This window comes from Rousettus aegyptiacus, unplaced genomic scaffold (assembly GCF_014176215.1).
Source record: "Rousettus aegyptiacus isolate mRouAeg1 unplaced genomic scaffold, mRouAeg1.p scaffold_m13_p_2, whole genome shotgun sequence".
NCBI lineage: Eukaryota > Metazoa > Chordata > Mammalia > Chiroptera > Pteropodidae > Rousettus > Rousettus aegyptiacus.
The window spans coordinates 146,529,758-146,659,095 of record NW_023416295.1 but is presented as its reverse complement, the minus strand read 5'-3'; the positions used below and the strand labels follow the sequence as shown (position 1 = coordinate 146,659,095).

The 129,338-nt window shown below is 36.2% G+C and overlaps 1 protein-coding gene across 2 annotated transcripts; it reads right to left on the bottom strand.

Moving 5' to 3' along the window:
* Window positions 1-9,126: 9,126 nt before the first annotated feature.
* On the bottom strand, window positions 9,127-125,570 carry ST8SIA1 (ST8 alpha-N-acetyl-neuraminide alpha-2,8-sialyltransferase 1). 2 transcript variants are annotated; one of them, XM_016140502.2, is made up of 5 exons: window positions 124,776-125,570; window positions 92,260-92,404; window positions 64,866-64,975; window positions 58,857-58,949; window positions 9,127-16,884 (listed from the first exon to the last, which is right to left on the bottom strand). In XM_016140502.2, exons 1-5 carry the CDS (start codon window positions 125,009-125,011, stop codon window positions 16,398-16,400), a joined length of 1,071 nt encoding a protein of 356 aa, XP_015995988.1. In that variant the 5' UTR covers window positions 125,012-125,570; the 3' UTR covers window positions 9,127-16,397. The 2 variants fall into 2 exon arrangements, with proteins under 2 accessions (XP_015995988.1, XP_015995989.1); XM_016140503.2 differs by lacking the exon at window positions 64,866-64,975 and having other exon boundaries at window positions 124,776-124,975.
* Between the last annotated feature and the right edge of the window lie 3,768 nt (window positions 125,571-129,338).

Below are 129,338 nucleotides of genomic sequence, written 5' to 3'. Positions count from 1 at the left end.
TATACTTTTTTTTTTTAGGTAAATACATTATAAAATTAAGAAAATTATCTTGTATTCTTAATTTGACTAGATTTTTAAAAAAAAATAATCAGGAATGATTGTTAAATTTTTTTCCTCACGATCTTTCTTAATTTACTGATATAATCATGACATTTCTCCATTAATCTAGTTAATGTGTTTATTATGTTAATTTATTCCCTAATATTGAAGACTCCTTGTATTTTGGAATAAGTCTAATTTATGCAATCACCAGGAAGATGTAACAGTTCTCAAACTATACCTAAATAACATAGCTGTAAAATAAATTAAACGAAATTAGATAAAACTTCAATTTGAGAAATTCATCACAAAGGTGACATTTGTCTTTTAACTGAAGACTTTAATTATTTTTTATAGTTGATGTATATTCTCTCTATTTTCCGGAGTGAACTATCCATTGTTTCCTATGTGCTCTACATTCGCCTGCCTTTGCTTGTGTTATTCCCTCTTCCAGAAATATATTTCCCCATCACTTCTTATCCTTCTTACCTCTCTACACAATCACAATCTACTCTTCTTTTTCAAGGTCCAGTTTGGGTTTCACCTTCTCCTCAAAGAATTCATTGATTTAAGAGTGAAAAGTAATCATTGTTTAAACTTCTATAGTACTTTAGCTTTCCAGGAACAAAGCAAGCAAACAGAAAGTAAAAGGAAGGAAAGACTACAGCTCAGAACAGAAACTAATGAAATAAAATTTTTAAAAATTTATGAAGTCAAAAGTTTTTGTTTTTGTTTTTGTTTTTTCTTGCAAAAAGAAAAAAATTGCTAAACATTAGGTAGCCTGACTATGAAGAAAAAAAATTATATAAACTATACATTCAGAAATAAAAGCAGAGATCTTAGAGAAATTAAAAGGATAACAACAGAATATTATTAACAATTTTATGCCACGAAATTAGACAAGTTACAGAAATTAACAAAACAGACTTGTGGAAATTCCAAACAGACCTATATTCGGGGAAGAAATTGAATGAGGAATTAAAATTCTTCCTATAAAAGAATATCAAGGTCAGATGGTTTTACTAATAAATTCTATCAACAATTTAATGAAGAAATAATATAAATCCTAGACAGATTCTTTCAGAAAGCAGAGGATGAAATACATTTCAATTTATTTTATAAAATCATTATCGCCCTAATATTGCCCAAAGTCAAAGATATCACAAGGAAAGCAACAGACCAACATCCATGAGCATAGACAAAATACTCACTAAAATATTAACAAAAAAAAATCCTGAAACACACAAAAATTTTAAGCATGAGAAAGTGGATTATATCACCATATACAAGATTGGTTTAATATCTTTAAATTGATTAATTTCATGCACCATATTAATAAAGGAAATACAGATCATTATCTCAATAGATATACAAAAATGCACTGGTAAGTAGCAAACAGTCACTCAAGATAACAGCTCTCAGCAAACTAAGAACAGAATCAAATTTCTCATTCTGATAAAAGGCATGTACAAAAACACTACAGATAGCATTGTATTAATTCTGAAAAATAAATGTTTTTACTTAAGATCAGAAATAAGGCAAAGATGTTCACGTACAGCATTTCTATTCAGTGTTGTGCTTGCGGTTCTGGCCAGTTCAATAAGGCAAAAATTAGAAATTAAAAGCATACTTATTGAAAAGAAATATAATACATGTGTCTTTATTTGCAGATGACACCAATAGCACTATCTTTCTGGAAAAACAGAAAATGAACTTCATCAAAATGAAAAATTTTTGATTTTCAAGGAACACCATTAAGAAAATGAAGATATAATTCATACACAATAAAACATTATTTGCAAATATTATATATGAAAAAGGACATATATACAAAATATATTTCTTAAAATCTAGGAACTCAATATAAGAGCAACCCCCACAATTATTCAATGCAAAAGATTTTGATACACATTTCACCAAAAAGATATGTAAATGGCTAATAAGCATCAAAAATGTATTCAATATCACTAGTCATTAGGGAAATGAAAATTAAAACTTAAAAAGATGTCATTACACACTCTCTAAGATTATTTTTTAAAGGCCAACAATACCAAGTGTTGCTGGGAATGCAAAGAATCAAACAATCATACATTTATTTTGGGTGGTACAAAATGATATAGTTAATTTGCAAAAACAGTTTAGTAAATTCTTAAAAGAAAAATCTCACCATACGAATGAGCAGTCTGCACGCAAATGTTTCTAGCAGCACTACTCACTGAAATTAGTACACAAGTACATTAACTATTCAATTAATAAGCATGACATGGCAAATGCACACAATGGATTACTATTCAGCAATTAAAAGCAACAAACTACTGATACATGCAATGATATAAATGAACGTCAAAAATATTATGATACATAAAGCAATCCAGATACAAATAACTATGTACTGTATTATTGCATTTATGTGAAATTTCCAGGAAAGATAAAACTATAGAGACTGAAAGCCAATTCATGATTGCCTGGGGTTAGGGCTGAGTGCAGGGTTTGACCATAATCTGGAAGTAGGATACTTTTGGGGATGATAGAAGCCTTCAAAAATTGGATTCTAGTAATGATTTCACAGCTATAAATTTTACTAAAATCATCAAACTGTACATTTACAATCCCTAAATGAAGTCATTAAAAAATTTATTAGCAACTCAATTCTGTTTTAACTAAAGTGTACTATTCATCTCTCGCACAAATCTTGAGTAGCTTGTCTATTAAATAAGAATAATAGAATAAGAAGGAAAAAAGCAGCAGCAGCAACAGCTATAGCTGCTGCCAGTCTAATTACTGGCAATTGGAGTGGAAAAGACTGGAAAAATTCTCAAGTGCAACAATAATTTACTTGACCTGACATCTCCCTCCACACTAAACAACCAACAACTATTTCGATATGAAAAGGTTAGTTAAACTTCACTTCAAAAACACAATAGCTCACATAGTTTTGCCCATTTTGGTGACTCTGCTACTGCTAAATCCAAAGGTAAAACCTCTGTCAAGGTGCTGAAATCCAAAGATAAAGAAAAAAGTCCTAAAAGAAGCTAGAGAGTGAGGAAAAAGAAAAAAAAAGCAAACATCACATAAAATACAGTGATAATAATTTCAGCAAAATTCTCATCAAGTATAAGGCAAACCAGGAGACAATGGAAAGACATATTTAAAATGCTGAAAGTAAAAACTGTCTAGCTAGGACTCCATGTCCAGTAAAATATACTTCAAAAATGAAGATGAACTGTAGACATTTTCAGATAAACAAAACCTAAATTTACGCAAGCACTACAAGAAAAGCTAAAGGAATTTTGCCAGGCTGTTGAGAAATGAAATCAGTTCTACAGGAAGAACTATAAAGCATGAAATTAGTATATATGGAGTAAATATGCAAAAATATATTTTGATATCCTAATTTCTTTAAAACATATCTACCTATGTAAAGCAAAACCAACAATATTATACTGTGGAGTTTATAAAATATATAGTAGTAATATATATGATGTTTTCATGTCAGTTTGGGCAGTTATAACAAAGTACCATAGACTGGGTGGTTTATAAACAATAGACATTTATTTCTCACATTTCCGTAGGCTGGAAGTCTGAAATCGGGGTGCCAGCACGGTTGAGTTTTGGTGAGGACTCTCTTCCAGGTTTCAGACTTCTGACTTCTTGTATCCTCACAAAGTAGAGAGCAAAGAGAGGAACCAAGTTCTCTGGTGACTTATAAAGGTGCTAATCCCATTTGTGAGGGCTCCATTCTCCCGACCTCATCTAATTCTAATTAGCTCTCAAAGGTCCATCTCCCAATACTATAACACTGGGGCTTGGGTTTCAATGTATGAATTTGGGAGGGATGTAAACATTCAGTATGTAACATGTAACAATAGGAGAAAAGGACAGGAGAGGCAGAGTAAAGTGATTTATTCAATTGTAACCTTTTATTATATGTGAGGTGATATAATATTAATTTGTTATACTGTGATTAAAGATGCAAATTATAATCCCTAGAGCAATGACTAAAATAAAAGCTTAGGTTAAAAGTCAGTAGATGAGATAACATAAGATACTAAGAAGATAATGATTAACCTAAAAGAAAGCAAGAAAGTAGCCGTAAAAGAAAAAGGAACAGAGTAAATCAATAGAAAACTAACAGGAAGATAATAGTTAAACCCAGCCACATAAACAACTGTATTCAATATAAAGGAGTTAAACATCCCAATTACAAGATGACATTGTCAAACAGATACAAAGCTATACAAGATTCAACTATATATTGTTTACAAGAGATGTATTTAAAAAATAAATTAAAAAATAAGGCGAAAGTAAAAGGATGAAAAAAGATGTACCATGAAAATATTAATCATAGAAAATCTCGTGAGACTTTATTAATGGCACACGCAAAGTAGATTTCAAAAGGAGTATTATCAGAAGTAAAGAAGGAAATTTTATATATTTATCTTAATATTTATGTATATTATAATATTTATATCTTTATAAATGTTGATCATAAAATGGTCAATTCATGAAGAAAATATAATAGTCTTAAATGTGTACCACCTTAATCTACGTGGTCAATTAGGACGAGCCAAATTGAAGATAACAAGCCTCAGTGACTTACTGTGATATTGCAAGCAAGAGTCAAAAACAGGCACCGGTTCCTGAGAGTTTTATTTTTCCTCATAGGATAGCACTGGGTGAGAGTCAGGTGAATGCAGTGCAGGTGAAGGAACTGTCTTACTCTCAAGGATCCCTAAACAAAAGGCTCCTGCCTCTTTATGGACCTGTGGGCCAGGAGGAGGCAGAGAGGGAAGGACTACAAGTGGAAAGGTACCGAGTCAAAGTGGAGAAAAATGCCTCACCTGAGACCCCTGATAAAGAATACGTCTCATGAAGGTGTTGGGCTAGGAATGCAGACATGCATATGAGAATGGCTGTCCAAGGTGGTCCTCAGTCCTTGACTGAAATTTGCTCCAGAAAACGAATGCATTGTCTGCATACAGATCTGGTGTGGGCCATACGGCTTCTCTCTATGGATCCTGCCACACAAAGTCTTGTAATAGCCTGTGGTGGGGTATGAAGAATCACACATAGTTATTTGGCATGGAATCAGACTCCTGAGTATATGTAGTTTATTATAGAACTGCGAAGTCTATAAAGCTAAAATGTATAGAACTGAAGGAGAAATGGACATATCGTACTAGGAGACTTTAACACCTTTTTTCCTGTAATTGACGGAAGGATAGATAAAATGTCAGTGAGGCTGTACTTGTCCTAATAAACATATTTGGTACCCTTCCATCAACAGCTGTAGAATGTACATCCTTTTGAAGTACTCATTAAAGCCGAACCATATCATGTTTCAATAAATTATTTTAAAAAAATCGAAATAATACATAGTATATTTTCTATCATGACAGAATTAAATTAGAAAAAGATAAAAAGATGAGATAACAAGAACGTACTAGTAAATCCTCCATATATTTGTAAATTAAAATATGTATTTCTAAAAACATGAGTTAAAGAAGAATCACAAGGTAATTTGAAAACATTTGAATTAAGCAAAAATAAAAGCACAACATATCACAATTTGTGGGAGTCACTCCTACTTACATCCCCCTTGATCCTCAGATCCAAATACTCTAAATATGATCCAAATATCTAAATATGGGAGAAATTGGTCAATGTCCAAAACATACACCATATTTTGTAAGATCACACCACAACCTCCTAAGACATTGTCTCAGACGGTCCTTAAAATGAGGGTCTATTAGGCACTGCCAACTTTCGTTAAGGCAGCTATTTCTAGATCATCATTTCTCTAACTTTTTTTTTCTCCCAAGAAGCCATCACTAAATAGATTCTTCAACTCAAATTCCTCTTTGCCAGATCCAGAAAGTGCTTGTGGCCACTCTTATACTACCAAGCACAGCAGAAAGTGTGACAGAGCAGAAGGTGGAGTGAAAAAGACACAGCTGTTAACCAGGTGAGGTTAAATATATCTTATTTTTGTATTTTTGTATGACCATGTGAATATGTTGCTAGAGTGTTTCCTAGAACTTCAAAGGGCCTGTGCAAATGAGGGGCCTAGAAACTTCAAAACCACTTAATGAATAAACTTAATAACTGAGTGAATGAAAATATGAATTTAATAAACTAATGAGTAATGGGGCATCCTTGGTATTAGAATTTTCTAGTTGACAGACTTGAAAAGATCTGACCAAATCAGCATGATAATCCAGTCTCTGGACCTCAATTTAATACCCTTTTTCTAGAATTAAGCTTCAACTATTAATGATGTCCAGGAAGTAAAGAAACCAGCAAGAGTAGTTCCTTTTGGTGACATTTGTTCCTTCAAATTGATATTTAAAAACACCAAATCTCTATTGTATATAAGCTGTTCACTCTGTAAATTCTTAAGATTGTCAAATAAAAACACCACCACTTATGAAGTTATCTTGCCAAAAATATTGAACCTGAATGTGATCAAGCTTCTAGGCTTGACTACCAATTTACAGAACTTAAGATTTTTTTAATCAAATTTTTTAAAAAGCAACATTTTACCCATTTCTCTCTCTTTTTTTTTATTATCCTCCAACCCCGCCCCAAGGAAACTTTTTTCTCCAAAATTCTTTATTTTTTTCTTTTTTAAAAAGATTTTTGTTAAAATATAGCTAACATACAATACTATCTTAGTTTCAAGTGTGCGCCATAGTTATTCGACATTTATATACCTAAAGAAGTGATCACCATGGTAAATCCCACAACCACCTGTTACTACTGCACAACAGTACCACAATATTATTGACGATATTACCTATGCTGTACATTACATTCCCTTGACTTGTTTTACATCTGGAAATTTGAACCTTTTATTCCCCTTCATCTTCCTACCTCCATTTTTTAAACATTTAAATTGCAGTTGACATTCAATATCATTTTATATTAGTTGCAGATGGAGAGAATAGTAATTAGATCTTTACGTAATTTACAAAGTGATCCCAAGGAAACTTCTAAGATCTTTTTTCCCTAATCATTGTAACGTCTAAGACTAAATTTGCCCCCTAGAACCAGTTTTTGCCCCTTTCAGAGGCAATATCACTTCCATTGAGAATGAATGCTCTACATGATATGGTAAAGGATAATACTCATTTTTTTTCTGTAAGCATATTTTGCTATCCATTGGTTAAAAGGATGTTATAATATGATAACAATATGGTAAATAAATCTTTCTGTAAGTTTAGAGATGGTGATGCTGATAGATGCATTGAGGACTGGAAAGGCATATCCAGAGTAAATGCCTATTTCAGTAAGAACAAATTGTTGCATGCTCCATGATGGAAAACACTGATAACTACTCTTGGCATTAACCGTCCTATCTCAGTCTTAACCTTTATAAGAGATCCAGACAAAATAGTATGTTGAAAGGATGCCAGTTAATGTATCTTCTAAATTATCCTACTACTTTCTCAATGGGCTTCTACAGTTTGGTAACAGATACGAAGGTGATATATGAAATCAATCATCTGGCTTCCACCACTGCTGAGTCCCCAACAAATAATAGCAAAAGCCAATGTTGGACCCTCAGTAGAAAACCATTTTCCAGGAGATCAGTATCTCCTGCTTGGGAAATTGATTACAGTGGACCCACCAAATAAATACTCATGCTCCATTTTTTACTATTCTCCTATACGAAAGATAGGAATCCCCTTGATTGAAGTCTATCTTGAGACCCATAAACTCTTGATTGCTTTAAAGGCTAACTTTTGATTGCATTGTTTATCATGAGAAATTTTCCAAATATTGAAGCTGGGTTTTAAATTCATGCCTGGAAACCATGACTCTTGAACAGGAAAGAGATAACTTTCACCCTATCTGTATAAAAGAATAAATAAAGGGCTTGTTTCCCCCATATTTTCAAAATCCCAGAAACAGGTATATCTCAGAATTACAAATGTTAAACGTAACTAGATATGGCCTCTATTTCATCCCATGGTCTCCTGCTCAGTCTCCTGTTCATTCACAAAGAACTTCACCACAAGATTCAGTTCAATTAGCCTATATCTTTAGTTCTTTATGTCATCAGAATCTGATTGTGTATCCCAAAGAATAAGTTTTCAAGTAAAAATATAGTCTGTGACTTGTAATTAACCTCATTTTAGGTTTAGAAATTCTTGAGTAATTAATGCCTTTGGATTCTTAATATCTGTTTTTGAACACTTAAATCGAAACAAAGTAGAACAGCAGGACTCCGTAATATCCAGATTTTTTTAACTTAATGATAGTTGTTCAAAACAAGTTAAATCTGTTTTCCTCAAACTGTCTGAAAATACGTTAGGGTACCCACACTTATACTAGAGCTCTGTGCTCTCCCACCCCAAATGATTCAGCTAAATACTTAAAGACTTAATAGTCGGTAATAGAATGTCTTTTCCTAAGACAGCAGTAGCCCAAAAGGCTGCTATGTGAGAATGAAGTCAAAGGAGTAACAAGCAGATTTGTATAAAACACCCTGAAAATTTTCTGCAGAGCAAAGCATGATAAAGGATGAACCAAGGTCACTTTTCCTTATGTCCCTTCCTTGAGAAAGTGTCTGGCAGAACTGGGCCACTAGAGCCCAAGGGAAATGAGAGTTCGAAGCAATTATTTAAATAATTCAGACAAGAAGACACACTTGGGCTTGTCAAAGTCACCTACACAAACAGAAACAAAATCTAAATGTTTTGAATCTTGTTAGAAATTTATTAAATTACCTCTAGGACAACATACTGATATTAATTCATTATATAAAGGAAAATTTTATCACTGAAAAAAGTAGGCTCATGTACATATGTCATACTAAATAAATGTTCAATTTTCTTTTTATTTTACTTTGTCCAATATAGTTCCTTTCACCCACATAAGAGGTACCAATAGTGTTCTTATATTCTATTTTCGGCATTTATAATTCTGTATTTCTAAAGTAATTTTCTCACTAAGCAGCTTGAGTTTTCATCTAAAAGAAAAAAAATCAGTGTAGCTGATAAGGATACAAACTAAATGAGGAATAAAAGAGGAAATAGGATTACCCATATACTTTCAGGAAATAAAAAGACTTCACAAGCTATATATATTTAAAAAATCATTTTATTCACAGGGTACATTTCCAAATTTTCTCCAAGTAAGGGAGGTAGAGAAATTGAGACTTACTGAACCTTCTCACTACCAGCCATAATTACAATGAACACACCAAAGAAAAAGACATGTTTTTACAGCAAACCTCCTCCTATGACATTACATTTAGATTGTGGAAGGGAACAATTCAGCAGAACCAACAGAGATAGGTACTATTCTTTCAAGTCACACTATAAAAAGTACCAATTAAAGTTTTTTCTTACCTGCTCCATTTTACATGAAACTCTTTTTAAAAAAGAAGAAGAAATGAAGAGCACTGATTTTCCCACACCTCCTGCCAGTGGAATGTGGCTCTATTAGGAAGAAGTCTTTCCATGCATACTTCAAATGTGATCTCATTTTATAGCTTAATCTAAAATCTTTTCCCAGAATTATTGTATTTATGAACTGAGAGCTTATACTGTATTAGAAAGAATATTTGAATTTTTCTATTTTCCTTTTACTTCTAGCCTCTGAAAATTTGCTCCTGAAAAACAGCTTACACAACATGTACAATAATATGTAATATGCAATAATTGAATTAGAGATCAAAGGGAAACTTCCTTTTTCAAAACTTTTCAGATCAACTATGCTGTATAGTTACTAGAGTTCTAGAAATATTCCAGACTTCTTAAAAATTAGGTAATCTTCGCAATGTCCTTGTCCGTTCTCTCCATCTTCCCTTGTGTCTCTGACTCTGTTGTATCCCAATGGCCATCAATCATCCCAAATTATGAATCCATATATTATAAAGCAGCGTATACACTAATTTACCAACAAGAAAACCCAAAAGATTGTTGCTTAAGAATGAATGAGAAACAGAAGCAAATTGATTCTTTGCTTCCATGAATGCTAGAATTCGCAGGAGAAAACATTCTTAATCCATACATCCTCTTGTAGCTATCATGGAAGGAGCTCCCTATGAGAAGGTTCTACTACTTCAATAAAGGATATTTACATACTTTTATCAGATGTCTCCAAGGCCTATACACTATTGTGTATTTATATAAAACAGCCACATTCACTACATTTGCAAGAGTTCTTGCTGATGATAAAGACACAACTTGGAACAGACATGGTTATACCTCTAAACTGATCAGGGTACATGAAGGAAATAAATAAGAAAGTAAGAGCCAAGCCAGGAAAAATTAAGGCACCTCTACCACCACCCCCCAACCAGGTCAGCCATTTTTCTCTTTTCAGTGGACATAAATAATACTGTGTGTGTGTGTGTGTGTGTGTGTGTGTGTGTGTGTGTGAACACTAGAACATAGGGGAGAAAATGTTATCTAAGTCTGCTTACATAATAATGAATATAAAAGCCTCTTACTGAAGTAATTGTGGGAGCAGGAGGCTAAAGCTATTAAACTCTCACTATGCACAGCATAAGATCACCATGTTTCAAAGGGTCAACTTCCTACTGTTGCTGCCTCATCATGACAAGAGATCAAAATAACCTTGTTTGGGAAGTATGTGTCAAAGTGGAAATGAAAGACAAATATGAAAATGGGAGTGTGCGCATATTCAGGCTCGAACACCAAAGAAAGCACAACTTGGTGAGGGGCAGGAAAGGGAGAAGCATTTAGACTATGAGGGTCCTGATAGGTAAACAGGTGCCCCTCTTCTGTTTTTTTTCCCTATGTGTCTCACAATCTGGCTCTCACACTGTTTCCTCTGGCATCTTTCATCGTTAGTCATAACAACTGCATGACAGTATATTTCCTTTAAAATGTTTTTGAAAAGGTTCTATTTTGGGGACTGCACTCAGGGACAAAAGCCTGTGTGCTCTCTGCTTAGCTGCTTTCTAAGATCCCTCCCAATGGTCCTTCAAAATTAAAAACCTGATTTTTATCTTTCTTTTATTTTTCATTTTGGTTAAGCCTTTAAAATTATCCATTTATTAATTAAACCTCATAATTCTCCATTTCTTTTACTATGCAGAGAAGAGTAGACATATCTGACTCCTGGTTTTCTCTGCCCCAGATAATATCATATTTTGTAGATGTTTATGGGTATCATGTGAAGGACACACTTGCAAAATGACAAATATCTGGAGTAAATCTAATTACACAGAAGCAGAAAGAGTCATAGTCAATATATTTGGGTATTATTCTGTAAAACCCCTAGACAGCTTTGCAACATTGATTATCTCCCACAGTTTGAATAGGAAATCAAGATCAGAAAGAATTTTAGCACAATGTATAGATTAATAAGAATACAGACAAGGTAGGTAAATAAGTGACCATAAACAAAATATAATTCCTCTTTTGTGCTTTAAAAAAGTTACAGTTATAGGCTTTGGCTATTACACATGCTCATAGGTATTATAAGCATATTTCTAAGTTCTTCATTCCTTACTTGTTAGAGAGAGAAGAAATCAGAAATGCTGGCACCAGAAAGAAGATAATGGAACATATTTTTTTCCCCCTTATTGCAATGACAAGCAAAGGTTGTGTTGTGTTTGAATGAGTTTTCCATTCATGCTCTTGATTCAATCTCTCACCTCTAAGGTGTGTGTAAAATAATCAAAAGACAAGATTAGCTGAAGATAACATGGATGTATCCATGTTCTTATGACAGGAAGAAAAAAGGCTTAGGCAATTCCAGATTCATGTATGTCTCCTTCCACTCACCCAAGCTAAATATTATGGCTTAATATTTAGGAGTTAAAAAAAAAAAAAAAAAAAAAAACACTCTAGGTTTCAGGATTCCCTGGGTTTCATTTCCAGGGTTTCGAAGAGGTCTATAGGAACTGGTAGAATATTTGCTATCTCCCTGCCTTCAAGAACTCAAAAAATCCATCTAAAAGGGGGGAAATTTCCACTTTTAATAATCACTGACAGGACCACGATTAGGTCAGGGTGACCAGAACTCTGTCACAAGACACCCAAATTTAGAAAGTGCAAGTTTAAGGGGAAAAAAAAAAATCAACAACAAAAAACCCTATTTAAGATAGTGTAAAATTTTAAGCTTCTCAGCAAATTTTCACACTAGCTATCTAGTCACAAGGCTACTAGCTCAGCCACAGAGCAAGGCCAGCTTCCATGGTATTAGACAGAGAGAGATAGCGCTGGAAAGCCAAGGTCGAGGGCAGAGACTTCTCTGATCCTTTGCATGCTGAGATTGGCTCCTCCTTCCCACTTGCCTCATCCTCTCTCTAGCATACAGTGGATTGAAGTTGCCAAAATCACTAGTGATATTTAGTTACAGTTACTGCTTACTTCATTAGAAGCTTGACCTAAGTTGCAGGTGCCTGGAGTTGTTTATCCACCTCCAGCCCTGATGTGTACCCTTCAAAAGTTATATAATCAGAATGAACTTCTACACTAAGAAGATAAAGAAATACAAAGCGTAGTGTTGCTCTCAGTCCTCATTGCACCATATACTTGTTCTCAAGTTCCCATAAAAGTCCTTATAGCTTTGATCTTTGGAATTCTACGAACAGAAGGGATATTACCTGGTTTGTGTGAGAAAATTTTCATACAACACGATAAAAATTTCCTAGTTTTCAGCAGATTGTGACATTTTTTCCCTTTAGTTATCTCCTAATAAGGATTTGTAAGTTAAAAATTTCACAAAGTCAATATTTTTAAACATGAAAATTAAAACTATAGACTGGTTTTTCAAAGAAATAAGAGATTATATATAATAGACAACTACCATAGTTGCTGACAAGAAGAAATGCTGTTGATAGTGTTTCCACTTAGAATCATCTATAATATTCCTGTAAAGCTTTTGACTAATCTAAGAATATATTTGGCAAATTTAAAATAGTAGAATTCTTCACTTAATTTCCAAGTAGATTTTTAAAGCCGTGTTGTCCATTGCTTCAGGTGCAATTTATATTTAACTTAGTTTTTAGCCAAAAGAAGGGCATGAGACATCACAAATTTAAATACAGAGTGTTGTCTGAATATTTGTCATTTTGGATCATCTGGATCATTCCGGATCATTTACCTCTGTTAAAAAAAGCTAAAAGTGAACTAAACAGGAACAAAATCCAGGAAGCACTCCTTAATTTCTTGTGTTAATTACAGTTTAGATGCACAATGTTATATAAACTGTTGGTCAAATAACTATATAAAGCTTATGTGTCTAATGTCCTCTTCCACATAAAAAGCTTTCATACGAAAAATTATTTTTATTTCTTATGAAATGATTTAATCCTTCACCTATCTTAATTTTACTGGTGTAATTAAAATTAAACAGAAGTCATCCTCATTCATGACCCTTAAAAGTCCTTATAGCTTTGATCTTTGGGATTCTACGAACAGAAGGGATATTACCTGGTTTTATTAACTCTTAAATAGAGTTAATAAAAAGTCTCATCAGATACTCATTTTCAGTCCCTTTACCCTCTCTTCCACCCCCATTGAGCAACATAATTTTGTCACTAAAAAACTTTTTAAAAATTAGACTGATGTTGAGGGTGATGCCCTCTCTTGGCAGTTGCCTTGAAAGTGATAAAATATTTCTTATTGAATGTGTCTACCACAACCTGAATATCTTCTGAGCTGAATCTTAAGGGTCAGTAATATGAAATATATAACCAACAAAATTTGGGAAAGTATGAGGCACAATTATGAAGGCCTCAATTTCAGGAAAACAGAATAAAATAATGAGAGTATAGAATTCAATTTCTTAATAGTACCAGAGTATTTCAGAGTACTCTGCAAGATAATTCTCGAGAGATCCTCACTTAGGAATATATATATTTTAATAAGAATACATAAGTTTGTAAGGATATATAAGTTTATTCTACACACACGTACACTCTCACAGCCTAGGTTTAGATACATCTATCTCACCACATAAAAGGAAATAAGAGTAGTATATCTATGAGTCGTCACTATAAAGTAATGCCAAATTATAATCTACTCTAAGAAAATATTCTCATTAAATTGTAGTCATACTTTGAATGACATAATCATGTATTTGTATCCTTACATGAAGACAATATAGAAAAATCAAATGATCATTTTAGTCTAATCCAAGGTTTTTCAACCTTGGCACTATTGACATTTTTCACTGGGTAATTCTTTGTTGTGGGGGACCTGTGCGTTGTGGATATTTAGCTAGATGCCAGAAGCACCCTCCAAATCAGGACAATCAAAAATGTCTCCAGACCTTGCCAAATGTCACTAGATGGGGGAGAAGAATCACCACAGTTGAGAAGCAGTGGTCTAATTGAACATTAGCAGTTTGGGATATTTCGGTTTTGCATTTCAGAAGCCACAAATTTATAGACTAAACATTGTACAAATCTATTCCAGGAATCATAACAAGACGTAGCATTACCAGATAGTACTTTCAATGGAACTGTGATGCATGGTCTTTATGAAACTCATTTAATTACACTTTAAAATTTTAACAATTAAAGCACTAATTTATTAATATTTGTATGTATTTTTTAGTTAGTCCTTTTATACTTCTGATGAAACATATAAGTAAAAATGTATTCCTTTTTAGGGTAATTATTAAATAATAACAATAGCTCAAAAGAGGAAATATATTCAAGATTTAACATACAGTAAATATTTAACACAGCTCACTCAATAGTACATTCTCACTACATTTTTGCTGTCAATTAGGATCAAAATAGCAAGTAGTTCTGTGCAGAATCAATATTCTCAAATTCTTAACTAAATATCAGTGTAATCTGTGTTATGTCAACTAGTCATATTTCAACTAAATATAGTGATTTCTAGTATCTCCTTTTGGATTAAAGCATCTCAAAGCACAAAGACAACGAAAGGGTTTTCTTTACCTTTCTCTTATAGGTAAACATATCTGGCTGCTTGTAGTTTGCCAGTAGAGTTTAGCTTTCTAAGTAGTCCTACCTGCTACTAATAGAATAGATAGCTACTAATTCACATCCCTTTACTTGTATGAACCTGCCTTGTGTGACCATGCTCAACACAGGGTCCATTCATGAGATGCTGGGGAGACTCAGAATGAATTAAACAACTCTGCTCATTTTGGGACAGCATTTGGGGGGTAAGGCTCACATCTCATGCCGGTTTGAGCATTTTGAGCAGCTACCAGTAAGCTGGCTTGTCTGATATCAAGGAGTAGTGGGCAGTACATAATTCATCTGCAGCTCTCTAACACTGGTTGCAGATTTTTGAAATACCAGGTCATGTGGGTTCAGCTTTCATAGTAGCACAGGAATGAGCTTTGTTTAACTGTGTGTGTGTGTGTGTGTGTGTGTGTTTGTGTGTGTGTGTGTGTGTGTGTGTCCATGAATATATGCATGCTCGTAGGTGTGCATGCATATGCTTTATCTTGGATTGAATATACCAAAGTAGGTAGAAAAGAGATGACCTTCCAGTCTGTCTTCCAGAGACTAAGCTTTATATCACTGTGCTTTAAATTATGAAAACAATTATGCAAATAATGCACTCACATTTATAGTCTTTCTGCACTAAAATAATAATAATAATGCAAACAGGCTTACATAATGCAGACCTAAAATTGAGTTTGTACCCTAAATTCAGAGAAGGAGGGAAAGTGGCTCAAATTACCCAGACTATGAATCAACAGAGTCTAAATTCAATAATACTTCACATTGTCTAAGTACACTTGACAAAAGGAGACGAAACAATTCTTATTTAACATTTTGTAAATGGAGGGAGACTATAGTTAACATAGACTTGGTTCAACAAATCACAATATCAGTTTTATATTCTTAGTACTCAGTAAGGGATTTTTTTAAAATCTACCCGATCACCCACTCACTGCCCTTAAATAGAGCAAAAATAAATAATAATTTTTTAAAAATCTATAATTCTAATGTCAGTTCCATAAGTAGGTTGTTTGTTTGTTTTTTTTTTTTTTAATTAAGCCATTTCGTATTGATAACCAGCAATACTTTTGCTCTGGCATTTCCTTTATTTTACCTTGATTAACTTTTCAGCTTCAACAATCAGAGTTCCATCTTGTTTGTGAGCTGCGCTTTCTAGATTTAATCCATGTAAATGTGCTTCACTGACATCTTGTTGTCAGATTATTACTAGTCACAAATCCACACTGTGCTATAAAACGTTTCAGAAAATGTTTGGCTTCCTATTTGTCCTCCAAACCAACATCAAAAGTAGAGTTTCTGTTGGGTCATTGTTTCCAAGCAGCCCATGCAAATCCATGGAACGACTTGATGATTTCCTTTTGCAGTCACGTAGAAACTTAACAAAAATACCCTGGCTTAGTTCTTTCTTTGCCCACTGTCCCTAGGAAGTGGGTGGGAGTGAAGCATCCTCACATGGGTCTAGCTGCATTCTCAGTGTTCCAATTTTATGAAGATACCAGAGTTGGAGAAATTCCTCCGGCATGGCATGGAAGCCAGAAAAGGGCAAGACATTATCATAATAGTGGTGGCTGATGGGCTGCTCATGCATATTCACAGAGAAAGGCCAGAAGCCATAGAGAGCCACCTCCTCACAGAGGCCCAGGGCTGCGCTCACCAGAAAGAGTCCCGTGGACAGACGTTTAGCATGAATTCCTCTATTTTTCCAGAACTTCCCAATGCTACGCAGAAAGTTGGGGTTAGCAAAGAGCACTGTTTGATTGGCACCGACATCTGACAGTGTATAATAAACCCGGAGGGATGGCTCTGTCCCCGTCTTCATAGAAAAGGCAGGCATGTAGATGTAACTGTGGTTATAGATTTTCATGTTGTCCACAAATGTCTTTCTGGACCACAACAGGTTCTGAAATCTATTGCAGAGAAAAAGAGGCTTAATTAAACCTGGAGGAAAGAAATGTATAAACATCTACTCTACTGTTCTTCTGACAGTTTTGATAGATTACATCAACTCAGCAAAAAAAAAAAAGAAAAGAAAAAGAGAAACCCCCACTTATAATTAAAATCTTCCTTGAACTTACCAATTATCTCTCATCATGTAGCCAGCTTGGCTTTCCTCACCTCAACATTCTAAACTCAGGTTAAAATTCCTTAATGGGACTCGCTCTGAACTGAAGTGCATTGTACATTTTGTTATCTCCCAGAATTTATTTTCCTGGAATTTAAAGATGGTTTAATACTCATGAATTCAAAAGGTTTCTGGTTATTGGATAGGCTTTTGATAAAAGCTACTTCTGTGGCCTGACATATAAGCACAGGACTGATTTCCTCATCTGCAAATCAAAGAAACTTCCTCTAAAATATGTCTTCCCATTGAAATTTTATGCTTCTACAGTATTTAGATTAATCAATGCTATATTGTAACTATAATATTACATAGAAAAAAAGACTCATTGCTATTATAAAATGATGCTAAGTGTTACCCATGTTGCTTGTGCCAAAGAACACTTCTTTCCTATGTTTTTTTACTTTGGATTACATAAAATGAAAGTTCAGATATATTCAAATAAAATTGATAGTATGTGTCAGGCATTGGGGAATTAAAATTTAATGACCCAATTTTTGTTCTCAAGAAATTCAAGTCCACGTGTGGAAACAAAAATACAAATGAGTACAATCTAATATTCTAAATGTGACATTTGATATCTGTATAAAGAACTACAAAATACAGATAAAAAATAATAAATTCTGCCTGGGAAGGGATATGGGGTCCAAAAAAGCTACAGAGATGAAATTTAAATACACCTTCTCAGAGAAACAACAAAAGAGCAGCAATTAAACTAGAAGAGACACTTTCGTCATTGACAAGGTACACAGGGTACTAAAACAATGACAAGGATATTTATTGTTCCTGTAATGAGCAGACAAGAATGATGGAGGTAGTAGTTGAAGATGAAGCATATTGCAAAAAACTTGTGCATCTCTAATTTGTTTGGATTTCATTCTGTGGTGATGAAGAACCTTTACAGCAGTGATTACTTACAGCATTTACTATTTGAACTACAAATATTTCATTTGCTTAGTTGTGAGTCTATGTCAAAAAAGGTAACTCTGGCAGTTTAGAAGGTATTCTGGGGAATACCTTCTGGTGGCCTGGAGATCAGTTAAGTGGTTGCTTATATAGCTCAAGTAAAAACAGAGAAAGAAAACAATTAATTAGACTAGGGCCTTGCAACTTTTATTTACTTTGACACACGGAAGTAGCCCTTCCCAGGTGATGTGCTAGGGGAGTAGCATCATCTAAGAATGGAACTGAGCCACAACGAGCAGAGGTGAGTCTGGCCTGACATGCTGGCAGAGCTCATCGTAAATATGTGAAACCAAATTCTGAATACACAGATCCACAGGATTTTATGTAATAATCAGTGTTATTAACTCTGCCTGCCAAGAAAGGTATGTTTTTCAAGCCCAAAAGAAGGAGACTCACTCAGTTTTTCTTTATGTCCTTGATTCAGCAGCCTGCTTTAGCAATTTTCCCCAGGCTTTGACAAATAGAGAAGCAATCACAGGGTTTTTAGGTGAAATCACTCTGCCCTAGTAGTCATGAAAGCACACTAAACCATATTTTGGGACTGAACCAGCCTTTCCAACACAAATTCTCAATTCCCAACTTCAAAATAGGCTCTGATTAGCAATTTTTTTTATTCTCCCCATTGCCCATCCCTATCTTCTGCTCTCTTTCTAAAACAATAATGCTTTCCCAATCATGTAGACACAACCTGCAGATAATCACCGATTTTATTGAAGCAGTAGGTCTCAAACTTCAGCTAAAATAACCTAATATCACAGCTTCCTGGGCTCTGATGAGAGTGATCAAGGGAGTCAAATTTTTTTCCAGCACTCCCTGGTGATTTTGATGCAGGTGCTCAGGGGATATACTTCTTTAGAAGATCAAAGCTATCCACGTAGGCTGTCTACTTCTCTGCATCCACCCCTCAACATCTATTTCTTTTCATCTAATTTTATCCTTGTTGCATTTCTAAGAGCAAGAAGTGTTCCCTCATCCCCTCTGTGTCTTTGAACAAGCTATATCACACTTTTTAAAGAACTCTTGTTCTCAAGTAGGTTTCCCTTCTTTAAAATATTCAGCCTCTCCATATCTACTGAAGTATTCCCTCCTGCCTTTTCAACTTTGTTAGGACTTAATAAAATTCTTTCTATGCTCATACTGTTCCCAGAAAGAACTAGAACATTTTAGTTCTTTCATTCCACCATCAACATTCTAGAGCAGTCAGTATACTTCTATTTGTTCCCTTTTGTTTCCCTTAAGGAACTCCCTCCATATTGCTATGCAGAATGACTCCTATTCTACAATATTCTGCTGGCTGATGGAACTTATCCCTATTTTTGTAGTGGACAACATGCTAATGAGAATTAGACAGCCATGATAAAACCAGGGCAACTAATTTTGTGTGCTCTGTCTTAAAGGTGACTGACTATTCTCGCAGAGGGTAGTCTTCCCTCCTTCAGTTTTAACTTTGAAAAAGAACACACATCTTGGATTTACTCTTAATTTTATTGACACTTAAAAAACAGTCTATACTGTATATTTTATTACTTTTATCTACCTCATTCTTCAACAAATGATATTAAGAACTCAATTCAATTAAATAATTATTTATGGTATATCTAATATATTGAATCTTACTCTGATCAAGAGTTTATTGGGGTGGTTTTGAATTTCACCAAATAATTACAAAATTCAATTAAAAATGTAAAAGATTGGTGCTCTAGCTTATCTCTCCAGCCTCATACTCAGCTACTCTCCATGCCTTCACCCTACACTCCAGCCATCTCTGTATGGGTATCTGCTCACATTTTTTTTTGGATATATAGATTCCTTTATGCTCATACATTCATTGCCCTGGTGAAGTTCTATCAATATAGCAAGACACAACTTAAGCTTTTCCTTCAAAAGTTTATTTCTTCCTTATACTTTGATCTTTTAAAGACATCTTCTTGGAATTCCTCAATATGACTGATCACACCCTTTGGGAATGTGTACACTTTAAAGACAAAGGACAAGTCTTATTCACATTTAAAATTTAATAACTTAGCTCAGAATAGTTGTATATAGTATGAATGGAAAACTATTAAATAATAATTGAAAAAGAAGCAAATGAAATCAGATCAGCTAATGAATTATTAAAAAGAAAAATTAATATAATATGGCATGAGCTAGAAAAGACATCAATAGAACAGAGCAGAAAGCAGAAATATAGCACATTTTATGGATAAATGCAATATGTGACATTAGAAAGATAAATGATGAAATTTTTTAAATTAATTAAATAACATCAAGATAACTAGTTAACGATTTGGAAATTTGGGGGGAATAGATTCATATTTGATAAGAAAATTATAAAATAATTTCAGGATAAGTAAGATAAATATTTAAAGTCTACATTACAAGAAAAGCCAAAAATAATTATGAACTTGTCAGACATTTACAAAATATTCTCTACAAAGGAGAATATTGACAAAACTGATTATGTCAAGATGTGAAATTTCAATACTAAGAAATAAGATAACTAAGATAAAGAGAAAATAACTGAAAAATATTTCAGAAAATATAACAAATACAAGTTTACTATTGAGTCTAAATATATTAGTATGGTGACATGAAAATGTACAAAAACAAAGACAATCTAAAAGAAATTGCAATTAATAAAAAATGTTAAAATGTTCATTTTCAGGTTGCTAGTCAAGGTGCAAAATGAATAGAATCAGTAAGGGTCCAGCTCTTTCCTCCTTCAGCAAATCTCTAGAAACAAGAGGAAAAAATGATTTTAAAAATCTACATCCTCCCTGACAAAAAAGGCAACATTCAGTGAATCCCCAAATCTAGGCTACCTCTGAAAAACTTACAGAAAGCTTACGGAATGAAACCAGAGCATAAACTAACTTGCCAAGCATCGTTCTAAATGGTAGCAGTGCCATGTGCCTAAAGACAAGAGATACTGGAGAAGGTGAGTATCTTGGAACATTCAACACAGTTATTGTTAAGATTATGGGTCATCAGGATCATTCAGGTGAGTTGAACCATATAATCATGAACTGGTCAAATATCACTGTGTTTGTGTGTGTGTGTGTGTGTGTGTGTGTGTGTGTAGTGGGTGGTGGTAGTGTGTGTCAGCGGCTAGGAAGGAATAGTGACTCCATGCCCAGATAGCTAGCCTAGCCTAGAAGAAACTAGGGAATCTTCTCAACTCATGCAATATTGGAAGCAAAGCTTACAGTTCTCAAGTAGAATATTGAAAATAACAAGCCAAAAGAAATACCTGGAGATAATGACATTTGGGAGTCACCTGAAAGTAAAGCCCAACTATTAACAAGTTCAGTCTTTGCACAGAGCTTCCAGTTACCAAATAAGAACAGTCAGGATCAGGAGACTGAAGGAAAGTCTCTGGCATGAGAGACAGAGAACAAAAATAAAGAGCAAAAGAATTCAGAGGAAACCAAGATTATTCAACGGACAAAAAAAAAAGAAAGAAAGAAATCCTCTTTAAAAATGTATAATTAGTTTTTTTACGAATATTAATAATTATGGCATCCATGAAGTAAGAGTAGAATGCTATAAAAAGGAAAAGGAAATTTACATAATAAGAAAGAGCTATTAGTAATTAAAACATATAACGATAAAGGAAAAGCTCCAGGATAGCAGCTACAGGGCAGGCCTCAAAAGCCATCAATCGCATTCTAGCGAGATAAAAAAAAATAGATCCTGAAACAATGTCTTAACAACAACAAAAATGTACCCCTGATAGACTAACACAGTGGCAGTAACGAAAGTAGATTTGTAGCTCCAGCGGGACTATGGAGATGAATTGTCTGTTGCAAGGAAAACTTATATTTGCTCTGGGGAAAAATGAAAAGTTTAAGATGTTAAATACTTGCAATAGACCTTTTTGTCTCAGATATGAACAGTACTTACTGTAAACACTAAGGTAACTACTGACTATTGATTTAGATTGTGATATAACTGAATTGAGAGGCCAAAAATTTTAACTGTGTATAGGGGGAGGAGGGAATGCCGAAAAGAGCACTTTAAGAAAGATAAACCTTTTCCATAAGAAATCGGTAGATAAATGAAAAAATTTTAAATTGTAAGTAAGCATGCTGCTTTCAAACGTAACAAAAAAAAACAGCTAGAGAAGTTGAAAGTCTTAGAACATTACTCACAGGAGTATGGGATAGGAGCTCACTGCTTTCCATTTCAAGCTTCCCATTTTAATAGTATTTGATGTTGTAAACTATGTACTATTTTGGTAAAAATGAAAATTAAAAAATTTTAATCATAAAAACATAAAGCAATTTATATTGATCAAATGAACAATGCCACTAAAAAATATAATACTCAAGAAACTTTATGCACCTAATAAGATAGTTTCAAAATATATATAGCAAAACTGATTAAAAGTCAGATATTCACAAATCCACTCTCCATAGTGAGAGTCTTCAATGAAAAAGTCTATTGCTTTTAAACATAAAAAGAAAATTTCTGAAAATGACCATACAGTATGTCGCAAAAGAAAATACATTAAAATAATTATCATATAGGTAATATCAGAAATAAAATAAAATAAAATGAAATATCAACAACATAGATACATACGCTACACTAGCAAAAATCTTTTAAAACATATTTTAAGTATGTAAAAATCAACGGAAAACTCCTGGAACTAATAAATGGTTATAGCAAGGTTGTATGATGCAAGGTTAACATACAAAGGTCAGTTGCTTTCCCATATACCAGCAATAAACAAGTAGAATTTGAAATAAAAAACACAATAGCATTTACATGAGCACTTCTACAAATGAAATACTTAGGCATGGGTCTAACATATGTGTGAGATCTATGGAAAGAAAACTACAAAACGCCAATAAATGAGATCAAGGAACTAAATATAATAGAAAGATATTATATGTTCATGGATAGGAAGCCTCAATATTGTCAAATGTCAGTTCTTTCCAACTTGTTCTATAGATTCAGTGCAACCCCAATCGAAATCCAAGCAAGTTATTTTGTGGATATCAACAAACTGATTCTAAAATTTATATGGAAAGGGAAAAGACTTAGAATAGTCAATATGATATTAAAAGAGAACCAAGTTGGAGGACTGCCACTACCCTACTTCAAGGCTTGCTATAATCCAGACAGGGTGGTACTGGCAAAGTTGGAAAGAACAAATAGACCAATGGAACAGAATAGAGAGGCCAGAAATAGACCCACATAAATACAGTGAACTGATCTTTGAGAAAGGAACAAAGGCAATACAGTGGAGCAAATGGTGCTTGAATAACTGGATATTCACATGCAAAATAATGAATCTAGACACAGACCTGACATGCTTTGCAAAATTAACCCAAGATGGATCATAGATTTAAATGTAAAATGCAAAAGTAAAAAACTTCTAGGAGATAACATAGGAGAAAACCTGGATGGTGTTGGCTATGGTAATGACTTTTAGATATAAGGCCAAAGGCATGATCCACAAAAGATATAACTGATAAGCTGGACTTCATTAAAATTAAAAACTTGTTCTGTGAAAGACAACATTAAGAGAATGAGACAAGCCACAGCCTGGAAGAAAACATATGCAAAAGATATAGCTTATAAAGAACTATTATCCAAAATATACATAAAATTCTTTAAACTCAACATAAAAATATTTTTTTAAGAATGGACTAAGGCCTTTAACAGACACCTCACCAGATAGCAAATAAGCATATGAAAAATGCTTCACATCATATACCATCAGGGGAATACAAATTAAAATGACAGTGAGATAACACTACACATCTATGAGAATGGCCCAAATCCAGAACACTGACAATACAGAATGCTGATGAGGATGTGGAGCTATAGAAACTCTCTCTCGTTGCTGGTAGGAATGCAAAATGGTACAGCCACTTTGGGAGACAGTTTGGCAATTTCTTACAAAATTACATACTTTTACCATACAATCCAGCAATCGCGCTCCTTGGTATTTACTCAAAAGTGTTGAAAATTTATGTCCAAACAGAAACCTGCACAAGCATGTTTATAGCTGCTTTATTCATACTTGCAAGTTTTATGGAAAATTGCCAAAATTTAAAGCAACCTAGATATCTTTCGGTAGGTGGATAGATGCTGTTAAATCCATATGATGGACTATGACTCAGCACTAAAAAGAAATGAGTTATTAAGCCATGAAAAGACAGAGAGGAACCTTAAATGCATATTACTAAGTCAAAGAAGCCAGTATGAAAAGGTTACATACTGTATGATTCCAACTATATAACACTCTGGAAAAGGAAGAACTTGAAGATACTATAAAGATCAGTGATTGCCAGGGATTAGAAGGCAAGAAAGGGATGAAAAGATAGGGCACAGAGGATTTTAAGGGCAATTTAAATACACCGTATGGCACCATAATGATGGACACATGTGGTTATACATTTGTCCAAACCTATAAAATGTACAACACCAAGAACGAACCATAATGTAAACAATGAACTTTGGGTGATTATAATGTGTTGATGTAGGTCCATCAATTGTAACAAATGCACAGCTCTGGTGGGGACGCTGATAATAAAACAGTCTATGTGTGTGTGGGTAGGAGGCATATGGGAAATCTTTGTACTTTCCTCTCAATTTTGCTGTAAACCTAAAACTTTCCTAAAAAAAAAAGTCTTGATGAAAAATCATATCTTCACTACACAATACCAATCACATTTTAGAAAGTACATGATAAAATATCTGATTTCCTTTGTAATAGAAACAATGTACCCAACACCTTGAAATAAAGCTAAAAGTGAACATATAACATTTTTATGGCGATAATAATGTATATTGAAAGGTATCTCCCCAAATAAATGTATAGGTTCAGTGCAATCTCAACAAAACTTCCAATGTTATTATCATCAAAATTTGATATGATAATTTAAAAAATCACATGAAAAGTAAATCAGTATACACACTTAAGACAATTTTTGACAAATGAGTAACAAAGAATTAACAAATAAGGAAACTGATTATAAAGCTATAGTAATAAAAATACAGTGGGCCCCATGTAAGAACAGACATTATATAATGGAACAAGAGACAGAGTCTACAAATGAACCTAGGCATATTTTGGGATTTCCTATATTATAAAAGTGACATTTCAAACCAAATCATAAAAAATCGACTTTCAAAAATTATACTAGGACCAGTGGCTAACCAAATAATAGAAACTAAGATAAATTCTTACTTTACACTGTTCATAAATTAAGTTCAGACAACTAAAATTAAGATAAATTAAAGATATATTATAAAATTAGAAGAAAGCATGAGAAGTATTTTTAATATCTTACGAAAGGCCTTGTTAAGGCACTAAACATAAAATCCATAAAGGAAAAGACAGATAAAAATTACTGCTTCAAAATTAAAGATTTCTATAAGAAAAAATTTACATAAGCAACAGATTGAAAGAAATGTTTATAAAATATAAAGAATTCTATCCAGAATTCAAAAATTAAAAATCAATAACAAATATACAAATAATACAATAGAAAAATGAACAATGACATGGAACTACCAAGTCTGAGATAAGAAATTCACAGGGCCAATATTAAAATATGCACAATCATAAATATAAAATTCATACCAATTATAACTATAGCAAAAGAGCAGTTTTCCATATATCCAATTGGTAAAAATTAAGAAACATGTAAATAATTATTTTAAAAAGTGTGAGAAATGGGTACTTTCATACTCCCATTTTTACTCATGGGAGTATAAATTGTTCCAGACAATTTAGAAGGTCATTTGGCACTTTCAATACACACACCTACTGACTCAGCCCTTCCAGTTCTCAGCTGGTGCCCTTGATATATGCAGAGCAACCTTCCTCATTTCTCTCAGGTCTTGACTCAAATAAAAGCACCTCAGAAAAGGTTTTCCTGACCACTCCATCTTTTGCCTTTGTGGCATTTCTTCACAGTATCTATCACTACACGACATTTTATTATATGTGTGTATGTACTTATATACATATATATGTACACACACGCATGTATGTGTATGTATGTGTATGTATGTATGTATATGTGTATGTATATATGTATGTATGTGTGTTTATCATTTGTGTCTTCCTGAATGTCCACAAGGAGGACCTTGTTTTGTTTCTCGCTAGAACTACAGCACCAAGAAGGATGCTTGGCACATGGTACTAAGTAAATATTCAAGAATATTTGCTGAAGTAAGCAGAAAATTAGAAACAACCTATATGTACATCACTGAGGGAATGGTGAAATAAATAGTTATATACATACTATGGATACAAGGCAGCTCTTTTAGTGACACAGACAGCTCTATTTATATTGAAATAGACATATTTCCAAAACATTACGTGAAAAACAAAGAAACTGCATAATTACTACTGCAATTTATACAGTGGATTATCATATAGGATAGAGATATATATTTTAGATAGTTACATGTGTGTATGTAAATGCATAGGAAAATTTTAGGATACACATTAAGCTGAAAACAATGGCTATTTCTGAGGAGAACAGTTAGTATGGGGGTATGAGTAATGAGTCAAGGGAAACTTTAGCTTCATCTGAAATGCTTTCATTTTTTAAGAAGATTAGTACATAAATGTGTTACTTGTGTTATTAAACATTTCCTTTTGAAAGGTCGTGCACCTTAGTAATCACATAAATGCAAAAAACTGAGTTTCCAGTTTACTCTTTTCAACACAATAAATTAGAACGATCATGAATTTATTCCTTTAAATTTTTTAATATTATTATTTGTCTGTATCATATAAAACACATTTACAAAAAAGGTCACAAATGCTCAAGTAAATTTATCTCTTAATTATATTTCATTTTAATAGTTCACATAAATGTTTTTCTAACTTTTTCTCTATAACTTTTATTTGAACACTTACCTTACTATTTACTTCCTGTTCAAATATTCAGTAATTTTCCAGTAGCTTAACTCATTTCCTCATATTATTTACTTTGCTTTTTTAATATTTTGGACCATTTGCCATGTTCGAGATTGCTCACTGTCATTTTTCTGTCTCTTTGCACAGCTGTTTATCCAGCTGTTGTTTCCTCTTCCTCTGTCAATGAACATTAATTTTGTTGACTTACAAATCTTTCCTCCTCTGTACCTTCTTATCCTGTGGGGGTGTCTCTTCTATAGGAAAATATTTTATCAGATTGCAAAAAAGATATCATACTAAGCTCTTTCCTTCACACATAGTATGTTAAAATATGTCCTAAGAATGCAAACTTTTAAAATATTTGAAGAGTGGAGATTCCCAAGTAGACTGGGAATGTTGTTAAGAGGAGAGAAAATTAGGATAATCAGGAGATGGATATTTAGCTATGTAAACAGAGTTGAACTGGAAGAGCATTCTCACACTGCTGCGGGGAAAGGCACAGAGGTGAGAGAGGAAGGTGTTCCAGGAAATGCAAACAACTTAATATGGTAAAGCTTTAGACATAGACAGCTCTGTTTGCATCTCCAGGTAGGTGAACAATGAAGAATAAAAGAATGACCTACTGCCAATCAAGGTTGAGATTTTACTCATAAAGAAAAATGAGGATTAAGTAGCATGCATTATTTTATAGGAGAAACGATGATGACCCTATCACAGGAAGTGGAGGGAAGAAAGGAGAAGTAGTTAACAGAAATTTGGGGATGAGGAGAGTCAAAGGGTGAGATAAGAGAGAATGAGAGAAAAGAATGAGGAGTAACAGCATCTCGGGAGACTAGAGACCAGATGTAACATAACCAGGGGGACATTCTCGATCACAGGATACTTGAACTACTTTTAAGAACAGAGATGGCTGATGTTCAATTTTTATGTTCTTTGCTTGATAATTTTTTAGTGTTTTGCCTCTGTCACTTCAAACCTATAAATTTTGTTACATATACATAATGCTGTTGGGAATAGTATTCTGGATAAATCAAGGAAAGAAAACTTTCATCCATGTCTACATTCCTGCAGAGTAGAGAAAAAGGAGCATTCACAGAAGGTAAGATAAGGAGATAGGTAAACTGAAGGTAATCAAAGGAAACAGGTAATTGGAATAAGCAATGGCCATGTAAATTTAAGCTTGCAGAAATTCTCAAACTATTGGAAAGAGCATTGACCTCTCTGGCAAATACAGGTTAGGAATGCCAAGTCAATTTGAAAAAAACTCAAGGGATAGGCTGACCTTTACTCTCATCTAAATTCATATTGATGACATCCTAATTAATCTCTGTCTCCAGTCCAGCTCTCTAACATTACAAAATTACATAGCATGAACTCCGAACGGTTAAGAGTTTAAAGCTCCAGCACCTAGATTTTACTCTTATCTCTAATGCTTACTAATGTGAATTTGGTCTAATTTCTTAAACTATATGTACATCAATCTCCTCATCTGTAAAAGAGGAACATTAGTTGTATCTAGCTTATAGGAATTATTTATTACATGAATTAATAGTTACAAAGTATTTAGAATGGTATCTGTTCTGTAGTAAGTACTTAAAATTATTAGCATTTATTATTACAACCAATAGACCACTGGCCATTTCCACTTGATTTCATTCATACACTCAATAGTTTTTTACTGAGTACCCACCATGTGCCAGGTACTGTTCTATGCACTACAGAATATAGTAGTGAACAATGTAGACAAAGTCTCTCCCTTCATGGAGCTTCCATTCAAGTGAGAAGAGACAACCAATAAACAAATTTTAAAAAAGAGCAATATGTGGGGAGTGCCATGAAGGAAGTAAAGAAAATACAGTAAGAGGAAAAGAGAGGGTGGTGGTATTGCTATTTTATATAAAGTGACATTTTAGCAGAACTCTGAAGAAAATAAAGAAGTAAGTCTTGTGGAGATCTGTGAGAGGTATCCCAAATTTAGCATCTTCCCTCCAAAATCCATTGCAAAATCCCTGTTACTTATCCGAACAAATGGCACTATCATACATCAATGACTCAACACAGCTATAAATATATATCCTTTCCTTTCTCACAGCTTTTATGCTCCCCTTTTATAATATCTTTGGGGTCTACTTTCCCATCTCTCTCTACCTATTATTTATAGTTTGAGCTGCATGAAATGGCTATTCCTCAGATCAAAAACTGTTGAATATTGGCATGTGCTTGCCAAACCCAATTTGTTTTCCTCCTTCCCAGACTCCCTTGTGCCACGACTAAGTTCTAGACAAAACTGCTGTACAACACTTCCAGGCCTAGAGCCTAAAATCTCTCCTCAATAACCAATATTGACTCTCGTCCTTCCTCCATCAGCAGCACAGAATAAAGAGGATATAGTCAAGGATTATGTGGCCCTAGGGGAATGGTGGAACCGCTGGATGGAAGAAGTTTGGGTCCATAAAAAACACCGTGCAGCAGAACTCTTACCCTTCCCTCTGTGCCCTCAAATTGCAATGGGAGTGAGAAAACACTTTGTAGTATTAAGCTACAGAGGTTTGAAAGTAGATTTTTATGTTTGGTTTTTGTTGTTGTTTGTTTTTTTTTTACAGCAGTTAATCCACTCTAACTAATGCATATCCTCAGTGCCAGAATTTTATTTCTGATCACCATCAATTTTCCTCTTTATCCAATAGCATTCAAACTCATCTCTCAGTCTTCCCAAGTAACTGTGCCAAGCCCAAATTTGACTGTGTCACTTCCCATAAAGGGGGAGTTCTTCAATGGCATTTTCTCATCTTCAGATAAAGTCGAAGCAATTTGAAGCCTCTTGTGACATAATTACTGCCTACATCTCTAGCCTCTCTTTTTGCTGTTGGTCATCAGCACCCTCTACCCTTGTGCCATCAAATTATTTGAGGTTCCTAAAATGGGTCACGCCCAGTCACGCCTCTAAGCCATTGTACATGCTACACCTTCTGTCTGAAGTGAATGGCACCTCTGCCTAGGTGATTCCTACTAATCTTTCAGGACTCAACTCATGGATAGCATCTACCAGAGAATAGTCTTCCAAGACTCCAACACTGGATTAGGTATCTAACTTAGTATACTTTATTTTTATCAAGACACTTATCACTCTGTCATATAATTATCTCTTTAATTTTTATGTCTTCTTTATTAAATTCCTTCAGAAAAAGCAAACATCCTTTATCTTTGTGTTCTCTAAGCCTAATACTATATCCGCATTCAATACAATATAGGCATTCATTTTTGAATGAATAAGTGTATAAAAGAATGAGTGAATTTCTAAGCATTTTTGAAACTTTTTCACAAACCGCATTTAACTATTTCCAAAATATGCTATAGGAAAAAAACACACACACACAAAAGGTGTCCCCCCGCCCCCAAGAATACTAAGATAATATGAGAGATACTTTTGGTTGCTTTCACATTTGCTGAGCAACATTTTCTGTCACTGGTTTTTATGCAAACTATTCCTATGCTTTAAACCAGAAAATGGGTAATTAGAAACTGAATAGCACTCTTAAATAATAATCTCTCATTAGACACTAGTTTATTTTCTTGTAAACAGAATATGAAATTTCTGACAAATATGCAAGAATCATATAATCATTTTTAATCCTCAGAATCATTTAGAAAAATCTCATTTTTCCCAGGACAAAATTGTGCTTGTTGTTTTTCTGACGAGGGGTGTTCTTTTACAGTTTCTCAGTTTTCTATTTTTCAAAATAACAATTATATTAATTTCTCTAAATTTCAATATGAAATTAAAACCTTACTAAACTTAAAAAACAGATATTTATTTATTTTGAAACATAAAATTAAGTAAGACATGTTCTTATCTGTGGAAAATCACCCTTTACATTAAAAAAAATTATGGCAATGTTGGCACAAAGTAATAATCTTGAATTTTAAAAAATCGATTGCATTAGAAGCCCATTGATTTTGCCATATTGTATCTTACAAAAATTCCTAACATAGATGATGATCTCAAATGTGGCTTCCAATTATGGAGGAGGCACTTTGTGAAGACTGAATGTTCTGTCTCTTCCACACAGGCAAATTGGAACGTTCAGCAAGTCACTTCATCTCTTTGTGTCTCAATTTTCTCATCAGAAAAAAAATGGAGGCAATAAAAGCACCTAGTCGTAGAGTTGCTGTGAAGACTAGATGAATTCACATGTGTGTTGCACTTAGATTCTAAAGTGCTCAGTACATAGAACTTTCATCATTTTTAGCTTTCATCTAAAATTTCACCATCACCATCATCACCACCATCATCATCATCATCACTATTACTATCACCAACACCATCATCATCATCATCACCATCTTTCCTCTCCTCTCTGAAAGAACAAGTGATAGGAAACCAATTCTTAAAGAACTCCAGATAAATAAACATTATCTCTAAGGAAGCAAATTATAAATTAACAACAACAAAACCACTTCATAGGCAGAAAGTAGTTGGCATGTGTTTATATAGTCATTATTGGAATACCGAGGTGAGTATAACTGTATATTCATTTTTCATTATTTTGTTAAAAAAATTAAATATGTGACTGATATTCTAAACTGTCAGTGAAAACTTAGAAATGACAAGGAAAGAATAAGTGTAGGTGGTCAGTAAAAATGGTCAATTTCATATAGTTTGTTAGACATTTATATTTAGAGCCAGAAAAAAATATCAAAGATTCCCTTTTCCACAATCAAAAAGAGAAAAGCTAAATATAAGTAAAGTTTTATGAAAGAATTATAAAATGAACTATCTTTATTTTATCACAAAGAATTTATCAATGTCCCTCATGTAATTTAAGGCAATTAATGAAACGTTTTGCATTTGCAGGAATATTTTTAATATACTGAACATTTATTCTAGGTATCACACTTAATTACATAATCTATTGCTCAATTATAATTCAATTTTTAAAATTTTGCCAGTAAAATCTTTGTCATAAATCTAAATCACATAGTACTTTAAATTTATTATATTTTTAGAATTAGAGTCTCTTTCTTTGATAATTTATCAATTGAAAAGTTAGAAAATAACTTGAATTTCTCTTGTGACATAAATTCAAATCAAACTAAAAATCTAGGAAGAGTGTGAAGGTAGGGATCTCTCTCCTCTCAGTATCCAGGGAATGAGAGGGGTGGCCAGCAGCCCTTAAGAACCTGGATAGAGTAGAGGGCAAGGACACTTGATATCGCTACACACCTGCACTGACTAAATCTGAGAAACAAATGAGGACTTAATGTTCTACACGCTGCCTTTGGCTGGTGACTTGACAGGTTGAATGCTGGCTATTGCAAGCCAAAAGATATAATTAATTTGGGGAAACTTCCTGATGAGAATTTCTTCAAAAGGAAATCATTATTAACTAATCATCTACAAATCCCACAAGCCACTAGAGTGTGTATTTGATACTTGTGAGAGAGTAGATGGAAATATCTCACTAGTATGTGCCACCCGTACCTTACTTTTGCAGATTGCCAGAAGACATATCAGGGTATCCATGACCTATCTGCAAAGAATGCCCATTGTATTTGGTGTGGTATAGAGAGATCATTATCTCAAAAACAGAATCAACTACTAGACTTGACTTTTACAAGAACCTTTCTAATCCCTTTTGGGTATGATCACTTGACTACTAGGGTATCGTTCTTCTCAGCAAATGTGCTCTACTTCCAAAGACCAAAGCAGAATGCTGGTTTGTATAGGATCACAACATGGCAGGTCTAAAATTATGAATGAAGAAATTGCATGAGAATTAATCTCTATCTAAGCTCTACAAAATGATTTCTGAAGATCTTGAATTACCATTAACCAACTTTAAAAGCATATACTCAGAAACAGAAGAGCCAACTCCAAGTCCTGTTTTATACCTCACGTGATGGGACATGTACCATTCAAATACCACAATGAGTGAATTAGGTAGATTTATTTTTAAATAGCATTGAATTATTTTCTCCCCTTACAAAAGCAAATAGTAATTGTATACTTCTAGAGAAATTAGGAAATAAAGATAAGCACAAAGAAGTACATTTGTCATGTAATAAATGTTCAATAAATATATGCTGAAATGAGAGACAAAACAATAATCACCCACAATTCCACCATTCAGAGTTCACCTCTATTAACATACCTATTTCTCTGTCTCTCTCTGTCTCTCTGTCTCTCTCTCTCTCTCTCTCTCTCTCTCTCTCTCTCATATACACACATGCACACACACAGCCCTAGTAGCGAGATGGAAATTTACACACAAGTCTCATGTGAAAAAGTCTAGCTTTTTCCCTCTAATAGTCGCCTTCATCTTGTTCTAGTGCTCCTATTCTCACCAAGGGCAGGAGAAAACCTTAAATTTTCCAATTAAAAGTAATTCAGTGTCTTTAAAGTAAAATAGTCTTTGGTGTAAATATTCTATTCATTTAAAATTCAAGAGTCCTTCTCAGCTAGTTTTCCCCTCTCAGAAGGTCTCTCTTTCTCTCCCTTTTCTATCCTCATAGAAATGGTGGATCCTTGGGCTGTTTCTAAAGTGGTGTGGTTGATCTTGTTTTGTCCCTGGGGTCCAGCACTGGTGTCCACAGGTGTGGCTGGTACCTCTGGTTTGTTTAGCCACAACCTGGCCACCAATACTGAAGTCTATGCCCCCCCTCTGTTGTCCCAGTAATCCATGGCTGCCTTTTCCCAGCCTGGGTTCCTTCTTCTCTATTTGTACTTTTAATATTTTTGTATCTTCCCACTAGAAGTGTGGGAATGTCAAGGTTTCCAAAATATCACATACAGGCTATGAAGAACTGGAGATATTATCTCAAGCCCACCTCTGGGCACTCTCTTCAGCTATATTTAATTTACCTCCCAGCACCAAGATGGACTTCACCTGAGCTGCCAGTCTTCTTGGAAAAGCACACAGTCCTCTCAGACATGCACCCTGCTCATCCACACTATTACTCCCTAACTCTCCAATTTATACCATCACCAGGAAAAAAAAGGAGAAAGAGTGAAGATAGATGAGGAAAAAAGAAGAGATAGGGAACAGAAGAATATAAAACAAAGGGACAAGAGAATGAGAATGTGAATTTAAAATATTTCCAAAAAACAAATGGAAAGATAAAATCAGGCAACCAGAAGCTCATATGGCAGTGTTTGAGATATGAAGACACAAAAGGAACAAAATCACTTCCCTCCCTATCACTGATCCCATTATTTTCTGCCACATTGAACAAAGATGGAGATGGGAAAAAGCAAAGTGAAGAAAATAAAGAGGTGAGAAGGTGTGTCTCACTTGCTCTCTTCAACTTTAAGGACTAATTATATACTCATTTCACCTCCAATTCTTTCAAATCATGAACTGCAAACAGCCCCAGATGAACCTCAGTAAACTGCAAAACCGTTGATTCTGTGGCTAAGTAAAAACAGAGTTTAAGAGTTAATTATATTACAGTTGTTGAAAACAGAACATCTATTTTCATTTTGTGTTGTGATTCAAGTGTTAGTGGATTACATCAGCTTTTAAAGTAAACCGTTTTCCCCACTTACACCTATATTAGATGCAGGGCAAATAGCAATTTCTTCCAATCTGTCCTCATTCACTGTCTGCCTTTGCTAAAAAGCATTTTGAGTAACAGATCTATACACAGCAGTAGTCATTCTCCTATCTCCTTAAGATATGGTTCATACCACCATTCTTAGCCTGTTGTTTAAAAATGGAAAAGTGAAAAAAAACAAAACAAACAAACAAACAAACAAAAACAGAATAGTGCATATATCAGAACCTTCTTAATAGCATGCTTTATAATCACAATGTGTTAGGATAAGAGACCAAATATATTTACATCAAACATGAATATGGGAAAATTTAATTTACATATGTTTTGGGTTATTTTTATTTTCACATATTAGCATCACCTTGTGGGAGCTTCTTAGAATGCAGTGGGTCAGTTAAGTCGCCCTTCAGAATCTCTGAGGAAAGTCTTGTGCTAGGCAAATGCTGGGTCAGAAAGCATGGTCCAGAAAGAGGTTTAGCAATAGAAGCTGCATCAAAAGGGGGAACCATAGAAACAAACTTTTGTTCTACTTACTTAGTTTTATTCTGGGAATTGATTTAAACTAGAAAATCTTTAATTTTCCAAAAATAAAATTTCTAATACCTAAGGAGTACAAAAAAAAAGACATTGAAGAATGTATGATTTTTGTCACAGTTATAAACAGTAAAAATTATTCATTCTAACTACCAATGAAAGTTTAATTAAAAGTAACACTCTCTGTGAAAGAGAAATATATAATATTACTGCTTGTTAACTAGGAAAAGAGCAGATTCATACTGCATTTCCGGGTTTTATTTTCCTTTAGAAGCAATTATTATACTCACTGATTTATTATTATAATTGATAAACAAAATTAGTTTCTTTATGTATTAATATTAAATAATATTCTGTATAGTTGTGGTGGTTAATTTTATTTGTCCACTTGGCTAGGTCACAGGGTGCCCAGATTTTTGGTTAAACACTATTTCTGTGTGTGTCTGTGAGGGTGCTTCCAGATTATATTAACGTTTGAACTGGTGGATTGGGTAAAATGAATGGCCCTTCTCAGTGTGGATGGGTATCATCCAACTTGCTGTGGACCTGAATAGAACAAAACATCAGAGAAATGGAGATATCATCCTCCTTCCTGACTACTTGAGTTGGGATATCGGTCTCCTCCTGCTTTCAGACTGGAATTTATGCTATCAGTTCTCAGGCCTTTGGATCTGGACTAGAACTTAACACCATTGGTTTTCCTGGGTCTCCATCCTTCAGACTCAGACTGGAACCACATTACTGGCCTTCCTAGGTTTCCCCCTTTCAGAAAGTGGATAGTGGGACTTCCTGCCCTCCATAATTGCATAAGTCAATTCTTTGTAATAAATAAATCTGTCTCTGTCTCTGTCTCTCTGTCTCTCTGTCTTTCTCTGTCTCCTATTAGTTCTTTTCTCTGGAGAACCTTAATACACTACTAGTCATACGCTTTAACATAAATATTATATATTTATATTTTATATATTTATATGTACATATATACAGATATATATTTGTATATCATTATGTATTGCCTAAGACAGACACATACATAAAAAAACAAAAACAAACCCTAAATTTATATCTAAATAGTAAAACTGTTATATCTAAATACCTACACTATTAAATCAGCAGCCACAACTCATGGCTGCCATGAAAAAGTCATGTTTAGAGGGAAATTAACAATCTTTTGTTTTTTTGGATTTCTTTAAACCCTAAAACAGCAAAAGAAATAGCAACAAATACTTATTTTCTATCTATGTCACTAATTTCTACATTTATTTAACAAACATTTGTTTGCTTGTTTTCATGGGGAATGAGGATTCCACATTAATTTGTGATCATTGCAGAAGACGTGAAAGGTATACTTATGAAAAAGAAAATCTCCCATAGTCCCATGCATTGGCATTTTTCTCTACAGTGTTTTATCCCCTATACATTTTTTTACAAATCTGAGATCAGGCATTATATATGATTCTACTTCGTGCTTTTTAGATAAATGTTAAATCAAAAGGGTTTCCAAAGCCATTTAGAGCCATTGAATGCATTTCCTATATTTTGAATGTTTAGGGTATGGTAGATCTATGGACGGGCTCACACAGCATCTATTCCAACCTCTTGTGCCTGCCACTACTCAGAAGCTGAAAAGCCAACAACGGCACCTCCTGAACTTCCTTACACCTAGGATTTCCTGTGGCGATGTAGCTTTCATCCAGTGAAATGTAACCGTGTGTCTTGTATTCTGAACTGAGTTAAATGCGGAGATATAGAGGTTTGGTAAAGTAGCACAAGTCCGTAGTTAGCTGAAGTTGGACTTCCCTGTGTGGCAGGTGGCTTCCTGATCCTGCACTCTATTGACTGCAGCAGGTTCTGCAGTGTAACTTTTGGAGCTGTTCTTCTCTTCCTCAGCGTTTCATCACCCTCCCAACCAACCCTAAAACCTATTTAAATAAATACCTTTATGCTCTAACTAGCTAGAATGATTGCATTCTCTGCAATCAATCCCTCAACAATAGAGTGTCTCTAATTGTTCAAGATAATACTTAAATCTTTGATACCATTTTTGCTTTCTACTCTTTTGTACTTTATAGATTTCGAGATTATTACTTTAGGAGTGACTTTTAGAAGTGTTGTCACTAATTCAAAAGGTAGGAACGCTTTTAAGTTTCTTGATAGATGTCAATTCTTTTGTTTTTCTAGAGGAAAGGTTGTACTAATTTATTCTCCTATTATTCTCCCATGAGAAAATTCGCCGTCATTGTTATCTTTTCTCTTAATTTTATTGCTACTTCTATAGTTAAATATAGATAGCTTGCTGCTGTTTTAATATAAATATATTTAATTATAATATAGTCGAATACGTATGAATTTCATGAGCATCTGAATTTACTCCTTCAAGACTTTTCTACCTCTATACCAAATTTTTCCTGAGACTGATATTTTTCATATCTATTTATGTACTATTTTTATATATAAAAGAGATTTACCCTTTTTCTTTTTATATCTGATGCTATTTTTCCAAATTATTTTTGGATTTTAAATTTAGGTTATGTTTTCAACAAGCACAAATTTAAAAATTTTGGAGAGACATGTATAAAACATCTTTCCATGATTTCTTCTGGCAGAAAGTTTCCTTCTTCAGCACAAATAAGAATTTGCTTTAATTCTATTTTTTTCTGTGGTTTGTCTTTTACATTTAAGTGTTAACCCTCATCCTGGATTGAATAGCGTCCCCTCCGAATCCATGTCAACTCACAACTTCAAAATATGACCTTATTTCAAAATAAGGTCTTTACAATGTAATTAGTTAAATTAGGTCATAGCAGATTAGAGTGGGAGTACATTTCTGTTGGTTTAAATCAGCAAGTTTGTAGTAATCTGTTATGGAAACCCTAAGAAACTAATACAATGAGTACACGATTGATTTTGGTATATGGTCTGAGATAAAATTTTTTACTTGTTTTTTTCCTCAAATCGATTCACCTGACCCCAGCTCCTTAAAGGCATGTGAGAGTCAATTGTGCACATTTCTTTCCAACTTCACATTGACATCACATTGGTAGCTTCAAATTGGCCACAGTGGCAATACTTAAACCAGAAAAGTGGGTAAATTACAAATCCCATCTTTCCTCCCTACCCCCAGAGCTGGTTTAAAAACATTTACCAGCACAGCACTGCTCAGTCTCTCGATTTTTAATTGCTTTTGGATTTTACTATCAGTACCTTAGACTGCAAATTTCTTATTCTTGAGTATTTGGCTCATAGCTATAGTACATATATACATGAAACGTAGCATAAGTAATTCAAGAAAGGTATTTGAGAAAGGCATTTTGTGAGCCCTTGTATTATAAATGGATGACGACTTGACTGGATAAAGAATTCTGCTCTTCAAATCTCTGTATCTACTGTGACATTGCTCCTGAATTTAATCATATGGAGAAATCTGAAGCACCTTGTTTCTTCCTCCGCTATAAGTAAACCATGTTTTTTTTTTTTTTTCTCACTGGATGCTTATAGAATTTTCTCTTTATCTTTGAAATGTAAAAATATTGTCAGAATATGTTTAACATGAGTCTTTTCCCATTAATTTGACCTAGAATGTGATAAGTGGATCGGGTTCTGTTTCAGGAAAGTTGTTTAGTTTATTAACATTTTTTTTTTCTAATTGGATCTGATGATTACTTAGTTTATTTTTTCTTGATTGTTCCTCAGAAAACCTATAACCTATAGGTTGGATAACCTTTTTTTCCTCCATCTTATTTCTTATCATATATATTTCTGGGGTTTTTTCCCCTCTACATTCCTGAAGTTGAAATATTATAGACTTTACTTTTTGTACTCTCTAACTCTGCTCTTCGCTTCATCTGATGTAAAATTTATTTCCTTTTCAATTCTGCCTTCTCTCACTCATCTCCTCTTTCATCTCCACTTTCAGCTCATTCTCTATTCTTCTAAGCATTCCTGGCACCCAATGCCAGGAATATACTTTTATTAAGTACATTAAGCTAAGGCTTTGAAAATTTTCCCTCTATTTTCTGGAAGATAATTTTTATTTGTATTTTTCTCTTGAGTCTTTATCTCACTTTCCCTTGTGTTGCAGAATGTTTTGGGGGCTCCACACCAAATATATATATTTTTTCTTAAATGGTAACCACACACACACACCTGATCTAGAACAATATTTAACTACAGAATGGTTGAATGCTGTCTTCTTACTCACAGTTATTGATCATTTAGAGGTTTGTACATTTTCTTTTTTGGATCTAGACCTAGAGAGAATGCTGAAGTGCTGAGCCACAAGCCTGGTTTCCAGTGTCTGGCAAGTATTCATCCCATGTTTCTGATGCACTAAGGAAAGATCTTCTACTCCAACTGGCCAGTTGTCTGACTGCAAGGAAGTCATATGCAGGCTTCAGTTCTTCTTCAGTCAATGGCAGAAGGAAAAATTGTGCCTGCAGCTACACTACCCTTTTGGCTCTTCCTCTCTCTTTATCTTCCCTTCTTCAAAATTTTCCTGAAGCTTTTATACATCTCGGCCTGCAAAGTGCTACTGCCTACCCATCCCTGTCACTCTCTCTCTACCCATGGTCACATTATGTATTGTGAAGGATGGTTTTCAAGTAAATGAAGAATGAGAGGAAACGATGAGGAAAGGGAAGGGCATGACTCTATCAAGCTAAGAAGACCGCAAATGTCTTTGGAATTTTCTGTTTCTTTGCCAGTGGGTAGAGTGGGGTTGAGTCATAATCTTTTCCCATCTTCTTCCCAGATTTCCGTGCTATTCTGGTTCAGCAGGCTTAATTTAGAATTACGACTCTCAACCCAACTCTCTCCTCGCTGCAGTTAGTGGAAATTCCCTGAAGATTACAGCATTTGATTTCCTCCAATCCTTATTTTTCAGTTCTCTTGTAAATTTTTTGGTCCACTTATTCATTTATGGTGATTTAATTTAAAAGTTCTATAAAGCATTTCTACAGAATGACATCTATTAACCTAGTTACTTGCTCAAGATTCACTATGTATCAGTCTGCTAGGCACTAAGAATAAAAAGAACTAAGCCTTATAAGAGATACTGAGGAGAGGGACAATCTAGGCCAAGGGCATTGCATGTGTGCAGAGTGCTGGTGAGCATGGTCTTGGAGGGTGAAGAGTGATGTTGGCGTCCAAGGCAAATGAGAGAGTACGGTGAAGGATAATTAGGTGAGGCTTCATTTAAAAAGTAATAGAGAGCTAGTGACAAGTTTTAATTTTGAATTTTAGAAGACAAATCTATACTGTAGAAGAAAACAAATCAGATTGAAGGAAGATCCGTGGACACTATTTGAGCCCTGACAAAGGATTGTTAAGACCTGCGAAAAGGGAATGGAAGTGGAAATAATGAGATAGCACACAGTTAATAAATAATGAAAGTAATAGCGATAGCACTTGATAGCTGAGTAGACGTGGATGATGAAGTAAGGAGGTGCAAGGATGATTTAAAAGTCATCTACTTGGGTGACTTGATGGATGGTGCTCATAACCATGACAGCGACCACAGGGACAAGGAAGGTTTGATGAGAAAGACAATTAATTTGTGTTGGGGATGCACTGAATGTGAGATGCCCATGGGGTTCCTAAGTGTAAATGATGTAGACATAGCAGTCCAAAGTACAATGGAGAATCAAGGCCTGGGATGATCTGTACTAGTGGCACTTGTGGCTGAGTGTGACATCCATGGATGTTCTTCCTGAGGGAAGACAAATAGAGGAAGGAAAACAAAACAGCTGAGAGGCAACGCTGGAGAACAGCAGCGTTAAAGGGGTAGACGAACAACAACAAAAAAACAGCAAAGGAAGCTAACAAGAAACAGGAAAAAAAAAACGTATGTTGGGAGTTAAGAAAAAAAGAAGTTCAGGGGAGCATGAAACAACAGCATTAAGCGCAGCAGAGGCCAAGTAATACAAGTTCTAATAACCACTAGTTTCAGTCTTCTAGGTCTTGAAATCTCTATCGCTCACATTTAATTTAAAAATAAAACTGTTTAAACAAATAATAACTGAAAGCCCTTGGACAATAACACAAAGCTTCTAATGAGAAAATTTTTTCATCTAATGAGAATTTGTGCTATCAAGGCTCTGCCTTCTAAGCTTTTTAATGATATCAGGCACTTTATTTTCTTGCAAATATTTGAAAAATGCAGCTTTTCTGTTTCACAAATTTGTTGAAGTAAGATGTAACCCAAGATGGAGACAACCTTCCAAGAGCTTCTGGTCTTACAGAACAGCAGTAGACTCCGAATCTTGTCCTCTATGAGGCTCTGTGATACAGAAATATAATCTGTTTCCTATTAGTTCTCCAAAAGCCATCATCGATCTTGTGGCAGCAGGGTTAGACCTAGGAATAACTAGCCATATAAATGATGTGATACAAACGACACTCAAAATTCCTTTCCAATCCTTCACCTAAAATACCTCTCAGTACCCACCTCCAAGGCAGTGAAAGTTTTCTGAATTCCTCTGGTTAGAGAAATATTCTAATTTGCTAAAGCACTTAGTTTTCCCCAAATGGTCCCAGTAAAAATTCTAAGAGAAGTAAAGCATTAACCCATTATCAACCATGAATACTTCAACAAAGATCTGTTTTTCAAAACATTGCTATATCATCTTAAGAAGAAAAGGGTAGGGACTGAGCAGTGAGAAGATCCAATCATAGTTTGGGGACAAGGCTCTTGTAACCAAAAAAACACCATGTCACTGGACACAGGAGGAAGGATACCAAAATGGGGGAAAGGGACAATGTAAAACAGAGTTTCTTAGACTTTAAAAAACAAACAACCAAACAAATTCTTCTTTAATAAACGCTGAGATTTCTTGGGTCACTATCTCTCCAGATTCTGATATACTTCCCAATGTGCATATAACTTCTCCTAAGAAAAATCTTCTGCAGATCCCAAATAATTGAAGAAAAAAAAAAGTTGCTGAGCTTGACTTCCTGTAAATGGAATTGTGGAAATAATAAGGAAATTTCTTAAAATTTCCAAATATGAATATTTAAATATATAATTTTATTGTAACTCTACATGTGCTCTTCCAAAGACCTATGCCCTACTGCAGATCCTGACTTGACATCTACCTGTTCCAGCATCCCCCCATCATTAATAGCTTCACCCAAAAACAGATAGAAGGCAAATAACTGATTAAATTAATTAATATAAGCCAGTTTTTTCTCCTAAGCTGAAGATCATCACAAAAAATAATCATTATAAACTGAAACAAAAATTCAAAACAGAAAAACCAGACCATGTAAGAAGAAAATGCCTGAAAAGAGAATAAGAAAGCATAAGAGTTTGGGATGGCCCAGGATAGACTAATTCTTTCACTTTGCGCTAATGCAACAGGCTTTATATTTAAACTGGTGGTTGTAGTTTTACAAATACCAAATTACTAAAAGACAGGAATAGAAATTTCTTCTCTGAGCATTGACTAGTTTAAAAGTGTTGTAATAAACTGCCAGTTGGATTCAGGTACTGCTCTGAAAAGGAACTGCTGCTGGGGTCATGCTCATAGGAACCACAGGAACCTGATCAATGGCACAAGTGGTAAGGGTGGAAGCACTTAAATCTGCGGAGAAGCAACTGCAATAATTCAAGGAGAGAGGCAATGGTGGCTTGGACCAGCGTAGCGGCAGTGGAGGAGATGAGAGATAGTCACACTGCTTGAAAGTAGGTTCATCATAATTTGGCAGTGGATTTAATCAAATGTGAGGTGTGAGAAAAAGAAACGAGCCAAGGGACCTTCAATGTTTTTGAAATGAGCAACTGGAAAAATGGAGATCCGTTTTCTGAGATGGGAAAAATGGCAGAACACAGGTTTTGGGGGGAGATTAGAAATTCCGTGCTGATTATTTTAGGTTTGATATTCATATTAGATTTCCAATTACATTAACCAAGCTGAAAGTAGGGTATATAAGCCTGGAAATGAAGAAATAAGTACTAGTTGTAGCACAAGTGTAGAAATCATCAGAACATAGATAGTATTTACTTATTTATCTATTTAATTATTTATTTAAATTTAGTTAATGTACAATATTATATTAGTTTCAGATATACAACATAGTTATTCAACATTTATATACCTAAGTGATCACCACAATAAGTCCAGTAACCATCTGACACCATACAGGTTATTAAGAAGGTGTTGGAAGTCTAAGAGAGAAGATATGGTACAGTCACCTAAAAATGAGAGAGAACGGACCCGAGAAATGCTGTGGGAGTGCCCACCAATTCTTAGTGGCATATGAAAGAGCTAGCCAACCACCATCTCTTCAGACTGATAAATACAGCTAAAGGAAGGTGATGGCAGCAATAAAGAACAGCAACTATTACAATATAAGAAAGAAAGAAAGAAAGAAAGAAAGAAAGAAAGAAAGAAAGAAAGAAAGAAAGAAAGAACGACATAAGAAATAAAGAGATTAGAAAGACATAAATCAAGAAACTACAGAAAGAAAAGACCAAGTAGAGGGTGTAGCTCATAAGTCTATGTGGTCACTAATAAGGGTGGAGGTCAATCCAGTGGAGAAATGGCCGGCGTGAGTGGTCTAGAGGAGGGGCCCAATGGGACACTACCACAACAAAGCACACTGGAGAAGCGGTGTGAAACCGAGGGTGATCACTTGGCCTCATTGGAAAGGAAGTAATCTGAAGACTTTAAAGACGAAGGCCTCATGGTGAAAATATCACAAGATAGTTTGGTTGTGAGAACTGATTGTAAAAAAGCAGATGATAATAGAAGCAAAGAACCTGATAAGAGATAATCACAACTTATTGTGGAAACAAGTAATTACCTTTTATCCAGATGGCAAATGGCTATGAGTTAGTTTAAGGCTACTACTACAAGCAATTATTTTGTGATGAGATGCTTCTGTTTTAAACAGCTCCAAAAAAAAAAAAAAAATGTGGAAATTCGAAATAATGTGAATTCCACTTCAATAAAAAAGTTTCATGCATTACTTAGTAGTGTCCTGTGGCCTTTTTCCTGCTGGCTCATGGTGTTTAAATGTAGTCTTGTGGCTTCCTCCGGTGTTTTTAACATTTATTGAGCATGTATTCGTACCTCCTATTGCTGTCAGAATCTTTCAATATAGTATTACAAAGTGATTATATAGTAATATGAATCACTCTCTTTTGCCTCTCTAGGAGTTTCACCCAGTTATCTCTCTAAATCAATAAATTCTCCCTTTCCTTTGGCGTCTTGGACTTTTCTCTCATAGTGAGACCTGGCTAAGCTGTGATACTAACCGTAAACCCCTAGGTGGTTTCTCTCCTGCTACTTCCCTAGGAAATAAAAGAAAAAAGGAAAAGGAAAGGGAATGGGTAGGGAAAAGAGAATGCAAGGGAAGGGAAAAGAAGAGTCCAAAGGCGTAGGTTCAAGCCAGTTCTTTTGTCACTCTTCCTTCGAATATTGATCCTTTTATTTACTATCTAATCATTTTTATTTCTGAGTAATTGGCAGGTATTGCTTATTTAAAAGAAATTATATTTCATCAGATCTAAGATGCTATTATATTATTTACCAATACAGAAAAAAAAAAACACAACACTGCCAATAGAACTATGACTCAATGTTTTCACAACAACACTATGATAGTCCTGCACTAGTCTCATCTTATTTTGACATTTCTTTCATCCATTTGAAGAAATTGAGAGCTGTTTCCAGCTTTCAGTTGCATCGTTTAGCACGTAACACAGAGACAATAATTTCACACACATTTTAGTAACTATATTTCTAATACAGCTTCATCTACTTGTGGGTATTTTCTACCCTTTTCTATTTTGCTGCTTTACAAGAAAATACAAATTGCTTCCATTATTTCCATGAAATAATAATTTGCTTATAAATCACATTGGCACCCATTGCTCTATTTCTATGCCTTTATTTATATGCATTAGATATTCTATCTTTTCAGAAATATTTTAAATGCCAAACTCAATATGCACAGTACAAATGATGCACAAACTTCAATTGAGATGACAGTACAGGAGCAGCCACGGCCAAAGTCGTCTTTGTCCCGGCAGTGTAACTATGCCTCAGCTTCTACCTGGTCAACAGAGGCTGTAAAAAGCAGCTCGATCTCATAGATATCAAAATATGAGAAACTGTAATCAATAAAATATGTAATTTTATCTTGTGGGCATCTCTTCCTTCTGTCTTTCCCTTCATTGGTACTTGCATTTGTATTTATCATGTATGCTATCTGATCCACTGATATATATTCTGCCCTTGTTAATAATTTATATCACTACTCTGATTTTTGTTGTGTTGTTGTGGTCAGGTGTGCAAGTATGTGTCATATAGAAATCCAGATATAAAAAGTAGTAGTAGTAACTTAAGTTAAAACACATATCATGAACAGAACCAAACACTAAAGCTCTGATTTCAAAAAAATCTTTCTATTAAACAAATTAAAGCTATTTAGTAACAGAAACTTATAGAGACATGTTCTAATAATTCAAGTTGGAAAGCAAAGATTTTTCAATAATATATAACTGATTATTTTAACCAATATATAATCAAATACAATTACAATTAACAATTTCTAAAACTCCGCTTGGTTCATATTCTCTAGTGAAATTAACTACAGATATAAATTTAATGATAATGTGATTTTCACAGACTACAGAAATATTCATACACATACTAATAATTATTGCTATCTTATTCTTTTTTATGATAATTAGGAAAGTTTATTAATAGCTGAACAATCTGAAATCACTGAATACATAATGAACTTTGTGAAATGTAAGTGTTCACAGATGGAACTTTACCATCTTGCCCAAAGAAGCTCTTAAAATACAAGGAGTTTGGTGAAATAATTAGTTAGTTCCAGACTTCACTTCTGAAATTGCCTTCCACTGTTAAGCTGAGGCACAAATGCCTTGACTGTAACAAAATATCTTTCTGAGTCAAGGCTATCTCTACATTTCAAAAGGGGCATACAGTCAGTACAAATGTAGCAGTTCTCAGAATTTCAATGTAAACATTCCTAGGAGGGTTACATTTTCAAGGCCATCTCTGCCCCCTAAGTGCCATTATTCAGAGCACAAATTGTGCTGATCCCAGATTTTTTTAAAAAAGTCCTTTATCATTTACACACACACGCATACACACGGATATCATATACTAAAATGAGTAGATATATTAGAAATTTGAAGAGTGAGAAAAAGTGAGAGGGAGGTCAAGGGGAAATAATCTCAGAACATGTATTTTTTTTTTTTAAAGTTTACAATTGATTTTAGATGTTTCAGTGTTTTTCTAATCAACTTGCCTAAGGTTCCCAAAAGTTTCTCTCCTGGTTCTTCATTGCCTCTAGCTTCCCTAGCCCTTCTTCATTCTATCTCCTCTCTTTGGCTCATCCCAACATTCTTCTATTACTTTGATTCAACTTTGAAACTATACCAGTCCCTTGAATCTCTCCCTGACCCCTAGAAGTTAGCAAGAGATAGTTCCATACACAGACAGCACATTCTCTAAACAGAATTCTGGTGCCAACTGTTAAATTTCTTCCTACCACGTTACATGTGGAGAGTAGTTAAGTAACTTATCATAGATCACACAGCTGTCCTACTGGTTTCTAGAAATCTTTCCAAACATTTTTCCTTCCACTGAAACTGAAACTCATTAACATTCTGTTGATCACAAAAAAATATATACCTAATGTAAACATTAAAAAGAAGGCTGAGGAGGGGTGGTTCAGGGAAAGCCGGTACCAATTACTGGTCTGGTGGTCTCAGAATGTCACATGTCATTGTAAGCCCTGTGTACAGATTCCTAACCCAGTACTCTTCCTGAGTCGACCCCCTAATGTTTTCTCACTAGGGTACAACCCACTCTCAGTGAACCTGCACTTTAATATAGTCCTTCTTATTCTACCCACTATGTTTCTTTGTCTTGTTTTCATATTTTCTATATCTTTGTATCTAGAAAATCATTTGCTCTATGTTCCATTTTACCAATTCTCTCTTCAGTTATGTCTAACACAATGTGTGCTCATTTCAACAATTATATTTTTCATTTCTAAAAGTTCTATTTGGCTCTTTTTCAAGGCTACCTAATTTTTACATTATTTTATTTACTTTATCTTATTTTTTTCTATAAAGATTTTATACTTAGTTATATACTGAATCTGACAATTCAAATACATTTTCAAACATTTGTACCTGTAAGTTTTTGTTTGCTTTTTGTCTCTGAAGACTCTCAATATTGATCTGTGAATTTCAGTGTTTGCTTATGAGCTTACATTTGTTTGAAAGTGATATATTAGAATTCTTGGAGCCTTCCTATAGAAGAAATTTGTGTTTGCTTCTATTAGAAGCCACAGGCTGCTAGTAACCTGGGTCCACATTAGGTCCCTTCTCAGGGCTTAATACAGGACACACATTTACATGGTAAATCCAGAGAATGGTCTCCTGTTCTCAGCTTTGATATCTGAATGTTGTAGTTCACAGTTTTGGAATGGTTTTAGGTATGTGATTTTCCATTTTGTGTTTGTTTGTTTTTTGGGGGGATAAGTATGGAGATAACCTTGGAGAGTTCCTTGATGAGCCCATTAATGCCTTTAAAAATATGTTTTATCCAAGAACAAAATGTATTCTAAGAGAGTTCTCCTGTGTAGCTTTTCTAGATATCACTCAGAGTAGCTTTAACTGGACGGAGCTACACTATTTCATTTATATCTCTCAACAACCCCCGAGGTAAATAATTTTATTCTCAATTGACCGGTGGGAGGTTAAGTAATTAATGTTTCATAGCTAGTAAGTAGAAGCACATATTAGCACTCTCACTAGAATTCGAACACAAATGTGTTTAAAGCCAAAACCTGTGTTCTTCACCACTGTGTAATACGGCATCTCATACAAACTCTGATCTATACACTTTTAAAGGCATCTCTTCTCTATCTTCTACTTGCTACCAATTCCAATTTTAGCATCTGCCTTTTAAATCCCTTGTATCACGGCAGATGTTAGACAGAATGGCTATCAATAACTGCCAAACCTTGATGCAAACACTGGTAAGCTGCTCTGAGTTTGGAGTGAAAAGAGTCAGCCAGCAGAATAGATAACGAAGGTTTTAGAAACATAAGTTGAGGCATGAGTCACATAGGATTTTAAAGAGAAACTGCTATAATCTTTGGACCCAAATTATTTTCCTCAACATTCAAGTTTAAAAAAAAAAAAGTACACAAAGAAAATAAACAATTCTCCCTGCTAATATCTCCACACTTGAAATTACCTTTAGGAAAATTAGAGGCAATCACCATAGGATAAAATCTCTTCCACTTGTAGCAAGACCACCCAGGCTCCACTGTTTTGACATATCTATTTTAAAACATTCATCTCTTCAGCTTAAGATCATAAAGTATTTTAACTGACACCAAAAGAGTCATTAAATTTCCTTTTATAAGACAATTTAAGCCAGAGGTTCAGTTTGGAGGAGATTTTTAAATACATTTGCTTACTTATTCATTCATTCTTAAACATACAGTGTGCATGTCCTGTATGCTAAACAACTTGCTGGGGCCTCAAGAGCATGGATAAAAGATTCTTGACCTCAAGCCGCTCACACCTACGCTACTGCCTCTAATAATATGGAAACGCGCACATTCGGCACCCTGCTGCTCTTTTTTAGTGGCAGCGAACAACGGTCATTTTCTGGGAGCTTCAAAGTTTAAAAACGAACTCTTAATATCATAATAGTTTAATCAATTAAGTTCCAGTTTTTATCTTTTTTTTTTTTAACTATCATTTGCCTAAATATATTTTGAACTACTATGATGGGCAAATGGCTACTTGAGGTTTCAACTCTACCATAAAACTGAGAAATAAACTTTGAGAACTCTCAACTTTTTGTCAATCTCAACTTCTGCTTCACACTACCATATGATAACTCACACTGGGCCAGTGAATTTTAAATCATTTGTGAGGAATGGGACCCTTGGAAATCAAGTTAAAAATACATACATGTACATCCATGAAAATTATGTATAAATTTCAGAAGAGGTTCAGGGAATCCCTAAAGCCGTTCCTCAGACCCTAAGATCATAGGAATAGCTGCTGACTGTGAGCAACTTTAGGGTATGAGTTGTGCCTCATTCAACTTTGTATTCCCTGTCCCAGAGCAGATTTCAAAAAGTATTTGCTGATTCTACATTTTTATACTTTACAATGTGATAACCCCACTAATTCTAGTAATCATCTGTCAAGTTTATCACAATATTATTGACTATATTCCCTTCCCTTTTTCACCCATCTACCCACCCCCTCCCTTCTGGTAACCATCCCTTTGGTCTGTTTCTGAGTCTGTCCTAAAATTCATATAACCTATATAAGATTGCATACCAACTATATTTGTATACTTACATTTTAAAAAGTGAGAAAATAATACAAATAATTTTTAAAAGTATTTGCCAAATGAACCCCTCTGGAACTTTTTGTTCTTGTGAAGCTCTCAGTTTCATCTCTTTTCCCCCATGAATTTCCAAATTCTCAACTTCTACATATATACTTTTCTAAAACTTATTTGCTTGAGACTAATCTGATAATCTAAACAGCTATCTCTTTTCTAAACTCTACTTTCATAATTATCCTTTTTCTATTTTACAAAAGAAAAGCATACCTCTTCGTATCTCAAATATTACAATTATGCATTTCCCAGAGTGTAAAAAAACCACCAGGCCACTAAACAAACATTTCCAAGATATACAGCTCCTAAGGGAGTGTCCCTGAGAAAAAGCAAAAAGATCTTTATAAGAAATAGAAAGAGGTTGTACCTTATTTTATTCAGGGGGACAAACTCTTAGCAATTCCCACACCTTATTTACATGTTGAAAAATTAGCATTCAGAAGTGAAATGATTTTATGGGGTTATATTTTAACACTAACTTGAATTAAAAGGTAGTCAGCTTTTTCCTGACAGAAAGTTAACTCAGAGACAATCTGACAAAGATCACTGACTTTGCTATGAGGACATGTAACATCAGAAGAGCTAAATCTGTACTTCTGAGATTTTGACAATATATATTTAAAGCATATGCACAATAAATGATGTACTGAAAATACATACTTGGCAACAATTTAACTTTATGCCAAAAAAATTATCAAGGAAATAATGATGTATTTAAAACATTCTTTTAAGGGGTATTAGAACAGAAATGTTTGAGGACCAGTAGGTTAGATCTGGTATGTTGTGAAAACCAGGTACAATTGAGCAGATCTTGCAGATCCTTGCTACTAGCCACCTACAAAACTCAGCAAAGAAAGGAAGAGGACAATATTAATTGAAGATTCAGCAGTCTCTACTGCTATATTAGAATGACCTCTCTTCTCCAAACTTATAAAAATGCAATCAGATGAATGTGACTGCAGAGCCCTTTCTAGTCTTGTATCCTAGTCATCAGAAGTCATCTTTTTGTTCTGAGTACTATCAAGAAGAATGTACTTTATAGCCACTGAACAATTCATGAGGAGGGTAGATCTCATGTTAAATGTTTTTACCATACACACACACACAACAAGGCAACTTTTGGAGGTGACAGACATATTTATTACCTTAATCGAAATGACAGTATCATGGGTGTATGCATAGCTCCAAACTATTCAAACTGTATATACATATTAGATGTACACTTTTTTATATCAATTATACCTGGTTTTCAAAAAATAAGAATGCACTCTAAACAAGATATCCTAACAGAAGCTACAGCAAAGCTCCTTCTTACTGAGAAAGTCTGTTAAATATATCAACAAACATTGCCTTCTATAACCTTACTTTTGCTACCAAAATTATGTGTGCCCCTCATATATATTTAATTTTCCTCAAACCTGTTTTATCTTGATACTGATATTTCCTAAGAGAATTCTGTAGTGAAAACTCATAGTGCTTATTAACTCTCAATGGAAAATTTTTGTAAGAATCAAGGCTTTGAAGAACAACTATAAAAATCAGTGGTACTTAGCATTTCCACTGCATAGCTTCATGCAATAAATTTAATTTTCAGTCACATGAAAGTGCAAGACACTGCCAATGTTCTGGGTTTGCACAGCTTTGAGAGAAGACTACAAGATACGAATAAAAAAACCTTTTGAATCATTCTCCCTCCCCTAAGAAGAATCACTTGTTCTTCAGTTTAACTTCCTATGTATGTGGCCCCTAACCATATTGCTAATTAGTTTTATTTTTACCTTTATAAGAAATCCTACTACATATTTTATGACTCACTTCTTTTTCTCAACGTTAGGTTTGTGAAGTTCATCCATTTTACTGTGGGTAGTCATAGTTCATTGCTGTAAAGCATTCTGTTAGGCGAACATATCCCAATTTATTTATTCATTCTACCGCTGATGCACAACTATTTTAGTTTTGAGCTACTATAAATAATTATTATACATTTCTCACTAATAATTACTGCTTTTTTTCTCTAGGGTATATTCCTAGGAATGAAACTACTGAAACATGGAGTATGTGCATCCTAAACTCTACTAGATAATGTCAAACGTATTCCAAAGTGGTTGGAACTATATTCACTCTAGCTAGCATCCATGACATTTTCTGTGGCTCCACAGGTTCCTCAACAGTTCGAATAATTTCTGCCAGCCTGATAGATATGGAATGATATCTCATTAGGATTTGTATTTGCATTTTTCTGATTACTAATGAGGTAGAAAATATATTCATTCATTTATTCGCTATTTGGATTTGTGCTTGAAAGTCTGGTTTAACTATTTGACTTCTTTTCCTATTAGGTTTTCTGTTCTTCATATTAAATTAATTTCTTTATAAATTAAATATGAAAGTTATTCATATATTCTGGATACGAGTTCTTTGTTAGTTTTCTTCTACGCGATGGCTGTACTTGCTCTAGTTTTAGCATGTCTTTTTATGAATAAAAGTTACTAATTTTAATAAATCTAACTTATCAGTAGTTTCCCTAATAATTAGTGCTATTTATTTCAGAAATTACAAAGCTCATGTTGTTCTCTATAAGCTTTCTTGCTTCGCTTTTCAAATTTAAGTCTTAACCGTCTAGATAGGATGTTTGGTATAACATATGAGGTAGTGGTGTAATTTCATTTTTTCCCATTATAGACACCTGTCTCAACATTGTTTTGAAAAGTTTATCCTATTCTCATTGATTTACACTATTACCTCTGTCATATATTAAGAGTCTATATGTATATGGATCTAATTGGGAGAAGGCTATTCTGTTTAACTGATCAGTTTGTTTATCCCTGCACCAATGGCACATTGTCTTGATTATAATAGCTACATAAGTCTTAATATCTGGTAGGGCACTCATCCAACCATTTTTCCTTCAAGATCGTCTTTGATATTCCTGGCTCCTTGCATTTCCACAAAAGTTTTAAAATCAACTTGTTGAGTTATACACACATATACACACACATCACTATTGGGGTTTTTATTGGAATTTCAGTGAATCTATAGATCAATTTGGGTACAACTGATGCTTTACAATACTGAGTCTTTTAGTCATGGTATATCAGTACATTTAGTCAGATTCTCTGAAATGTCTCAATAAAAACTCTATAATTTTTCTATAGAGGGTTTGCTTTCTGTGTAATTGTTAAGTATATCATATTGTTTGATGCAATTGTCAATGGTATGTTTTTCCTTATTTCACGAAATGGAATGGCTATATGCATTTTGATTTCGTATCCAAAAACATTGCAACATTGAATACATTTTTAAGTGAAAAAACTTTCACTCACTTTTCCAAAATAATATCACTTGTGAAAACTCGACTGTCTCCTTGTGCAATACATGGATCACCTGGAAAGATCAAGTGGTGTGATGGTCACTGATTAGGAGCATGGGCTTTGCATTGAGACATGTCTGGATGAAATCCCCAAATGATTACTGGCAGGTGTGAGTATGAGCAGGTGACTAAACTAACCATGTCATGTTTTCTTTTCCCATAAATAAACAAATTAAAAGACTCCACCTATTAGGATTGTTTTGACGATTAAATGATGCAATGCATAGAAAGAACACATAACCTGGCACATAGAAATGTTGGCTAAATGTTGACCAATATTAATCATAACAATTTTTGCTTCCCTTGCATTTATTATTTATAATGAACTTAAGTCTTAACCACCATGTTTACTTTTCCTCTTAAATATTTCATTTTTTACCCTTTTTTATCCTGTAGTTTTTATAATTTTTTCCTCAAAAACACAATCTCTATCTCTCATCTTGCTCTAAATCTTGCTCTATTCTTTTTTGTCTTCTTTTTAAAATCTTACTACCAAAAAAAAAAAAAATCTTACCACCAACTCTACATGTTGAGGTAGGAAAACAGAATCCTTTGCCCTTGAGTGTAATATGCTGAATGTTTCATTTTCCCTCCACAAGAACACTTATTCATTCTTAAAAGTTATTTTATTCCTAACTCAAAATAATAGTTAAAGAATTATATTATGGTTTGCAAAATGTTACCATTGGGGGAAACTGAATGAAGAGTACATAAGACCTTCCCATACTTTTTCTACAACTTCTTGTGAATTTGTAATTATTTTAGAACAAAAATTTTTTAAAGAATCAAAGAAAAATATTTCTGTAAATTCTCTTGCTCCTTTGCTCATTCTCTTGAATTTGAGATGAACCCACCCCAAATTTAAAAACTACACAGTCTTAGGATTCCCAGAACTTCAACCAATTAACTTTAGGTTCAATTAAAGAGACACCATTATTATTGCTGGGTTTTTTTGTAATCTTCCTGATAAGACCCCATACAAAATTAATTGACTTCTAGCCAAGATGGTAGAGCAGGTAAATGCTATGCTCACCTCCTCCCCCAACCATATCAAAATTACAACTAAACTACAGAAAAACCATCATTGAGAACTATGTGAAGACCAGCTGAACACAAAACTGATAACTAAGGATACACAGAAGCCAAGTAGAGACTGCCAGGAGGGGCAGAAACACAGAATGGTGTGGTCCCACACTCAGGATGTGGCAGTTAAAAAATGGGAGGGATACTTCAGCTGCAGAGGTCCTTTCCTGACAGTTCCAAGCCCCATACCCAGCTCCTCAGTCCAAGGCTTCAGTGCTGAGAAGAGAAGTCCCCATAACTCCGGCTGTGAAAATCAGTGAGGATTTTGTCCAGGTGAAACCAAGAGCTGCTGGAGTCCCAGGCATTCCTCTTAAAGGGCCTGTGCATAGACTTACTCAAGGATGAACTCACTCACTCTGAGCTCCAGTGCTCAGACAGCAGCTTGAAAAGAGCCAGAGTCACATGGGGAGGAAATGAATTATCGGGCTTCAGGGTGAGGGGGCTAGTGGGGCAGCTTTATCCCAGACAGAAGTACTACCAGAAGGCATTGTTTCTCTGCTGAGGCCTCCCTGCACCAAGCCTACAAGCATAGGTGGCACTAAGTCTGAGTCTCCATCAAACTGGTTAACACCATTTTCCCTGCTCCCTAAGATCCCACCCCACCCAATGTGCAAGCCTACCAAAGCTGCTTCAAGTGGCTTTTCCGTATAAATGGAGTATCTCAATTCATGCTAAGAACTTTTCTAAAATCTCTCAGTGGTTCACAAACCCCAAACAAAGAGCATCTGGCCTCAGCATGCCCCATACCTCTAGTTAAGTGGCCCCAAGCCCAACACTAGTGGCAGCCAGCCTTGGTTCACAGCTCAGCCTCTCCCAAGTACCTCCAAGCTCAGCACAAGTGGCATCCATCTGTAGATCACTTTGTAGCTCGTACCCAGTGGCCCCAGACCAGGCACAGGCAGTAGTTGACACTGGCCTGCAACAGAGCCCCCAAGAGGCTCCAGAACCAATACACCTGATGGCTAGCTTTGGACCAGAGCACCACCCAACCACTTCCACAAACAATACATACAAAGGGTGGACTTGGCAGTCACTAGAGGCCCACAAAAGCAAATTCTGCTTCATGGGATCAGATCCTGCAGGACAGCTCCTCCACTGTAGTCACAGCCAGTCCTCACTGGCAGTCAGCCTGAGGGTTAATCTCACCTACTGATGTGCCAACAGCAACCAAAGATCAAGTACAACAGAAGAGCACAAACAACACGTACAAGGGACACACCTGGAGCACCCAGCTTGCGTGATCAGAGAGATTGTGCTATTTGGGCTCACAAGACTAATACTACATGAGGCCACTCTGGCAAGCCCAGGAGATAGAGCAGCCCTACCTAATACATAGAAATAAATCAGGAAGGCAGCCAAAATGAGGAGATAAAGAAACATGTCAAGACAAAGAAACATGTCCCAAATGAAAGAACAAAACAAATCTCCAGAAAAAGAACTAAACAAAATGGAGATAAGCAATCTGCCAGATGCAGAGTTCAAAACACTGGTTATAAGGATGCTCAATGGTTTCAGTAAGAACTTCAACAAAGAGATAGGAAACATAAAAAAGGACATAGAAGCGATAAAAAAAATAACCAGTCAATAATGAGGAATAAAATAACTAAAATAAAGAATATATTAGAGGAAATCAATAGTAGATTAGATGAAACAGAAGACTGATCAGTGATTTAGAAGTTAAGGTAGCATAAAACATCCAATAAGAACAGCAATAAGAAAAAAGAATCCAAAAAAATGAAGATAGTTTAAGGGACCTCTGGGACGGCATTAAGTATACCAACATTCACAGCACAGGGGTACCAGAAGGAGAAGAGAGAGAGCAAGGAATTGAAAACATATTTTGAGAAATGATAACTGAAAATTTTTCTAACATGGAGAAGAAAATAGATATACAAGCCCAGAAAGTGCAGAGTCTCAAACAAGATGACTCCAAAGAGAATCACACCAAGACACACCATAATTGAAATGCCAAAGGTTAAAGAAAACAAGAGAATCTTTAAAACAGCAAGGGGAAAGCAATTACCTACAAGGGAGCTCTCATAAGACTATCAGCTGATTTATCAGCAGAAATTTTGCAGATCAGAAGGGATTAGCAGGAAATACTGAAAGGGACAAAAGCAAGGACCTACATTCACAATTACTCTACTCAGCAAAGGTATCATTTAGAATCAAAAGTTGGATAAAGAGCTTCTCAGACCAGAAAATGCCAAAGTAGTTCATCATTACCAAACCAGTATTACAAGAAATGTTAATGGGGCTTCTTGGAGAAGGAGGAGGAGGAGAAGAAGCAGAAGAAGGAGAAGGATTAGGAGGAGGAGGAAGAGGAGGAGGAGGAGGAAGAGAGAAAGAAAAAAAGATCAAAAATATGAATAACAGAGCAATAACTATGTACCTATTAATAATCATTTGAAATGTAAATGTACTAAACACTTCAATCAAAAGACAAGAGTGGTTGAATGGATAAAAAAAATAAGACCCATACATCTGCTGCCTACAAGAGACCCATTTCAGATAGAGAGATACACAGACTGAAAGGAAATGGATGGAAAAGATATTTCATGAAAATAGAAACAAACAAAAAAAAGCTGGAATAGCAATACTTACATCAGACAAAACAGACTTCAAAACAAGGGCCGTAACAAGAGACAAAGAAGGACCCAGCAATTACACTTCTGGTTATTTATCCAAAGAAACCCAAAACACTAATTTGAAAAAACATGCGCATCCCTATGTTCATCTCAGCATTATCACAATAGCCAACATATGGAAGCAACCCACATGTACTGATAGATGAATGGCCAAAGAAGAGGTGGTACATACAGTCAATGGAATATTAGTCAGCCATAAAAAAGAACGAAATCTTGTCATCTGCAACAACATGGATGGGCCTAGAGGGTACTATGCTAAGTGAATCAAGTCAGACAAAGAAAGATAAATACCATATGAATTCACTTATATGTGGAATCTCAAAAACAAAATAAACAAGCAAACCAAACAAACAAACTCACAGAGAGAACAAATTGATGGTTAGTAGATGGGAGGGGTAGGCGGATGGGTGAAAAGGGGGAAGAGATTAAGATGTGAAAATTGCCAGGTATAAAAACAGTCTGGAGGTGTGAAGTACAGCACAGAAAATTTAGTCAATAATATTATAATAACTATGTATATCAGATGGGTACTAGACTTATCAGGGTAATCACTTGGTAAGTTTTATAAATGCCTAATCGTTATCCAGTGCTTACAATGTCCAGTGCTTAGACATTGTTCTAAGCATTATATATAATTATAATGTATAGATATATATACACACATTTATGTATATGTACATATGTAAATATACATACATATGTAGTATAATTCACTATAATAAATCTATTACGTATTATTATCCCTGTTTTACATGTGAGAAAACTGAAGGAAAAAGTGTTAAGTAACTTGGCCAAGCTCACATAGCTGGTAAATGGGCAAACAGTGAATAAAACCAAAATCATCTTGCTTTAGAGTAGACTCTTAACCACTAAGCTCTCAAGTCTTCCAACTAAAGAACCTTTCATTAATGTGCTAAGCAACATTAATTTTAAAAGACCCACTCTAAGATATGTATTGGTAAACTGTCTTAATTTAAATGATAAAAAGAAACTTTTAAAAGCTTTTAGTGGCAATAGGAAAGAAAGTTTTCCCTGGAACATAAAATAGATCCCCATTAGACTTCTAATAGACAACCGTGGATATAAGAAGATAAAGAAACAATAGCTTCAAAGTTTTGAAGAATACATGAAGCATCTGGAGAAAGTTTACCTATGTTAATTATGGTTTTTTTCAAATGGTTAGGTTTGGGTGATTTTTTTTCCTTCTTTGTTCTTTTCTGTTTTAAATTCTTACAGTGAGCATAAATTTTTGTTGGAAAAAAATATATTTTAAGTAAGTAAATAATGTACCATTTTTCACTGTACAAACTGACAAAAATATTAAAGATTAATAGTACATAATGTTTTCAGTATTAGAAAACAGGCAGTGTTATCTATTACTGAAGAGAAAGTAAATGGAACAGTTTGGAACTGTAATTTCACAGTATGTCAAAATTTAAAATTGGTTGTGTTTCTAGACGTCTATGGGACTTCTTACTTAGGAACCAAAACCAGTAATGCAGCTTTGTTTATAAAGTGACACACAAGTGCTATTCACTTGGATAGGACTTCCTTAGATGACAAGCACCAGAGCCCTGAATGTCTAGATATTTCACTCTTAATTGTTAGATACATATTAGAGTCTAAAGGCAATGTTTGACTTGTCTTCTTACAGAGATTGAGTCATTCTCCACAATGAAAAGTCCTTGCAGAAAAGGCTGATAGTTTACTACTGATTGGCTTCATCAACTATAGACTGCCCCCTAGAAGCTCCCACAACAGCTGCCAAGATTTCTGGAATCATACTAGAGAATTTTCTGCCTGCTTTCCCAAATGTGATTGAATATAATGCAATTATAATTATCATATAATCATACATTCCAATACATTCTGACAATATTGCTATTTTTATGCATGCATATGCAGTAGATTGGTCATTTGGTTTTTTTTTTTTCTTAATAAAACTGATATTAATTCTGTTCACCAATTAATGCCAGTCAATGAGTTAGGACTAAGGCCAACAAATTGGAAAGTAGTAGTAATGAGTAAGCAGGATATTGTGTTGCTGCTTTGAGCAAAATAATGGATCCTCATGTTATTTCTACCATCTCCAAAGGCAAGAAATAGAATCCCTGAGGAATTCTATAGTGCTTGGATTCCCATAATTCTAATTTATTTACAATTCCCTTCTTCATCCTTAATGCCTGTGCAGATGATTTTCTTGGTTTCCCAAAATGAATTGTGCTCATTGCCTTTAAGATGCTAAATGCTTCAAAAACCTTCCTCTTTAGTCCCTCACCAACATAAGTCATAAATTCTCACCTTTGCCGAATTATACTTGGGTTAGCTGTCACTAGATGACTTTTGGATCCAACATCTTTAGTGTATTCACTTGACAAGGGAGGAAGATTGCATCTAGAAAAATAAGAACAAACATTTTAGAATGATTTACTTACTTTAAAATCAAGTCAATTCTCATGACAAATAGGAGTTTTTAAGTCTAGCTCAATTTAAAAATAACTTTTATCGCCTTTCCCTTTTAATAGACATTAGAATACTATCAGCATCATCAAAACATTGTCATAAAAACTAGTCCTGTTTTAGAGGAAAGAAAATATCAGCTAGAGGAGTAAATGATCTATGAAAGTAAAGACACATAGCTAGAAGGAATTTATTCCATTCAAAATATTTTTGAGGTGGTAGGACGGGGAGTATTAGGCGTGAAATTAGAGCTCAGGAGGGTGTGGTACCCTAGAGGAAACAAGACATACAGTGTTCTTCAACTACTCATAAACCTCAAGAGACAGGGAGGAATCGTATTTGTGTTTTTCTTTTCCCAAATTCTAAATCACGATTGTACATTCAGTGCAACTCTGCCACCTAAATTAATGCACAAGCCACTTTTGTGTGCATGACCAATGTATGGGTTGACTACCGGTGATGCCATATGGTATGGCCTCTAAAGAAACACAATGATTCTCCACCATCCTAGTTTAGCAAAGGGAAAGAATATAGGTGATATTTTCTTGGTGATAGAAATTGCTTTCTTTCCTTGCCTTCCTCTCTCTTTCTCTCTCGCTCTCTCTCTCTCTCTCTCTCTCTCTCTCTCTCTCTCACACACGCACGCACGCACGCACGCACGCACGCACACACACACATACACACACACACACACACACACACACACACACCATGCTGCCCTCGTTGCCTTCCTTAGATACAATGTCTTATGAATGTTTACAATGGAAAAAAGGCAACTGAAAATCCAAATCATATGGCTTTGGACAAGTTAACTTTGGACAAGTTAATTTATCTGCCTGGCCTCAGTTTCCCCATTACACAAAACAAGGACTTTTTCTCTCTTAATAAGGTTGTTGTAAATATTAAAAGAAAAAAATGAATAAATATTCCCTATCTCAATGTCTCACACATAGTAAAAGCTCAAAAATATCACATACCAGAAATAGCATATAAATGTAATTAAATATACATGCATTATTTATGACATCCCCAAATGAGTCTATCATTTCCATTAAGTTTTCTTTTACTACTGTGTTCTCATTTCTCCTTTCCACCCATAAATCTAACTTGACTCCCATCACATCAGGGCATTTCTAACTTTTTATTACTTCAACAAACTACATTATTGTTTATTTGTAGGTAAAGAGATCCTATGAATATTAATGTCTCTGCCAGTTCCCCAACTAATAAATTTTCCATATAAATTTCCCCCAGGACATGGAATTGTCTGGGCACCCACTCAGCCTACCAGCTCAAGTTCCCTGATGTCTTACTTATACCCTGTGACTCCTACCACATCAGGGTGTCTTGGGTGGAAACCTGTCGCGGTCAATTTGGAATCTTCCCTTCATCTGTTCTTTGGTAATGAGAAGCTGGTTCTTTTGGAAGCTACCCACAGATTAATTAGTCAGCTAGTTAGTGACTTTTTCTGAGTGTCCACTGAGAACAAACATAGTGGGCATTGTGGAAAGCGCCCAGGTGAAGCCAAGTTGCAAAGCCTGATCTTGAGGTGTCTCCAGTCTAGTGGTCACGCCACATCCCATGTGGTTTCTGAGGACCCTTGTGAGGGAGTAAGCTTATGAATTAACAACCAGGCTCATCTGGCACTGGTGCTGGATGTGGTCTTGTGATTTAACTGATCTTAGCAAAGAGAAAAATGATTTCTGGGATAAAACACAGGGTAAAATTTGGACAGTTTTCTCTTGAAAAAGTTTTAATCTTGATGGTCATTTGTAACATCTGAGAACTAACCAGTTTATATTAAAACTGTGGACTCTAAATATTGCCAGGGAGTGCTTTCAACCTACTTTGCCATATTAAATGAAAAGAGCTGGTTCTCATGAGTAAATACTTTGCTTTGCTATGTGTTCCTTGCAAGTGGAACCAAGGTTCATATGTCTGGGTTCTTCCATACCTCCTACCACAGAGTAAAAGCTCAAGAAAAACTTATGGATATTGTCAAATTCTACAGCAAAGGGAAATGCTTAAAACAATAAAGATACTATTTTATAAATGCATTTCTAGAAAATAATAAAGTTCTATTTTGGTATGAATATCTGTTTTAAGTTCTTCTGAGTAAATTTCTCTTCAAGCACAAATGTCTGTGACACTTCCCTGTAGCTCCTTTCTTAGAAAAAGGCACACTATCATCTTAGCTCCTCAGCTCCTAAATTGATAATTACATAGATTTACATAAAGGGCACATTTAATACAGTCAAATTGTTTTTTAATAAGGCATAATTGTGTAGAAGTGTTTCAAACTTGCATTATCACTTGTTGGCACAATTAGCGGAGATTAATGGCTGAAATATCTTAATAACTGTGCTCATGATCCTAAAAGATATGATCACAGAACTGACGAAGAATTAAATATTCTTTGAACTGGGGGAGGGGGGATGGAGGTAGGTAGGCAATAGGCTTGGTGGAGAGGAATCTTTAAATAGAAAAAAATCATAAAATTACTTTTTAAATTTTACATATACTTAAGTATGCAAAACATGATTTGAGCATAATTTGAGGCACCAAAATTATATTGCCTTCACTTGTGTCCCTGATCCACTCATGTCCTCCCCAAGATGCAAGCACTCATTTCTCTTAGATCTTCAGATAAGTTTTATTCAACTATATTACTTTAAAGTGTTTTTGGTTATAAAACAGATGTTTATTTTGAAAACTGGGAAATCAATTTTTAGCATTAAAAGATGTATTTGAAAATGTATAAGCAAAGAAAATAATGGAAGTGTTCTGCCCTAATCCTAGAAGACATTTTGAACTATAATCTGGTATATACCTGAATACACGTAAAGCTATTTTTGGATATCCTCTTTTGCTGTAACTCTCCATGCACCCTATAATCTAGAACCAGGCATATTATGTAATTTCTGATCACATTTACTCACTAAATGTTTAATGTTGAATATAAGCTACTACCTCAATTTTGTAAAGGTGCCCAAAAAATTGTGTATTAAGCAGCCATTTATAAGTAGATCCATAAATGGTCAAATAAAAATAATCTTAAAACAATTTTCCACTGTAAACCATAAAGCTTTTTAAAATATTAAATGTGTTATGAAATAGCACCGTTCTTAAAGTTAAATTAAAGGCACATGCACACATAGGTCTAGTTATGAGGCTATCTTCTTCGAATTCTTTTCAATCCTCGCTGCCCTCATCCTTCTATGAACATTGTGTGAATACTGTGCTGGGCACTCTCATCACAGGAACTCATTAATTCCGAACTTGAATATATCAACACCAGATTATGTACAATGCAAACTTAGTCTTATTTATTTACGATAAACATGGCCCTACTAGATAACCCCTTAAGGTGCTTAGAACTAATCTTCCACATGTTACATTTAAAATACCCATCTTCCTAAATGGCAGTGACACACCCATGTATGTACTCAGGAATAATATAAAAAACACATTTATCATACTGCTTCCTTCTACATTGCATTGAGACTTCTTGAATTCACTTAACTTCCCTGAATGTGTGAGTATATTATTATCCATTCCTTCTTCCTTACATAGTTTTTTGAAAGAGCAAATAAATGTATAATCATGAGTAATTTGAAAATTTACTCTAAACCACATGAACTGTGTTACAATTATATAGTATTCATACAATCACAGATAGAATCAGTATTTCTCTAGTGGAAAGTCTTAGGAGTTGTCCATTCCCGCTTCCTCACATAGCTGGGAAAACTGAGCACCGGCAAAGATAAAATGACTCGCTGTACATCACAGAGCTAATTCGTGGCAAGGGCCTGCCCTCGTACCTCTATTTTCTCTGCTGGCTTCTCAGCCTCTACTGAATGCCAACGTACTGAAATGAATACCTGAATTTGGCCCAGGGTCTCTGCTCTTCTCTTGTATCTATGCTCTCTAGGTGACTGTATCCACTCCTATAGCCTTAATACGTCTGCAGCCCCACCTCAAGCCATTCTCATGGGTCATGACACTGTGGCAGCATCTGGTGTCCTTCCTACATTAAAGCCTTCTAACAGGCTGTTTCTGTGCTGGGAGTGGAATGACTCAGCCCAGACACCACTACTCCTCAGAAAGTCTCAGGGCCCCTCTCTCTCTGTCTCTCAGTTGCCCCCATCATAGCACTAGCACACCTCCAGGTTCTAAGGCCATGACAGAATTGTTCAACATACCACTTACAGAACCAGCTAAGGGCCCAATACAGTGCAGATGCTCAATAAACAGAAGTTACATTGACTTGAATAAAGAGGACTCTTTCTATCTTCTCCATTTTCCTGCAGTTCAAATGTATTCCCAAAAACATAACCGTAATTGTGATGGAAAGAAATTGCAGTCCTATGCTGGAAAAACTATGGCAGGGCATCTCCCCACAGGAAAGATGGATGTAGAAGGATCTCCCCACTTTGCTGCAGGCTTCGCCAATGAGATGACAAGTCTTTCAAGAAGCCCATCTCTTGTTCTTGAAGAAGGAACTGGGCCCTCCCTCACATACATGGCTTCCCTTGAAACACTCTCAAATAGAGTCTAGACTCTCCCCTACTTCATTCAGCTAAGAGCTCAGAGGTGAGTTAGTGTTCTCTTGGCTACCTTTTGCCATTTCAACTATTACTTATTATCCTTAAAAAAGAACACACACAAAAAAAAACAAATAACCCGTCTTCTTTTGCTCAGCTTTCCGTCCTCTGTGTTGCTTGCGTCTCAGCCTTCCTGGCCCCGGAGCCTTTTGGCACCTGGTTCATTGCCGTTCCCACTTGGGGGAGGCTTTGGAGCTCAGCTGAAAGACGCTCCACAGTCTAACCTTGACGTCCCTTCACGTCTTCAGTAACAAATGTCCTCTTTTTCTACAACAGTCTGAGCATCCCCAGAGAAGCTAAGCTCGAAAATCATATACTCCAGTGGGTTATTCTTTGACTTCGGTTCTTATCATTCCACTTCTCTCTCATCCTCCCTACCTGCCCCCTCCAGGCTCTGACTGACCCTATCACTTGGCCCCATGTGGCTCCCTTCCTTTCTCCTTAACACTTCTCAGGGCCCACTTCTTATCCAGCCCAGACTCCAAGATGTGTCACTTCACACACTCTTTAGCTAGAACCTTCCACGTTTTGTCACTCCCCATCCTTCTTACTTTTCATCCAGACAACCCCAAATGTATATCAATCCAATCACTTGCTGTCCTCACTTCTGGCCCAAATCACCCAACGGTACAGGTTGGTGCCACGACAATGTGATGTTCTCTACCCTTGGCTGGATGTGTCTCAGCAATCCCTTTATGTGTCATGGCAGAAGCTTCATGTTTTCCACCGGAAGTGACGTACACATCATCACTCTGCTCAGTCCTTTTTCCAAGTTTCTTCCTCACTTGGAATTTATTCCCCATCCTTCCTTCGGTTTTCCCAGTCAAGCACAGATCAAATCCCTCTATAAAATTCCCCTCACTACTTGCAAACGCTTTTGTGAAAAATGAAGAAAGGGCATAGAATGAAATGGATAGATTAATACGCTTGTGCATAGAGAGTTAGTCTTTGCAACAATTTTTAAAGTTTTAATCACCTGAATGTGTAATCTAAAATAAAATCTGCATGTCTCCACTTCTGAGGTCTGCCCACAACCTCCGAGTCTTTCTTGGCTTTGTACTTTCTTGAGGCACGTTCCCTTGCTCTCCTGGCCCTCTCCTGAACTTACTTGTATATGAACTTGAAGGGAATCTAAAGAGCAGCTACAACTGATTAATCACAAGTGACTAGTTTCAAAAGGTCCCAGGGCTGTTGGAGGGGTGGGGAAAAGGAGAAAAAGCAGAGGCCGAGCTGTGGGTGCTCTTACCGCATGACAAAATTTGCTTCATCTATTTGACGGCCACAGCCACTCTTCTTCAGAATCCCACCATTTCCCACCACCGCACATCTCTTCAAGGGCAGCTGGAATGGGGTTGCCTAGCAACAGAAAACAAGGCGGGTTTTCACTGCAGAGAATGCACAACTGCTCAAGAAACCATTGTTTACAGCAGACCCTTTGGAGGAATTTGACTGAAGACTGGGCTGAGTGAAGAGAGCATGTAGAAAGAAAGATGCAAGAAGTTTGTAAAGAAAAAACTAGCCTGTTCCTTTGAAATTACAAAAATAAAAAAATTTACTCCCTGAAGTATACTTAAATATAACAGCATTTTTTTTTCTTTCATTATCAAATTGGCCATACACTTAGTACAGGATGTCTGCTTGGGAAAATAGAGAAATCCAAGCTACATATAGGATTATTTTAAAGGCATTAAGCTGAGAACAAACTCAGATGAATCTTATTCCCCTATTTGAATGCAATTTCATTCATTCATACAATCAGCCATTCATTTCAGCAAATGCTGCTGAGTGTTTTCGATACTAAATCTTGAGAATAGATACAAGGAAACAGAAGTCACAGGCCTCAGGATTCACAGTTTGGGACATAGGGAGAGTGTGAACATATACACTTACGTAACAGACTCTAATATAATGCTGAAATTACTGTAGAACAGGTATGTTCCAAATGCTGTGGAGAATCTTATAGAAGAGCAAGAAGGCATTTCTGCCAAGCTGACTCAAGGCAAGCTTTCTCACTCAAGATAAATCTTAAACGATGAGCAGGATTCTGCCAGGCAGAGAAAGCAGCATAAATAAAGGCATGAAAGTAGGCTGAGAGCAAATGCTGTGTTTATGAGCAACTAAGAATTCTGGGTGGGTCTGTCTAGAAGTTAGGAGGCACTGAGGGGCAAGTGACTTGTGCTGAACCAGACAGCATGTGACTTTCTTTCTGCAAACATTGAGCTGGACTGCAAAGAAAATGTTCACTGTACCTGAGTGTTCCCTGAAGTGCTATTTATAGTACAGGGAATATCAAAACCCAGCAATAGCCCCTGAAAGTGAAATGCGTCATTCAGCCTCTTTTAGCTGGATCAGCAAGAACCACTAGGTACAGAATTTCTGCTGGCTGAAACAATGCACGATGGCTGGAGTTCTTTGGGAGAGAACCTTACTATATATAACTGGTACATAAGATAACTATCCTGATACTAAGTAGGCCGTCCCAGATGAATCTGAAGTAAATAACATGGATTATACCAAAAAATAAATGGAATAAATACATAAACATATATTATAAAGGCCTTACATAGGCATAAAACAATTAAACCAGAAAAAAAAAAAGTACAGGAATCTTTGTGGTCTTTAATAACTAAGGAAGGCACTTTAGCAGCAAAAGAAGAGAATTTTACTTCCTTGATTTCTGATGTGTAAAAGAAACAACCAAAGCTATGAAAACGTAATTGGCAAAGATACAGTACTTAAAGTGCAAAGTCTAAGCATTTGCCAACAGAGAGTCGAGAATTCTCTGCATGACCACCACAGAGACCGGTCCACTCAGCTCCAGAGCAGGACACACAGAGGGCAGAGGCCAGCACTCCAACACACCCAGGATGATTCGGGATGATATGTGGCATTTTTCTCAGTCACTCTAAAAAGGAGCATTTAAAATCGACACTGGACACACATTAATTAGGTCTATAATTTATTAGATATAGATTTAACTGTGCTCAAGTTTGCACAAGTATTTATTAAGTGCCTACTATATTCCAAGCATTCCCACAGAGTTTACATAATAGTGGTGAAATGGATGATAAATAAGAATAAATAATTATGGTGATATGGGCTATAGAAAGAAAAAAAAAACATTGGCATTAAAAGATCAGGAAATGCTTTTGAAAGGGAATTGCAATTTAAGTAGGATGGTCAGGGAAGAACTCAAAGGAGACATGTAAGCAAATCTCTAAAGGAGATGAGAGGTAGTGAGCCATACAGATATCAGTGGAAACCACTGATGCAGAACTTCAGGAGGAAACATTCCTAGGGTTTGAGGAAAGAGCAAAGAGAGCATTGTGTCTGGCAATGAGTAAGTAAGGGAGAGAGAAGTAGGTGGGAAGATGAGAGAAATAACTGTTGGGGCGTTTGGAGAAAAAAATCTGTAGAGCCTTGTAGGGCATGGAAAAGACTATGAGTTTTATTCTAAGATGAGAATCAAGTCAATGAATGATAAGCAAAGGAGTGGCAATATGCCATATTTTGGAACAATCACTCTATTGCTGTGTGAATAGGCTGTAAGATGTCATGGGCGTAAAGAAACAAACCTGTTAGGAGTTTCCTGTAACATGAAGTAGAGATTTTGGTGGTTTGGACTTTGGTGACAGCCGTGAGGGTGGTCGGAAGCAAGCAGATTTGCTGATGCAGTGGAAGTGAGAGAAATCAAGAATCATGCCAAGGCTTTTGGCTTGAATAACTTTAAAGATGGACTTGCCGTTTTAGTGGGATATGGAAAAAGTACAAGTGGAGCAGATTTGAGGGGAACAATTTGGAGCTTGATTTTAAATATGTTAAGTGTGAGATGCCTATTAGACATTTAAGTGACAATGTCAGGTAGGCAATTGTACATATGAGAATATAGTTTAGGAACTGATCTTTCCTGGAGATAGAAAATTGGGAGTGATCAGCATACATACAGTAGATATTTAAAGTTAGGAGACTAAATGGTGTCAAATGAATTTAGACAGAAAAGAGAAGAGGTCTAAGACTTGAATCCTGAAGTGCTCCTCAGGAGACTGAGGAGAAATCAGTAAAGGAAGTTAAAGGAGAGCGGCCAGTGAAATGGAGATAAAACGGTAAAGTGTGGTGTCCTGGAAGCCACAAGTAAAAAAGCATGTCTCAGGAAGGAAGGAAAATACTACATCAAATGCTTGATAGAGTAAGAAAGAAAACAGCTGAAAATTGTCACTGGATCTAGCAACATTGAGGTCACTGGTCACCTTAACAAGGACAGATTTAATTCGTTAGTGAGGACAGAAGACTAGTCTGATTCAGTGACTTATAACTTATACTGTATATTTGCATATCTATTTGAGTATACTGTGGTTTATTTGAAAAGTGTGGGTTGATTCAACCTCAACTAAAATTTAGTTTGCTTTGTAAAAGCCAATTTAAACATCCCTCATTGTTGTTAGAGAGATTCTTGAACCAGATTGGTGAAAATCTGGGCCCAAAACAAGCAGATCCAGGAAGTGGAAGCAGCAGCAGCAGCATAAACCTGGGTACAAACACTGCCTCCTAACTTTCAGGTTGTGGGATAACGGGGTTTGGGGGGTAGGTTGTCAGGTCCCCCAACATTCCACTTTTTGTCTCTAAAAGTGGATAAAATTGCACAAGATTTCATAAGGATATACATAAGACATCTCGCCAAGCCACCGGCATGTGGTCCTCTCTTCCTCTTTCCCCTCTTTCATCCCCTTCTTCCTTCCAACAAAGTTTACTGACATGTTCAAGCCACAAAATACCTAGACGCCATGGAGGAAAATGGTACAATAGTGATTTATCTAACTCTATCTTAATAATTGGAATAATTTTATTAGCAGAACATTTAATTATTATATCCACATACTATAAAAAAGTTTTTAAAGCCCTCCAACAAAAGCCAATGAAGGGGAAAAAAACATTTTTAACTTTTTTTCCTGGTGATATTTGTTTACTACTTCTTCATTTGGTCTACTGCTAGCCCTCACAGAGGCAATTTCATTTTAATAAATATTTCTTAAGTGCCTGAGTGCACTCTTCTGGGCATCGTAATACATCAATGAACAATAAGACCTCACTAAAGCTTTACAGAGAGGAAAATTTTAATTGAGAAAACACTGTGGAATTTTTTAACTAATTGAGATAACACCATTATTCTATTTTAGGATATATCTCAACTTGGCAATGGTCAATGCTTACTAGAATAACATATGAACAAGATGTTCTCTTTTTGGGGGTATATTACATAGAAAGAACTTTTGGTCACCCACTTTCACGTGAATATTATAATTTTGTAAAGGAATATTTTTATTAAGGCATCGCATCCCTTCTTTACAAATGTATCTTCATTCACCCATGCAAAAAAGAAATCTATTGGATTTGAGACTATAATACAGTACACTTCCCCTGCTAACCTTAAAAAATACTACACTAAAGGAAAGGATAAATTATGCAGATTGACTGACAACAAGCTCAAAATATTGCTCGACCACGAGTTAATTTTGTGGATCTCCGTCCAAATGTTCTCACTATCACTGTGCCCATCTGCTAATGACCATCTTCTTAATTACCATATTATATTAACCATCTAGATTCATATTCTGGTTTGCCAGGTCCCTCAAAACCTCAGTGCTTCACTGGAAGTCAAGCATGGTAATAACTCTCCCATCTATCTCCCAGTGTGATTATAAGAATTAAATTAGGTGAGGTGTTGAACATCATCAGGTATCTCTAAAGTCCTATATCAACATATGATATTAGTATATTATTATACACTAAAAAATTAAATTCTATGAGGAAAAATTATCATTATATTGCTAGACCACTGTGTCATTTATCTTTGTGTGAGATACTTTTAATTTCAAAGAGTTATATAGAGTTTTAAAAAATATTTATCTTTGGCCTTTGACGGTATATCTACCACTTCTATCAGTCAATGAGTTTTTAAATGTTCATTTTGTATGAATCATTACAGGTATCATATCTTCTGCTTAACACATTATATCCAAACAAAGCACAGATGAGATGATCAACAATTTGCTTAATAAGGTAATTATTTAATCAGCAGATGTATGTTAAGCATCTGATCTATTTTCAAAACCTGATATAAAGTTACATTTCCTTACTGTTATAATGAATGTGTAATTTAATTTCTAAACTTAAAGAACAAACATAAGGCTAGCCATTATCTAAAATATGAGCCTATTAATAAAGCCATATGTGGCTATTAATAAAGCCATTCAGAACCTTGCTTCCCATATACCCCTTATCCTTAATTATCATCCATTGCCTACATTGCCCATGCCTCTCCTTAAATAGTCCAGATGTCTAACTTCTCTTTTTATTCAACAGCTATTTGTTGAACACTTATTATGGACCAGAAGCTGTGATGGATGCCAGGAATGCGTTGATGAACAAAACAGACATGTACTCCACTTGTGGACCTCACATTCTAACAGGGAAAACAGAATTTAACAAATGTGATAGAGCAGAGTACTTAAGGGTTAGGGAGTATCTGTCTGAGGAAATGCCACTGAGATCTGAGATCACATATTTTTAGACACAAGAAAAGTAGTTGAGATTTTTAGTCTCTCGGACAATCTTAGGAAGTTTAGAAAAAAAGACAAAAATCAGGGTCTTAGATGTTTTATGGCATAAATAAGGGTAAAAAGACTTGTTACAGGCTAGAAGACTTTTTAGGAAACAAACTATAAATGCCAACTGAGAAAATATTCCTGGTTGACAATATGACTTCTGAACAAATATTATTAAAATCTGCAGACTTTAAACTTTTTGCATGTGTGTACATTACGTAAATAGCTCTTCAGCATCACAGAATGGTTTTTATAATTCAGTAAATAAAGCATTATTTACCAGAGTCATTTCCAAAGCCAGATAGCTCACTTCTTCCTCCTCTTCACATGCAATTCACACAAGATGACAAAGCACTGAGTCAGACTTCAACCACTAGCACAATCATGCCTACTTATCTTCCATTCCATAGACATAGCTGGATGTCCTGAATGAAAATTACACTTTCTCCATAAACAACTGAGTTCACCATCGATCGCTAACTGTGTTAGAGTTTGAGTTTGCCTTGGGAGAAGGGGAGGAGGTAGGAGGTGCATTTAATAGATAGAGAACTGGATTAAACAATGCTGTGATAACTATTTTCACAGAAATACACAACTTTTAGTAAAAGCACATCTGAATACTACAATAATCTTTGAAAGAGGCTACCTTTGAGACATGTCTACAATGTAGAAAATTAGCATCATGCACTGACGTAAAATCAGAATTAAAGAAGAAAAATACGTTCTATAGAACCATTATAGAGCAAGAGCCAAAATCGGGGAGCAGGCTTTAATGTCCCTATATTCAGGTTACAAAAAAATATCTAACCTTAAATCTAGGCTTATTGGGAGCCCAAGGAAGCCAAAAAGTTTATAATCCCAGAATTCTATCTATAGTGCACCCCTGCTAGAAACAATCTAAATCCTGGACAGATGGAAGGAGGCTCTTAGACACACAGCTTTATAAAAATCGAATAATAGACTGTCAGATCAAGCAGAGTAGTGGTCAATAAAACATCTTTAATTTCAATAATTTATCTAAGCAACAGATTTGTATATTTAAATGTTCTCTTACTTTTGAAGATGACAACAAAAGATTCCATGTTTTAATTAATACAGGATATATCAATTATTATAGCTCTCACCATGCTTCACTACTTCAATATAAATTTCTCAGATGCATCGAATACCTTTTGCATCTACCTTGCTCTAGATTCTTCTTCCTCTAGTTTCCCTCTGCCACTTCCTGCTCCTATTTGACCTGCCTTGGTGCTTTTATACTTAGGTAGGGGTAGGTGAGGGTGGGGAGAGCAATGCCATATATATTTCTAAATAAACTTTGTCTCATAGTTAAAAAAAAGGTGAGGCTTTCAAGTTAAATCTTGCTGACTTTGTTACACATGCAACTTTATGCTGATATTCTTAACTAGAATTAGCACTTTTCACACTTTACAATTCAAAGGAAAAATCTTTGGTTTATTTTGTTTGTTTGTTTTGCTCTATTGCTACCTCTAAACTCCTCTCTTTGATAGGAAGGAGAAGCTAGTCTTCCCTGTCATGTAGTTGTGTTTTAAAGCTAGCAAAATTAATTACCAAGCTATTCAGTATTTAGAACACCATCGAGTTCCATTATTAAGAAGAGGAATCAATGTCAGTGTCTTAATGGAAAAGCAGTCTTAATAGAAAAGCAGAGATTTTGATTTGCAACCCTTCAGAGTGGTCTGAAAAGCCGTCACTATATGCCAACTGCTATTAGTCACGATGTCAAAATATGCTTGCTCTTACTGATGAAAATCTCAAGTTTTTGTCCATAAGAATATTAATGTACATTATCTTATTGCAATTTGACCCGTTCATTTCTATGTACCCTCACCCACGTATCCACAGGGACTCCTACACATAATTATGCTCCACCCACACACATAATTTAATTTCTCACCCATATGTTAATTATATCCTCAACCTAAGCATCCAAATACACCCCCTGCCTCAGATCTAATTACAGCCCCCCTCTTACGAGTGTAATTACACCATTCAGCCGCCCATCTAATTATGCCCTCCTTGACATATTTAATTGTGCTGCCCTGCTCAAGAACCTACTTACATTCTAACCAGTACATCAATTAAGCCCCCAACCCTTTAACAATATTCTTCAGATGTACATCTCTTTAACCCTGTACCCCGCTTTATTATTTCAGCTAAGGACTGGCAACTTCCCACAGGCAAATTCCTAGTAAGCCTAGCGCCCAGCTAAACAGGCAAAATAATGACAAGATGCAGCTGAACTGAAAGCAGCTTTGGTTCTTTTCGGTAAATAAGTAAAAATGTATTTGCTTTTTCAGTCATTTAACTAGTCTCTCGGAAGTCCAAATTAAAATTTCAGCTGTTTCCTTACTTTGCATGTGTAAGCATTCTTATGATAAAAATATCTAGTAATTTATATCAAAGACAAATGCTCCTCATTACAGATATTTATTTATTGAACCCTTCAAAAAACATTACTCAAAACTTTGCCTGAGGATATGTATTTATAAGTACTAATTATAGAATATCTGAACATCGTTATTATTCAAGGAAGTTTGACTATTCTTCAATTACATGAAAACAAATTTTCAGAAAGCTGCTGCTCAGAATTGTATTCCCCATTCCACTAATGAAAGTGGGATTTTAAAAAGTGCAGTATTAATATTCTTTGTGCACAGGAGGCATCTTTGGAAATTAAATTACATATGGATACTATTTCCCTATTAAAATTTTTACTTAATCTATTATTTAAAAACACTTAAGCATTCTAAGGAGTATTAAGTATTTTTCACAAATAATCTGTTTTTCTGCATACAACCTCTGGAAGCCAAATATAACATCAGTTCATGTGGCTATGCAGTGAATTTATTAAACATTTCACAATCAACTCCTGGTTAACTGAAATTTGTTACTAATGTCATTTCTGACTCATGAATGCCAAAACAATAGGAAGGCTGTGCCTATTCTTTAGGCCAGAGGTTGGCCACATTTCAAGAGTCCTCGAAACTGTGGAGTATTTTTTTCATAGTGGAAAAAAAAGAAAATATGAAGGACATGCACAATATTTCAAAGGTAGTGCCCAGTGATGCTTAGTAGTGGAGCAGAAAATAGCCATAGCAGCAGCAGGAACAAAGCCTCATGCCATTATGGGACTTTGCATCCTCATCTACCGAGGCGAAAGTACTCCTGAAGGATTCTCTTCCTGTACATACGGACAGTGCATCTATACTCCTGTTGATGAGCATTGCCCTAGAGCCTGCCTGCCTGCATCTGAGTTCTGACTTAATGTTTCCTCTATGACTACTGGCAAATTATTTAACCTTAGTGCCCTAGCCTTCTTATTTGTAATAATGGTACCCACCCATCTCATATAGTTGTTGTGAGGATTAAATGAGCTCTGTCTGGCATAAAGTAAATAATCAATTGCTTATTTTTATTTTTAATAGGCTGACATTTTCTCAGCAACACAGTTTAGAAATCTTGGATTCATTTTTGCTCGTTTCTTAATATTATCCTAACACCTACTTCTGTGGAGGCTCTGTTCTTTTCCTCTTGCCACCCTCATTGTAAATATTTTTTAACTGGCTTAGTACTATTAGTCAACTTCCAGTTCTTGCTCACCACCCATCCTTCACTTTCATATACTGATTATTCTTCTAAAACGAAGGTGATGGTATTACAAGTGTTTGCATGTGTCCAAACACATCAAATTATGCACATTAAATATGTATGGTTCCTTATACATGAATTATCCCTCAGTAAATCTCTAAATAAACAAACAAAGGCTAGTGTATGTCACTCCCTTTTAAAAAATGTAAACGATACACCATGTTTGCCCTTTTGTCCACAAAAATATTTGAGATCTTCATTGAGGCACTCATGGCCCACCAACACCTCAAACTTCCTGTTCATTCTTTCTTCACACCGCATTATCTATGCTCACACCCAATATTACCCCCATGCAGTTTTATTTATCTGTGTTTCTTCCAAAATAGTCTGAATTTTTTGTCTCTCTACTTTTGTTAAAGCATTTATAATGTGTCCTCCTCTTCATTCCCTCCTTTCCCAACTCTATTATTTACCTAATAAATTTTTTTTTATCCTTAGGATCTGTGAAGTGTCTGCAAGCACTGTGTTCAGTAAGATCCCCTACAAATTGAAGGAATGCTCAAAAATTGAAACAGATCAGAAAGGCATTAAAATTCACTTATGCTCAATGACTCATGAGAATTATGTATTAAACTGTGCACAGTGGCTTGTAAATATATGTGAAATTGAATAAAATCATTTCTTCGATACTTCGGAGACTTTCAAAATTATTGTCGATGTTTTTATTTTGTTTGTTTTGCAATGGAAGTCTTCTGTTGTTTTTCCAACAAGATAATATACATAAAAACCCCATTAAATAATAAAAATAGAAAAACAAAAGAGAAGATGGTGTTTGAGGTAGGTACTCCTCTCTGATTTCTTGGTCCTGCTCTTATTTCTAAAAGTGACACTTAGACACCCCCAAGGAATTTGATGGTGCAGAAAATCACTCATCTAGTCAAACCCCATATTTTTCAGAAATGAAGAACTACAAACACCAAGCACCTTTCAGTTAAGGCCATTTAGCAAATATTGATTGAGTACCAACCAGTCACATGCCAGTTACTATATGAAATCTTGGGACAAAACCCCTGACCCCCAGCTCAACGTTTGATCCACGAAAATGTGTTGTGAATTAAGATATCTATTTTGTTTTTAACTATAAATAGTGTGCAATTACTCAATAATGCAGCAGATTGTTAAATCGTTAATCCAATTTAACTGTTAAGTACCTGAACTAGCAGGACTAGTATCAGCTGCCTGCTAACTAACTATTAAATTAATTATGAAATTTTAAAAGATTAAAATGAGGTATTGTTTCATACATAACTCTTTCATTTTAAAATGAAATCAAGCAGAGAATATTCTCTTTGTCAACAACTGGCTCTTGTTACTTTCTTCCCCGCAACTTTATAAAAAGTATCTGTCATCCTTTCTTGGGAGAGAAGGGAAAAGAAGTTGCTTCTGGAGCATCCCTTTCTTCCCAGCATTGCTCCCTTAACCATCTCCCAGGACTGCCCAATACGAGCTTCCAGTCAGCTGGCTTTTATAGTCTCTAAATTTCCTACTCACACTCCTACCTCTGTTTTATTTCACCCTCCCTGCTTGGACTATCTTCTCCCTTTTTTACATAAGATGGCCCATGTATATCAAAATCACCCTGAAATGCATATTAAAGATGCATATTCTTGGTCCTACTTCAGCCCTCTCGAAACAGGATATCTGGGTAGAGCATGGAGGGCTGAAATTCTCCTACACAACACATATATACTGTAAAGTCTGTGAGCCACTAGATCTAACACATTCTCAAATACAACCTAAGGTCTTTGTTCCCCAGAATGTTCCTTTACCAATTTCATCTTCTGGGACTGGCATCCATGACCCTGCCCACTGCCCCAAAGAAACCTACAGCACTGATTGTCGTTCCCTTTAACCAGACACTCAAGGCACTTAGCATTTGGTACCATTTGCTGATCACCATGTTATGTATAGACCCATCCTTCACAAATGGAGAATAAGCCACTCAAGGGTATAAAGCATGTCTTGTAACTTCTAATGTTCTCAGACATTATGTATTATGAGCATAGTAAGTACATAGATGTTTTCCGTGATTGATTGACTCAGAAATGCCAGGAATATAAGGAAATCTGTTAATTTTTTCAGACCACTGGAATAAAGGTTAAAAATACATAGCTTAGCTAAAGAGTCTAGAACGCAAGAGTTGCAAAATCAAATACTTACAAAATCCAGACGGAAAGTAAAAGCTACTGGAAGGAAGACAACAGGGTAAACAGGACGCATGACCAAAGCAAAAAAATTAGCAATTGATCAGACCCTGTTGATGGGCATGGGGCCCAGTGCTGCCAGATAGTCTGATTTTTTTCCCAAGTGATACTAAAAATCCAGATTTTTATGTGAAATCTTCTACTTTTTCGATATTGGCAAATATAGATCAAAGGATAGTTTTAAACGGTAAAAGCCAAACAAAATACACTTGAGGGCCAGTTTTGGCTCGCTGGTGGCCAGTTTGCACTTATGCCAGAACCCAGGCAGGGCCCTGGCAAATTTATATTTATTCAAAGAGTAGGAGGTTAGAGATGAGTGTAAATCTTAAATTATTCAGAAACATGTAGGAAAATACAGGGAATTTTTAGCCAAAGATTGGGAATGACCTTCTTCTTCTTGATGAGCCCAGATGAAATAATAGATCCTTTTATAAAGCAATTTGTGAAAATTTCGAGATTCCAATTGACAGAGAGCAGACCAAAGACTGGAAAAGTCCCTAATTCCAGTTCAAAATAACATGAAGAAATATTCAGATATTATCTACAGTGATTGCTCAGCCTTCTGTGACTGAGGCCTCTTACCCTATTTTTTCTCACCAAAATGGGATCACTTTATCCATGCTGTAGCAATATATATGTTTACTAAATAAGATACACGGACACCTTCTCATCATTATTTTAATATTGGCATACTATTTGACTGAAAAAGTGGTTCATAATTTAATCTTTTCTTACCTTTAATATTTTAAGTGGTTCCAAATATTTCACTATGATAAACAACACTGCTATAAACACCTTTGGATTGTGTAAACACCAGGAAGGTGGATGGAGAAGAAGGGATCAGCCCACTGTATTTTCTCCTTTGTCATATACAATAAAGTTTGCTTAATTTTATGCAAAGCACTGTGAAAGAGCCTCTTCAAGACCACCCAACCCGTTCCACATAGAACTCCTCGTGCTGTCACTGACCTGATACATACAACCATGAGCACTTGTCCAATTATTTCCTTAAGAAAAATCCTTAGATGTGGATTTTGTGAGTCAGATAATAAGCACATTTTTAAGGTTTTCGATACACACCGCTAAATTACTCACCAGAAAATTTGTACCAGATTCATTGCCACCACTGTGCCTGAGAATACCTACATCTCAACCTCCTCATCTGGCTACTTCAAGACAACTTGGGTCATATTAATAATTGTTAGCAACTGAGCAAGTATCCATCCATTTTCCTAAGAAAAACTCACAGGGAATCTTTTATATACTCTTACAGCTATATCAGAGACTCGACTGTGTTGTAATCATTCAGTGGTGTATTACTTAATCTCACCCTGACTCAGCTTGGAATCACAGCTTGGAACCAGAGCAGGTCATTTAGAATCTCTCAGCCTCAGTTTCTACATGTAAAATGGAGAGAATAATACCAGCCTTGTATATTGGAATTATAATACATGCAAAACGTTTAGCAAAAAGTCTAGCACATAGTAAGTTCTCAGCAAACTACAGCTCTAGAGTATATTCACAAAACCAGATCAAATTACAAAAACATAATTAACTGACAATTTAGTAGATTTCCTATAATATATTTGATTTTCATTAATATTGCTTAGACATCTTACCTAAAATTTACATTTTTAGAAATTAAATTAATTTATTTAAATGCACTTATCCACTATTTTTAATTTAAAATAAAAACATTGAATTAAAACAAAAATGTGTTCAAAATAATTTTTCTTCTAAATAGAAATATTTCAATTAAGAAACTTTTATAGGAGTTGTAAGCAGTTTTTATTCATTGCTTTCTTTGTACATGTGTTTAGCACAGAGTCATAATTAGAAAATTGAAGAAATTTGAAACTTCATTAAAATGTCTTTTTTTCCTATGTATTTGGCCATATTCACTTGCATCTACTCTTCTTCATTGCCACCCTGTCTTTCTTGCAATTGTGCCAGCCTTTCACATGCTACCGTAGAATAGTTCCACAATGTCTGCATTTCCCAGAGATACATAGATTTCTTTTTTTTTTTTTTTTTGCACTTACTAATAGGATTCTCAAGTAAATGTAGCTTTTGTTATTTTGTCAGCAGTGGCTTTGATGGACCATTCATCTCACACATCCCTTAAACTGACCCAGTGAGAAAAAAAATGTGCATTGACTGGGTGATTTTCAAGGCTACAATGATTTCCTTTCAAGTGTACTAAACTTCCTATAATGCTAAGCCCCAAAGAAGCACTGGCAATAGAAACTTCAGAGTTGGCCAATTTAATCCTTGGCACTTCTCACTTCTCAAGCATACCTTAACTGAAGAAAATTTTGCCAACAGAACAATAACATACAAAGATTCTGTATTTCTGTGCATAACACTTAAATTATGAGTCGCTCATCTGCTAAGTGCCCAGGTTGTGGAAATGATTTCCAAGTCATGGAGAGTATAATGAATGGTTAAGCATACAAACGATAAGGTCAGAGATTCTGCCACTTACTATCAGTGTGATCTTGAGATAGTTACTGAACCCCCCTCTCAGCCTTAGCTTTCAATTCTCTAAAACGGGAAAAAATATAAGAAACTACCTCCACAGAGGTATTAAGGGAGTTAAATAAGGTGATAATTATTAAAAGTGCAAGCCTAGTACTTAGAAATCACTCAGTGAATATTAGCTATTAATCACCTTAAAGTAAGAAAGTTCCAATAACCGCATTGCTCTGATTTCTTTCCTGTTTTCTGTAATTTCTCCAGTGCCCTCTTTCCCACAGCTGCCCTTCCTGTCCCCGTAGGCTCTGCACCCCTCCACTGTTCTGCTTACATCATCGCTCAACCATCTGGAAACATGAAAGGAGATTTCTACACACCAAGATTCCCATGGTATAATACAACTGTTAAAAAAAAGAAAGAAATAAAACGTCTCAAATGGAGTCATTTGCCCCCTGACAGCAAACTAAGACTTAATTGCAGTTTTCAACCTATCTCAAGAATGCAGCCTCTGTTAATCTGAAATTTTCCGATTAGCACTAGTAATCTGCAAGGACAAAACCTCTGCTGCTCCCTTCCCCCAACAGAGGATGTTCTGATCCAAAATAATCCCTTCTTTTCTTTTGCTAATAACGCACCTGCCACACCCATCTTACTATAAAAACCTTCCATTTGGTACAACCCCTTAGAGTGAATTTCTTTCTACTTGCTAGATGGGATGCTGCCCAGATTCATGAATTGCCTAATAAAGCCAATTAGATATTCAAACTTACTCGGTTGAATTTTGTTTTTTAATAGGACCTGAAATTCAAAATTTGTGTTTCTCAGGCACTCTATTTTTAAAGACATGACATATCGATGACACTGTCACTATTTTTATTAATATAATAGCTTGCCTTTTTTTCCTTAATGTTTCCTAGCTCTCGCTTCATTTATCTCACATCTTATAAACTTTTCCCACTCACTAGTTATTTCTCTAAACCGAAACCTTCATCTTCTAAATCCTTCCTTGCCTCTGTTCATAATGCAAACCATCCACGATGACATTATAAAATGCCTTAAGAATTTGATGACTGCCATTTTCTTTTAATTTTTGACCTATTACGTTCTTCCTTCAGAATATTACAGAGCAATTAGCTGCTTCTGTGACAAGGCCATGAAATGTGGTTACAATATGAAAAAGAAGTCTTAGAGGATTTACTTTATGTCCCTTACTAATTTCTGGAAAAGTCACAATGTTTTCAAGTCAAAGGATGATTGTCTGACTGCCTACACTACACACTAGTCTAATGTTTATAATTTGGCTGAAAACTTTTTCCTGGTTAGAGTTCCCAAGAGTTAAAAAAATTTATTACTGTCTCTGGCAAGAGGTTGTTTGGGAGCTATATCGATTGGCTTGTTTCCTAAACGTATTGGTTCCAAAGTGCTACAAAGACTAAAAAATGCTTTCCTCCAGCAACTGAACCCAGATAACTTGAAAAGAAGCAGGGAAGCAGTATGTTAATTTGAAAGACGATGGTATTACAGTAGCTGTGATTTCGAAATATAAATCCCGCAAATTTATTTTGTGGGAAAATTGGTGCAGGAATACCTGAAGATTAGAAGACTGAAGAAAAGAGAGCATCAAGACCTGAACACAGGGCCCTAGTATTGGGATGGCGGCTCATTGCAGGGAGTAGACCCATGAGTCACCCCCTTTTGATTCTACCACTGCTTCTGACATTTACTTCTGGTTGGGCAGGGGGTAAAGGGGTAGAGATAGGCCAAAATGACATCTCTGACAGTGATTTTAAATCTTCAGAAAGAGCAGTAATTGCTCCATCACAGTATCTTGTAAGGTTAATTTCACTGCAACCCCTGAGACCCTGTATTGATAAAGGCAAAATACAGCTGCAGTAACAAAAGGGCCTTGCTGTAACCTAGTTTGACCATGTCTAGTCTTCTCTTAAAGGCTTCAATCTGAAAAAGTTTTTCTGAGGTTTACCAAGTGGACGCTTCTAATGTATAGACTTTTCTCTCTACTCCCCAATGATGAACTCCAAGTCTTTTTATAACAAAACATAGGCTATGGGGTGTACCAGGGTTATATTCAGTGATTTTATATAGCAAAACCAAGCAGCTCTATTCCTTCATTCCACCGAAATTTACCGAATTTCTTTTATGTTCCAGGCATTATGCTACTCTTAACTGAGATACCACAGCTCCCTAACCACCTAAATTAAATACTGTCCCTGGAGAGCTTCTCAACTACTGAGAGAAAACCTTAAATCAAATACTTAACAATTGACTACAAAGCTACAAATGAGAAGTACCTGGTGCTGTGAGGAAGGCCCCTCTGAAGAAAATAATACTCAAGCGAGATCTAAAGGATTAACCTAAGTGAACTAAGAGGAGACAAGAGTTTTCCAGGAAAAGGAACAATGTGTTGGAAAGCTCTAAAGAAAGAGAAAGTATAGTGTTTATCAGGAGCTGAAAGAAGGCTGAGAAGGCAAAATGTAAAGGGTAAGAGAGCACACTATGGAAATTAATGCTGTAGTCTTGTGCAGCGTCCAGACAGAGCACAGCCTTATGGGCTTTAAGAAGTTTGTCTTATACTGAAATCAATGAGAAGCTAATGGAGGGTTTTAAGCAAAGTGATGGCATAATCTCGTTTGCATCATAAAACAATAACTCACGCTGCAATGTGGAAATAACCTGGCGAGGAGACCAGATTAGATAAAAGTAGGCCAATAAGAGACTATTATAGAATTCTAGGCAAGAGGTCATTGTCATCTGAAATAAGATGATAGAGGTAATGGTTAAAAAAAAAAAGATATTAGAAGAGAAAAAAATGATCTTTGTAAACATCAAATGTCCTTAAGCTCTATCCAAAAACAATTGCTTAAGAATAAAATGTTTTAAAGTGAATAAGAATAGCAAAAAAATTAACAACTACATGTCAAGCACCAAAGTGTGGCTCAACTTTAAAACTGTAAGATCTTGTCATCTAAAAATTAGGACGAAGTTCTGAGCACTAACAATGTGACAACGCATCATCCCACACTCCACACATTATTGTCCACACCCAGACCCTTTCCTTCTTCCAAAGCCGTTGCCTCCATAGGGTTGGTCCAGGGTCATTCTAATATAGACAACACATCCTTCCAAAAGAATTATGCTGCTGCCATGTGGTTGGAAGAATAGCCATCCATTCTATTGTTCGCTCAGCACATTTTCATTTAGCATCTGCTGTGCTAGGTGCCAGGCCCTATCTAGGTGCTGCCTTCAAGGGACTCACAGTCTAGTGAGCAAAAAACATGTGAACAAATAATTGTTTTTCAATAATACAGTAATGGAGACATACAAACTGGGTGGGGAGGGGATTTTTAATCAACATGGCAGGGCAATAGAGATTTGGGAGAGGGAACCAGGAAGATTTTATAGAAATGAATATGCTACAGCTAAATCTTGGAAGATAAACAAGAATTCATCAGACAAGGAAAGGAAGGGTATTCTGGGCAAAGGGAACAGCATGTACAAATGTAAAGAAATGAAAAAAACACAACTTGTTTCAGGAAATGCAAGTCACTTGGTAATTACACAGTATAAAGTAATGAGGAGCAGAGGAAAGGAGGTAGATGGCAATTGATGAGCCACATTATATACTCTGAGAGTTCAGAGTTCTCAAAGGCCTTGTGTGCCACGGAAAGAAGTTTAAACTTTATCCTATAGGTGGTAATAAGGAAGGGTTAACTCATCCAAGAGTGATCCCTTACAGTCCAGAAAAGGAAGAGGCCTCTGGTATAGTTCCATGGAAACCAGCAGTAATGCAGTGTTGAAGACCCTTAGTCTCTGCCAAGACAAGGCTGGGATCCCAGCACTCCCATCATGCCTGAGAAGAAGCTAGCTCCTGCCCAACTGTGAGCTGATATGTTAAATCCTTTTTCTGGCTAGCTACGTCATTCACCTGCATCTACATGCTTGTTCTCTAGCTGCCAATTATGGCGACAGAGGACTCTCACGCATCACAAACACTAGCTAGGGCTTCGCCATATCTTAGTACTACAAAATCATAGCCTTTGAATGATACCAGGGGAAGAGTTGGTGCATCTCTAATTAAACAACTAAAATGCCCAACCCAGTTTCAGAGTCCCTTTCCTGGAGTCTAGAACATCTAGAATTTCATCATTTCTAATCATGGGAAGGCTACAGAGTATCTGCTAGCTGCTACTTCTCCTTCTCCGCAAGTGTTCTCTAGTGAACCCTGATCCAGCAGGCTGTGCAAATGTGCTGTTTAGCCATTTGCTCTTGTTTTGCAGGGGTGGCAGTGAAGAGTGACTGAAGAGAATTTATAAAAACTGATTTTTATGAGGACAGTGTCGACAGCAGGGTAGAGGATGTTTCAGAGAAGCAAGTTCAAAATAGTGAAACTTTTAAGAAAGTTCTTGAATTAGCCCAGATAACAGATAATAAACCTTGAGCTTACATAGTGGCAGAAGTAAGACAGAGGGAGAGGAGCGGGCAGAAGAGAAGGGGAGAGAGAGAGAGGGAAGGATGGAGGAAGGGAGAAGATAGGAGGGGCAAGAGAGAGAGGGGGAAGGAGAGAGCACGTGAGAGAGAGAGAGAGACACGGTGGATTTGGAGAGTGGTTAATATGAAGGATGGATTCAAACATAAGACCCAGGTATCCAGCTCAACTCAAGTTGATTGGGTGGATCATGGTATCATTATTTGAGACAGAGAATAAAGAAAAATCAGCAGGATGAGGAGGGAGAGTTTAATTTTGAACATAAGAAACCTTTCTTACTTTGATGTTATGGAACATAAAAGCTTACTCAATGGGAGAGATGGGAAAAGCAGCTAGATCGGTTTTCATTCACCGTTATTCTCATAAGAATCAACACAGTCCCTAGCGCACAGTAGTAGTTGCTCCATAAATTCTTAATGAATGAATGGTTTAACACTTGTTTTACATGGAATCATCAAAATTTTAGGAAAGCATAGATTTGCTGGCAGTGGAACTCATTCACTTGGTTGACAACTCCAACAAATACGAAAGGGAATTTCTAATGTGTAAAATCCTTATTTAAATTTTAATTTCAACTCTGATTTTATTTTGTAGATTCTCAGTTTCACTAAATTTGATGGCTCATATAGAAGTACTGTATTTTTTTCTCAGTTTGTAAATATCACTGGCCTTTGGGTTTGGAAAAAATCCTCCAGCAATCCCCATCTCAGGTATCTGGAAGCACCTACAAATTGTAGTTAACTTCAGTTCCTATTGACCTTGTGTGTTATGACATATGACAAGGGAGGGGGCGGAAATTCATAAGTTATGGCTCAAGAACTGACAATATTTAGTGAATATGCTATCAGCTTAATAGTAGATTAGACCCAAAATGTATATAAAATCAGATTAGACTGAATTCTAGGAAGAGAAAAATTTAGGCAAAATAAATACATGATGTATATTTTATATGGAGCTGTTAGCCAGTGCTTCAGTAATAGCAGACCACCTCAGCTAAAGAAATTATTGAATAAATTTAATTTGCAGTTGCCTTTTTCTCAGCACCTTTTCTTTTTTCTTAGCAGAGCTAAGACTTTGAGTCTGGGTAGACGGGAAAAATAAAATTTAGCAAGAAAAATCTTATGCGTTACAGTTTTCAGAGTATTAAATGTTTTTTGATTTTCTTCAAAAAAGCACTTCTGTTTCTATTATAGCCAGCAGATCTTGGTCCATACCCCATCTATCCTAAATTCCTCCACCACACTTATCCTCTTACCTATTTTTCTGATAAGTTATAAATACATTATCTTAATTAATAATTTACCCAAATTCTTTCCTTCACTTAGCTTTTGCTCCCTCTACACTGTTAGCCTCCACAGAGCTAGACACAGGAGAGGGTAAGAACCTAATGATTTTGTCTAAAAAATTTCTGCTTCATCAGGCCTAATTCTCAACCTCTATATATATCCTGAACCCACATCTAGGACATCTGTAGATCTGGCCTGAGCCCTGGGAAATGTGGGTCAATCCTGGCTTTAGGAGAGTAATTTGAGGAGTGGTCACCCAAAGCTGTGGGAATCACTATCAAATTATATCTACGTTCTTCTGTCTCTGGCTTTGAGGTGTGGCTCTGTTAACTTGGCTTCTGTCTTAGTTTCAAAACATAGCCTTAGGATGGCCTTCCATATTTCTGTTGCCCAGGTCATACCCAGTTCTGGAAATGTGCCTCAGCCTTGTTCTCAAAAAACAAATCCTTAATTTTGACTTCAAAGCTGGGGACCCCTACCTTGTTCCCTTGAGTGCCTGACTTGATAAAACAGTTAGTTCCCAAGCTTCTAAAAAGGTGGGGTCCTGCCTTCTTCGACCAGTACTTTCTGGAAGCTGCCATTTGCTAAAACCTCAAGACTAGTGTCCAGGAATTTTAAGTTAATGGCTGCTTAAACTGGATCTCTGGGTAGAGCTCCATCCTCACTCATCCCTTATCTCTGAGTTCGGCACACTATTGGCAAATCATGTTACTCCTGGTACTGTAAGAGTGAAAAATTCTCTAGTAAATTAGTCACTAGGGCAAGACAGGGAGCAGTGATATCTTCAAGCGCCAGCTCCCAAGAAAGAAAAAAAAGCAAACAACATCACCGCCAGGATGCAGATAAATAGAACTGGCTACCAGGCCCAGAAACAACATTTTTGCACCAGACAACAGCAGCCAACTTCTGTTTCTATAATCTGCTTAATATATAACTAGGGTGTAGTTCTAAGAGATGTCCTGTGCAAAGATATACTAATGGCTAACTTCTGCTTCTGTAAACCTGCTTGCTTGTTTGATATAGTTTTAGGCTTTATAAACTGCCTCCTCTAGAAGCCCAGGGCTGATTCTCCTCAGGGCTGATTCTCTAGTGAGGAGAGTCAGTCACCGGCTGGCTAATACAGGCTCATAATTAATTTCAATTGGCTCCGTGGGTCTCAAATTTAAACGCACCACAACAGTACTTTCTAGTTACTGATAAAAATTACCTATGGTAAGAATCTAAATACCCTTTCTGACTTCCTTCTAGTCCCCACAGCTAAGTTCACTCCCCTATCCCATCCCCACACCACGCCTCCCCTATTCTGTTGGGCAAGTCTACCCAGAATTTCTCAGTCCTGGAAATAACAGAGTATGACCAGTTAGGCCATGAGGGATGAGAATATTTTGCTATCTCCCATGTAATCTATAGACTATAAGTAAATGAGCAGAAGAGAAAATGAATTGATTTGAACAGATACAAACATGGAAAAAAAAAAACATTCTCTGAACTCAGTTGTATCTTTTTATTTCCTAATCAAATTAATTAAGCCAGAGAAAATGCAGTGTTGATAGCCCTCTCTATGTTAATGAAATGTATCTTTATGCATCTAAGAGCTCTCTAATAGAGTCAAAAGGTCCAAATGAGCGCATCAGTAGCAAAAATGAAACAGAGGCTTCCTGGTATATAAAAAAAATGTTCAAAACTATATTAAAATAGAATGGAAATTCCTGTCTACACCTATACCTTTGCCAGTAAGAAAGACCAAGATGAAGAAACCCATTGAAGGAGAAAAAAATAAAGATAAACCAGCTTTCCTGCAGGAAAACACCCTGTCATGTCACTAATCTTTAAAAAATGCTAAATGTAACATTAACACTTTCTGACAAAAGTTATCACTCCATCAGACCTACTGGATGAGATTTGAATTGGGGGTAATCGATGTTATGAATCCTTTTCCATTGTTCCTAGGAAGCTACATGCCTGAGCCATCATCAGTCATTAGACTAAATTTTACACAATGTCAAATATTTTAGAAAGGTCTACGCCATGGCACAATAAACCATTCCTTACATTTAATTTTCATTTTGTTTCAACCATAGATAACCTGTGAATTTGCATTACAGAAAGGTCTTGATTCGTAATTATTTTCTGAGCTCTTCTGTTTCTATTACAGTATTATTATTTCTTGTTTTTCTTTGAAGAAATACTCTTCAGCTACTCTGTTGGGCAACTCTGTTGTGCAACCTCACTTCTAATCATTTGCTTTCCGATCCTATGGAGATAACAGGTACTTGGAAACCCCATGATGATACACTCTCCTCATCTTCTCAGTTACAAAGCAATTTGAAGAATAGTGGATGTTAATCTACTGTTCAGATACACAATCTTAATTCAATGAAAATTAATAATTCACATTGCACTTTGAGTTTATCATACTTATTTTCTATCATGATACAGTTGTAAAATTGGAAGTCTGTTTCCATTATGACCTTATATTTCGCTAAATACCCAGTCTCGAGAGATTTATCTCTTATCATTAACTGGCCTGGAAAGCTGATCTCATCCTTTTCTAGTGGTATTCCCCGCCCCCCGCCCCCCCTCCCCGCTCCCATCAGTTCCTGTTGTTACTGAAATGCCTAGAGATCACTTTTGTGCCTTAAATGCTTAAGCAGATAATACTAGTAACATTACGATATGTTGTATAGGACATTCATTACATTTACATCTATAATTTCATTTTAACTTTTTCTTAATAACATTGAAATCTGAAAACCAGGTATTATTAGTCTTGGATTGAAATATTATAAAATTCAGACTGAAAACAGTTACATGACTTGTCTGGGATCATACATGTCATCATAGAAAGGCCAGGTTTAAAATCTAGATTTTAGACTCCATTCACTATCTATTTCTCTAATGCCTGCATTTGCCAAGAATGATAGAGTAAATGGCCTAAATTATTTAATGGTAGTGGAACCATGTTCCGGATTCCTATAATAAAGAAGCAATGTGCAAAGAATAATTTTACTTCCCTTTGAGAACCTAGATTTCTCTATTATAGATATCAAAATAATGTAATCGATCTTATTTCTCCTTTAGGTGTGGGCCGCTAGGGAGCTCAAAGTCAAGGGAAATTAAAATGTTGTATAGGATCCTATAACCTGCAAATCTATACCCATTTTTTTCTCTCAAATAGTTACGAAAGACACTCCTCCATTTATTCTAAGGATGTTCATATAAGGGAGCTAAAACACCTTAAAATGGTTTTAAGATGGCTAAGTGATAAAACTAAACAACTGATCTACTAAAACCCGTGTGTTTAAAAAGATAATAATAAACAATAAAGCTGTTGATATCAGGACAGGTTTCATTTCTCTGCCTTTCTATCTGTCAGCTCTAAACCCTTGAATGAGTTATTTAACCCTTCTCAGTCTCAGTTTCATCCGTGAAATGAAGACAATAATGATAATCACACAGAGCTATTGTATGGACAGAGATAACATGTGAAGAAATGGAGGCAGATAGTACAGACTGGCGATGTAGTGTATTTTCCTAGAACTGAAACACTGAAAGTTCAAGGTTTTCTTGCAGCTACACATGCCCATGTGACTCAGTCCTAACTAATGACACATCAGCAGGATCCTGAACCCAAGCTGGAAGGTTCCTTGGCCATCAGCTAAGGATGTTTGAGTAGGAAGGCAACATCCTGGGAGCTTGATGACACTGTGTAGCTATCATCCAACCCTGAAGAACCCACCTCATTATTGCTTGAGATACATAAGCACATATTTGGTTAACCACCTGCATCAGGTTTCTGGTATAAAGCAACCAAATGCCAGCCTATCAACACAAATCTAACTAGCAAATGCTTAGCAAAAATCTATGCCTACCAAACATTAGTCCTCTTAGTTTCCTTATAGTCAAAAAGGTATGTGTTTTGGAAAATGATTACAATAATATTGATAAGTAAAAAGCTACCAAAAGCTGTAGATTATATAGTATGATCTAAATTTTGTTAAGAAAAAGAATAACTGATATCCAGAGACAGCCAGGAACTGAGAGGATTCTATTGAGCACATTATTATGAAGGAGGAAAAAAAAACATGTGTTTTCATTATAGCGAAACCATTTTGACAAAATTATTTCAAAACGCCCCCTTAGGTTTTTCATGGGCCAAGAAGACTGTGGGTCCAGGCCAAGTGGAACATGTCAAAGAGCTTAGGGCAACAAGAGGAGCTGGAAATGAGTGTGCACTTGGGGTACATTAGTGACGTTTTGTGATTTCTTACATATGACCTTGGGCGGCTAGTCTGAGGAAAAGTGACTAGTCTAGTTTATAATTTTCACCACATGACTATTCAGCACAATGTAATAGAATGATGAGCCAACGTGTTTTTATGACATCAAAAGGAAATATTTTTCAGATTATATCAACACATAGTTATGGTTTCTAACATTCCTGCTACTTTGTCACTCATTTCCAAGGAAATTTATGCTCTTTCTGAACATAAATGTGTTTTAAGCCCAAATAGCATTTAATTTGGTAATATTTATAAACATGGGACCAGGCAGGCTTAAAAGGGACAGTTCTTGGTAAATCAGGAAGAAATAGATCCCAACACAGGGGATGGGAGGATTCTCAAAGTGGAAATACTGACCATCCTACTGTCCCCTCCAAACACACACACACACACACACACACACACACACACACACACACACACACTGAATATTATAGAAAACCTATGTGAGAGTCAAAATTTGGCTCTTCATAACTAATAATATTTAACCAATATATTATAAAAATACACTTATAGAGACACAGGAAACAGCTGCATCAAAATGTCCTATTTGGTCTCCTCAGGCAAGGGCACTGCAGTAGTCCAGCCCAGGTGGGTTATAGACAGGGTTCCCTTGGCAAACATGAGCAGCTGGAAATGAACATCTATATTGAGTAGGAAGTGCTGTACTAGGCACAAAAATAAAAAATAAAAATAAACTGTTCTTTTGCCTTAGACTTTAAGAAAACTATAATATGTAGATATATAGTTACATAGATAACTGCACATGAGGCAGAGTTGAGTAAATTTGATAATAATGCAATGGGAAGTCATGAGAGATCCGAATAAGAAATAGTAATTGTAATTAAGGAGATTCAATGTGGCATCTCAAAGTGCACCGCATTTTAATAGCACCCTCCTGGACCCTTCAGCCCTGACTCAGAACTTGCTAGTTTTCCACAACGCACAGAGAATCTTGTATTGCATCTTGGCAACAACAACAACAACAACAACAAAAACAGTGGATACAAGTCAGTAAAGGAATAAAAACAACAATAATGATGGCTAACATATATTGAGAATTTAAGGGAAAAGTGTAACATATAATTAAAGTAAAATTATACATTTGAGTTAGAGAATGAGTGATTTGGCATTATTTTTGCTGAAACTCAGGGAAAGGAGGGATGCTTTGTTCAACTGACAACACTGAGCCTAGCTCACTCATCTGAATTTCTGCCTTATCAGCACACATGACTTTCATCACACAGGGAACACGAATGAAGCATATCAATTACTGGCAATTTAGCTTCCTGATAACAAACTCAAAGTAGTTCACTAAGAAATAATAATGTTGATGCAAACCGATTTTCCAGGATTTTGATAAATTAAGAGTCATTTCATAATCTCAAAGGAAAAAGAACTCATAACTTTTTAAAAAATCTATTCGAATTGGTTCAGCCATTTGTAATGACTGTGCACACATAAATGATGTAATGACTTCTACTTCCTAAGAAAAAGGCATTTTTCTTTTCCTTTATTACTGGTCTTGGTCTTGCAGCTAGCACAAAGAGGCACAGAATTCTGTGCTTGCCCTTTAAAGAGGAAATGTTTCTTGCTCTCCTCCTTCTGCAACTGACAGATAAGATGGGAAGCTAGTTTGTATTTCTTTAATCATCTCTTTTCTTTATATCTGTTTTCTAGCACAAAGTTTGAAATCAGTTGGTATGACTAAAAGCCTTCATGTATAAAAAGCCTATTTTGGATTTCTTTTTAAATGTTTCTCTTTGATGAGCTGTTAAAGGAAGTTGCTTACTTATATCTTCTTCATTTCATAGCGACTTGATATCAGGCTTTGTACAAAAAGGATACTGTAGATTGGCCATTCACCTTCAAGTCTATATTTTTTTCTAACTCCCTGCTGAATCTTGCTTTAAAAACTGCCTCTCCTGGACTTCTTAGCAACTATTGTTCCAGATGCAAATTAATCTTACCCATTAGATACACTCGAGGGAGATTTGAAAGGAGGAAGTGAGTTGGAACCCATCTCTCTGGCCCTGTTTCTACTGGAGGTAGTTGTGATCATGCTAATGGCAATGGCAGCTAGGGCTTTGTAATCCCTAAACCATAATTATTGCAGTAGGTTCTTGAATTAAGTAATTTCAGAAGCCACCTCTTGACTCTCACTTCTCCTTTCTCCTAATGATTTTTTTAAGTGCCCAATTCCTGATATGAAACATCTTTCTGCCGAAATACCTAGGAAGATTTCTGTTCCTTGACTTAAACCCTGACTAATATATTTTTTATTCCTCCATCTGAAGAGGCAATATATGAACCAGAACAATATTAATACCTGATATAGACATAGTGCTTTGTAGTTTATAAAGTACCTGGACATGCATTATCTACATAAATCCAGACCATAACAGTGAGAGGTGGCAAGGACAGATGTTGCTCTCCCCATTGCACAGATGAGAAAGCTGAGTCTAAGAAGAGTTAGGTGATTTAGTAAGGCATTTACTAGGTAAGAGATGTAGATAAAATTCAACCCCACATTTTATGACTCATTCATTTCCTTTGATGCTAGAAAGTCTCCTAACGGCAAACAAAGAAGAGAGGGAAAGCACAAGTATCTTGACAATGACTAAGTCTTCTATTTCTTATTTAAAAAATAAAAGTAATTTATTATTATTCTAAAACCCATAAATTAGACTAAAACACCTAAGGACAAGCTAGTAAATATGGGCTACTTCATAGAAAGTGTGACCTTGGATCTGGAAGAGCCTGTGCCTCAACTTTATAGGGTCTTTCCTTTGAAGACTCTTTGCAATTAACACAAATACATGAAAGGTTCAGTCCTGTTTTCCAGCTCTGACCATGAATTCTCTTTCTGTGCAACCATCTTGCCAAACTGAGAGTGGCTAGAAGACTTGGGGAGGCCAAGAGTCATTTCTCAATTTCTCTCTAACAGCAATTTCACCTAAGAACCGTCCCCCCCCATCCCCAACTAGGGCTCCCTAGAATAAAATGTTTTTTTTTTCTTAACTTGCTGCATAGAAATAATTTAGTAGAATATTTTATTTCAATGCTCAAGAAACCAAGAAGAAAAATATTAAATAGGCAAAGTTTGTTTTAGACCACTTCAAAAATAGTCAAATTCTTTTTCTCCATATGTACCACAGCAGTAATCTAACCACAGGGTGAAGGTTCTCAAGAGCTCTAAGACCCAAATTTCTGACCATATGGTGCCCACTCCCTGAGAGCAACAATAGCCCAAAGACAACATTCCGGTATTGCAAGTCTTCAAGATCATTCCACAGCCAACCTCAAAACACTAGAATTCCACAATCCCCTGTCCTTACTTCCTTCTCTGCTTGTTTCCTTCAGCATCATATGACTCAAATCAGAAGGGCTAAGAAAACTGTAACTCTATAGCATCCTACTTTGGCCCTTGCATCAAAATATTATGTGATTCCTTCACCCAAAAAATGACAACTATAAAGAAAAACATTTAAAATTGAGAAGGAAGAATGTGAAAAGAAGTAGATCCAATTAGTTAGGCAAACTCAATTACACCTTTCCTATAAAATCAAGACATGTAAGAAACAATATTAAAAGGCAATAAACTCTATACTAACCTGGGGGAAGAGAGAATAGGTTGAATTGTCAATGGTGAATGAGTATAAAAACTCCCCATCATACCACATGCTCTTCCCCATGGGGGAATTCATTTTAGTCATAGCAAAGAGATGGGCGGGGTCACAGCAGTCTTCCATCTGTTTCCTAGGAGAGAAAATAGAGAAAGAAAAGAACAGCAGGTTAAGTGAGCAGCAGACTCATTCACTTGTCATTCCCACAGAGATGTGCAGTCTTACCTCAGTGCCGGCTCACAAAAGCATCTGTGTCTCCAGGGTGATTAGACTACTATTAATTCACTCTTCCAGCCACCAAGATGCATGACTGGAATTTTTCATAATTTAAAAAAAAAAAAGTTTAAGAAAAATACATCAGCTCTCAGCTGTAGCTGAAATATGTCCAAAGGTAAAAATAATCATTATAATTGCAGATTTATTGGTTGATTTAAACATCCAGGTCCAAAAAAGACTGGGGTGGCTTACTTTGGAGACTGTTGAGCTATTCAGCTATAGCAGAAATGAATCTTTATGGTGATTTAATCAGGTAGTTAAGGTCAGTGACAAGGGACTTTACATGAGCTGTATGGAGTAGAGAATGAACCCAGTGGCCTCAAAGACAGTGCACTCCCAAACCTTGTCTTGAGGACAAGATTAAAGAACAACCCCTAAGAAACTCTTTTAAATAGAAATAAAATGAGATGAGTTAGGTGATTTAGACACTGGTAAAGCAACCTGCCTTCTAATTGGTAAATCTCATAGGTCTTTTATGTTCTCATTTTAACTGAACTCTTGGTAGCATTTGACACAGTTGAATACCATGACCTTTGCAAAACTCCCCCCACTCCCTTAGTGTCTGGAAAACCAGGGTCTCCTGAATCACCTTACTCTTCTAGGCAGGCTGCTTCTCTACCTGTCCCTCAAATGGAAGCCCTGCTACCATTCTACAGGCCATTTTTATATTCTCCTCTAACTAAAAGCCTGTCAGAAACCAACTGGAATAGAATTGAGAGACCAGAAATAAATCCAAGCACACATAGTCAACTAATATTTAACAACAAAGGAGCCAAATATCTATAGAGAAAAGATAGTCCGATGGTGCCAGGATAACTAAATATTCACATGTAAAAGAATTAAACTGGATCCACATCTTACCCCATCACAACAATTAACTCAAAATAGATTAAAGGCTTTAAGACCTGAAACCATAAAACTCCTAGAAGAAAACAAGAATAAAGTTCCTTTACATGGGTCTTGGTAATGGTTTTTTGGATATAACACCAAAAGCACAAGAAACAAAAATAAAAATAAACAGGTGGGATTACATCAAACCAAAAGCTTCTACGCAGCACAGAAACAATCAACAAAGAGAAAAGACAACCTACAGAATGGAGGGGGAAATATTTGCAAGTCATATATCTGATAAGGGGCTAATATCCAAAGTATATAAAGAACTCATACAACTCAATAGCCAACAAACAAACAAATAACCCGATTTTAAAAATGAGCGATGAACTTGAATAGACATTTCTCCAAAGAAGATATACAAAAGGCCAACAGGTACAAGAAAAGATGCTGAATTTGCTAGTCATTAGGGAAACATAAATTAAAACCACAATGAGCTACCACCTCACACCTGTCAGAATGGCCATCGACAAAAAAAAACAGATAACAAATGCTGGAGTGGATGTGGAGAAAAGGGAAGCCTGTGCACTGCTGGTGGTATTGTAACTTGGTATAGCCACTAGAAAAAAACAGAACTACTTTTATCATCAGTAATTTCACTCCTGGGAATATATCCAAAGGAAATGAAAACACTAACTTGGAAAGATATTTGTACCACTATGTTCACAGAAGCATTATTTACAATAGCTGAGACATGGAAAAAACCTGTGTCCATGAATGGATGAATAAAATTGTGATAGATAGATAGATAGATAGTTAGATAGATAGATAGATAGATAGATAGATAGATAGATAGATAGATAGATAGAGATAGATGATAGATCACACACACACGTAGATAAATATAGAGATATATAGATACAGATAGACACACACACAATAGAACATTAATCAGCCAAAAAAAAAAAAAAAGGCTATCCTACCATTTGTGACATGAATAGACTCTGAAGACATTATGTTAAATAAAATAAGTCAGACACACTGTATTATCTCACTTATAGGTGAAATTTAAAAAAAAACATAGAAAAAGATCAAACTTGTGGTTATCAGAGGTGAGAGGAGAGGGGAGAGGGAATAGGAGGAAGGCAGTGAAAAGTATAGACTTCCAGTCGTCAGATAAATAATGCCAAGGATGTAAAGCACAACCTGATGACAACAGCTAATACTGCTGTATGATATATAGGAAATTCAAGAGAGTAAATCCGATGAGTTCTCATCATATAACAAAATATTTTTCCTTTTCCTTTTCTTTTATTTCTAGTGTATCTACAGGAGAAGATGGATGTTAGCTGACCCTATCATGGTAATCATTTCATAATATATTGTAAATCAAACCATCATGCTGTATACCTTAAACTTATACAGTGAGATATATATATTATATATATACACACATACATACAATATATACATATATGTGTATATATATACATACATATATAATATATATAATATATGCGTGTGTGTGTGTGTGTGTGTGTGTGTGTGTGTGAGATTTCTCAATAAAACTGGGGAACAAAACATTCTTTGGGTCCCCTGACCACTCCTGAAATCCAGACCCCTCCATCATAGCCCCTTGTCTCCATCATAAGCTTTCACTTAAGTAAATTAGACAAGGCCACATGGTGGAATTGGATTTTTATGATTTTGGAGTTGGATTTTGGAAGGTCTGTGGACGTTGCCACAAGAAGGTTGGTGGTGAAGGCAGATTATATTCCTTTCACTGGACGTAAAAGCCACATGTACACACCCCTACATCACACACACACACACACACACACACACACACACACACTCACATACTCATGCTCTCTTTACTCCAGCTTTACGAGTTTTCCCCAAGACTTTTCAGGCATTCGCACCTATTTGCTCTACCTGAATGCTCTTCTCCCAGGTATCCTTGCAACTTGTTTCCTTATCTCCTTCTGGTCCTTCCTCAAATGTCACTTACCCAATGCGTACTTAGCCCCCTGTTGAAAAACATACCTCCTCCTTACCCACATACTTTGCTTATATTATTTGTCCCGCTTCTCCATTAGAATTTAAAAATGCAAGGTATTCCCTTTCCCGCCCCTTGTCACTAGCGTACTGGGCACATAAAATGTGCTCAATAAATGTGTTGAGTAAATCAAATGAGTGCTGTCCAAAAGAGCCCAGTCACTCACAGGGAATAAATCCAACTCCAGAATCATATGAAGACATTTTAAAGAAATTGTAATGGAAGTCACCACATGGCAGAAATGTCATAAAATCTCCCGGTGGATATCTGTCTCTCCCCTGGACACAGCTCTGTCATCTCCTCTAATCACCCCTAAGCTTGCCCTCTCTCCTTCACATTGCTCATTTATCAGAGCAATTTTACTCTATAAGGTTCTCCATTTTTTACCCCCTAATAATAACTTATAATGATGCTTAAGTATGAGAAAAACCATTATACAAACTATTTTAGATTTTTCCCTCTTTCGGAGAATGGAGGGATTTGAAAGACAAAGAAAAACTTCCAGTTATATATGTTTAATCTTTATGAATAAAATTACTTCTCTCTTGGTCTATTCACAGGATCACAATAAAACAGCTAAATGGATATATACCAAATTTGGATAGGATATTTTCAGTGGTCTGAAACTAAAACACAGGTTTGGAGGAATGCAACAAATTCATTTTTGGAGCCTTGGGTAGGAGCACAGGGAGGGGGCGGGTCCATCCACTCAAAGAAGTAGTTGGGCAGCCGTCTATGAGACCACGAGGTTCTGAAAATGAGGTCTGGACCAGAAGCACCAGTCCACACATAAACCTCCATACTCTACTGAGTTTTGAACTTGTGCCCAAATGGCAAATACTCCAAATTACAAATTACATTAATTTAAAAGTGAGCTGTTTCTCCAATGCATAAATTTACACAGCAGGGAGGGATACAGTGGGATTTTTTTTTTTTTTTTTTAACCTTATGAGCAGTGGTGCTCCTGAACAGCACTCTAAGGCCGGACATTATGTATTAAAACTAAGAACTCTATTCAGAAACATCTTTTCTTTTCTTGATCTAATGATATCTATCTAGGTCTGAGATTATTCTGTGAAAGGTGAGCAGAATTTAATGGAAGGAAAGCAAATGAAAAGGAGACAAAAATTATAGAAACTGCATTATGAGATTTTCAAATTATACAGATTTTTCTAAACTAGGGAACTGAATCAACAAACATTTTTTACAGATGAGCAGTGAAGTGGTAAATTTTAGAAAATGAAGTCCAGGAGTTAAGCTCCTCAGATTCACCTCAGCTCCACTGCCTACCAGATAGATGCAGGGCTGGAGCATTTGTCCTAAAATTTTTCCAGACTATAAATGTCTCTTCCATGATTTATGGCACACCCCTTTAGTACTGCTATAACTGTTCCAGTATTTGAACAGATTCAAAACTATTTTCTGAGAAAAATTTTGGCTTTCCGTTATGACCCATTTCCACAGGATGGAACTCTGTGCAATAACACAAGCCAGGGATTCTCAGTTTTCTTAACAGAATATTTACTGTGCCACCTGCTTGTCTAAAACATATGGGGTGCTCTTTACTCAGCACAGAATATCAGCATTTCAGATTGTCAACAACCTTTAATTGACTGTAATCTAGTTCCCATTAAATGTGTGATTAAAGGAATGGGTGTTTGGGAGAGGCAAAGGGATATGGTAGCTGATTTTTCTCCTAGGATTCTTTATATTCTTTCTCTTATCAAGTCAAATCATGAGCAAGTCAGCTATTTGCGTTAAATAAAGTAATTCTTTTTAAACATCCTCCTTTAAACTTTCATAGATGTGAATAGAGCTATTTTTGGGGTCAAACCACCAACATATTGTGAAAACGATCAGGTAGACATTTCATCTCATCCACTCATCATCCCTCACCTTGTTGCTATGTTCACTACATTTGTACGTAGTCGTGAATTGGTTTCTGAATATCACTGATCCCCACAGTGATAGAAAAGTGCAGAGGTATTGAGAGACTTGACAGCAACAGTTAAAGAGAGGCGTAGCCTTGGAAATAGAAACAAAAGTAGAGTTGATTTTTCAAAACTGAAAGCATTGAGAAAATAAGGTTATTACAAGTATAGATGGAATGAGTCATTTGACAAAGTGAACAAAGAAACAACAATTAGCAAAAGAGAAGGAAAATGATAAATGAAATTGGCAATTTTTTAGTTTCTCAATAAAGAATAAGGCTGAAAACTAAAGGTATTCAGTGCTCAGAGATTAACGAGACTACCTACAACTGGGAGAAGCACAAAAATGGTTTCTTTCTTTCTTTTTTTTTTTTTAAAGCATAGTTTTCAAATTCCTATTAACCCAATGATAATTCAGGGTAATGGTAGAGCATTATGAAAAAATTTAAATGGTGCAAGAACTGCTGATGAAAATGTGCAGCAAGCCATGGCTGCTTCCTTATGTTAAGGTCATTCTGAATCCGCCCAGTAGAGGGGACAGTGTCAAGCGTTTATGGAGTATCCATTGTGAGGAATCCCTCACAACATCTGAGGACATCAAGGAAAGGGTTCAGGTTCGGCTGCCTCAAAATCCTTCAGTGCAGACAAAACCTAACCATTTGGGGAAAATGTATCTAATTGTCTATAAACCTAAAAACCGCAGAACAATGCTTTCAAAGGACAGACTCACTCTAGAAATGTATTGGGGAACATGAGGTTAAAAATTCTTTTGGTTATTTGGGACTTAAAAACAACTTTTGAAACTGTAAGCTATGTAAAAGTTGAAAAGTTTCCGAATTAACTAACCATGTTGTAGACATGCCTCCACCAAGTTACATTACAAAGTTATGTTTTTAATTAAGGGTCACTGTAAGAAACAGTGACATAAGAACAGCGACACTGTAAGAACAGCATTCAATTTTCTATAAAATGAAGGTTGAAGATAACATTTATAACATAGCTATGGTCCTATTTATCTATCTAAATGATAACTCCTTCCTTGAATTCAGTATCAAGAACATTTTTTGTAATTATGTAAAAATGTATGCTTCTACTTATCAAACAATAAAAATTATTTTGACCTGTTAAGTATTTTTTTGGTGAGTGGTCAGGAAGTTCAGAAGTAAATACAATACAGATATAAGACTATTTCAGCCTCAATTCCATGAACTGATATTGCTCTACTCTTTATTAATAGTTACTTTTTAAAGGCTAATGCATTATATTTTGAAATTTTATAAATTTATAATGTTAAAACATTAATTTTAGAAATTCTCAAAAATACAAATTAAAAAAATAGGCAAAAATAAATATCACGATAATCCCTCTACACAGAGCAACTATTAATAGATTGTTTGGTGTGCATTTTTCCTATTCAAATTCAATTATCCCCTTAGTCATTCAACAAATATTTATTGAGTACTTAGTATCTATCCAACACAATTCTAGAGACAAAAGATACAGCAGTAAACAAAATAGCCTCAGTGCTTGCCCTCTTGAAATGGTAGTTTAGTCTGCTTATAATTTACTGATGCTACAAAGAATTTTGCGGTAAACATTCTCATGCTTAGATGTGTGAACATATCTATGATTGTGTTCTGGAATATTTAAAAGTATTCGCTGAGTTAAAGGGTAAATATTCATGGGATTCTTCTTGTTTCAAAAAAAGGTATTATACCATCTTTGATTTTTGTTTAAATTTATTTTTAGCAAAGCAAAATAGGCACAGTATTTGAACTACTATAAGGCAATAAAAACATGAGTTTCCTTTCATATTCTTCACTCCATGTCTAGACCAAAAAGCCAATGGTTTTCATATTTCTGATTATGATTCATATAGTGCTATTTTTATTTTCCAAATTTTTATACTATCTTACTACTTATTAATATGAAAGGTGAAGATATCACTTTCTAATCCTATCCCAAACAGACATGAACAAACTTTTTTTCACCCTACATTCCCCACAGAATTACAGGAAAATTTTTAGTTAAAGTAATTATTTTCATAGTATTATAAGTCTCTAAGTGTTATTTAATAGGTGAGCAATGTAATGTACTAGCACTGTCTTTCTTTCTTGTAGCCTTTTTTAAATGTGATCTTCCCAGAGTTAGTTATTGACTAATAACACTTTTCATTTCCTTATTTTTCATGTACTTTTCTAATTCTTCAAAGAACCGTAAAATTTTCTCAATTTAGTCAAACATGACAAGAAATCAATCAGTTCAATTTTTTTTCTTGGGGACACCTCATCTGGAGCTTTCTGTCCTCCTTCTCTAATTTGGGCTGCTTTCTTGCTAGTCTCCATAAATACCTGTCATCTTGGAAACTGCCTTCGCCTCTTTTCTGAATTGTATGCATTTGTTTCTTTTATCCATATTTTTTCTTTCTTGGTATTTCCTCATTCTGGTGTAGCATATACTCCATTGTCTCCCTGAGAACGGGTGCAAGCAAAGTATATTCTTTTTGAGTTTTTAAATGTTGAAAACACTTCTTAGTTTGACTGAATACAAAATTCTAGTTTAGAAATAATTTTTATCAGATTCTGAAGGCACTGTCCATTACTTTTAACTTCCAGTGTTTCTTTTGAGAAATTTGACATCATTCTTATAGCTAAATATTTGATTATAATTAGTTTTCATCTTTGAAAATTTTTAAGATCTTAAATTGAGGGTTCTGAAATTTCATAACAATATACCTTGGATAAGTCTTTTTGCACTCATTGAGCTGGACACTTGGCCCCTTACAACCAGGAAACGAGTCCTTTAGTTCTAGAAAGAGCCTTCTATTATTTCTTTAATAACTGCTACCCTCCCCTTCTTCTATATTTCTCTTTCTAAAATTCCTACTAACTGAACTTCTCACCTTTCCATTTTTACCTCTTTATTTTTCTTTTTCTACTTTTTGAGGAATTATTTCTTAAACATTATTTTGCAAATCCATCTAGCTACCCTTTAATTTCTACTACCACATTTTTAATAACAGAATGTTCTTTCTTATCTTCAAAAAGTTTTATTTTCATAGCTTCCTAAACTTTGTAAATGCAATGTATTTTCTTTGTGAGAATCATTTGTTATGTATTCCTCTGTTTCCTGCACTGTTTGTTTCACGTGTGTGTTTTCTATTGGTTTGTTTTAGACTCCATCTTTCATCTTAGAAGCTTTCTAGAAATGTTTACAGACGCATAGCTGTCCATTCACATTTAAGAATGAGGTACTAATGAAAGCTCTTTATGCTTGGGTAGTGCTTATCAACTGCTGGGCCTCATCAGAGTGTGATCCAGCAGGGACCTAGCCATTTCACCAAAGGACCCCCAAATGTCAGTATTCACAGCCTTTTCTCTTGAACTAGCCAGTTTCCCCAAAGAGGAACCTTCCAATTTCTTGATAAGCTATAAGCCTAGTAGATAACATTCTGCGAGCTAAGTGAAAACGGGCTGCTGAGGTCGTACTCTTCAGAATACAATCTTTCTCTTAATTCCCGTTTTCAGCTGACGTCCCAAGTCCAAGGGCTCTCTGTTTCATCTTCAGTCTTCTAACAGATGGACAAGGGCAACTCTTGTGTCTATGGGTAAAGGGAGATTTGGAACACTTCCAACCAATCCTCCCTTTCTTTTAGTCTCATTAGCACTCACCCCTAGTGCTGAGTCTTTCAGGAATTCTGCAACATGAACTGGCTTCCTTCTTGCTACCTTTCCCTGCCGCAAGCACTCAAGCTTTAGATTTCTGTTTCCATATAGTTAGATAGCGCTAGGCCATCTGCTTTTCATCTAAAATTTTATCGATGTCTTTTGTTGGCTATTGTCTCCTTTTCCATTCCCTTCATTCTTACAAGTTTATTTCTGTTTATATTCTTCTCTTATAATATTGTTAGTCTTTGAAAAGGGGTCAGAAAACCATGTAGTCTTACCCTTTCACGTTTAACTTCTGATTTTTCTGATTTTAAAACATAAAAGGCAACCTACTAAAAAGGAAAAGATATTTATAAATGATATACCTAATAAGAGGTTAATATCCAAAATATATAAAGAACTCAGACAACTCAAAATAAAAAATAAATAGACAACCTGATTTAAAAAATAGGCAGAGGACCTGAAGAGACCTTTTTCCACAGAAGGCAAACATGTGGCCAACAGACATAGGAAAAGAAATTCCGCATCACTAAGAGTCAAGAAAATGTGAATCAAAACCACAATGAGCTACCAGCTCATACCTATAAGAATGTCTATCATCAAAAAGACAACAAATAGCAACTGTTGGCAAGGATGTGGAGAAAAGGGGACCTTCTTGCACTGTTGGTAGGAATATAAATTGATGCAGCTGCTATGGAAAAAAATGTGCAGTTTCCTCAAAAAAAATTAAAAATAGAATTACCATATAACCCAGCAATTCCACTTCTGGGTATTTATCCAAAAAACATGAAAACACTAATTTCGAAAGATATACATACCCCTAAGTTTATTGCAGCACTATTTACAATAGCCAAGATATGGAAGAAACTGGGTGTCCATCAATAGATGAATGGATAAAGAAGAGATGGTATCTTTATACGATGGAATATTACTCAGTCATAAAAAATAATAATAATTAAATCATTCTATTTGAGACAGCATGGATAGGACTTGGGGGCATTATGCCAAGTGAAATAAGTCAGACAGAGAAAGACAACTAACATATGATTTTGCTTACGTGTGAAATCCAAAAAACAAAATAAATGAACAAACAAAACAGAAACAATCTCATAGACAAAAAAACAAAACTGATAATTGCCACAGGAGAGCAGGATGGGAGGATGGGTGAAAAAGGCAAAGGGGATTAAAAGGTACAAGCTTCCAGTAATTAAATAAGTCATGGAAATATAATGTACAGTGTAGAGAATACAGTCAATAATATTGTAATAACTTGTATGGTGACAGATGGTTACTAGACTTCATTTTGTAAAGTATTTAAATGTCAAATCACTATGTGGTATACCTAAAACTGATATGTCAACTACATTTCAATTAAAAAAATAAATGTTCATAAACTGAAAGGCTACCAAGAAATATTTTAATGGTTGTTGCTCTAAAGAAATGGAAATGGAAAATTGGGGTATGTGGGGGCTTTTAATTTTCATCTTATATGTTTCTATAGCTTTTTAGTTCTGTGAACTCATATTAATTTGTCATTTTAAATCCGAATAATTTATAAGAGCTATTAAAAAAATAAAAAGTAATAGATGCTTGCTATAGAAAACTCGGAAATATTAAAAAGGACAAAAAAGAAATTAAAAGTTAAAAAATAATATGACCACAGAGAGAAAAATATGATTAACATTTTTTCTCCCTGTAGTCTCGATGTTATCAAGATTTTCTTCAAAACTGTTATAGATTTATTGATCAATTATCCCTGCTTTCCAGCTTCTTCAAAGTCTTCTTAACTAAATCCTTAATTTCTGTCCATAAAAACTTCTGTCCTAAGCTAAAAAAAATTTCCCACAAATATGCCACCTCTTTAAAACATGCTGAAATCTCTTGAAAGACCACAAACCAAACATCTCAAAACACTGTTGCCTCTATTTTTTCACTAACCTTTTCGCTTGCCTCCAGCATATCACTTTCATTGAAATTGCCCTCTTTAACGTCTTCAAATACTTCCAAATCACCAAATGAAATCAAATGGCCTTTCCTCGGTTCTTACTCATTATGATCATCTGGTATTTGACATTGTTGACCAACGACTTCCTTCTTGCAAGCTCCTCCACCCTGGATAACCATGGCAGCATATCGACCTACCCAATCACATCCTCTCTATTTTCTTCTCCTCTCTTCATGACAAAACAGTACTTCTTCTCATTACCTAAATATAGTTATATCCTGAGGCTCAAAACTTTGGTTCTTAGCATTTTTTATTCTAATAATAAAGAAAGATTGGGTCATAGCTATATTTCTTATACTGCCAAGAGAACTAATAATATCTCCTAAAGAGATACAAAACAGAGCAGACCTAGGATGGACCATAAAGAGATGTCTAAAGTTGGGGGTGGGTGGGTGGGATTGGGTCAGTAAAGAAAGGAGGATATAGAGGAAAAAGAAGGAATTATGAAAAAAACTCAGTTCTTACTATGCACAAGACACTATGCCAGGTCCTCTTATATACATATTACCTCATTTAGTTTTCAATACAATCTGTGTGTCAGCTAATTTATTTCTCTTAAAAAGAGTTAAGCACAGCACAAAACCACATAGAAGTGATCCAGGTTGGCTGATAAGGAAGGTGACATTGTGTAACGGAAACAACAGAGGTTTTGGGGTCATGGGGCTTTAACTCTGCCACTCGCTGGTGCATGGCTTTGGCCAAACCGCTTAACACACTTGCTTTCAGTTTCCTCATTTATAAAATAGGGACAAAATTAATTGATAACAAATGAAAGAATTTGTTAATTTGTTTGTAAATAAGATGTATAAAGTACCCAGTACTTAGCTAGTGCTCATAAGTAGTTGCGGTTGTTATTATTTTGATTCTATAAAAGACAGATTACTTCCATAACAAAAGAGAATTCTAGAAATAGTTTCAAAAAGAGGAATTCATGTTTCTTCCAAGGTGTTGATCCAAACCCAGGCTAAAGTCTGCCTGAGCTTTTTATGGCTGTACTACCTTAAAGGAAAGGTTTCAGCAGTTCTCTGTCTCCAGGGGGCATCTCTGTGAGAAAGGCAAAGAAGCATGTCCCCCTGTGATGGAGCAAGAGTCAGTGAAATAACAGGAGTCACGGCCATGTTGTGAGCTGGGAAAATGCTCAACCCAATAACTCATATTACCTAGGAATCATGAGCCCCCAAATGAGAGTGCTCATATCACCACTGAATCATGTGAAAAGCTGTGGCTATCTTTTCTGGATAAAGATATTTTGACAAATTTTTTTAAAGGGTAAAAAATGTGCATATTTTTGAAAGGAATAACAATGAAATGGCAAAGCGTCATAAGCCCCTGTGGATTTAGAAAGATCGACTACAAAAAATGCTGAATATTCTCCATATGTACTTTATAGCATGTCTTAACATTCCTTTGGCCATGAAAATAAATAAAAATGTGTAAATCAACATGGTGAACCAAAAATGAACAGGCTAAAAGAAAAACACAAATTGACCTAAAAAGCCGAGAGAAGCATTATAGTCCATGGAGTATTGCAGACAGCAGCTGCAAACTGTTCTCATACACTCTGATAATGGAGAACATAATTAATTTTCCTTGACAAAGAAAAATGGAAGAACCGATGAGGTCAAAACTCAAATTAATTCAATTCAATGAGTGTGTTTGTTTGAATAAATCCTCTGTGCTTGAAACTGCAGGTCACAGAAGACAAACAAGACACAAAGAAAGGGCATGAAAACGACCCAGGTATTTACTGATTCATTCACTCATTCATTCAATTGTCTATTAAATATTTAATATGCACTGAGTAGTGTAAAAGACCATATACTAAAAACTTTGAAAATGAGGGTGAATAAGATGCATTCTCTGTCATCTAGAATCTCATGATCTTGGCCAGAGAGAGCAGCAAATAACTCCAGGACATTATTGGTGCATGGAAGAGGATGCACAGAACACCACCAAGAAGAGATAAACGGAGGGGTGCGTAGGATGGGAGAGAACAGGTGGAGGGCGATGGGAAAAAATTTCGTAAGCTCGATACGTAAATTGAGAATTGAAGGACTAAGATTTAGCGGGACAGAGACCAAAGGCTAGAGGCATGAGAATATTGGGGAATTCCTGACAGAGAAAACAGTATGTACAGACACAAATTTCCTGAACACCACAGGCCAGTGCCAGTCCAGCACAATTTCTTTCAATAGTCTCTGGTGAAATAATGAAAATATAGGCCATGAGTGAGGCTTTCATATTTTATTTTAATTAGCAGCCTTTTTTTCTGAGATTATGTCCTTTACATATTTTGATGTTAACATGTAAAGTCTAAAAGGAAATGGTTGTATTTTATAATTTCCTTACTTGCCAAAATACAAAACAATCAACACTGTCCATTTATTAATTTATTTGGTAATTTTCTAACTCATTAAATCCAAAATTTGGGAAATCCTGACCATGATTAACAGAGCCACAAGCATTTAGACAGAAGAAATCTGGCAAGTAAATATGCAATAGTTTACAAAAAAGATTAAATTCAGAAAGTAGGCAGGGACTAGATTATGAAGGGCTTATATGGCCAGTTAAGAAGTTTAAACTTTATCCCATACACAAAAAAGGAGGGTAGAGACAGTCGAAAAGGTGAGGAATTAGCAAGTTTGATGTTACATTTGTTTGTAAACTGCTAATGCTGGCAACCACCCTACCTACCAGACCTATGGGTGCTTAAACCAAAATCAAGGTGAGGTGATGAAATACTCCATAAATTCTAGTGTATACTCTAAAGGTAAAAGGTTAATATCAATATTATCTTCCTTCTTCTCTAAGTAAACATATAAACTAATAAACTTGTAAAATCTAGCCTCCTGTTCTTTTTGCCCCGACCACTTTAAGACAGCATACTGGACTAACAGATCCTAGTGATAGGACATGAAGTGACAAAAACAGACACTTCTTGAGCTCTAACAGACAAATGACACATCTCTCCGCAGACTCCGATTTTTGTTTGTGACCAGAACTACCTACTAACAATCTACAATTTTTAAGAGTTATTAAAATTTAGTATTCAAATACTAGAATTACCACATTTTTAGAGATTCTCATTCAACATTCTACACAGAAGCTTGGCTGCTGTGCAGCACTTGGCTATATAACAATGCTCCTTTGTGCCTGACACATGCAGTTTTGAAATTCCCACAATTGTTAGAAAAGACATGTTTTATCAGTGCATCATCAGTGTTGTAAGAAATTGGCTAGGATTTTTATTTGCAACTGTTCTTATCTGTAAATATAAATTACTTTAGCCATTACTGGATTAACCAAAAGGCAGACTATTTTTGTATCTGGTATGCCGACCAAGTTGGGGCATTACAAAAACTTTTAAAATAATTTTTAATAATTTGTACTCAAATTCCTAAAAAACATTGAAGTAGTCGTTATAAATTTTTTAAAAAATTTGTTAAACCCAATATCATATTATATTTCTGATCATTTTAGCAAAAATAAATTTATTTTCTTGTGCATTACTAGACTAAACATTTGGTATGTAGAGATGAATATTTATATTTTATGCTATAATTTTCAAACAACTTTAATTTAGGACATATCTGTTTTATTTACATTTCAAATGTGGATCATCCATAAATGTGCTGATATAGTAATAGCTCATAGTTAGTAGGCTTTGGAAACAAGCTATCCTGAATTTGAGTTCTGCCCCTATATCTTACTACATACGAGACCTTGAGTATGTCTCATAAACTCTCTAAGCCTCATTTTCTCAAATGGAAAATATGAATAAAATAGTATTTACCTCATAGGTTAGTAGAGAGTGCTAAATAAGAACATACATGTAAATCTCTTTGCACCAAACCTGTCACATTCTCAAAGGTAGTTATTATTATTCATTATTATTATTATTGAATTCATTTTCAACATAAAGTAAAAATAGATAAAATAAGAGGACGACAAGAAAACTCAATGCATTAAGCTGCAATATAAACACATGAGTTTTGTCAACAAAGAAAACAGAAAGACCCAGAACAAATGTTGGAAGAGTTATTTCCACACAAAAACCAGCAGAGATAGAAAATGGGATAATATCCAAGGGAGCTGAAAATGAGAAGCAAGAGGATTCCAGCCCGTGTCAAAGGGCTGGGATAACCACTTGCCCACAAATGTCACCTTATGTCATTAAACCTAGAGAACTAAGTCAGATACTCCTGACGTCCAACAACAAAATAGAATCTTTAAAATGTTCACTTAATTATACAAATATTTATGAATTTATGCATATGCTCAATTTACTGATTTTATTGTAAGTGCTTTAACTTCTCACACAGGTGCTTTTATATATGGAATATGCTAGGCATGTCCATGGAGCCAAGGGCATATGTTGCCAGCAGGAAATTGTCCCAGGCCATATGGGCTGACCAATCAGTGGTCAAATACCTGGCACCAGCAGATATGCTCTATTTATACCCTAGTATTTGCTCATAATGCAAATTTAGAGATTTACATGTTTTAAAAGTGTCTATCTATTGAAAAAATGTTTTGGTTGTATTTGCTCCACTGTTGAGTGCCTAAGTCTGGGTGGGTCGCAGGGCAAGGGGTGCACTCGGAATAAGTGCTTTGTGGTCATTAAAGTATTAAGTTGGTTTATTGAAGGTGAATAAAGAGAATAAGCATGTCAGGGAATCTGCCTCTCCCATCTATCAGACCCCCCACTTGCTCAAACTGGTGCATCAATATCCACTGCACGATGAGCCAGAACAGAGGGATGCAAAATGGCTAATGTGGAACTGGTCTAACCTTACACTTTCGCCTTCCCTCCTCCTCACTAATACTAGCATTCATTGTAGTTCATTCATTAGTCATAAAAGATTTCTCAAATACAGTTATCCTGTATTATCCAAGATGAAGAAGGAAGCCAATCCTAACGGAGGTTTTAACCTTCTCTATTTATGCCATCTTGGTGAGAACTTTGACTTTTCACTCATTGTAGCATCTACCGGAGGATCATTTGAAGACAATTCAATACGTAACTGATGAAAGAACTATGGGAATGCATGAAAAACTCTATCTAACAAGTGGGAGAAAAAATAAAGAAAAAAATAAAATGACAACTGGCTAAACTGGCAAAACAGACCTCAATTCTAGCCATTTCTATGACTCAGAACAAGAGTACGTAAATAACATCAAATATGCATGTCAGTTCAGTTTTGAATAGTAGCATTTGAGACTCAGACTTTATTTATTGTATATCTTCCTTCTCTTCCATTAACTCTACTAAATCATTTTTTAATCTGGAGAGTTTTCTGCTGAGTCTCTTAGATCTGCCCATTCTATGCTAATTCCATTTTCTTCACTCTACATGGGTTCTTGGCATAGCTGTATTTTAACTCATGTCTTTGCCTCTGCCAATCTGCCCCTACACCACTAGTAGATTGGTGCTCCTTATCATACTTTCATAACCAAGAGCTTACAGTGGCTCTCAAACTTCTATTAAACCTCATCCTAAGCCATACTCACATGTTCTGCTCAAACCAACCATTCAGGACTAACTTGAGACCCCAAATCATTCCTCATGCTCTTTCCCAGGTTCAGAATACGCCATTACTCTTTCTCTGTCAATTCGAATCCCAGCCATTCTTCAGGAATAAGTTCAGTATTCTTCTCTACTCTCAGGTGCCATAATGTAGTGGTCTGAGCCATTGGCTACAAACACCTGGAGGTCAGACACTATGCCTCACCCTCCTTTGTGTCCCCTTCAAAGTTACCATGAGCTCGACAATGATTTGTTGAATAAAAGATGTGCTAAGCAGAGTTACAAATTCTATCACTTGCAAATAAGAAGTTTCTATTTTTGTAATTTTTTCTACTCCTTACCCATCCCCATCCCAATCACCTACGACAAACTTGGGCTTTATGAACAACAGACTTGGTTTAGAGCAGTCGACCTTTCTCTGAAGTAAGAGTCATGCAGAGAAAATAGAGCAAAATTAACATACACTGATTTTTAAAACCTATCACTCTTTCCTCTCTTCAGAACAAAACTTCTATTTGGCCTCTTCTTTTCCATTTCCCTACAAAAATCTAAACTATTTTCCTACCAACCCTCCTGTGCTCCCTTCTAAAATAATGACATTTCCAGAAACCTGATTCATTTGATTTAAGACTCTTACAGTGAGCTGTGTTTCCTGTCAAACTGAAGATCTTAGGGTACTGAAAGGTAAGAGAAGACTATGCAGCAAGAGCCTTTGAAGTAGTGAAGGAATTAAGTACTTGGAATAATCTGGAAAAGATGAAAGTGGTTAGGACAAACAAACAAATTCAGAAAGGCCCCTCACCCCCCCCCCCCAAAAAAAAAATCCATCACGGACAGCAATGCTATGTGATAAAACTTGCTGTTCTTAAATTGAGAGGTCCATCATACCTGTTTCTAGTCACTATAACGGTATATCTGGATGCCTAATATATCAATTGCACATTTCCACCACAATGATTCAAACAGGATGCACTCTGGAATGAGGTTTGGTGCTTAGATTTAGAGGATCCACAAACAATAAGCAGGGGGAGAGAGGGTGAGTGGGAGAAAGAGAGAGGGAGAAAGGGAGGGTAGGAGAGAGACAGGTAGTGAGGGAGTGAGGGAGAAGAGGGGAGAGGGAGGGAGGCACGAGGAGAGAGAGAAGGAAGGAAGGAAGGAAGGAAGGAAGGAAGGAAGGAAGGAAGGAAGGAAGGAAGGAAGGAAAGAAGGAAGGAAGGAAAGAGGGAGGGAGGGAAGGAGAGGGAGGGAGAGGGAGGGAGAGAGGGGAGAGGAAGAAAAAGAGAGAGAAGAAAGAGTTGGAGGAGAAGGGAGGGTATAAGAAGGAGAAAGTAAATAAGTAGGGGGGAAGGAGGGAGGGAAAGAGGGAAGGAAAGAGAGAGAGAGAAAGAAGAGAGGAGAGGGGAGGAAAGGGGAAGGGAGGGGAAGGTAGGGAAGGGAAGGGAAGAGAAGGGAGAGACTGGAAGCAAGCAAGCATCTAAAACCATTTTTGAGACCATAAGAGGGAATGCTTAGTTAGATCATGGGCTCTGAAGTCAGAGACTCCTGAGTTTGCAACCTGGCTCAGCCATTCACTAGCTTTCTAAGAACATAAAACGCAAGAAGTAAATATTAGAAAAGAGAACAAATTATCATTATTTATAATATATATAAATATATGTAAATGCATATCTGGAATACCCAAGAGGATAAACTGAACAAACAAAAAAACACTCTAAGAAACTTAAACGAAGTGGCTTGATATAAATAAAAATTAGTAACCTTCCTACATATAAATAATAATCACAGGAATAATTATGAAAACAAAATATTACTGGGTATAAAAATAGAAGCATCAAAAACATATAAAATCATTTGGGAATAATCTCAATAAGAAATACGTAGAATCTCAGAGAAAAAAAAAAACTGTATACTGTTTGATGAAATAAAATCAGTATTGAATATATAAGTAAATATATCTTACTCTTGGATACAAGGTTTCAATTCTGTAATAACATATCAGTTAATGAAATTCAAATAAAAATATCAACAGGAATCATGTGAACTTGAAAAACAATCTCAAATGTACCTAACAGAAAAATATAAAAGGATCATAAAGAAAATTCTGAGAAAGGAACAGTGACTGGCCTAAGAGATATTAAAAATTACTATACAGCAACAGTAATTGAGATATTATAGTTGTAGAATAGAACTAATTAGACAGAACTAAGGAAGAACAGCAGGACTTCCAAAATAGACCCACATATAGAATTATCTAGCATGGATAAACTTGGCATTTCAAATGAGTGGGAGGAGGTAAGTTTTTTGTTTTTGTTTTTGAATAATGATGCTGGAGGAGAGAAGAAAAACATGTGACTTTTACCTCATTATACTAAAATAAATCACAGATAGATCTAAAATTTAAATGCAAAAAGTTCAATCATTAAAATATCTTGGGCTGCAGGAATCATGACAGAAAGGTTCAAAAGCAATAAAAGAAACAACTGAAGCTGATTGCCTGATTATTTTAAAGTCTTTACAAGAAAAATAATTCAAACATAAAAATAAGCAAAGCAAAAGACAAATTGGGAAAAATATTCACCACAGATATGACAAAAAGCTACATTCTTTTAAGAAACATAGGAGACTTTGGGTGTCAAAGAAGAAGAGATGAACAACTCAAAAAGAAAATAGGCAAAGACACAGACGTGTACTTCATAGGAGAGGAAATCCTGAGGAATAAAGACACAGAGGAACCTTAAATGCATATCACTAAGTGAAAGAAGCAATCCGAAAAGGCTACCTACTGTATGGTTCCAACTAAATGACATTCCGGAAAAAGCAAAACTATAGAGACAGCAAAAAGATCAGAGGTTGCCAAGGGTCGGGGGAGAGGGGAGGGATGAATAGGCGGGATAGTGAAAAAATTCTGCATGACACTGTAATAATGGATACATGTCATTATACATTTGTTCAAATCATAGGATGTACCACACCATGAGCGAACTCTAAGGTAAAACTATGGACTTCAGATGATTATAATGTGTCAATGTAGGTTCATCAGTTGTAACGAATGAACCACTCTGATGTAGAACATTGATAATGGGGGAGGCTATGCATGTGTCGGGGAAGGGAGTATATAGGAAATCTCCGTACCTCCCCCTCAATTTTGCTGTGAACCTGAAACTGCTCTAAAAAAAATTAAAGGCTTTAAAAAAAAGAACCAATCTTCCCTTGGGAACTTTTAAGACGGAAGAAGGAAAACATGAGCCAAGGGCCAAGCAATGAGGGTGGCCTATAGCTAAGGACAGCCTTCAGCTGGCAGCCCACGAGGAAATGGAGACCTTCATACAGCCATAAGGAAGCGAATACTGCCAACAACTCCTATGAGAAAGAGAATGGATCTTCCTCTAGAGCCTCCAGAAAGGAATGAAGCCTACTGACACTGATTTTAACCCACTGAGACTCATGTTAGACTTCTGTCCAACAGAAATGCAAAAATATGAAACTTGTGTTGTTTAGGGGTAAGAGGAAGGATTCTCTTTTAGGGCTGCTTTGATGATGTCAACATGCATAAATTATTTAAAAGAGGGTCTGAAACACAGTAAGCATTCATTAAATGTAGCTCTCAGCACCACCTACAAACTAAATAGCCTTAGGCAAATAATTATTGCCTGTTTCTTTGTAAAATAAGGATAATAATATCTCCCTCATAGAGTATTTGTGCATGTTAAGTGATAACTGTATAAAGTGCTTAAAACGGTGCCTGGCATATGGCACACAAAAATAAATAAGAACTATGCTACTAAAAATATCATCATTATTGTCTGAAAAAATGGAGCTGATTTTAAAATCTAAGGTTAGATTGATATATTGCACATGTAAGCATCTAGCATGGAGCTTGAACGTAACTGGTACTCAGTAAAGGCTAATTAAATATGAACTTAATTTTCCATATTACGTCTCTGTTTTAAAAGTCTAAAGAGAATGTTTTGAAATGCTTATAAGTTATAAATCTTGAAATCTGATACATCAGGAGCAATCTTCTGGCTTCTTTATAGGTTCTTTCCTTTTATAACAGGATGTTCAGGGGGCTTTTATGCTGGAATTATGGTTTAAGTGCAAAGCTGAGACGTAGCAGCTAAGTATATTCTGAATTGAGAGAGCCACTGGACATGTGGCCAGCCCTCTCCAGGGTTTGGGGGCAGGGGACCTGATTAGCAATCAGGCCTCACCACCATAACCAGCCCCTAATCCCAATCAACAAAAAAAGAAAATTGGGAGAGAGGAATCTGTTGAGAAGTTGGGATTCTTCCCTTCCCTGAAGAAGAGGGAACCCCCAAGAGAATCAGGACTAAGGGTACCTGGCCAGAGAGATTTCATCCCCCAACTAGACTCTGTTTAACCAGCACCTGTTGGTCTGCTCCCAAGCTTCTTGAGCAGGAAAAAAAAAAGGAACTGAGAAAGAATATGTAGTAGAAGAATGACATTAAATGGTGAGATGACAGCTGGAAAAATTTGTATTAAGCCCCCAAGATAGGGGGTGGAGGTGGAGGGCTTGGATACCTTTTTGTGATGAAACCTTGATCACATGCTCAAGATGAAAGTAAACTGACCCAATTAAGCATTTTGCTATTTAAAGGGCTACAAGGATCCTTTAAGAAACAGTATAAAATGACAGAGTTTTGTAAGGATTCAAAACTTATCTAGGGGAAAGATAAAACAAAATGTGAGGGTTTTCACCTTCTATCTTGGAATTATGGTCATGGACAAAAAAGAGACCAACATGTGCCAAGTACCCCCATCTTTTAAGTTCAGGGAGCTGCCAAAAGTCAGAGCCAACCCCTTCTCGACAGGTTTTCTCACTAGTACCAGACCAGAAAACTAGTCCTTCCACCACACAGGTGATTCGTACTGGGGAAGGACTGGAAGGAGTGAGTAGCCTTGGGAGTGTCATATTTTGGGGGCGAGGCTACTACTGCCCACCCCCATGGAAACTGGAGACAAGTGCTTTCCCTCCCTGATAACAAGGGGACAAGAGAAGATGGGGGAAGTTCCAAAAAGATCACTCATAAATACTATGAGGGTCTGCAATAAAGAGAAATCGGCATTTTGTTCTTGGCTCATTTGCTGCACTAGCCACTGTGCTCTGTCTAGAAAGGTAAACAGAAATGGAAAGAGATGGTGATGCGAAAAGGTGATGAGTGGTGAAAACCCCCTTGGCGTAGCAGGGATGGCATGTTTACTAGCTCTCCACCTTAGAAGGCTGCCCACCAGGTAAAGGAACCAGGACAACTTGCCGTTCCAGAACATGGGAAGCCAGTCACAGTTCACCTGAGAAGCTGCAATGACCAAGAGAAAGGACTATAAATATACTCCCTGCCCAATGGAGAAGAAGTGGCTCCTGGAAGCGGCGGGTGGGGGTCTGCATCAGAGAATGCTCTTCGCACTTCCACTCAGAGCTGCTGGAAGTTCACGTGGTGCTGAAGGAAGCAGAGCCAGTACACCCAAGAGTTTTCACTGTGCTTTAAAATCAAGAAAACTGAGCTAAATGCCAGATCAGAGTGTCCCCGTAATCAAGGTGGATGCAAATTGACTAAATCTGGCCAAGCTGGTCAGAGATCCATTAGAGTCAGGAAAGTAGAGTAGGGGTGCAGGGTAGGGGTAAATTTGACAACGCATAGTTAAAGCAGTTACTAGGAAAAGATGAAATGCCTTCGTGTCTTTACCTGGATCGAGACTCCCAATTCCCAGTGTCCACGTCCTATTTCCCACCCCTCCCTTTCCTAGTGAATTCCCTGACTTCTCTTTATTGTATGTGACAGGGGGTTGAGTGGAGGTCTGTTGCTTACAAAGTCAGCAATCCCCATCCAAGCTTGCCTGCCTCTTAGTCTCTTTCATTCTACTGGTAATTGAGCCTTGCTTTCCCCTACGGACTCATATATCTTTTAGCAGTGTTTTAAAGGGCTTTTTACTCTCTAACATTTCACATGATGCAGAGGTTAACCAGAGTCAAAAGATATTAGACCACCAAACTGCATGAAGGCCTCTGGCCTCACAGTCATGACGTAGGCCAAACACTGAATGGACCAGAGGAGGCACTTTGGGATTCTCTGGACTGTACCAAAACACAGGTATGCACAGCTAAATTCTGAAAGCGAAGTTATACTTTGGCTTGTTTTTACTCCATAAAAAGGAGTTGAGAGACTTTTTGGAGACTATAGCTATTTCTATAAATAATGTGTGCTATGTACTTATATGTTCTATGAGGGAAGATCGTGTACTAACTAACACTTTATTCTCACTACCTACATAAGCACCTATATGCTTGGCACGTAGAAGGCACTGAATAGAAATTTTTTCAACAGAGGATGAATAGAGAAGTGAATAAGTGAATTAGTAGTGGATATTTTTAGTATGGAGTCAGTATTAGGTAATAAATGAAACTACCCCTGAAAAGTGTTCAGACAACTGTCTCCAGGCCTTTCAGACAACCTAATGTTTTTATTCATATAACAAATACTCATTAGACACTTAATAAGACTGTGATAAGGAATCTAAAACAAATACAAGGGAGGAAAAAGACATGGGGTAGAGATGTTATATCAGCACAACCAGCAACACTCAACCTCCAAACACCCAACCCAACAAAATATCATCACGGGATTTTTGTGCCTTTTTACTACTTCCTCACCCTCTACCCAGGTGGGTATGATCTGCTTCAGATTCAAGCCCAAGACTTTGAATTACAGCACATAGGAAAATAATTCTTAAAACAGAGTCAGAAAACATAACTGTTCTATTTAAGACAGTTTTCTTTTTCCTCGAAATCTCTATCTTATTATAAAGCAAAAGTTTATTTTTCTTTTTAAATTACAGTTTTATTTAATTGCTGAAGTCCTAGAAAAATGATGCAAATGGTCCCATAAAGGCATTGCTTTTTAAATGTAGATGAAACTCTGTACCAACGGAGAGGAAAACTGACAGATAAAGCCACATGTTCCAGTGTAATAATAAATTCCTCATAGCTAGGTTTCCACCATGCTCAATGAGGAGAGAATCTGCCACTATACATATCCAGTTGTCTAGGAATCTTCCTTAGTTGCCTAAGGGGAATTTCAGCACTTAATGTTAACAACCACTATATGTCTGTTACTTATGCAGTAATTACTACTCACACCGAAATGGAGGAAGCTTCAAATATGCCCTTAGCCAAAGTCAAATATTTTCTATGAACAACCAAAGAAACCATTTATAAGAATTGATAGTAGCAAAACAAACAAACAAACTGTCAAGAAACTACTTTTAGAAATGTATACTAAGAACATAAAATAAACATTTAAGATGTATATACAAAGACATTCATCACATCATTATTTATAAAGGTGAGAACTTGTAACAACACAAATACCTAATAACAATGGATTAGTTAAAGAAATTATTGACTATCCTAACACAGGAGAATCTTACAGCCATTGAAAAGGGACAACGTAGGTCTACATATACTGTTACAAGAAAAATATACACGAGGTACTGTCAAATTCATTATGTCTTTGTTTTATACACATATAAACAGAGGCATGGAATGGTTTAGAAGAACATATACCAAAACATTAATAATGTTGATCTCTAGCTGACTAAATGTGATCCATTTTTACAAATGAAAATAGTATTGCTCTTGTCACTTAAATGCCAGCTTTGAGAAAGTAGAACTCTTTAAAGAGGCTTTTTAATTTCCGATGTTCAGTATTTACCAAATATATATGAAGATTTAAAAAAAAAAAAATCTAACATACAAATTTCAATATCTCTTTTAAGGATCTTTTTGAAGAAAGTTATTTGTTCCAATATGGCAACTTTTTTTTTTAACTCACTCTAAAAATTTTTTTTCCAAAATGAAAATCATTAAGCTATTTCTAAGTTTGACAGTTAAAAATTTCTTAATTATATGAGGAAAAGTTAAAGATATAACACTGAATGAATAAAAGATGGTATAAAATTATACAAAATACACACAATTTAGTAATTTAAGCATATGCAAACAAATATGCAAAAAGAAACTGTTCACAATGAATACTTCTGAGGGATTGGATTACGAGGTTTTTTTTCTCCTTTTTACTACATTTAAAATTTTTCTACAGTGGGTATAAACACTCCAAATTTTTAAAATAAGAAAGGGAACATAAAATCATGTATATATTTGCTGTATCGATAATTGAAACAAGCACTTTGTTAAAAAAAAAAAGTGCTTTCTCATTATACTCATTGGGAAATCTCTGGTAGCGTACTGTTTCTTAAGCCTTGAATAATGGAGAATGTGTAGCTTAAAATTCATTTCAGCTTCCTCCTGGCACCTAATTAAAGGAGTGACACAGCTCTTATGGTCTTGGCTGCTTCCCTTTCATGCAATGCTATAGCTAGAACACAGTCCAACGGAAAGGGGAAAAAATCAATAGCTTCGAAACTCAGAATTATTATCCAAAACAAACTATAACCCTTGGAACACTACATTACTCAATTTCTTACTGACTTAATTAATGACACTACCCTAGACTATAAATTTTATAAAATCAGGAACCATGTCTTTCTTTCAACACTGTATCCCAGCATTTAGCTGGTACATAATAGGCATTTGGTAATTGTGGATGAATGAATAAATGAATGAATGAATGAATGAGCAAAGGAACAAATAAGTGATCTATGGCTGGGCTCTGCTATCTTCCTTAATATTCTGCTGGCCATTTTATAGTATTCTTGGTACTAACACTGTGGAAGAAGACGGTGTGTCATAAGGCCACACTTTATTGTCATATATTCCATTACTGAAGGTATAAGTAATAGACACATGTTGCGTCCCAGAAAGCAGCTTTCCTCATCATTATGGCTTAAGAATTAGCAATTATTCAGCACCTAATCCTGTCAAGGTAAGTACTGCCTCCCACAGCTAAGGCCCAGAAAGGCCAAGTAAATTTTTCAAGGTCAAAAAGTTAATACATGACAGAACCAAGATTAAAACCTGATTTTCTGAGGTCCCAAAGTCCAGACTCTTTCTAGATGGGATGATTGTGTCATTTCACCCAGTCAGGTAAGGATGCTTATAGATTCTATGCTAATAGACTCACTTAATTATCATCAGACCCTATGAAGTGGGTTAGCATAATATACCATTTTTCAGATGACAAAACAAATAAACAGAGAAGTTAAGCAGCTTGCCAGAGGCCACACGGCTCCCAATAGAGCAAAAACAGAATGAAAGCTAAAAAGTCTTAATAGAAATCTATTGACTCTGTCATAAGGGATTGCATTAATGATACATAGTCAGCACCACTTCTGAGATGATTCACAACGTTGTCAAAAGACAGATTTGTCATACTCTACACTAATATATATAATTATTCAATTGACCCAAATAGCTTCCTAAAGTCTCCTCTCCAAAACGAAGAATAAAAGACTCCTAGTTGCAAAAAACACCCCCATTTGCATAGAAGAGATCAAAAGTACAAGTATTTGTAACAAAAGTATAAATATTTATACGTATCTAAATATTTAAAAGTTATTGTCAAATTCTGCAGTGCTATTTACAATCGCTGAGATATTAAAGCAACCTAAGTGCTCATCAATAGAAGACTGGATAAAGAAGATGTGGCATATATATAAAATGGAATATTACTCAGTCATAAAAAAAATAAATCTTACCATTTGTGACAACGTGGGTGGACCTAGAGGCTATTCACACTAAGCAAAATAAGTCAGACAGAGAAAGACAAATACTGTATGATCTCACTTATAAGTGGACTCTAAAGAACAAAATAAACTAACAAACAAGTTATAATAAATCAACAAACATAAAAAATATGTTTCATGTTCCTATCCTTTTTCCTGGATAACTATACCTGCATAACAACTTGGAATGCCAGATTCAAATCTAGGCTTCTCTGACTCCAGGAAGTTCGGTGCTGGACATGGCCACACAGGGAGAGTTCCCTGCCAAGTGTACACATGAACCCCACAGTCCCACATCCAAGTTCCTTCCACAACCCTCCCTCCCTCAAAGAGCTGTTTCTTGGCCATCTCTTGAGCTTAGGAGTGCACACAGCAGTGGGACAAGTCACCCTCAAGATGAGGAGTGGAGAAAATGCCCCACGCAGGCAAGCAGGCTATGCAAGTGAGCTTCGGTTATTTGGGAAGAGAATTCCAGGGTCTACCAAGGCCCCAGTGATGCCCTGCCTCATTAAGAAGTGAGACCAGAGGAGGAGCAAAGTGAGGCCCTTGAAACTAAGTGCCAGGGCCTCTTGCCAGGGCCTAAGGGGGGCACTTATGACAACCTTAACCAGCTCTCACACAAGCTTTCAGTAGAGACAGCCATTCATAGGAAATGTCCTCCAAAGCATCCCCTCTCCTTACCCTTCCCTGACCAAGACCTGGCCATCTAATCAAATGCAATTCATTCACTCCTCTTACAGTAGTCAAAGCATTTACAGTTTGTAGTTTCCAAATTTGTCTCAGTGGAATGATATTTTCTGGGGGTTTTTCCTTTAATCCTGTCACTTGGGTTAGTTTTGTTTCTCTACAGCAGAGGTTCTCAATCAAGGGCAATTTTGGCCCCCTGGAGACATTTCAGTAAGTCTGGAGACATATATTGTTGTTTCATTTAGTGGACATATCCCATGGATGTTGCTTAACAACTTACAGGACAGCCCTTCACAACAAAGAATTATCCAGCCCAAAATATTAGTAGTGCTGAACTAGGAAACTCTGGTCTAGAGTAAGAACTATCTAATTGTAGAGAGGATGTCACTCACTCCTTTACTCTCCACATGGCCAAGCAGAGTACTGGAACTCATTAAGTGTTTGTTGACAGATTGATCAGCTATCTGGTCCCACACCTTTCTAAAACATTCATTCACACAGTAATTCAACAAAAATTAGTGTGCCAGGGACCATGCTCAGCTCTGGGAAGGCAAATATGAATGAGTCAGCAGAAAAGGCAAACTGGTACTATAAATACAACATGAAAAATGTACCTGTCACTAGCAGATATTTGTATATTGTTCTGTTTATTATGTCTCTCCTCCTTAGCCTATAAATTTCAAGAAAGTAAGAATTTTGTTAAGTTCACTCTTATAATTCCAGTATCTTCTATGGTAGGAGTGATACACGAAAATAACAGATATTTTGGGTAAATGAAAGAAATGTAATAATGTGCACAAAGTGTTTTTTAAAAAACAAAAACAAAAACAAAAACAAAGGAGAAGCTTCTAACTGGGGAGGAAGGAAAGGGAACCGCCTTGAGGAGAGCTAACACGGCCTGGCTTATCTCAGGAACTATAATAATTACCAACACTACTAAAGCATAAATAAGAAAACTGATAAAAAATAATGTTGGAGAAGTAATTGCAGCAAGATCACAAGAGGTACATATAGCAATGCTTCATTTATCTGAGATCATTACAGAAAAAAACATAAAGCTTTGAATCAAATAGCTATGGGTTGGAAAGCCACCCCCATCATTTTGTTCAAGGATCTTTTTCAACCTCCATTTCCTTATCTGTAAAACAAAGAACATACAAATATCTACTTTATTAAGTAGCTGTGAGAACAAAAGATAACAAATATAAAAACTGAGAACCAGGCCTGGTACATTTAATGCATTCAATAAATATTAATGATTTATTTTTGCTATTGTAGTTATTGCTAATGAAGTTTTTGCACATTTGTAAATCTGCGACGTAATTGAAACTTATTTTCTCAAGCACCACAACTTATTAAACCATCTTTTTCCTTAATTAATTTTAAAGTGAAGTCTACAAATCCCCCAACTTAACAAACATAAAACTTATACCTCATCTATACAGACGGCTGCACCTGTGCCCCACCCCCGTCCCACCCCCAGTGCCCTTCTGCGGCCACCAGGGCAGCTGTGGAAACAACTGAAGTTTCTAGTGTCCATACGTTCAAAAATAGGGACAGAAAAGAAGCCACATAAAGCCAGAACTGCTTAGAGTAGTGTTTCATTCAGAATTTGGGAAAGAAGAACATAGCTGTTTAGAGTAACAGTTACCACCCAGTCAATTGACAGGATTTTCAAAGTACTTTGGTGTGTTATACCCTGTCCCCAAATCCACTGGTGACAATAATGTGCCACCTCTGCTGATAGCTGGTACATAGCCAGTGCCCTTAGATACTTGATCTTTGTCCATTTCTCATGAGCCATACTTCAGAGATTGTGACCTGGCTTTCACCTTCCTCCCAGTCTACCTTTGTACTATGTTCTCCGTGGACCACTTAGTAACTCTCCATACAGGAAACACACCAGGCACTTGCACACCTCCCTGCTTTGGCCTTTGCTGTTGGCTCTGCCTGGAACATCCTTCTGTCCTCACCTCTCACTACTACCCTGGCTTACCATCCTTCAAGGCTTAGTACAGACACCACCCCCTCTCTGATTTCTTTTTCCAACAGAATTAAATGCTATGTTCTGTGAAAGTCCCCAGCGCTTTGCTTGTTTCTATTGTGGTAACAATAGAAACAACTATATACTGAACAAAGGTATGTGGCGAGCATCATTCTAGGTGCTTTCTTTACACTATCATGTAATTTTCACTACAAACTTGTAAGAATTAATTATAAACCCCATTTTACAAATGAGGAAACTGAAGCTCTGAGTTGAACTTAACCAATGACCACACAAGAAAGGAATACAGCCGGAATTCCAACCATGTTCTGACAGCTCTCAAATCCATAGGTTTTTCACTCTGCTATGTTGCCTCTCTTTGATGGCCCTATTTCCAGTTGCTTAGTTAATTATATATTTATGTCTGTCTCATGGGATTACAGCAAATCCCTTGATGACAGGGACCAGGGCATGTTCATCTTTATCAATATGGATAATAATATATTCATTTATATGAGGTTCTTAGGAGAATTAGATAAGACAATACATTTAAAGCACTTAGCATAGTGCTATGCAAATAAGGGTCAAATAATTCGTTGGTTTTGCTGTTGATGTTACCATGTCAGATGCCAAGAATAAAGCCTTGCACATAAATTGTGAGCTGAGTTTATTTCTGAGAAGTAAATGAAATGGGTAAGGATCTGATAGAAGAGTCAAATGCCACTTTGGTTTGGCATTTCCCTATACTATTTGACTATTCAATCAGAAGCAACAAGCGCTGTATTTTAACTTTCTTAAGTTTCTATGATAGGGTCAACTGATTCCTCTACCTTTCTATTGCCAGATGAAGGTTAGGAAAACTTCCTATTTAGTTCAAAAGTCTTATAGCTTTCTTACTTTCTTGTGCCTTCACTTATGTGATGTGATTTGTCAAGGTCCCCCTCCGAGAAGTCAGTACTTAACAAGCTCTGAGCCAGGAGAAGAAAATCACAAAAGTGAATGGAAGATGTATTCTGAAATTCTGGTGCTTATAAACATAGTGAAATGCCTTATTTTGTCCTCATAGTATTTAGCAGTACTTTAAATCATATTTCTTTACTTGTTTACTTTTGTCAGTCACCCCCTAGCAGGAGGTAAGCTGTCTCAGAGGAAGCAATCTCTCCATCCTGTTCACCGCTATCCCCCAGTACCTAACTCATATAAACTGAATAGTAGTCACTTGTTATATATTAATAGATTGACTGATCACATTTGTATATATGTGCGTATGAATGAATACATATACATGACATCATTCCATGGTTTATGAATAAATGTGAATATATTCCCACACATAAGTGCACATTGTACATTTGTGTACATATATTTCTATTTGTATAGAAGATATTTCAAACTGAAAACACAGATATCTGTTTGCCAAAGTTGAGTCTCCTAAACATAAAAAGGCTTCTGACTGGCCTGTCTAACATTTAATAAACTTAAACTACCACCCACATACTAACAATCCATATGGTAAAAAAAAAAAAAATGGATTTTACTAAAAAAAATTTTTTGACTTAACAGACTATGATACTTTCACTATTTTTTGAAACTCCTTGTCTTTGTTTATTAGCTTAACTGTGAGGGGTGTAAGGAGGGTCAGACTATGGACCAATAAACTTTCTCTACAAATTTGGCAGGTGAAATTTTCTAAATTCATGTAAGCTGAAAAGATGATGTCTTTATTTAAACTGTAGCATATACAAAAAATTATAATTTATAACAATGATGATAACATCATTGACTGAATAAATGTACCATATGCTCAGCATCAGTTTGGTTTTTTTTAACCTGCAAGGTTAATGTTATTATCTCATTTATAAATAAGGAAATTAAGACTCGAAGAGATAGAGTAACTTGCTAAAGATACTCTGCCGTTTATCTAGTCATGGCACAATCTAAAAATTCAGGATGCTACTCTGAAGTCCAAGCTCTTATCGATACACAACGATGACTCTTAGAAAGTTTTACAAATACTATCTTTGAGGGATATGTGTTTAGGCAGTTTTTGTGGTGTATGCATTTTAATAAGTAAGTCTCTGCACACAGAGACAAGACCAAATGACAGCCAAACACACTGAAGATTACTCCAGGCTACAGACAGCAAGGGGCAAATGTGTCTCAGAAACTATCGGCCTGTGTTTATCAGAATATGATGCATTTTCCACTTGATAACGTACTCTAAAAGAAATTTATTCTCTTAACAGAGCATTATTATTCCTTCTATAAAAAAAAAAGGACCCTTTCATTGTAAACCAATGGGAAGTTCTTAACTCATTTCCTTATATTACTTGAAACGAAAGTGCTTTCTGTCTTCAGAGAAAGAAATTGCTGGATGCTACGCCTTTGGGGTGCTTTTGAGTCCAACATTCAATACCATGGAAATGAGAGATTAGCCCTTATATACTTTTAAGGGGACTGGAGTTATTTTAAACTTAACGAGAGCAGAATTCTAAAAAGAGAAAGGAAAAAAGAAAATCTTTCCTCCCAGTTTAAAGGAGAATTCAGCTACCTTTCCCTGAAAGAATTGGTTATTATCTTTGACCTTTTCAGGAGTAGGCCTGAGATGGGGAAGGAAACCATATGTTTTCAAAGTTGTTTTTTTTTTTAATTTATGAGTATTTCTGAACATTTGTAACTAATAGTAATGAGAAATGTTTGATTAAATTGGCTCTCACCTTCCCATATACTGTTTAGAAAGATCCTATGAAGAGCAAAAGAAAGCACTAAAATCATAAGAAAAACCAGCTGCAGCATCATCAGCCCCAGGGACTGAAAGTGAAAGGGGCATGTGGCAGTGGAGGCATTGGTGTGTCCTTCAACATGCCCAGGGAAGCAGAAAGGAAGGAGGAGCAGCTCTGCCTTCCCTCCAACCTACACACAACCCCTGCTGCCAAGAACTTACTTTTAGACACCTAAGCTGAAATTCTCAGAAAGGAAGGGAAACTATAACCTCTGAGTTATCCTCAGAGTTCTGGTATCCCCTGGTTTTTGTTTTTTGTTTTCTAATTTCTAGTCTTTTCCGAAAGCACATCTCTCATCCTTCTGGAGACACCCACAGTCTCAGCCAGAGAGAAAGATAGGAGACTTGAGAACTTTTGTGATGAAAATTCCAGCTGCCACACTTCAAAGGTACATGACCTTGAGGAAGTACCTCATCCTTCTGAAGACTCAGTTTGTGATTGGTAAGATGGGGTTAATATTTGTTATTAGAAAGTTGTTGAGGCTTCAACATAAAGGTCATACAATACCCAGCTCTTAGTACAACCATCAGTAAGTGCCCTGTGTTTGTTATGGGCATGCTGTGCAAAGCAGCTGGCTCCTGGCTGGGTGTTCATGTTTTCAAGATTTGCCCGTTACTCTCTCATTAGTGATTTATGTTACCAACCACTCACCTAACCTCATTAAGACGCCACCTACCTGCTTCTATTTTTCTACAGTTTCGAAGGTCTTCAGAGCCCAAGAGATAAATTCTCATTAAGTGCAGGGGACAAAGTTTGTCTGGCTTCCTCTTCCCACCGGTTATCTGCAAATCTTTGGCTACAACTCCAGCTAAGGCAGAAATGCATAGAGACTTCTTACATTGGCAAAGCAGGTGTCTGCACATTTCTTGGGGTAAGGGATGGGAAAGGACCCCTGACTAAAGCCTCTAGGTTGGGAATGGAAAGGAAAGGGAGTAGGACAAGAAAGACTGGATGAAAGAGACACCTCTGCGAGGCGGTCCCCACTGGTGACCCTGTCCTCACTGCACTGGGAGGAAAGGACACGAGTGGGGAGGAGCCGCGAGGTCGGCAGTACCTGAAGAGTCTGGCCGCCGTCTGGTTCCTCCTCCATGCCGTGCCCTGTTGCAGCACCCCGTGCACGATCTCCTTCTCGTTGGGCAGCCGGTAGACAGGGAAGATGTAGAGCCAACAGAGAACCACAACACATAGGGCACTGGCTCCCACCGGCAGCCGGGTCCGCGGGAACTTCCACGCCAAAACGGCCATGGCCCCTCTAGACGTGTGTCGCTGGGCCCGCCCGCAGGGGCTCATGGCAGTCCCGGGGTCGCGGGGCGCGGGGATGGGAGGGGGGCGGCAGCGCCTCAGAACAACGCTAGGCGAAGTAGCAGCCGAGGATGCCCCAACCTCTGGCCCCCCATGCACGCGCACCTTTGGCTTTCTTGCTTGCACTCGCACGCACGCTTCTTCGGCCCCCACAGCCCCAAAGGTCAGAGCAAGGATTTTTCTTTAATGCAACTTTTTCAAGGATTTCTTTCTAGGGGAAGTGGCCAGGGGGCAAGTCACGAGCTATGGCCATGGTCGCTTCCCCTGCAGAAGGCGGGCACTGTGGTCTCCGCCAGTGCGGAGAGCAGCAGCGGTGAGTCGCTCTGGCCAGTTCTGCAGCATCACTGTCGCTCTCGGCGTGGGTTCGGGAGAAGCTCGGTTCCCTCCCAGACATTTAGTCTCTCCCCGCCTCCCCGCCGCCTCTCCCCGCCTCCCGTGCTGCTGCGCCGCCAGCCGCCCCCCACCTCCAGCCCCGGACGCGCTCTCCGCGCCCCGCCAAGTCCTTGGAAATTTCCACGGCGGCCCGGGACTGCTATCCTGCCTCTGGCATCTCCTCCTCACCGACCAGGACCCTCACTCCCTCCCTGCCCCTCCCAGAGAAGAAAAGAATTCGCTCTCATCAGTTAATTCACCGCAGCCTTCCGCTGCGCCCCGGACTAAGCAGACAAACGCCCGGGGATTGGTGGAAATAAGGTCCCCCCCCCCCCCGTCCCCCATCTGCAAAATTTCCTCCCGCGACCGGTTCAGATCCGCGATGGTCCGCTGGAGCACGCGTCCCTCTCTCCCGCCCTTGTTCTCTGGAGATAGAGACAAACAAAAATAACACCCCCCCCCCAAAAAAAATGTATATATGTATATATATAATTATTTTATATGTGGCAGAGACGGGCTGATACCCTGACCCTTCGACACGAAACCTGCTTGCAGCAACTGTCACCCTGCTGCCGTCGCCCTGGTCTCTCTCTAACTGATTGGTCATTAACCCGCAGTGAGCTGCGAGGAGGCTGGCGGAGACTTATTTCTTCCTGAGCCCCCACCCCTGTTGCCCGGTCCGGAGCCGTGGCTCCAGCTGCCACCGTGCGCGTGCGCGTGCGCACCCTTACCCCACCCTCCCCGAAGCTCTTGGGCCCGCACGCGCGCAGCGCGCACACACGAGGAAGTGTATGCACATCGGGTCCTCTACCTTCTCCTCTGCCCTGCAGGGAAAGGCGCTGCTGCATCCAGATGTGCAGGCAGCTGGGTCCCAAGCACGCAAACCTCAGAACGTAACAATGCCTTGGAAGCGCGTTTGCCTACTTCACCTTTTAGATTAAAGGACAATTGTTCTTAGTCGTCTTTCTCGTCTTTTTCGGTTCACAGACTAGTTCATCGCAACCCGGACCTTGGAAAAGCGCCACCAGCCTGGACCCGCGGAGCCCAGAGACCCTCTGTTAGCCATTTATGCTTACTGTGGTGGCAGATGCATAGCTTGGGTACCTCCTAGTGGTTGCCTATTCCATTTGCTTAAGCATCTCGTCAAGCATAAAGTGTGCAAGGACAAAGAAGAAATGCGGCAGCCTACTAACCTGATTGGCTTAGTCATCATGAAATCAAAATCTAAGGCCACAGCTCCATTTGCTCAGCCCAGCAGGCTGCAGTGCTCAGCTCAGCCTATTCTGCTATGTGCCCTGGTATCTTTCTCCAGTATCTTTCTCCACTGAGGAGTGGAACTTGAGAAGCTGATAAAAAGTTATTTACCAAAAAACAACCAAGTAACCAGAGTACTCTCATTCTTCCAACACTACTACGCTCTCTTAGGAGAATGACCCTGAAGGGCTGCAAATTCCGCAACTCCAAAATATGACTCTTTGGGGTACCGATTATTTTAAGCTGGTGATTTTTAAGGCCTAGAAGGCTGGAGAAGAACCTTTGACCTTCCCTCTAACTGCTAAAAGAATTTAAGATGGAAGGCCTATTCCAGGCTCCAGAAAGGAACTATCACCACAGAGAACTATAGTTTAATTTGAACTAGGTATGGCAGACAGGGAGGAACTTTTGTGTCTCACTGTATCTAGATGTACCAGCAAACATTTGTTTACTAAACATTAATACCCTGTAAATTGCCTTACTTCCCTTTGAAGTCTCAGACTACTAGCTCCTTGTCCTTTGTCCAGAATAACATATATAACTTATTGTGCTTTACAGTGTTTGGAATTTTCATGCTTAATGTGAATTCTCATGTGGATTAAATTTAATTTTCTCCTATTAATCTTCCTTATGTGGTTTTAGTTGTTGGACCATCCTTAAGAACCAAGAGAGGAAGGGGAGAATTTCCTCCTTCCCTACAACTCACTGCCCTCCACACACAAGCATGCTCCAGAAATCTCTCCTACTTACATAAATCAGTAGAGAGGGGAAACCCTGAAATCCAAAAAGTACATCTTACCACAGTGGAGCCTAATAAAGGTTCTTTAAAATGAAGATCACCTGAAGTCCTGCAAAGTAATCACCCACACTCTTCTGTTCTGGAAAAGTGGGGAGATGAAGCCAGGGATCCTTTCCCATAGTTGCCAGGGCTGTGGATAAGTCATCTGTCTCCTTTGTTCCTATAATTTAAATAAAACACAAACCACCCCAATTTTTCTTTTCTTCCCTAAGTCCAAAAGATACTTGTGGAGTAAATAACAAATAAGCCAACAACCAAACATAAGACCTATCACAGTTATGATGGGGCTATTTAAATGTTTCCCATGTAACCTCATACAGATGCATCAAAGTTGTGCCTTAAATCGAGAGACTTCTGTAATGAAATGTGCTAGTTTTCCTGCTTCTAAAAACTAAAATTCTCTTAACCTTTGTTGACTCTTGCCCCACCCTACAGTACAAATTCATTCACTGCTTTTCCTTAGCATGAACACCAAATCTATTCAGGCCATTGCCCTCCCCTTTCCAAGTCAGACAGGCCTCACTTTTGTCACTGTATTTTGTGGTACACCTTTCTTTTTCCATGGGATGTCTTTTTTTGTTTTTCTCCACATAAATCCAATGCATCATTCAAGGCCAACCCAACTGGTTAGGCATTTCTTCCTCCATGTGTTCCCAGACTAATACACAGGCCTCATGGGGTAGGAACTCAACAAATTTTTGTTCCTATTCCCTTTGACCTCCTTTTAGGAACTTCTATAGTATTTGCTGGCTCTGACAGATGATTAAGTACTGAGATGTGTTATGTTACTAGCATTTTTCATGTGTAACTTTTTCTCAGCAACTGGGTGATAAGAGTACATGTTCTGTTATATCAAATGTCAAGCCTGTGCTTTTGATCCAAATGAGGACTCCACATGACATGCTTACATGTCTAGTGGAAAAGTAAGAACAATATTTTACCTTTTCTTTCTATTCCTCCAAGTACCAACTCAGGCTTCAGCACATATGTACTCAACAAATAATTGTTGCTTAATTGTTTGCTTGATACATTCGAGGGTCTCAAATTTATTCAGGCTGTTGCTAAAGCAGCACAGTTTAAGAAAAAAGTATAAATTCCCACAGTTTAATGTTTTAAATAAAATATTTTACCTGATACTTAGCTATGAGAATTACATGACTTTTAGGGGATAGTTTAGGTATTGTTTTATACTTCTGCTTCTGTGTACACATATAGGGTTTGCTCAGGAACTAAACAATTTTTAAAACTCCATAAAATGTTTATTTACTGAGCTAGTAAACATGATGTACAAAACTACTTTATACTGTAAATAAACTTGATAAGCAGTTTTGTGACGTTAGAGTTGTAGTGAAAGCCCGTTTAAGAGACAGAACCACCACAGAATCGAAACCATGGAGAAGAGAAAAAGAAGCAACTCTCACTGAAAAGCGAGAGAAACCAAGATGCAGAAAGCTAATCGGATGGAATGGGACACACACAATTTATAAGACTGCTTGTATCCTAATGGGTGTAAAGACAAATATTAATAGTCACATAGAAGTCTCTCGTTAAAAGATTAAATAGAATTGTCAATGACTTGAGATAAAAAAAATTCAAAAATGTCATTCTTTCTTTAGTCTTGTTTTTCCTGTCAGAATAGCTTGGAATGGAGGGGGAAAAAAACATAAAAACATGCCTTTTTTACAACCAGTTACAATACCAAAGCAAATAGGGTTGAAGAATGAAAAACAAAATAGTATATCTAAATAAATGCATTTGCTTACTTCCATTCCCTTTAGTGACACCACTAAAAAGACAGTAGAGGAATAAAAAGGCATAAACTCAAAAGAATAAGAGAAAAAAGGAAAGGACACAAATGCAGACAGATGACGACAAAAGTTCACAAGCAGG

Excerpts from the sequence above, each read along its gene's own strand:
- ST8SIA1 (XM_016140502.2), bottom strand. The coding sequence starts at position 125,011 with ATGAGCCCCTGCGGGCGGGCCCAGCGACACACGTCTAGAGGGGCCATG. Across the intron at positions 92,405-124,775 it reads ACGGCGGCCAGACTCTTCAG|GAAACAGATGGAAGACTGCT; the intron begins GTACTGCCGACC and ends TTTCTCTCCTAG. Across the intron at positions 64,976-92,259 it reads CCTATTCTCTCTTCCCCCAG|GCAACCCCATTCCAGCTGCC; the intron begins GTTAGTATAGAG and ends TTCTGTTGCTAG.